The 140,177-nt window shown below is 49.6% G+C and overlaps 1 protein-coding gene across 2 annotated transcripts; it reads right to left on the reverse strand.

Moving 5' to 3' along the window:
- Nucleotides 1–405: 405 nt before the first annotated feature.
- TPRG1 (tumor protein p63 regulated 1) lies at nucleotides 406–73,744 on the reverse strand. Of its 2 annotated transcripts, XM_065557521.1 has the most exons (7): nucleotides 73,460–73,744; nucleotides 58,639–58,848; nucleotides 54,634–54,725; nucleotides 40,843–41,019; nucleotides 4,728–4,881; nucleotides 2,372–2,577; nucleotides 406–929 (listed from the first exon to the last, which is right to left on the reverse strand). In XM_065557521.1, the coding sequence occupies exons 2-6, from the start codon at nucleotides 58,837–58,839 to the stop codon at nucleotides 2,383–2,385; spliced, it is 819 nt and encodes a 272-aa protein (XP_065413593.1). In that variant the 5' UTR covers nucleotides 58,840–58,848; nucleotides 73,460–73,744; the 3' UTR covers nucleotides 406–929; nucleotides 2,372–2,382. The 2 variants fall into 2 exon arrangements, with proteins under 2 accessions (XP_065413593.1, XP_065413592.1); XM_065557520.1 differs by lacking the exon at nucleotides 406–929 and having other exon boundaries at nucleotides 946–2,577; nucleotides 73,460–73,743.
- Nucleotides 73,745–140,177: the final 66,433 nt, after the last annotated feature.

The following is a 140,177-nucleotide window of genomic DNA, read 5'->3' on the forward strand; positions in this document are numbered from 1 at the left end:
GTTTGGAATCTTGATGACTCCCATTGTCTGCAGATGGCTGTGTTTACCTGTGAGTCTTCCTGTATGTGTGTGTGCTGGCAAGTGGGCAATGAAGTCTTGCAGTGACATGTGATCATGTCACCTGAACTGGAATCCATCTTTAACCTGGTGCTTTTCCAGTGAGGGGAGGTGGAAACCCAGAGATACAAAGGGTTCCCGCCTTATGCAAAAGATATATAAAGGGGTGGAACAGAACAAAGAGAGGAGCCATCATGAAGAATCCCCTAGCTATCACCTGAGCTGCAACAAGAGCTGTACCAGGGGAAAGAATTGTGCCCAGGCCTGGAAGGTGTCCAGTCTGAGAAAAAGCTTACTGAAGCATCTCTGAGGGTGAGATTATCTGTATTCAGTTTGATTAGACATAGATTTGTGCATTTTATTTTATTTTGCTTGGTGACTTACTTTGTTCTGCCTGTTACCACTTAAATCCTATTTTCTGTATTTAATAAAATCACTTTTTATTTAGTAATTTACTCCGAGTATGTATTAATACCTGAGGGAGCAAACAACTGTGCATATCTCTCTATCAGTGTTATAGAGGGTGAACAATTTATGAGTTTGCCCTACATAAGCTTTATGCAGGGTAAAACGGATTTATTTGGGTTTAGACCCCATTGGGAGTTGGGCATCTGAGTGCTAAAGACAAGCACACTTCTGTGAGCTGTTTTCAGGTAAACCTGCAGCTTTGAGGCAAGTGATTCAGACCCTGGGTCTGTGTTGAAGCAGACGGGAGTGTCTGGCTCAGCAAGACAGGGTGCTGGAGTCCTGAGCTGGCAGGGAAAACAGGAATAGAAGTAGTCTTGGTACGTCAGGTGGCAGCTCCCAAGGGGGTTTCTGTGATCCAACCCGTCACAATAACATTGTCCACTCACTCATCGGCCACGTGGAACCTAAAAGAAACACAACCACTGTGAAGATTATTTTATTAAAATCTCAAATGACAATATACTGTGATTCTGATCCTTAAAAACAAACAAACTCTGAGACCCAATTATACTATCCACTTATCTATTTAGCTAAAATATTCTGAAAAGTCCAGAAAATAATGTGTCTGGTTTTGTTGGATTTCCCCCCATTCCAACATCTGATGCAGAATATGAAACGTTTATAAGTAAACATATTTTTTTATCCTTTAAGATTTGTTTCAAGATATTTCACTGCTGTCTTTTGCCATGGGTTTGATCTGTAGAGAGTTCAGAGCAATGCGAGTCTTTCCAATGACTCTGAAAGGCTTTGGACCAGGTGTCATGTGACCAGAGAAAATTCCTTTCCAGCCGTGTCACTGGGTTGCTCCAGAGATTCTCCAAGTGATCCAAACAGAATTTCAAACACGGCAGCTCCTTAAAAAAACATGAGATCTTAAAGGGCAAGACTGAGCATAGTGTAGGATGTCATTTCCAGGCACGGATCGGCAGAGATAGATGCAAGCACCAAATACTATATCCGGCATGGGAGAGAGTGCAGATAGCTAAATGCTCGTATCAATTCCGGGCCATGTTAGTAAACCTCCAGAGACCAGTTAAGGAACTATTTCTCTGCTGTGTGAATGTTAGGCCTGACATTTGAAGCAAGCACCTACTTACTGTGCTGCAAAGTTCCTAGACCCCTGAGATGGGAAACAGACTTCAGAACAACATGGTCATTGAAGAGGCAATGGGTAGCTGCAGGTCTTGTACTGCAGATTCCCAGGGGCACTTAGGGTATGTCCACACCGCCCACCTTACAGCCCGGCTGCAGCTGTGCTGTGACGTGGGCAGTGTAGTCACGCTTTATCGCCGGGGGAGAGCATTCCCAGTGACAAAAAATAACCACCCTGAACGAGTGGTGGAAGCTTTATTGCCGGGAGGACTGTCTTTTCAGCGCTAAAACTTGTGTCGCTTGGGGGGTGTTTTTTCACACCCCTGAATGACTAAAGTTTTAGCACGGAAAGTGTCAGTGTAGACACAAGCAGTGCAGCCACTGCATTGACATTAGCAATGGGGAGGCTGGACTAGACAGGTTAGTTTGCGGTAGAGTTTTTACACAAGAGATGGGTCAACTTCAGATCGGAACTTCCCCCAAAGTTTGACATGGTTCAGGTCTGGAGTCCTAGTTTTGATTCATTTCTAATGCACACATTGTAAAGAGTTTGTAACGCAGCCATATTCATACACAGTAGGGGCTGAAAGGCCCAGGGAAAACTTTGCAAAGGGAGGGAAATTTGCCCCTGGGCAGAGGGCCAGCACAAGACCTATGCATCACTTAACCTTTGCATCTTTTTAACCTCTAAAAGAAATGGGGCTATATGCAGAATTTAAAGGACAGTGACATTAACAAACAAAGCACGCCCCACCATGGAGAGCTTCAAAAGCCAACACTCCCACGGGCAAGGGAATAACCAAGTTTGTTTCGGTTCCCGATGAAAGACATAAAACCCATGTAGGTGTCGATCAGGAGGGGTTGATTCAGAACCACAACGCCGCTGGTTTTGCCTGGCGCCGGGTTCTTGCTCTGGGCAGTCTGAACGGCCCGGACCAACTGAGCAGTGAACTCGGACATCTGTGGAAGGAAGGAAGAGATGACAAGAGTGAGAATTATGTGAAGTTCTAAGGAATGAGCTGCATGTTGTGTTTGGCTTCCTTTCTCTAAGCTTCAGTTGCTGAAAGGAAAGCAACCTGTCTCGTCCATGCAGTGAGCGCTCAACTGTCTGCGGTAAATAACCCGTGTAACTGAATCCTCCCCAGTTTGCTATGGATGCATATATACAAGCACCCCTCTCCCTCCTCCGCCCCCAAATAACATTCCTCTGTCCACCCCAGTGGAAAAATGGCAGAGGCCCAAGGGTTAAAGATTTTAATACCAACATCTGGGTCTCTGGGCTGCAGAAGAGCTCTGTGGAAGCTTGTCTCTGTCACCAAGAGAAGTTGGTCCCATAACAAATAATGCCTCCCCCACCCACCTTGTCTCTCTAAGCTCTAGGGATCCACTTCTTATGCATGCAAGGCAGGGACTTTTTGTAGAGGATCAAGGACCAGAGAGATCAGGAAGTGACCTCCAGCCCTTAAAGCCATCCAGAGAATGTGAAGAAGCCAAGCAAGGTGCATAAAAAACAAGACAGACAGACAGACTGTGTGGCAAGCTGACACGGGAAGCCAAAATAGGTGAGAAAGTGGTGACAGTGGAGACGAGGAAGAGGGAGAAAGTTTGTCCAATGCGAATGGAACTGAACACCAGGAGTATAGGCTCATTAATCACAGTCAGAGCTGCCAGGAAGGAGCTTATGAAGAAAGTAGATTTGTGTAAAAGTGAGCTGAGAATCCTCCAAGCGAAACATCTGTGGTATAACAGAAAGAGAGAGAAGGCTCCTTGCCTCGTAGCCAGAGCGACAGGAACGCCAGTGAGCCAAGTGAGGCACAGCGTTGTCTCGATTTGGAGAGACTATGATTTAGGAATGAAGAGGGCAAATAGTAAAGTGGGGGGAAGCTACAAATGTTAAAAAAGAAGGGGGAAAAGATTTCAAGGTGGACCCAGGACTAGAACCCCAGGTTGGGAGCTTGTCTCTCTAGAATGGGCAGAACCAAACCCCAGGATCCAAACATCCCCAGACTTGGGGCTTGGGCTCCGGATCCCAAAGTTGGAAGAGCGTTTGGATTCAGTGCTCAGATTAGACCCACAGCAATAGGTTCAAGCAATGAGCTCGGATCCAGACCCAGGTTCTGATCCGGGCCTCTGTTTCAGGCCCATTTCTCTTTTAAGCAAACGCAGGGCTGGTGAGGCATTCCGGGCCCACGACGCTGGAGACCAATGTGCTGTTTCTCCACAGGACTGGTACAGTCTGGGATGTGTCAGAACAACGCACCACCACCCCTGTGCTTCATCGCTGACCTGGAGGGGAGGGAAGGCCAGGCCCCAAGGCCATTGCTTGCTCTGTTCAGACTCCCAGTTAGCGACAATTGGAGCGGTGGATTTTCTTTAATGGACACCTCTCCGGGAGCAACTGGACTCAGACGGCCCCCTCATTGAACCCTTCTCACACAGACAGCAACTGCCAGCCGCTGCAGAGGTCAGCCTGACCCCAAGCCCTAGATCTGAACTCCCCCTCCCCCCAGCATTTGTGTATATGGGGGCACGTCAGCAACTGAACCTGGATCCAAACTTGACAGCTGTGCCCTATCCCCATCGTCAGCTGAACCAATACCTAGCATCCAAACAAGTCCACCCCCGCCCAGTGCTGGAGTCCTAACCCAAGATGTGTGGGAATGCCCTTCCGGTACTGTCACTCCTGAATGAAGGTAACGCAAACCGGGACAGCTTCTCCTGCCTGCAGGGAGCCCCATGCACCCAGTGACAGGAGCTGCCACACTTGCCCTGAGCGCCTTTGCACCGCTCGCCGGGGACTACACCCCACTCCAACACCTCCACGGGCTCCCCTCAGCACTGAGTGATCCATCAGCAGCACCAATCTCCAGATGAGTCCCTGGACCCTCCTGGCAGTGGGCAGAGATCCCTCCCCCCTATCAGCAAGGAGCAGCGAGCAAGCCGCACCGATCCCGGCATGCTGCTAAATACAGCTCCACCCGGCACCAGTTCTCTCAGTGTATTGCGGGGACAATTAAGAAATTTGGGCCCCAAACAAACATGCCTTTCACCTTCCAGGCATTCCACAACTATGCATTTCAACTGCTATCCGGAGAACCCATGCTCCATACCTGGCAGATGGCACTGAACCTTTCGCTGCTGTTCTTCACTGGATGTTCTGTGAAAGTTGCATAAGGGATATCCTTGGCCCATGGATTCCAACGGGACAGGGCAGATGGCTCTTTCAGATTATCCCAGTAGATTCTCAGGCCTTCTCCCTCCCTCCTGGAGAACGAGCAATTCAGACAGAGAAAGGTGCATTACATCAGGCAACTCGTAACAGAAAGGTTATCAATCATTCTGAACAGGTAGCTTTTTTGGAAAAGGGGTGATTTGATCACAGTCTATAGGTATCTACATGGGGAATAAATATTTTATAATGGGCTCTTCTCTCTAGCAGAGAAAGGTCTAACACGACCTTATGGCTGGAAGTTGAAGCTAGACAAATTCAGACTGAAAATAAGGAATAGCTTTTTGACAGCAAGAGCAATTAACCAGTGGAACAATTTACCAAGGGTTATTCATAGAGTCTAGGGCTGGAAGGGACCTCGAGAGAATTCTCCATCATTGACAATTTTAAAATTAAAACGGGATGTTTTCCTAAAAGCTCTGCTCTAGGAATTATTATGGGGAAGTTCTCCGGACTGTGTTCTACAGGAGGTCAGACTAGATGATCACAATGGTCCCTTCTGGCCTGGGAATCTCTGAATCTCTGAATCATATTCTCGGGCAGCAGACTGTGAGTGCAATTTGAGTAGAAAAGTGCATGATATGAACAACCTGATTCTCCAAGGAGTTTTAAACATCACCAAGTACTGATGCCTTTGGTTTTCCTTTATTTTCAAACTTGATAGAGTTACAGAGCCCTAAATGCAAAGTTAGGTGCTAAATTTTTGTAGGGATCAGGACTGGGAGTCATAGAACCCTGGGTTCTAATCCCTGCTGAGAGGCAATCATGACCATATCTGGGATGGACAGTCCCATCTTTCAAACAAGAAACTTAGTGCTTTCTGCTGCATTCCTCCAAAAAGCTCTCCAACTTCACTACATTTCAGTGCAGTTAAAAGTTGTCTCCCCCTTTTCTTCTCACATATTGTCTCTGTTCATGGCGTGAGGGCACCCCAGTGCTATAAACCACTGGATAGGGTTGGTGATTAGCTTTCAGAACATGAGTGTTGGTAGTTATAGACCTCATCCTGGGCAAATTGGTCACTTGATCAGTGGAGTTAAAAAAGAACTGCCCTTCAAAACGATGGGCCCAAAACAGAAGCAGTCACACAAACTCCCTCCAATTCCAGGATATGAAATACCTTGTTTTGCAAAACCAGAACATCCTAAAACCAAATCCTACATCGGAGCTGAAGTCACTGGAGTTCCACCAGCATAAAACCAGAGCAGTCCAGTGGAGCATCAGGCCTATTGTTAATTATAGCTCTATTTGTAAATGTCAAAGCACTTGCCCGAGGTCAAAGTGTGTACTTAAAGTTAATAATGTGCTTAAATGCGTTGCTGAATCAGGGCTTCTAGGGATACCGTGTTATGTACAGTTTAGCCTGCAATGTGCCCTCATGGCCAGCAGTGCCTCTGCCGTGCCCTGCTAACGATTTCTCCCTCAACAGGCTTCCGTGACAAACTCCACACCGGCTTTTCTTGCCCATTCCCCAGCCCTTCCCCGGGGTCCGAGTTTATTCACATAAATAAAGCTCCAAGATTAACTCTTAAGTCCCTAGACATCGTCCACTGGTTTTACTCTCATGTTGGGTCAGTCCCAGGCCTGTAATCTCACTAGGGAAAATAATCATCCCAGGTCCTTCGGCTGGAGTTTGCTCACTCCCAACACTCTCCGATTAACCCTACTCCCAGGCCTTCCCGCCTGGACCTTGCCTTCTAGAGCCTCATGTTTCCAGCCCCCAGGTAACAGGGTCTTTCTTACTTCCTGCAGTTTCCTGAGCTTCCCCCTTCACTGCAGCCGCCTGCTGCCCTTCAAAGGGAATTATTAGATCCAGCCCATGTGTGCCTCGGTGGTAATCAGAGTTGGCTAGCCCCAAGCCCTGCAGCCCTTAAGGGGCGAGCCGGCCTGCTGTGTGCATATATAAAAGGAAACATACGGTGGTGAGTAGTGGGTTTGCAGGCCCAAGTTATGGTCTGGCCCCCTTACAAGTATGCCCGTGGAAGCTGAGGGCAGTCGTGACCTCACACAATCAGGTCCTTGGTGTGTAGGTACCACGGCACAGGCACAATAATGTGCCCTGGTAATCTCGTGTTCCCAGGACAAGATTACAATCCCCTGGCTGGAGAGTGACTGTGAGCAGACTCCAAGGTGGGAAATACAATGAGAAGTTCACCAGGCCCAACCGTTCTGAAATGTGAGTTTATGGTTTCATTCGTGGTTCTTAATTCAAACGGCGGCCAGCAATTCAGCCAACCCTTTTTAACCAGATCCCTTCTAAGTGTTCGCTAGCTATACAATATGTAGGTAATGGAACCGGAAGGCGTATTGTTCTAAACCTCTGAAACCAGCCCAGAACAGGAGAAGGTCTTTCTATTCATCTATAAATTAAAACCTGGGCTTTCAGGAAAGAAAAGCTAGTGCCTACCTGCTCTGCCACGGAGAGTTTCCTGTCTTTAGGAACCCTAGCCCTCCGCTGAGGAGTACAGCCCCTTTGGGGATGTTATTGTGGTTTCTGCACTTACTACTATGTAAAAAAAAAAAAAAAAAAAAAAAAGACTGATCCAGGGTTTTATTTGTAGAGTGCACACTGCAAAATATCGTAAGGATCTTGGCACAAATAGCAGAGGTACTTTCAGACTTTGGACAATTATATTGGAAATTTGAAACTCAATAATTTTTGCATCTAATCCTTTTTTGTTTCTGAAGATTAGAGAGCTTTCTCTAAAAAAAAAAAAATTTTTAAAGGAAAAGATTTCAGTATGTACCTTCAACACTGACATTTTTCTCTCTATATACAGCACTTTTCTCCACTCCCCAGCCTGGCAACAAAACCCAAGCTCAGTGAACATTTTATGTGTGCAGTTAATGGAGCATTAAGGTTCAGTCCATTCAGAGATCTTGCACAATGGAATATTAGCTGCTTCACATGTCAATTTGTATGCAGATTTCATTCTGTCCAAAAGGGATGAACATTTGCCAATTCCTCTTGCCAGGTCAGCTCCCGAGTTAGGTTCATAAGCAGGGTCCCAAGTACCCTCACCTACAGCACACTGTCAGTTTCATAATTATGGTAACGTACAGAGCATGGAGCTGAGTAAACCTCTGTTTCTTCTAAATGTTGAGGTCTGTATGCATGTCTCAGCCCTGATGGGGAGCAGTGGCAATCTTTTCTGCTGCAGGGAGAGATGTACATGGGATAAGCAGCCACGTCAGAAACGAAAGCATGAGGAAAAGTGAAACAGTTAGGCTGAGACTTTTAAAGTTAATTTTAATGGGAATCGGGCATCCAAATCCTGTAGGCAGCTTTGAAAACATGAGCCTTAAAGTCCACACGCTAGCGGTGGAGGAATAAACTGCTCCTGATGGCAGAGTCCTGGCTAACAAATTGTCACCACAATGGTAGGCGTGGGACAGAATGTACCACTTTCTGGCTCCAAATGTCTCCACCACTCTTGAATTAAAGGAGAATCTCCATGGGCAAGACACAACCCCCACCAAAAGCCTGATTGAGATTGAGATGAGCATTGATTGCCATCTTTATTATGAGCTGTGGATTGGGGTGTGACATTACAGTCAGCCTGAACGTGCCCCACCTGAACGATAAGCTCTAAAAGCTATGAGTGAGCTGAAATCCCTGGCAGAGACTCAGCTGCCTCTAGATGGGACGATACAAAAAATATATTGATCTTTAAGAGAGGAGGAACGGAGGCCCCTTTTCCCCATCCCGGTAAGTGGGTAGAGCTTGGTTTTAAACGGCAAATTCTGTCCACGGTTTCACGTTATTGTTCGCGGCACTGCAAATGTATGTGATGATTTACAGAGGAACGGTGCTTTAAAACAACTGAAAACGGGGCCCTATGCATACGGTACTCGGACACTGTGCTGATGTCTGTGGAAGAAGGACCTGGAGAGACCCCTACATGCTATGAATTCTATTGCTGATGATGCTCTCATCTGCTCCTAGAGATCGTCTGGTCTGCAAGCACCTCTTCCCCCTCACTAAGGGCTTGGCTACGCTTGCGAGTTACAGCGCAATAAAGCAGCCCCGGGCGCACTAGCTCACTCCCTGTCCACACTGGCAAGGCATGTAGAGCGCTCTGACTCCACACTGCTAGTACTCCACCTCGGCGAGAGGAATAACGTTTGCTGCCCCTCCCGCTGGTGCACCCCGGCGCCAGTGTGAACGAGGTGTTGCGTTACTGCGCTCTGATCGGCCTCCGGAAACATCCCATAATCCCCTTAAGTCAAGTGGCCACTCTTGTCATTGTTTTGAACTCGCTGTAGAAATGCGGAAATGCCCTTTCAAAGCTCCGTTTCTGACAGCCGGGCATGCAAGCCGTTACTGTGGAAAGCTGTGTGTGAGAGAGAGAGGCGGGGGGCAGGGGGAGGTCTGCTGCTGTCTGAACTTACAAGACAGCATGCTGACATGCCCTCGGGCCCCCAAAACCCACTCTCTCTCCCCCCACATACACACAACACGCTCCCTGTCACACTCCACCTCACCCCTCCCATTTGAAAAGCACGTTGCAGTCACTTGCATGCTGGGATAACTGCCCATAATGCACCGCTCCCAATGCCGCTGCAAGTGCCGCAAATGTGGCCACGCTAGTGCGCTTGCAGCTGTCAGTGTGGACAGACTGCAGCGCTTTCCCTACTGCGCTCTCCGAAGGCTGGTTTAACTCAAAGCGCTCTACAGCTGCAAGTTTAGCCAAGCCCTTAGCCATAGTTTTAGAGAGAGTGGACGAGTTGCCCCAGGGGAACTGGTGGGAGGCCTACTGCTAGAATTATCATGCTTGAGACTGGACAAAAGCAACAGCAATATACCAAAGGGAACAAACTGCACTGATCAGGGGGTCAATCGCTTTGAATTCTGTTCTAAAGCCATGCTGTTTCTCTATCCCCGGGGTACAAGTAGTGACTAGCCCACCTTACTCCCCTCCTCAGATCTCTCAGTCCCGCACCCCTCGATCTGCCATGCAAGAGCAAATCCACCTTTAATGGAAATTTTTAATAATTAGCTGAAGCAACCTAATTGACTAAGGGAGGGAAATGGCAGTTTCCATCATCTCAGCGAGCTGCACCTCTCCCCTACTCATCTCAAAGCTCAGCAAGGGAATTACAAACATAGCCCGGGGCAGCATGCACAGACTTACAAGGAAGCACAGACATTTGTTCTTGCTCAGAAGGTTGGGTGTGTGCATGTGGCCAAAAGGAGCAGAGCAGAAATTCACAGAGCCCATGCATTTAAAAGGGGGAGGAAGAAGAAAAACTTAAACCCTTCCCATTAAAACAAAGGTATTGGCAACGCAAAATGCTCCCCCACTTTGTTTATTTATCGGCACAAAGGCAGAAGCGAGTTGGCACCTAATATTATGGGTATTCAATGCTGGTTTTCTACTCACTGAATGACCTCAGAGAGAATATTTTCCATTACAAGAGCCCAGAAGACGCTGGCACAGAGTCAGACAGTAAGATTTTCAGAGTGTGTTTACATTCTATCTATGGCCCCAGGCTGTTCCAAACCCATAGGCAGGTGCTGCCTTTATCTGCTCTTCGCTCACCTGGCTCCTCACCAGACCATGCGGAGGCTTCGGGCTCAGACAGGTTAACTATTTGCTGACTCTGGCAGTCAGAGGGGCAAGGAACCTCCGGGACATTTATAACCCCAGGGGGAGAGATGGCAACACCAGGCTGTCATGTCTCCCCCGGCATAGACCATGAATACATTGACTAGCAGAGAGCTCTTTAAATTAGCAGACGAAGAGCCAGTGGCTGGGAGCTGAAGCGAGACAAATTCAAACTGGAGATAAGGTGCACTTTTTCAACTGTGGGTAATTAACCATTGGCACAGCTCACCAAGGGATGTGGCGGATTCTTTACCACTTGGAGTCCTAGGATCGAGACTGCATGTCTATCGAAAAGCACACATTATTGGGCTGTTGGCAGGAATCACTGGGTGACATTCTCTGGGCTGTCCCCTGGAAGCTCTGACAAACTCCACTCAAAGCTAACCCTGGGGGCAATCACCAGGTCAGATTATGAGATCAGTGGCCAAAGGGATGCACTAGGGAAAACAGCGGAGAGCCCCAGAATTGTGTATTATAAGCAGAGGTGGGTACATTTAACAGGTTCCTTACCCCACATCCACTTAATATTCCCCCTATGCCTCATCGTGACCCTCTTAGGGACTGCAGTGGAGTCCATGGGCTGACTCCATGGCCCAGCTTTGAGAAAATAGTCTCTTTAAGAGCTGGAATATCTGCGGTTCAAACCCTCTGTTCTTTGCTCAGCTTAATTGGGCCTATAATGCGCTGGCTCCTCTCTCTTGGGTAATATGCCTCCAAGAGATGCTGTGAGAGGTTACGCCCTTTATACCACACAACCTGGAAGAATGATAATTACACACTTAGCAGCGCTATTTACAAGGCTATTACCACAGCCTAGGAAGCGTGAATTAACGATGGGGTATAAAGAAGGGTCTTTACCAACAACCCAGTGAGGGGTTCGTCATGCTTTCGGAGGGCTTGGTTGCGGAGGAAGGTAAAGATAGATTTAAGGGGACTCACAAGCAACTGAGCTTGGAAACGGTGGCGCTGCCTATCATCCTGGAGCTCACTCACCAGTTCTGGACTCCACCTCCGTCTCCGTCTCCTTCTTCCTAATTCCCTCTTTACTCTGCCCTCTCTGCCCAGCCTGACAGAGCGCATTGAATCCTGAGTGAAACACATCCTCGCCTGTGACTTTGTCCCGGCCTACACACCACCCAGTCTCATTTCTTAGCACAGAATCCCATCTCCTCTCCCCCTTCATCTCCTTCTCCCTATCTTGTCCTTATGGCCTTCTCCCTGCCGCCCCTATGCCTGGAATTCCCTCCGCCCTGCGTGCCAGTCCTCTCTTCCTTCACATCCCTCCTCCATACTCACTCCTGCTGTTAAGACTGCAAATACCGCCCAGGTCAGCTAAAATACAGTCACCTGCTCGTTGAATTGAATGAGAAGGAACTAAGACAGAACCTTCTCCTGGGTCTTTCAGTGCATTTAGCTCTGTCTCCCTGGCATTTAGCATTGTATGCTCCTTGGGATGAATCTCATATTATACCAAGTGCAGTGTCAGTGCACATGTAATGAAAGAATAGGCACAAGTTCCTCTAGATGTCTATAGTAGGCCTCCCAGCATGCTTGGGAATATCACATCAGTCGCAGACTTCCCCACGGCTGCCCGGGAGTCTAAAGTCTGTTATATTCATAGCCAGGCCAATCCTTAAGGGAGTTTTCACCCTTTAGTATGCAGTTAGTTCTCTACACACCAAAACTCTGTCTACACAGAAACTGCTGACGGAGAGCTCTGTGTAAACTCAAAAGCTTGTCTCTCTCAGCAACAGAAGTTGGTCCAATCAAAGATATTTCAGAAACAAGGCGGGTGAGGTGATAGAGTGACCACCCAGCCTTTTGCAGTTTTAACTAACCCGGTTTAAAATCACACCTTAAACCGAACCAGCGCAATTCTGCAGTTAGATAAGCCCTTGCTCTCAACACCATAGATTCCAGCCTCTCGTATGTCAAGATTTCCTCACCCCACTTAAGTCAAAGGGCCCGATCCGAACTTTTTGCCTAGCCACCCTTTCCATAGGGAAGCAAAAATGAATGTTTCATTTGTATTTTAATCTCACGATTAAAAAAAAAAAGTAAAATAAAGCTGCTTTGTTGTTTGGACCAAAGACAACGGAGGATTTTAACCTCCTTCCTAAAGCAATCTGGCCACAGCTCCTTTCCATAGTTTTACATTGTGCTTTCATCTTGTCTCATCAGCTATAAAAATTCACAAGGATCTTGGTTCAATACATCTCTGGTTAGTCTGGTGACGCATTTCCCCTGTACGCTGTAATAGCACTGCATTACGAAAAGAATAGACATCAAAACAGACCCCAGTCATAGGGCAGAGCGTGGTTTCCTGCCCCAGGCAATTTAGGAAGGAAAATTCCATCCCATAATGCACCATGGGACAGATTTTCAAAGGCATTTAGGCTCCTAAAGATACAGATAGGTGCCTAGTGGGATGTTCAAAAGGTTTTAAGCAAGTTAGGTGCCTTAATCTCATTGAAATCAATGAGAATCAGTTGTTGTTGCAGGATAGGGGGTTATTTAGTTTCTAGCTGGATTCCTTGCTGAGGTTCTCAAGGGAGCATAGTCCAGCTCCTGTGGTAGATGTAACCACAGTACAACTACAGCAAGAAACTCCTTCAAGTGAGTGGAGAATGGATGCAGAAGACAATTTTCACAATGAAGTCTCTCTCCCCCTCCCGTGCACTTTCTGTGACAGATATAACAATATCCTGCAATATCCCGGACAAACTTTATTGAATTAAGTTTAAGACCTTTAGAGTTCATTGTATGGAAAATGCAACTGTTTATATTTTATTGTGAGACTGTATGCAGTTTAGGAGGAGGGGGATGCTAATGCAATTCCCCTGGTTATCAGCCCTTTCAAGCCACGCCCTGGAGACGTTCGCATATACTAGTTCAAACTGGCTTCTCCAGGGACCCACAGACAAAGAAAGGATTTTTGGATCAATAGCCTGGTTTTACACAGCCTCAGGCCCTTCTTCCTGACCCAGCAAATGCACAGGACCCCTGCTTCATAGAGGGCCCCAATCCTTAGGGAAGGATTGGAAGGACGGGGCCTACTGAGGCCCCATAAGATTGTGTGCTTGTTCTGAGCCAAGGCTGTTATGCACTTGTGACCACAAAAGAAACCTCTTTAGTGGTTTGAAGGACACACCCGCCAGAACCTCTGTTGGAGATAGTTTGGGGTGGGGAGGAGGGGGGATGTCCGGTAATCTTATAGCAGGCATGTAGGTCCTTTTATTCTTTTAATGTTTCCTCTGTAGTGCTTTTACCTTAGGAATAAAATAGACTTGCCCAGGAAGCGTCGTGTGGTAACGTATAACTGTTGGCCATCACTCCGTTACTCTCTGAACTGAAGAGAAAGCAAGGAGGCCTATTTAGGCAGACTGTCTTTGGCTGGCAATGACACAGCGAAGGCAGGGAACTGCAACCTGGAACCACCCCGGTCAGAAGGAAGAGAGACACGAGTCTCCACCCAAGAAAAGCAACCAATGGGGAGCCAGGAGACTGAGAGTGGGTGCCCTCGCTGAACCACAGAGGGGAAATACAGGTGCCATTGCCCTGAACTGTGACACTTACAACCCAGCATCATTAACTGACTCGCAGGGTTGCCGATTTAAAAACTGGACATGGAACCTCCCCTGCCCTGCCCCTTCCTCCCGAGGCTTCACCCTGTCCATTCCTCTTCCCCCCTCCTCCCTGACATTCACTGCTTTTCCCATCCCACCCCTCACCCCCCAGGTCAGGAGGAACGCACCTGCTTTGCCAGGGCTGGGAGCTACAGCTGCCCTACGCAGGTAGAAAATGGCCCCAGCTGAGTAGGGGCTGGCATGGGTGATGACCCAGCGCCTCCCCACCTCCCTCGCCTCTAGTAACCGGACTTTGGGTGTCCAGTCAGTAGAGCTGACCGGACACAGTCAGGTCACCTTTTCGACCAGAAACCAGGTACCTGGACATCCTATAAGTGAGTGATTTAAAAAACAGCCCAAAGTCTAGCTGCAGCACCAGCACGCCCCCTCTTGGAAGGGGTTGCAGATATGAAGAGCTCCTACCAGGAATGAAACCAGAAGGAAATACTGGAGTCATCAGGTACTGTACATGGTGTCTGAAATCTGCCCACTCCTGGCAGGACAGGAACGCCCTGGAGAATGCTGCTGCTGTGCAATCCAAGGACATCTTTTTAGACAATGCCTCGCTGCTGCCTTGCTGCGATAATCCTGCAAGGATTTGCAGCTCTGTCTTTTATAGTACGTTAATTACGCTCACTGTTCCAGGAGCGAAGTCACTTACGGAAGGTATTTTCATCCCGATAATTGTACGTTTCCTGGAGGTCTCAGTAGGGTACTTCACATCCTCTGTTTTATTAAAAGCTTTAGCAAAATATCCCAACTTCCAAACGTTGAGTGGTTTTTTGGGTTTTTTTTTGCATCTTAAAGTTTAGCAAAAGAACTTTGAACTTTTGGTTGGACCCACTGTATTATGATGATCATTCATCGTTTGTATTACCGGACCACGCAGAGTCCGAGTCATGGATCAGGAGCTCACTGTACTAGACGCGGTGCAGACACAGAACAAAAAGACGGTTCATGCCACAAAGAGCTCATAATCTAAATAGAAGACAAGAGACAACAAATGGAGAGGGACAGTTGGGGGAGCACAAGGAAACCATGACAGTATTGGTCAGCACGGTAGGCTGTAGTCTCAGCACACCGGCATTGTCAACATTGTCAAGTTTTTTTATAGACGCCACAGCCAAGGGGTTGTAAGGAGGGATGTGAAGGACAATGAGGTAGTTTTCTTGAGGGCTACAGGGAGTTTCTCTGAGTGAGACAAGTAGCATGGGAGAAAGCATGGAGGTGCCTGTCTGGAACTGTAACAAGAGGGCAATGAAGGCTGGGACCATGGACTGACTGGAGGCAGGAAGGGGGGAGCCAGTGAAGGGATTTGTAAGGACCAGATGCCGAGTTTGGGTCTGAGTTCAGACTCAAACATCTCCAGGGTGCAGGTCCAGGGATTTTGTTCCGGCTCATTTCTAGTGACTGGAGGTTACAAATGGCCCAGTCCGACTCTGGATGGTTACCAATCCATTGCAAGTGGATCCAACCATTGGCTCCCACATGCTTCTAGGCCCCTTGGATCTGGGTAGTGACTAATTATTGTTCCTAGCTCTGGGGTCTCATGCACACCCATAGGTGCAGACCCTGGGTCTGACACTCATACCCTGCAGTCCAGCCACCTAGAACCCAGAACCAATGTCACAGCCCTCCTGGGTCCCCAGGCACCTCAGCATCCACCTGGCTGTGGGGGGGTCTGATTTTCTAGTTACATCCTTCAAGGACCGTGTGGCTGTAAAGCAAGGAAACAACCTCACCAAAGGAATTTCTTAATCACAAACACTTTTAAAAAGCACAAGGCAGTTACAAACCTATGAAAAATGACACGCTCCTGAACTCAAACCCTCTCACCATCCTCAGCACCCCTGTGAATTCTGGGGTTAGTCCATCTCCTTTAGGCCAGGTAACCCTTCTGGCCCTCTTGGCCTGGCCATCTTGCTTCTGGTGGTGGAATGGCCTCCTTTGATTCGGGCTACACTTAAAGCTTTTACTAGGATAGCTACATCAGTTCGAATATGAAAAAACAAAACAAAAATCACACCCCTATGCCAGTGAAAGCCCTCGTGAAGACACAGTTATAGCGGCAAAACAGTCATTTCGCCAGTACAGCTTATTTCATTCAGGGAACTATTACAAGCTAGGCTGGCAAAGGCACTCTTTAGTCAGTATACGCCGTGTCTTCACTAGGAAGCTTTGCCGATATAGCTCTACTGGCAAACCTTTTCTAGTGCAGACAAGGCCTAGGAAATCATTCCTCTTAAAAACAGCCTGTGTCCCTGTGCTTCTACTGAGGAATTTCCAGGCTCCAACCCCCTGTCAATGTCTAGGTAGAAAATCATTCCAAGTCAATGGCCCTGCTGGTCTCAAACCCATTGCTTCACAAAGGTAGAGCCATTCCATGTAGCTAGTCTTGGATTGCTCTATTACCTTTTCCCAGACATAGTCTGTTCACTAGGTGTCCAGTGCCGGCTACAATATGAATGTTAGAGACACACTCAAGGTGACATTCAAAATGGAGGCTGAAATACAAGATGGCATTCACCAAACCAAAATGGAATTCTTACGCCAATGTGGACATCTCCCGCAAACCATCACACTGGATGCTGGACCACCTGCCTTCACCACTCACCCAGAAAGGCACTGCTGGGTCATCACACCTGGTTAAATTCACCTCTGAGTGGAGACAAAGTGTTGGTCACAGATTGGAGATGGGCTGCGGTCAAAGTGTGAGCTCTCTTTTGTTTTGTGAACCCCTTTTTGAACCAGTCTACTCTTGGCAAGGCCAGTCTATTCTAAACACCTCAGAGAAGGCAGCGAATGAGAGAACCATCGTCCCGGCTGGAACCATGGGTTTTCTCCTGGCTGGGCCATCGTCTCTGAATGACTCTACACAGAAGCTGACAAGGAGGCTGGAGCCTGGAATTCCCCCAGCTGAAGCACAGGAGCAAAAAACGGGACAGAAACTGTCTGAAAAGGTGGGTGCTGCTCTGAGCAAAGCAGCCAGACCACCGCCACAGGCCGGAAAATGAGGCTAAGGAAAGAAAAGGCAGGAAGGGCTGCGTACTCTGAGGATACCGGGCAGACCTCAGACACATAGGAGGGGAGAGCTCAGACTCAGAGGGAGCGCATTCAGGATTTTGTTGTTGGTGAAAGATCTGTAACCGTCTAGTGCTGTAAGAGTCAAAGTGTATGTGGTTCAGAAATTCCTTTGCTAAGCTGGTAGCTCTTTGCTTTCCTGAGGCATTGTCCCTGAAGGGTTTGTCTAGAAACCAGAGCTCCCACAGCCAGGTGGACACTGGGGGAACATATCTAAGCAACTAGGAACTCCGGAGGGCTGCGGCACAGGGTTATGAGTCGCAGCTGGGCTGCAGCTGCCCAAGAAGGGTGTCCGACATGGGGCATGCATCTGGAAATGCACATGAGAGACAGAGGGCTAGAAACAGCTCTCAGTCACTCTTCAGCTCCAGGGGCATTACGAGAATGTGGGGCCCAGGACTTGGGTCCACTTACAACAGACTGGTGTCTGCCGAGATGGAGAACAGGCCCAAGTTATAACAGCAATAAACGCTTAACTCCTCCAAACATGACACAAGTGGTCCATAGACCTTCAGCTGGTCCCCACTGCACAGGAGGGAGTTTTACCCGTAGACAGAATTAACACACATGCTGCGTATAACACAGTCCTGGACTACACTGGTACTGATGCCTGGCATATCTGACTGGGGTGGGCCAAAAGGTATTTCAGAGAGGGAATGTTTACATGGCCTGCAGGTCTAAAAGGCACAGCGCAAATACCATGACTCAGATGCTGCCTGGAACATGTAATGAGGATATTTAACTAGATCATCATTTTATATGTTGCTTTATTTTCAATTGAAAAAAAAAATCCCACCAACCATCCTACCTATTTAGCCTTCAGATGCATTTTTGGTGTTACATGTCAGCTCTTTTCCCCCCACACTTAGAGATTTGCATAGTACGCATGTCAAGACCCAACATGCAAGGGAAGGAATATACAAAAGGCAGAGCTAAGTCTTGGAGACACCCTCTCCCTGCCTGCACTGCCAGGAGAGCAGAGATCTGCAGGGGGGCTTCTGAGAACAGACCCTAGATCTGCCTCTGGCATCATTGGTGGAAGGCCTTCAGCTCAAGGGTTCGTGCCTTCTCCTGGTCTGACACAGCTTACATTCAGGGCATAGGTTCTGTTCACCCTGTGCTTTTCCCCAAGGGGATGGCGTGTCGGGGACTGTGTTTGCTTTGTTTTGGGTGAGGTTTTTTAATTCAAATCCAAGCATTCACAAAGACAAGAGGGAATGTTAGTTACTCATCAGGGAACGGGTGCAAGGCAGAACATCAGTACTGTAGCAAAGGCCATATGGACACTTATTTCAACTTCAACCAGGCTGTCGTAAGGCAGGGCTCCCCCCACCCAGCTCCCAAAGGACCCATTGCAACACCCACTGCTCTTTTAGACAATTTTATTATCCAAACTTAACAAACACATCACAGTTCCTCAGCCCACTCTGGGTTATGGTTCCTGGGGCATTTTCCCCGGTCCTCACAGGTGCCCACTGCCTCCCCCCCCCAGGAGGCTCTGGCACCCCTAGCTCTCCAGGTCTCCCTATTCAGAGAGAGCCCCACATCCACTCTCTCTGCCCCTTTCCTGACTGGCTTTCAGCCTCACTCACACAGGTTTTCCTGCACCAGGGCTCTCTTCGCCTGTAGGCCCAGATGCTCTCTTTGAAAGCTCATTTGGGTCAGCTGATGCAGAGGAGGGGCACTGGCCCTGCTCCCCCTCAAGGGACCAGTGGCACCTTGTGAGTCCAACCCCTGAACAGCCACGCCCACCCCTAGGCAAAGCCTTCACTGTCCATATCCTTCCCAGGGCAATGACCATAAACCTTCAGCTCCTTCTCCAGGGGTTCGAAGTCTCTGCCCGCAGCATCTCCCTCTCCCTCAAGCTTACTGGCCACAAGGATCAGGCCACCCTCTCCTCCTGAATGGCCCAATGCTCTTTCGGCCAGCTGCTCTTTTTCTCGCCAGGTCAGCTGTAGCGGGTGTTCTGCGGCCACCTGTTGCTGTGGCAGGTCCCCAGTCCTCATGACGGAACCCATAAAACCGGAGTCCTCTGTCTCTCTTCCCACAAAGGATCCTGCTTTTACCCCAGGCTCTAATCGGAGTCCCGGTAGGCTGATGAGGTCCTCTCTGTGTCCCCTTTGTACTGTGTTTGGCCTTTGCCATGAGCTTCTGCTCCCCGGTACCCTTTTCTGCCTTGGTACCTCCATCTGGGCAGGTATTTCCTTTGCTCTGCAGGACTCTCCCCTACTCACAGATGTCATTCTTCCCAAGTTCCCTCTTCAACAGGCAGAACTGCCTGATGCGTCCCATAAACTCTCAGGCCATCTCCTTCCCATCCGGTCCAAACCTCCCAATAATCACACCACCACCTGGGCACCCAAATCTTCAGCATCCAGGTTTCCCACCATCTGAGCTCTTAGTGGGGCAATACCTTCCAATGTGCCCCATCTCCCCACAGCAAAAGCATACAACCCCTTGGAACCCCCCTGTCCTTGCCCCTTTTTGGGCCACAGTACCAGAGTCTCCTCCGTTTCTTCTGCATTCGCTGCACAGTCTTTAAAACACAATTCACACGGGGGCAAATGCTTTTTATATGCCCTAGTCACCCACACCTCATGGTCCTCAAGCCCCTTTCCTGCTTTATACCTGCACCCACCGGTCCTTTCCCGGTGTGGGATCTCCAGGAGCTACCACTGCTGCTCCCCGAGCATGGTCAGTCACGTCTATAGCTGCAGCTTCACCTCCTGCTGCTTCTGTCGTCTGGCTGCCTGCTGGCACTAGAGCAGGAACTCCTGCAGTTCCTGCCGTCGCCCCGTGCACCATCTTGGGAGCATGGAGCTTCTTTCAGCAAAGCCAGCTTCCACCCGCTTCAGCTCCATCGACTCCTGGTCACCCGAACCGGGTGGAGTATCTGTCAAACGCAGGCTTCAATTTCCCCTTGATTCCAGGAGCCAATCACTGGCCCACATTCTCCATCAGGTGCAACAAGGCAGGACTTCTCCCCAACTCCCACAATCTCAAAGAGACAGTTTTATTGTCCAACTTAAAACCAAAGCTGTTTCTCTGCCCATCCTGGGCTACGGTTCCTGGGGAATTTTCCCCTAGTCCTTTCAGCTGCCTCCCTCCCAGGTGACTTTGGTAGCCCTAGCTCTCCAGGTCTCCCCATTCCCAGGGAACTGGCTGCGAGAGCCCCACATCTGCTCTCTCTGCCCCTTTCCCGGCTGGCTCTCAGCCGGACCCACCCGGGCTCCCCTTCAACGTGTCTCTCTTCGTCTATAGGCCCTGGCGCCCTCTTTGAAAGCTCAGGCAGGTCAGCTGATGCGGCAGAGGTGCCCTGGTCCTGCTCCTTCTCAAAAGGACCCTCCAACATGGGCTCGTTCAGGCTAAGTCGATTAGGAACAGGTTTAAGCTAAACCGAAATAGGGGCATCCCCACACAAGAGTACTTAGATACACCGGAGCAAATGTATGTATAGACAAGGGCAAAGCAATTAGTCTCCTTCCAGTGACCCATCCCCATGTTTCATCCGATGTTGCATTTCCTGTTGGTTGCATTTCCTGCTTCAATCCTGCCTTCCAACCCATGCAATACATATATTATGGCACTCTGGTAAATCACACATTGCACCAATGAATTTGGCCCAGGTATCCACCTAGGTGCATTTAGAAATGTAGAAAAATCGTTAAGCAAACCCTTTCTGCCTCGTTGGGCCGGGGCAGTTGTATTGCTGCGCTTCCATCTGCCTTGAGAGCACCAGGATACGCTGAAGGCCTGCATGTAATGTGCCGATCGGCACGGGGCTTCCATTCATATACACGGGATTCTTTATAAGTGGTTATTCCTCAGGCTTTGCCCTACAAATGTTGTCAGAAATGTCCTATGGGCAGCGCAATATCTTACATGTCTATAAAACCTTTCACATATGCATACCTAGCTCACCTGTCAATGAAATGCGGTCACCTCTGGAGTGGAGTAGATCAGCTTTTCAGCCAGCACAGAATACTAGAAAACAAGACGCAGCGTACGTTGTGTGTCCATTTGAAACAACAGTGGGGATTGAATCTACAGAATGCGATTATCGCTGATGGAATTTGGCCAGGGCGAACACCCTGAGTCACGTGATCGTCAACGTCAAGTTGTCAGGACATTGGTTTTGCCTCTCTTCTGAAAGGCAATGATCCTAGCAGCACAGCACCGCCTAACACCCACCTCGGACCACACTCCAAACTTTATTCCAAGGGAACAGCACCACCTACTGAATCAGCCAGTCAAATCTGCTGCAGCAACTGAATTTTCCTTGCCGGTCTCCTGACCAAAAGCTAACCAGGCCCAACCCTGCTTAGCTTAGGAGATCACAGCCCCCGGCATGATGACTGTTCTGGGACATTACTGCCTCCTCCATAAACTCTGAATAACAGAAGACGATGGGTGGTACGGCTCTCCTCACACAAGCTGGCGTTAAATCCTTTCAGATTTTAAATATGCAAAACTCGTTGATGAATGGCATCAGTCAATTAGCAATCTGCCAGCAGTGAACTCACAGCTCCAAGGTATTGGGCAACATCCTACCAAGTAGAGCAATGGAAAGGAGGCCAGATACTGCACAAAGTCCTACCCTATCCTGGCCCTAACCCACTGAATAACTCTTGCATAGGCAGCTGTTGCTGTCAAGACAGAGGGCATCTTTCCTAAAACAATGCCGCGCCATGGCCTTGCTGCATGCGGTGTAGCATGTTCATTACTAGCCTCACTTCAGAACCTATTAGCATCAGGAATCGCTTAAGGAAAATAATTTTTTCTTGATATCAGACATTAAAGCCACTGGAGTTAGTTTATCTAGATTGTGTTACATTTGAGGTTTGTTAAGGTATATTTCATACGCTCTAGACTTTCTCAAAACAAAACATGTTCTCCCATATTTTACTGCTCAGAACTGAAGGCTTGATTCCAAGGAAAGGCTGTGACATAGCATCACCCCATTGAAGACCCCAAGGTTTTCACAGTATCAGAGGGGTAGCCGTGTTAGTCTGAATCTGTAAAAAGCAACAGAGGGTCCTGTGGCACCTTTGAGACTAACAGAAGTACTGGGAGCATAAGCTTTCGTGGGTAAGAACCTCACTTCTTCAGATGCAAGTGAGGTTCTTACCCACGAAAGCTTATGCTCCCAGTACTTCTGTTAGTCTCAAAGGTGCCACAGGACCCTCTGAAGGTTTTCACAGCCACATTTGGAGGCCCAGTAGGTAACTGCTAGCCCCATTTTACAGATATGATTAAACTTAGGTACAGGGAAGTGACGTGATTTGCCCACGGTCAGGCCATGACTCAGTTGCAAAGCAGAGAAAAGCAGTCAGGACACCTGAAGCCAAGTCCCTGCTCTAACCACTAGCTAATACTGCCTCCCTAGATGCTATAATGCATTGAGAATCACAAAGCATAGAAATCAGAGAAGGAAAGTAGCAGTTAGCCTCGCTAGTCTACCTCCTGGCCTGGGCAAGATGATTTCCTACAGTATGCAATGCGATTTTATCATGACTACCATGATATTGGGTGTTTTATTTAAAGTCCCTGCTCTGGGAGTCATGTTATATCACAATAATCTCGGCTTTCATTTTAAAGAAGTAAGTTTCTAGCCCTCATGGTTGGAGAAAGGTGTTAAAATGTGACCTGATTGTAACCTAAAGGGTCAGTAACTTGAAACTAAAGAGAAAAACCTCTTGAGTGTTAGCACTCAAGAAAGAGTTCTTGGAGTCATTGTGGATAGTTCTCTGAAAACACCCACTCTGTGCAGTGTCAGTCAAAAAAGCGAACAGAATGTTGGGAATCATTAGGAAAGGGATAGCTAAGAACACAGAAAATATCATATTGTCGCTATATAAATGCATGGTGCGCCCACATTTTGAATATTGCGTGCAGATGTGGTCACCCAATCTCAAAAAAAGATATATTGGAATTGGAAAAGGTTCAGAAAAGGGCAACAAAATTGATTAGGGTATGGAACTGCTTCCATATGAGAGATTAATAATACTGGGTCTTTTCAGCTTGGAAAAGAGACGACTAAGGGGGGATATGATAGAGGTCTATAAAATCATGACTGGTGTGGAGAAAGTAAATAAGGAAGTGTTATTTACTCCTCCTCCTAATACAAGATCACCAATTGAAATTAATAGGCAGCAGGCTTAAAAGAAAACAAAAGGAAGTATTTCTTCACATAACGCAGTATTTCTTCACGGTCAATCTGTGGAACTCCTTGCCAGAGGATGTTATAAAGGCCAAGACCGTAACAGGGTTAAAAAAAGAACTAGATAAGTTCATGGAGGATAGGTCCATCAATGGCTATTAGCCAGGATGGGCAGGGATGGTGTCCCTAGCGTCTGTTTGCCAGCAGCTCAGAATCAGTGACAGGGGATGAATCATTTGATGATTATCTGTTCTGTTCATTCCCTCTGAATCACCTGGCATTGACTACGGTCAGAAGACAGGATGCTGGGCTACTCGAACCTTTGGTTTGACTCAGTGTGGCTGTTCTTATATTCATAAAATGTATTGTTTTGGGGATGTGGGGGTTAATCCAATGATTTTTAAGCTAATCTCATGATTTGTGGGGGCCTGACTCACGGATTTTTGAACACATGAGGTTGGCAATATGGAGTTTGTTCCTGATAGGGTTTTGAAGTGTACCAATCAAATGCCTTCCACAAGTTAAACTCCCTCCAATGTGTCAATATCTCTAGTGGTAGCAGTACGTCCAGGTTTTAGTGTAATGGTCCAGGTGCAGGCACATTGCATAGCTCTGGAGAACATCGGTTACCTCTTTGCATGACTCATGCAACTCAAAACGACATTGGTCTTTATTGCTATGTACAATTCCGCAAATTTCCATCTGATTTGTTATCCACTGTCACCCTTAGGTCTTTCACCATTATTGTTTCCCAGATTTCCCTCTCCTTTCCCATTAAGTGTGAGCGTAACACACACTCACCAGCAACTTGCTGGCTATCATATAAGCATTGCAGCTGACATTTCCCTAACAGTATTAGCTTGGCTTTCTCTCAGATGAATCTCATTTTGTTATATTATTCCACACTCACACTTCCTTAACAAAATGCATAACTTCTATAAATAGAAGAAGAGAGTCCAAACAGTACGATATCTAATAAATCTTTCTAGTGGTCTCCTAAAGCAGATCTCCAGTTTCTCTACAGACTCAGCTCTATCATCCAACTAAACACAGGTGCAGGCAAGAACATTAGATGCAACAATATGTCACATTTTCCTGTTATCAGATCCTTCTAGACAACAGAAACAGCCATTCACATTTTGACCATATACACAAAATCTAAGATAATTAGCCCTTTAGTTGCTAGATTAAACACTGTGCAAAACATATGGCTAACAGCTAAAATTAATTTTAAACTTTTGCTTCATACTGTGTCAGCTAGGTGCCTCAATATGAGTAGGACTATCTAAAGCTCTCAGCCATTTCAGCTAGGAGAGGACAAGTGAGTTCTTTGAGATGCTCTCAAGGGCCCCTGTTGGCTAAAGCCCAAAGCAGCACTGACTAGCACCACAGGGAGTCATCTCCAAGTTGTTCATGGACAAAGAATATCTGGGGTGCCAGTCCAGAAAAAAATATATATATTAGTGAATCTCAGAAAGCCTCACTTTCTTCAATTCCGAGAATCCTCTTTAAAATGGTAAGTATAGGAACAAGGGGTGGTGAAGGCATTACCTGCAAAATAAAAATGTTGAAATGACCAGTCTGCACTGTGTATCCATGTGCAAGGTTACACACCACTGCCCTATATGAAGTAAAAATCAAAACTACAGACTTGCATGTCATATGCCCTATACTGCTAACAGCCAATGGATGATTTCCCTTTCATTCAAAAATGTTCTGAACAGCCTTAGTGAAAATTGTGAAGGACTAGACAGCCATGCATTTATTGCACTGTGAAAAACAATGACTTGATTCTTTTATCTTACACGTGCTTGGTACTCACTTTGACTTGTGTAAGCGACTGCGCAAGGTGCAGGGCAATGCAGAAGCAATGCCCTTGCTGCTAACTGTTTGGGGGGAGGATTTTTGGTGGGTTTTTTTTTTTTAAGAAAACAAATATGACTCTTTAGAATGTCATGCTACATAAAATAAATGTGATTAGAAATACAGCTACATACTCCCCCACACACACAAATAGATGACTGAAGGACACAAACAGCAGAGTAAAAGTTAAGTAATTAATTTCTTCACTGCATCAGACTGCCCTTGTAAAGTTTCATTTACTCCAGCATCTCACTGCAGTGTATAGTATTTAGGGCTCCAAAGTATGGTCAGATGATTTCCCATGCGGTTCCACACAGCCATAATGCACCAAGCTGGAGGGGCGCTGAGCTGATGTGTGGTATCTGCTCATGTATTTTCTGTGACGCTTGTACCTGCGATCAGGGGAGTTACTTGTCTCCTTATGGAAAAGACTGCTGCAGCATCTTGCAGATCCAGTTCAAACCAGACCTTTTCTTTTTTCAATTTCAAACATATCTGTCTGCATCGCTATTCCACAGCATCATCTGTGCCCCGGACAGGAACACACTCTTTAAGGGGTGTTGGGAAGCAGCTTAGGATTCAAAATGTAGGGGGGTGAGGGTGGAAATTATATTAGCAAACATACCTAGAGACGGTTTTGTCATGAAAAGGACATATTTCAACTACATTCGTTTGGGTCTTTTCCCACCTGCAGTGCTAGAAACCCAAATACAACAGTGAATGAGAGCCGGAAAGGAAACGGGCGATAAACAGAATGCAAAACTGAGCAGCCCAGTTTCAGAGTGGCAGCTGAGTGAAATTCAGAAGGTAAACACACATCACAAATGGCAAAAAGGAAAGGAGACCTTTAGCCTTCATGTGGAGTCAATAATCTAGGGGGTTCTGACTTGCCCACCTCCCTGTCCTGAGCTGTACGGTTAGTTAATATTTGCACTGCACTTTGGAGATGGCAAGCAAGAAAGAAAAGGCTAGGTGGCAGCAGGAAGCTAAGAGTTGTGATGAAAAAGAAAAATTCTTTTTCTTTACTGTGTGCCCTCAACTCAGTGTGAAACAAAGATGCCTTTGCTGCTAGAGGAGAGTTAACACGTGTGAGAGTGACGGCCTTGGCACTGCCAACCCCCACGGTTCAAAAATCCTCAGTCAAACCAACCAGACTGGCTGAAAAATTATGAGATTTCTAACACACACACACACACACACACACACACACACACACACACACACCGTAATTTTACTTGCCTGTTGGTCTTTGAGCCTTTAGGTTGCCCTTGGGCCACATTTTCAGGCTTTCCTCCTCAACCACAAGGGCTAAAACTTCCTTTTGTTTCTGGAAGCTGGGATTCTCCCATAATCCACTGCCCCCAGGAGCTAGGGCTTTCAGAAAAACAGCCCATATTGCGCGACTGGTCATCCAATTGTGAGAGATAGCGACACTGCAGTCAGTGAACAATTTCCCCATGATTCCCATTTTCCAGGATTCACTGGGGGCTCAATCCTGCCACATGGTCAGCATCCTCAACACACACTCCCCCCCCGAAGTGGACAGGAGTCAAGGGCTCTGAGCGTCCCACGGGACTCCTAGTACCTCATAAGGTCTGGTCCTAGATCAATGTTATCTTTTGCTGTGGGTTTAAAACAAACCAAGCCACACAGGAGAGCATGAACAGATACCGTGTTCATCTTGAGGAACTGAAGTTTCCCTGGCCTTTCAGATCATGCTTATTAAGTGACCATCAAGAGCTGATAGGAACATATTGTACTCCAGTTGCTGCAAAGAATTCCTAAGAAAAACACCAACCAAGCAGGCAGCCACTATGAGCCGCTTGGCATTTCAGGAAATGAAGCTACACTGTGGTCCCACTTTATAAATTCACCAAGACCCAAGGGGGAATTCTTGAGAGACTTGCTGCGCTTTTATTTCAAATGGGACTTCCGTGTGGGCTAATTGAGGGCAGCAGCCTTATTCTGTCCATTGCATCCATCCTTCCTCCTCGCCTGCGCCGCTTTCACCCTCTCCTGCTGGATGGCTCAACGCCCGCCCATGCCGAGCAGTCTCGCCCTCAGACATTGAAAGCGCTGCGTCAGGGATTAGGGTCTGGAAGAGCAAGAGTATGAAAGCAAGAGAGTTTCAGAGCATCTTCTCCCGCAGCCAGGTTCAAATCCATGACCAAGTTGGTAGGCACTGAAAGCTGTTCCCAGTTCTGTTGGAGGCTCATGTCAAACAAGTTGATGCTTTCTCAGCCCTGTTCCCAGTGGGTAATTGTTACCATCAGAGTCCCCCCCGTTAACTGACACATGAGTCTCAGGAGAGGCCACAGAGTGAATTGCCCATGGACAACACACATGCTTCTTCACTAGAGACGATCTCTCAGGCTTGTTAGTGAAATGTGGCAAACCGCCCGATACCACCCCCAGGATCTAATCAGGAACGTCTGTACCCAGGGGCTGCCAGTCCATCATTTTTCAGGTCACGTAGGTGGAATATGGAGGCAGCCACATGGTCTAATGGATAGAGCCCAGACCAGGCACCAGGGTTCTGTTCCTGGCTCTGCCACAGGCCATGGACTAAATTCAGATCGGATCTGGATCAAGACCCAAAATGTTCCATCTCCCTTTACAGATCCTCCAGGTCTTTGAATCCTTCATGGAAAAAATGGTTCCATCTGCTGCGTCATTGGCAATGCTTTCAAATAAGGTCGTCAAGACCAGCTAAAGTGTTCACTAAACTCATTCCCAAAGCATTCATCTCCAGGCGGGTGTGGGAAGCATAAAGCTTCCTCTTTATTGTATGGCCGGGTTCCTTCTTTTCATTAGAACAATAGCAAATAGCCACAAAAATTCCACACGTACCACATCAGCCCCCGCAACCAGCCTAGACACGCAGGGCGTTGGGAGTAAAACTCAGAGCGACAGTGGGCGAGTGCTTTGGCTGGAGCTCGGCTGGTCGACCAAGGCAGGACTTTCACCCTTCAGACACAGAAAATATTAATTATCCTCAGCTCTGTCCTCATTCCGCCTCTCCCTGAGCTGAGAGGAAAGGAACCTTTCGCTGAGTGGATTGTTGTGTTGTGTGAAAGAAAAGGGCCAGCTGTGCGTACCTGCCCTGAGAAATCAAATACAAACTTTGGAAAGGGTTTCCCTTGGGGTGCCCAGGAGAAACTCAAGGGAATAGTCTGTTATGAAATCAGCAGTTACACGTACTCCTTCACACATACGCTATATACCACCCTCTCGCTCTCTCTTCCATACAAATCTTTTTCTTCTTTCATTTGGCTTCAAAACAGCACGTCAGATGTCCAAGTCTAGGTTGACAACCCAACTGGTTGCTTCAGTTGATGTAGAGTGGATGGCAGAGATATGCTCATTTGGGACCTTTGATTGACGAGGTATTCCACCGTTTGAAGTCCATTCCTGCAGTCCCAATAGCATTGCGTCTCATTCCTCATTTCTGGAGCAGGTAGGTGCAGCTGCTATGTGATGTGCAGATGTGGTTCATAGTGGACCATATTTTGACGTGGTCTGCATTTGGGACGTTGGCGTCCTTCACCTTGCTCACCATTGATCTTCCCAGGAAGGGGATAACAACCTACTTGTGTATCAGAGGGTAGCCGTGTTAGTCTGTATCCACAAAAACAACGAGGAGTCCGGTGGCACCTTAAAGACTAACAGATTTATTTGGGCAAAAGCTTTCGTGGGTAAAAAACGCACTTCTTCAGATGCATGGAGAATACCACCTACTTATGGTATTGCCTATGCTAAGGCACAACCAGTGTAATCAAATCAGCAGCCGCACTTTGCTCAGAGAAGTCCTGGATTGACCAGCCATGGAAATAGTTACACAAAAGCCCCTTTCTCCTTCTCTCTCTCTCTCTCTCTCTCACACACACACACACAGAGAGAGAGAGATGGGCGAAGAGTTGGAAACAATCTTTCAAGTGAAATCAAAACAAGATCAACAGCTCTGGAGACCCTAGATTCTCCATTTATCCATGTGACCTGCATCATCAGTGGATATTTCGCCCCCATATGACCCCCATCAATGGGTCTCCCACCCTGTTGTGCAGGGGCCTCATCTAGGCGTGAGAGGAAGTCCAGGTGCCATGGCTCATTCAGATCGTGGTCTCTCAGCTGAGGCTTACAACATGGTGCTGGCTGGCGACAGAGGGGGATCGGTACCGTGAATACTTAGCCATAGAGAATTGAAACCATCAACTCAGTTCACGCAGATTAGCTCACTGAATAACTATACAGCGGTGTGATCACTACTGACCCAGAGGCAGAGCACTGTAGGAGGCAGCACTGGGCTCCAGCTTGGAAAACAGCTAATGATACTTAACCTAGAGCATTATTTAGGACTGGCACTAGCACTGGCATCCTTCAGGTTGTGCTTGGCTTTCCATCTAGCTGCAACCCTTTCATAACATGGTGCCCAAAGCTCAACCCAGGGACACATCCTGCCTATTTTCATACCCCCTGCTCTTTCAATTGGATGCAGCATTCTTCAAAGCGTTATATAGGGTTGCTGCAGTGTTCCACCCCAGAAGTAGCTGCATTTATGGGGTTGGTAAAGTTTGAGTTTCAGACTTTTGTCCATTTCCCCTCGGACACCTCCACTCTTGCATCCATGCAGGGAAAAACTCCCCATCAAAATTTGTAAATTTAAATTCTCCTTCAAAACCTCCCTCCATCGGGACGCCTATGGATCGCTCCTATTATCCTATCTCCTAGAACTGGAAGGGACCTTGAAAGGTCATTGAGTCCAGCCCCCTGCTTTCACTAGCAGGACCAAGTACTGATTTTTGCTCCAGATCCCTAAGTGGCCCCCTCAAAGATTGAACTCACAACCCTGGGTTTAACAGGCCAGTGCTCAAACCACTGAGCTATCCCTCCTCCTGTCTGGCACTGGTTAAACAGGCCGAACACTGTGATTCCTGCTTTGCTGCTAAACTCCCAGGTCACTCCATCTCATTTGTCTGCTCCGGTCGCCTCATGCATCCCGTGTGGCAGGTTGATTGTGAGCTCCCTGAGTCTGGGACAGGGTCTTTTGTCTTTGTTACATGTGCAATGGAGCCCTGATCCATGACCGGGGTTCTTCGGTGTAACTGGAATACTAATGGGCACTTACTCCACTAACTGCAGAAGAGGGCCCTGACAACTTGGAGAGGATCCAGGAGAATGGGGATGAAAATGCTGATACGCCTGTTCTCTTCCTTTTATTCCCGTGTGGAAGAGTTTACATCCTTCACAGGCTGGGCCCGGCGATTCAGCGGGCACACCCCGTGTGCTGCTCTGTCCCGGCTCAGCCAGGAGACCTAGAGAGGTCGGGAAGAGCTGAGACTCCAGGGAAAGTTGTTAAGCAAGACGCCGCTTGGATGCATGCTGCTCACAGATCAGAGTTCTGGCTGCCAAACTGCTCCCACTGCGATCACTGCGCCTGGTGCGTCAGCCTGATCCAGGAGGACAATTACAGCGGAGACGGGGCTGGGCTGCTGATTGAAAAGGGAGGAGAGGACAAATGACTCACTCGCAAGGTGCTGGAATTAGGTGGAAAACCCACGGCCTGGGAGTTTAATTTTCACCTTCAATGCTGGGTACTTTAAAAAAAAAACTACAAAGGGGGGAGGCTGATTTTTCCCTTGCCTCGCACCTCACGTTGTGACATCTGACACTCACGTCTGAGGCAGCGCAGAGTCAGGCCCGCGGTGCCCTGGGGGAGCGGGGGGACGAGACATCAGTTCGGTAACCTGGGGCTGCATTGTGCCTGGCAGAACGCCGCCCAGAGCTGCCTGGGGAGCGGAAGAGCGTGCAAACAGCTATACCCCTTGAACATATTTGTCACCCATCCCCCTCCATGCAGTTGGTCAGTGTATGACAAGGTGCAGCCTCCACCTACTCCCCACCAACTTGGGGGACCCTGTACCCCAGGGGAGGAATTAGGGAGCGGTCCCTGTACTCAGTGATGTGCGCGCGCACACACACTCACACACTCTCTCTCTCTCTAGTCCTAAGGGCAGAAGGATGGTCTTGTGGTTAAGGCACAGACTTAGGGTGTGTCTACACTGCGAGGTGGGAGAGTCCCAGAGCTCGGCCGGCAGATTGAGCCCAAACATCTACATTGCAATTCAACAGCCCCTTAGTTCGAGCCCCGTGAGCCCGAGTCGGCTGGCACAGGCCAGCCCCAGGTTTTTAATTGCCGTGTAGACATATGCTCAGAATCAAGAAATGTGGGTTTTAAGCCCATCTCTGCCGCAACTGGCTGTGTGATCTAGGGCAAATTGTGCCAGTTTCTTGTGCCTCAGTTTACCCATCTGTATTTACCCGGGATAAACACACCAACATTCCTTCTTGAAGCCCTTGGAGATGTACAAATGGAAAGCGCTAAATAATTGCTACTTATCAATACGCTTGTTCATTTCCCATCTGCTCTGGGAGCGGCTGCCCATGTACAGGCGGGAGCTGGCTAGCCTGCAATGTGAAAAACCGACAGGCAGACACAGCCTGTTGACCTGTACCTCCATCGCCATGGTTACTAGGCTTAGGTGGCATTCACCGTATGTTTTGAAAACTGAAGAGCTGGGTGAGGCTGTATAAAGGGGACCTATGTATGTCCGTGGGGGGAGGCTTCATGATACGAAGGGTGGCCAAAACCCAGCCCTGGAGCTCTGGGATGTGATACTTCAATATAGGAGCTTTACATATTGGGGACCAGAGCTCCAGGGCCCAAAGATGGAGGACAGCATCTGCCATTGGCTCCATGCTGGGTACATTTCAGTCCCTTGGGTAAGTTACTAGTTAAGTCCCAGCTGGGCAGACCCCGAGTGATAGCAAAATATTCCTGCTGAGGACATAAAATGGACGAAGCTGTGACAGGTTTGGCTCTGTCTCCCTCCTTTGCCCGAAATAACAGGAGTGTGGCATTTGGGATACTCCCCCCTCAGGACCGCCAGCGCCTGCCCTGGCAATCCCGGCGTGCATTCAGCCCTGTCATCACGCCTCGCTGGGCATCAGTGGTGGACAGCACCCCACCCTGAGAAAACATGGGGCATGCTTGGCACGTCGCCCCCCGAGGCAAGGTCATCAGAAACTATGAAGAATTCTTTGCCTGCCCTATTGGCCGTGCTATGCAGGGGAACATGATCCCCTTCGGAGCAGGAGCTGAACTCGGTGAGGGCTGATCATTGCACGAGCCCTTCTTGGCAGGGTCCAGATGCAAGAGGGAGTCACGGGGTGGCCACGAGTCAAGGTGCACAGGTGGGACTCAGTCAGACTTCATGAGAAGAGCCACTGGGCTCCAGCCAGGCATACTACGGGATCAGGTCCTCTCCTGACATCCTGCACTCCCACGAATAGAAGAGACACTGCAGAGCCTGCCGGGAGGCCCTGCTCCAGCTCGGTTCTGCATAGGAATGATGGAACAGAGACCCCCCTCACCTCTGCCAGCGCGCTTTGCCCACCGGTGGCTGAGGCGACATGGGATCTGTTCCCAGCTCAGCCACCAACACCCCTGTGTGATGCCAGGCAGGTCACGTCCCCTCTCCGAGCCTCAATTCCCTCTCTGCAAAGCGGGGACAGTGACCCTTCCCCACCCATGAGGAGATGGTCACAAACGCTGACAAGGTGTCCTGGTACCAGGACAATGCTCTGCTCCCTCTACCAGGAGTAGAACGGGACCGTTCGCTCATGACGTCGTCCCCCCCCGTTCTCTTTGGGGGGCTGCAGATCCCCTCAGACCATGCAGCTATGGGGGAGGCAAAGACACCACATCTCCACCCTGGCTCTGTGACTGCCTCAGCCCCACGACTGGGGATTGTCGCTGGGGCGGGGGCCCGGTGGGAAAGATAACACGGGCCCAAGTTGTAGTGAATCACTGAGGTGGGGTGTGGGGGACACACCGATGTGTGTTGCCCCATCCCTAGCCCCTCTCCCTATACAGGCCCTGGCTCCATAGCGTCCTTCCAGGGGGCCCGAAGGAAGGGGGAACCGTGCCATGGAACTGCTCGGGCCCGGCCTCCATGACACAACCTGTAGGCATGATCCCCAGGAGCAACGAGTGGTCTCTCTCAAGCAGTACAGCCAACTGGGATGACCTGCTGCCTCATGGACCCCTCGGCTCCGATTCGGAGAAAAGCTCCCCGAAGCGGGGAAGGCCAGGGGGAGCCCCACAGTGAAAACGGCAGCTTCGTATTTGATACCCTGCTAGTGTACAGGAATGGCCACACCGCAGTCTGCCAACGGCCTAGGTAATCCACTCACCTGCTACAATACTGGCCAAAACCCAATGGATTCAGGGAAGCCATAGCCCTCCTCTTATGCAATTTGTGTAACCCACACACCTCCTGGGTGTGGTGTTCTGTCCCGTCTAGAGGCACCAAGACAGAGGGAGGGAGAGAGAAGATTAATGAGTCTGTTCTACAGCCTTAGCTAACAGCCAGTTGCCTTTTAGCTCATGCGGTAGAGGCTCATGCACTAAGCTCCAGAGGTCCGCGGTTTGATCCCCCCCCGCCGACGACCGGGGTCTGTCAGTGTTAAATTTGCACCACTCCCAGTCTCCATGGCAGGAGCGTGGCCTAGGAGTAAGAGCAGAGCAATGCTCTGAAGGTTTGGGTTCTGCCCCTGACTCTGTGTGACTTGCAACAAGCCACTGAGTCCTGTTGTGCCTCAGTTTCCCCATAAGCAGGTGGAGTCTGACCATACCTAGTATTCCCCATCTTTGTAAAGCACGTGGATGAGGAGTGGTAGCTAGGTAACCATTATCCTTTTGTCTTCATAACGAGTGCAACATGCTCAAGAACCTTATGTGATCTCTAACCTCCTCTTAGCCTCCGTCCACCTGTCCTTCTGCCAAAAAGCAAAGCGGGGGGCAGAGGCGTCCAATACACCGCATCCCCCCTTTGCCACTGAAACAACTCCCCCTTCCCAGCACTGCCCCTTTGCAAACACAAAACGCAGCACTCAGTGGCTCTTTGTTAGCTACATTCTTTGCACCACCAAAAGACACACGGGGCCCGTGGCCAAAGAAAATAGCCTCATTGCTAATTGAGAAGAGAAAGAAGGGAAAGAAGCGCTATCTAATTTCATTGTAGCCAAGAGCTACACTGACCCCCTAGCAGCATCTTCCACACTCTCCGGCTCCGAGCTCCGCATTCTTATCTCAAACACAGCTAAGGTCTAGTCCTCGCCCACCTGTCTGCCCCTCTGGTCCTTCTCCTCAGGAGTTAATAAACCAACCAGCTGGGCAGATGCTTTTTTTCTGCCTGTTCCGGCTTCATGTTTAACACCTGTGCCACCTTGTAGCAATTGCCCAGCTATGTGGGGATCTAGGAATGCATGGCCCGAACACCCTGTTGTGTGGGTGACTTGGCTGTGGTGTGAGGGAAAGCGCCGGCAGGGCACAACACGGTGCTAATGGGGTGTCGGTGCGCCCACATGTGGTGATGCAATGGAGCAGCGACAGAGCGGCCTTGGTGTTTTCAGTTCCCACAGAGAACCTCTTACCGCCCTCGTCCCCTCATTGCCTCAATCAGTTTCACGTTGCAAGCCTTGAATTCCAGGTCTCGAGCAACCCCAAAGTAACTCAATGCAGAATTCACTGCTAACCACCAAATGTGCCCCCTGATTGAGAATCAAACCACACGACAGAACATCTCACGTTTCAATCTGAAACCCGAAACTGGCCCAGGACAGCTCGACTTTAGCAAAGCTTTTGATACGGTCTCCCACAGTATTCTTACCAGCAAGTTAAAAAAGTACAGATTGGATGAATGGACTATAAGGGGGATAGAAAGCTGGCCAGATTGTTGGGCTCAATGGGTAGTGATCAATGGCTCAAAGTCTAGTTGACAACTGGTATCAAGCGGAGTGCCCCAGGGGTCGCTCCAGGGGCCAGTTTTGTTCAACATCTTTATTAATGATCTGGACGATGGGATGGATTGCACCCTCAGCAAGTTCAAGGATGACACCAAGCTAGGGGGAGAGGTAGATATTCTGGAGGGTAGGGATAGGGTCCAGAGTGACCTAGACAAATTGGAGGATTGGGCCAAAAGAAATCTGATGAGGTTCAACAAGGACAAATGCACTGGAAGAATCGGAAGAATCCCATGCACCGCTACAGGCTGGGGACCGACTGGCTAAGCGGCAGTTCTGCAGAAAAGGACCTGGGGATTAAAGTGGACAAGAAGCTGGACATGAGTCAGCAGTGTGCCCTTGTTGCCAAGAAGGCTAATGACATATTGGGCTGCATTAGTAGGAACACTGCCAGCAGATCGAGGGAAGTGATTATTCCCCTCTATTCGGCACTGGTGAGGCCACACCTGGAGTACTGCGTCCAGTTTTGGGCTCCCCCACTACAAAAGGATGTGGACAAATTGCAGAGAGTCCAGCAGAGGGCAAAAAAAAAATGATTAGGGGACTGGGGCACATGACTTATGAGGAGAGGCTGAGGGACCTGGGCTTATTTAGTCTGAAGAAAAGAAGAGTAAGGGGGGATTTGATAGCAGCTTTCAACTACCTGAAAGGGGGTTCCAAAGAGGATGGAGCTCAGCTGTTCTCAGTGACAGCAGATGACAGAACAAGGAGCAATGGTCTCAAGTTGCAGTGGGGGAAGTCTAGGTTGGATATTAGGAAAAACTATTTCACTAGGAGGGAGGTGAAGCACTGGAATGGGTTACCTAGGGAGGTGGTGGAATCTCCATCCTAAGAGGTTTTTAAGGCCCGGCTTGACAAAGCCCTGGCCGGGATGATTTAGTTGGGGTTGGTCCTGCTTTGAACAGGGGGTTGGGCTAGATAACCTCCTGAGGTCTCTTCCAACTCTAATCTCCTATGAGTCTATGAAGGCTCAGGAGGGAAATGGTCTCTTGGGACATTCATTGCATCCACAGTTCCAGCCTGAATCTCAGCTAAGAACCAGACTGTAATTCCCTGAAGTCAAACCAGGACACAGCATTGTTCAGGGTGAAGTTCTGGCTTCTTTGAAGGGAGTTTTGCCTTTGGCTTCAATGGGGCCAGGATTTCACCCTACCTCCCTGAGGGTTTCCTGTTCAAACTCAGGCCTTGTCTACATAGGACATTTGGGCTGGTTTAACCTAAGACATGAATTTAAGCGGCTTTAGTTCAAGTGCTGCAAACCCATGCTTGGAAACTTATCTCAGTTTCAGAAGGGCCTATATGAGTTTAAATTGATCGGGAACAGGATTAAGCTAAATTAAAGTGAAATAAGAGTGTCCACGCAGGGGGGTTGCATTGGTTTAAATTGGATTTCAGTTAAACTGGTGCAACTTTCCCATGTAGAGCAGGCCTCTGAAATGTGCAGTTGCCGATTTACAGCCCATTTTCTGCAAATAAAAGAATACTACATTGGGGATTCTGACTGGCGGCTGTGCAGTCTTCTTTCAAGTCCTCCTATTCCGGATGTTTTTCTTTCGCCCTCAACTTGCAGCACAAAGCTCTGGTCCAGCCAAACTTTAAATAACTGAAAGGGTTAAGACCCACGCAAACCACCAGATACAAGTGTGATCTCACCAATCAAACCTGAAACCATTGCAAAAAGGTAATGTTTTTCACTGACCCAAAGCATATCTGCTCCGCTCCGCCACCTAGTGGCACTGATTGGTGCATGTTGTAAAACTTCTGTGGTGAAAAATGGGTTACATGTATTACTTGAAGTCCCATTGATTTGGAATCAAAAGCCAAAGAGCAGACTTCTCTCACCCACCACAACTTTATAGAGCTGTATAAACCCCAGGGAAGTTCCAGAAGTGGTGCAGTGGCAGAGAATATCCCAATCCCCAAATGCCCTGCTAAAATCCACAGACAATCCTTGGGTATAAATTACAGCTAAGAAAACAGGAGTGATGACACATTAAAGAAGGGGAGAGAGAGAATATTTTACTCCTTTATTCTGTCCCTTCTTTGCATTTTAACATTTCTACTCTTGCCTTATGCCCCGGGGTGCAGTGCCTTGCACAGATCAACAGTCTGACAGTAAACACCTTCCCGCATTTCAGGTGTATTGTTTTCTTTGAGAGACTCCTGCTAAATTAATAGCCTTAAAAACACTTGTGTAAACTGCACAGCAAAATACACAGGGCCTGAGCCGGATCCCCTCTGTGCTAGTGTATATCAGGATAAGTCCACTGGCTAAATCCTCCTGCTGCGTTTCCGGAGAGTTTTGCCATTGACTTCAACGGACTGAGCTCTGACAAAGTTCAAATGAATAATGCCCAGGAGGCCCCTGGCCATCTCCTTAGAGCCGCTCATCTTAGTGGTAGAGCAGCTAAAATATTGGCAAAGCCAGTTCGGCAGGGGACAAGGGAAGGGACGGAACCAGCCCGTTGTTTTCCTTGGAGTTGTCCACACACCCTGCTGTATGCTGCCTGCTTCTCATAATTAGAGTGTCTGGACGGGAAGCAGCCAGGAAAAGGGTTTTGCGAGCGTTTCAGACCAGCACAGTTGGAGCGGTGATTAGAACACAGACAGACAAGCCAGTGGAATCCACCCGAGATGAAAGCCCATTTCGACCCGAGGAAAGGTGCTTGTGTCACCCCTTGCAGTCCGACAGAGCTGCCAGAGGAGAGCAGTGATGGAACACACTTCCCAGGTCTCAGGCTTTCTGATCCCGCCTCAGACTGCAAGAGGCGTCGTTAAAAGCCGATGCAGTCAGGTCTGAGCTACTCTGCTTTCTCCATACACTGACAGACACTTAGCAGCCTCATTTGGCCATATCCTCAGCTGGTGCGCACCAGCCAGGTTCCATAGACGTCAGTGCCGATTTGCACCAGCTAAGGATCTGGCCCACTGTCTGCTTTAAATGTAGTCCAAAAGAAACAGAGCTACAGGAAGTCAGCCAAATTCATTTCCTCCGTGGCCCCAAGGGAGCGAATTCGAAGACTGGTGGTTATTTGAATTGAGCCTCAGTGACGTTATTTCTAATGACACCATTAGCTTGTATTTATTGTAGCGCCGTTCATCCACACAGATCTCAAAGTGCTTTCTGAACGTCCCTAACATACATAGAGACACATAGAAAGCACTTTGCACAACTCCAAAATGCAGCCACCTCCGGGCCGCAGCAGTGCACAGCAACATGGCCGCAGACATGAGTCGACAGAGAGGACCCAACCAGTGAACTTCAGCACCGTAAGCACAGGCCTCTGCCACTTGACTCGGGAGAAAACACCGTCAGCAAGCTCCTGTCCTCACAGAGGGTGACCACGGTGTGGCACAGCCACGTGAACATGGAAGACCAGAGCCCAGACAATGGAGGGGGCCATTATTACACGGTAACTCTGCAGCCGTCCTTCGAGGGGAAGTGTAGCGAGGACCACGGTCACCCTGGAGGAGAGGCCAGATATGACTGGCCTCTCTGGGAGCAGGAGCAGCCAGCACAGGGGAACTGTAGTTCAACCAACCCAGCCCCGCTCCCACTTCCCTGTCCCCCTGGGCGGGCATGTCACAGCCACACAGAACTTCACCGCAACAGCTGGGACCGAACCCAAAGTCACACGCTCCAGGAACACAAGCGCTTCCTACCAGGGCCGAGCCAGAATCTCCTGCAGCGCTAGCAGGATTGGGGTGGTGAGGGAAGCGGTTTCATTCCCTCCTCCCTCTTGCACACAGAGCCAGGCACCAGCTCACCCTGGATGGATAATGGTGCTGAACACAGAGTCCCGCTCTTTGCAGTGAATCGGGAGCCGTGTCCCTTTCTCCTTAGTGCCGGCCCCTCTAGCTACCCTGCCAGGACCTAGTCGGAGCTATGGACCCCCCTGAGGGTGTCTGCCTGCCAAGGGCCTTGCTGCTCTCAGCTGGGTGGAGATCAGCAACAGCCCCTGCAAAAGAAAGGAGCAGAGCAGGTCTACGGAGCGGTAAGGAGTCTTTGGAGGGCAGCCTGGCATGCTGTGGTTAGCCATAGGTAGGCCCCAGGGCCGGGAAACAGGCAGTGACTGGTGGCGGTGGATGATGCCGTAGGACAATGATGGAGGGTTTGGAGACTGGCTGCAGAGAAGCACCGAAAAGCTCAGTGGTCCAGTGCCCCAGGCTATTCAACGGGCTGGGGACACTGGGAAACCAGTAATGTTGGAAAAAACCCTCCTTGTGCAACTCAGCAAGGCTGCCCTGGACGCAGTAGAGTGAGCTGAGGCTCTCGGGCACATTTTCTCAACTCAGAACGGGGACTCATCACCGGGTCACAGATGGTCCCATGCCGTAATTGCTGGAAAGGGCTCCCTCTAATCCGTCCAACAGCAATGGAAACAGAGTGACTCAAAGCCACCATCCCAGCCCAAACTCTGCATCAAAGACCTGAACTCTGGCCTTTGCAAAAACAAACACCCAACAGAGCCAGGGAAGAAAAACAAGGCGAAAGGCAACGAGCCATTGGAACAAATAAAACAGAGGCTGTTAAATGCCTGGTATGCACGATGTGTTGGGACTTGCTGCTGTCAGCAGCGTGAGCAGACATTCACATGCAGCCATTCATAAGACACACGGTAATTACCTTCTGCAGAGGCTGTATTGTGATGAGTTCTTGAAGCCGAGCATGATATCGCTAGCAACAGAATATCATTACAGCAGAGGATACAGGCCTTAACCCTCACAAAGCTCAGGGAAGGTGCTGGAGGGGGTGCTCTGCTGGGAGGCTGCAGGGAGCTCTCCCATTGTTAGTTATACTCATTTTACAGGGAGCCAAATGCTCATTTCACGTGAGATTATGGCAGGATTGTTCCTGGCAGGACTCTGACCTTTTCCCCCTGAGCTCAGGGAGAAAAGCTCGGAGCATCGCATAACTCTCCCCCCAGTTGGCACCATCCTATAGGCCACCTGAGTTCAGCACAGCCAACCTATGTTGGATTGACAGCTCGGGGATAAAAACGAGAGATCAACTTGAAAGTGGAACAGCGGGGGAGTCCGGCGACGCTCTGGCAGAGTTCAGATGTGGATCCAAATTTCACGGCTCAGGCCCATCTCCACAAGGGTTTGACTCTCAGCATTCTGGACCCGAACACCTTGCCTCTAAGTCACAGTCAATCTCAGCAGCTCCACCAATTCTGTACTGGTGGAGGGTAGTGCCATGTCCAGCTGTTGGTGTCTCTGAACCAGGCATGCCTCCTCTTGGTAGTTAGGTTGTGAGGCCTCCCTGTGCTACCAGGATAAGCTAAAGTCTTTGGCATGCTGTTCACTGCCTCTGGGTCTGACTACTCTGTTCTCTGTTCTTATACTGCCCTTATCGCTGCAGTATCTGAGTCCCTTCCAGTCATGCACGCAGTGATGTGACTAACATCCATCACCTGGGGTTCATTCTCTCTCAGCCTCTCCCCAACTTCTGTCTTTGGGGTGTGGAGGAGGGAGCAACAGGAGAGCTGGACCTCCCCCGCCTATATTCCTAGGATGAGGCTTCATGGGATCAGCTTGCTTGCCTCCTTCCCCTCTGCTCATTTGGTAACAGCATCACCCCAAACGTTCCATCAAGTCCTACTGCTGCAACCTTGGCTCACCCCACCCATCACACGCTGTGCCAGGAGGGATCTCCCTAGCTCACTGCCCTGGAGAGATCCCAGAACATCAGGAGGACACAGGAAACGACAAGGAGACAACAGCTTTCAGCTCAGCAAAGGGGCTTCAATTCCCCCACAAGCCCTGCCTCTGTCTGCTGTTGGTACTCACTTGTCCAGGGACTTCTCAGGAAACGTGAACTGGCCATGGCAGATACGGTCGATGTAGCTCAGGGGGATCCGCTGCACCTGGAGGCAGCTGAGCATTATAAAGTCATATTTGCAGACCAGGAGGTTGGCATCTGTGATCACCACGACACGCTCCCTCTCGTTGTTCCAGTGATCTATCCTGGGGACAAAACAGAGAGTTCAGGCAACGACCCTCCACGCCGCTGAGGGAGGAGAGCAGGTTGTGCTGATTACGGAAGATCAGAGCAGGCATCCAACCTTGGTTTGCATAAATAACCAGCACTGAAATTTGAAATGGCCCAGATAGGTCTACACCAGTGCCTGAGGGTGGATGGGTCCCTAGGCTTTCAGCAGGGCTGGCTTCAGTTTTTTTAGCAGCGAAGAAAAAAAAGATAAAGTCGTGATCGGCGGCACTTCGGCAGCAGCTCTACCGCGCCGCTTCATTCTTCGGCGGCAATTCGGCAGCCCGTCCTTCCCTCCGAGAGGGACTGAGGGACCCGCCGCCGAATTGCTGCTGAAAACCCGGACATGCCGCCCCTTACCCTTGGCCGCCCCAAGCACCTGTTTCCTGCGCTGGTGCCTAGAGCCGGCCCTGGCTTTCAGAGCAATTCCTATAGGCCCCTGGTAGTTTAATCCCTATTCAGTTGTGAAGGACTTTCCCATGTGGGAAAATAGAAAGCTGTTTTTTTTTTCTCATTTGAAATAATAATTAAAATAAAAAGAAGAACAGTCTGCTTCCTGGCTTGGAAACCCCAGGGATCAGCTTGGGGCATGTTTGCAATCGTTACATCTCTTGAGCATATTGTTCACTAACTTTTACAGACGGAATGCATTTTGTATCCAGTAGGTGGCAGTGCAGAGAGATCCCCCCCCAACCCCCCCGCCCTTCAAAGCCTCTCTGAAAAGTGACTACAACATTTCACGGCTTATTAAGATCTTGCTACATCTAGACCAGGGGAAAACCACACATGTAATTCGTAAACTAGCTTTAAGGATCTGTGTCTTGTGAATCCAGTTAGCCACGATCACTCAATAAAACATTTCTTTTGTCCGACAAAAGGAACGACTGATTGGAGGAAGCTCGGAGCGTTTAGAATATTCAATTCCGAGTTTAAAACCCCAAAGGACTGTCTGTGAATTGTTTTAAGTCCGTGCTCTGCAACTTCGTATGTCAGCCACTTTACAGACTGGCAGGGAAAAGGCCTTGCCGCTCAAACACGTTTGTCTGCTGGGGAGCTAATCATAGAACTGGAAGGACCTCGAGAGATCATCTAGTCCAGTCCCCTGCAGCCTTCTTATAGGGCCCAGCCTGGCCCTGATTGGCTGCTTTCAAGCCTCCACTTGAGTGGCTCCCAATAAGCCTCTCTGACTTGCTCTAACCCCTTCCATGCCAGAGTGGAGCAGCTGCCCCACTAGTCTCTTTGAAAAACTGCCAACGGTCTTTTGTTTTTCCCCTTAGACTTGCTTCCTGTGGGATCTTACCTACCGAGTCCCTGAGTTTGCTAAAGTCTGCCTTCTTGAAATCCCTTGTCTTTATTTTGCTGTTCTCCCTCCTACCGTTCCTTAGAATCATGAACTCGACCATTTCATGATCACTTTCACTAGGGTTACCATATCTAATAAATAAAAAAAGAGGACCCTCCACGGCCCCTGGCCCCGCCCATTTCCCCACCCTAGCCCCGCCCCAACCCCACCCCTTCCCCGCCCTAACTCCGCCCCCTCTTCCCTCCCACTCCCAGCCACGCGGAAAGGGCTGCCCGAGCGCTACCGGCTTCACGGTTTGCCGGGCAGCCCCCAGACTCTGCGCCCCTGGCCGGCGCTTCCCCAGTGCAGCTGGAGCCTGGGAGGGGAAGTGCCCAGCCGGGGGCGCAGGGTCTGGAGGCTGCCTGGCAAACCGTGAAGCCGGTAGCGCTTGGGCTTTGGGCAGCCCCTATGCCTCCGGACCCTGCGCCCCCAGCCGGGCACTTCCCCTCCCGGGCTCCGGCGGCACAGGGTCCGGAGGCATGGAGGCTGCCCAAAGCCGGTAGCGCTCGGCTCTTAAATAGAGCCGAAGAGTCGGGGAGGAGCAGAGCCGCAGCGGCCAGAGGCTCTGCTCCTCCCCTGACTCTTCGGCTCTGTTTAAGAGCCGGGCTGCCCGAGCGCTACCGGCTTCGGGCAGCCCCCATGCCTCCAGACCCTGCGCCGCCGGAGCCCGGGAGGGGAAGTGCCCGGCCGGCGGCTGGGGTCCGGAGGCAAGGGGGCTGCCTGAAGCCCATAGCGCTCGGGCAGCTCGGCTCTTAAACAGAGCTGAAGAGTCAGGGGAGGAGCAGAGCCGCCATTTTCCCGGACATGTTCGGCTTTTTGGCAATTCCCCCCGGACGGGGGTTTGACTGCCGAAAAGCCGGACATGTCCAGGAAAAAGAGGACGTATGGTAACTCTACTTTCACCCAAGCTGCCTTCCACTTTCAAATTCTCAACCAGTTCCTCCCTATTTGTCCAAACCAAATCTAGAACAGCCTCTCCCCTGGTAGAAGTCTCCACCTTCTGAATTAAAACATTGTCTCAAATACATTCCAAGAACATATTAGATAATCTGTGCCCTGTTGTGTTATTTTCCCAACAGATGTCTGGGTAGTTGAAGTCCCCCATCACCACCAAGTCCTGTGATTTTGTTAGTGATTATGTTGATTTTAGTTTGGATGATTTTGTAGCAGATTCTCTTTCTAGTATAGAATAAAGAGGAGCTTTAAAAAAAATCCCATTAAGGGGATGTCACTGAAGTGCATCCACTCCAGGTTGTGGATCCCCCAGGATTATAATAACCAGAGGCAGGTCTAAATTAGCAGAGGAGAATTTAAGGAGGCTGAGCCAAACTACATTGTGCTGCCACCCACTGGCCACAGTAAGCAACAAAAAACTTTGCAAAGAGAAGGGTGCTGCAAGACGCTGACTGCATTTATCTAGTTGCAGGCCTAGTTGCTTCCCAGTGAGTTTTGATCCGGGGTAACATGCCGACTCTCCGGGTGTCAAACACACACACCGAGGTGCTAAGACACACTCTCATACAACCTATTCTACTCTGTATCGATCATCACCATGGTATCTGAGAGCTTAAGGGTGAGCAAATGTGCACACACAAAAAACCCATTCATACACTACACACAAGAGTATCCGTTCCCTGAGCTCTCAGGAGCTCTGGAGCGGACAGGTACCCTTCTTCCCCGCGTGGGACAATCCTGATTTTTGAGTCATCAGGGTTAATTGACAGCATAGGCGCCGACTCCGGGGAAAAATTAGCAGGTGCTCCACACCCACCGACAGCCAAGCGCCCCGCTTCTCATCTCCTTCTCCCCCACCCAGCATGCCGCATTCCTGCTCCTCCCCCTCGCAGTCAGGGCCGGCTCCAGGCACCAGCTTAACAAGCAGGTGCTTGGGGCGGACAAGGGAGAGGGGCAGCACCTGCGGCAATTCGGGAGCGGCAGGTCCCTCGCTCCCTCTAGGAGTGAAGGACCTGCCGCTGAACTGCCGCCGCCGATCGTGGCTTTTTTTTTTTTTTTCCAATTGCTGCCGCTGATCGCGATCGCGACTTTTTTTTTTTTGCTTGGGGCGGCAGAAATGCTGGAGCCGGCCCTGCTTGCAGTGCTTCCCACCCCCCACCCCCGCCGCCTAACAGCTGTTTGGTGGCGCTTAGGACTTTCCTGGAGGGTGGGGGAGGAGCAGGGACGTGGTGCACTCAGGGGAGGAGGCAGAGAAGAGGTAAGGCAGGGATGGGGACTTGGGGGTGGGGAGGGGGCAGGGCTGGGGTGGGAAAAGGCAGGAAGAGAGCAGGGAGGTTGGGGAAGGGGTGGAATGGGTGTGGGGTGAGGACGGTGCAGGGGCAGAAAGAGGTGGGGCAGGGGCGGAGCGGGGGTCAAGCACCCACTGGGCAGAGGGGAAGTCACAATAAATGGAGAGATGTTTTTGGTCTATCCACTAAATAACTAGCCCTGGCCAGAACCACTTTTAAAGATGTGTATTTAAGCTTCAGACAGGGCCACTGATGGTCGGCAGATATTGCACTTGATGGACAACTGGTCCAATATAACACATCATTTGCCTTGAGGCCTTTCAGTGAGACACTTAAGGAGCTCAATCTCTTTAGCTTCCTGAAGAGAAGGATATGAGGTGACTTGATCCCAGTCTATAAATACCTCTAGTGGGAGACGGTACCAGATATTTGAAAGGCTCCATGGCCTAGCAGACAAAGGCAGAACTGCAGTGGCTAGAAGCTAAAGTTAGACAAATTCAAATGGGAAATGAGATGTAGATAGACAAGATTAAGATTAGATAAAATAGACAGACAGCGATTGATTTTTAACGCTGTAGGTAATTAACTATGGGCACAACCTACCTAGGGATGTGATGAATTCTCCATCAGTTGGAATTGTTAAATCAAAATTAGGTGTCTGTCCAAAATAGACACTCTAGCTCCACCACAAGTGAGTGAAGTTCTCTAGCCTATGTTACACAGGAGGTCAGACCAGATAATCACAATGGTCCCTTCTGGGCTTAAAAAATGAACATCTAGGTCGCGACTGTATATAATTTCTCTACATGCTCATCTGCCCTGGGAAACCATGTAATAAAGACCAGGATAGCCATTAGCACATGTTTCCATCATAGGGAGCTCATAGGAAAATGCAACAAAACAGCTCCCCCCCGCTCTCTCTTACCAGTTGCAGGGTGCAAAAAAGAGGAGGCAAGGGGTCGTTGGATGCATGGAGGGTAATGCAGACAGCTGGCTGGTGAGACTGCAGGGATATCGCAGAGGGATGCAGGAAAGCGAAAGCGTCTGGGTGGGAGTGTCATAGGGCTAAGAGAAGAGACCCATTAATCATCACCGCCATGGCTTGGGCATAAGAAACATTTGGAGCTAAATTGTCACAACTCAACAGCCCCCTCCCTCCCGTAGATCCCCGGGGGAGGCAGATTAGCATTGTATATTGCTAACGCTGTTGCAAGCATTGCAAGGCATTTTGGGGAAGGGTTAAAGGTTTGAGTGTGGAATGGAAGATTCCTTTGCAGGCTGCAGAGGCCAGAGGGGGAAGGAGGAAGAAAGCAGAGAACGGGGTTAACGCGACACTCCATCTTGCTCAGTCAGAAGATAAGGCACTGACTCCAGCCCAAGGCCGCAGCTCACAGCCGACACTTGGCTGCCTGCCGAGAAAGACGGGGGCCTGGAATCCAGCTACCAGCCATGAGAAAGGAAGATGCAGCTGAAATAGACCTGCAGAGGCAGCCCATAACGAGCGAGACAAGCGAAGGCCAGCACAGAGGACAACAAAGTCTAGTCGGTGTGTTTTGGGAAAAGTTGCGGAAACCACGGAAAGCTGGTTTTGACTGGTACAAAAAGCAGCAGGAGCAGAGGTCCCTGAACGGAACACCCCCAAAGGAACCCAGGACTTGAAACCCTCCTGAGAGCTGCACCTCGGAGATCACAGCGGACCCCGGACGACCTGGGCCCAGACAAAACTCCCGCCCACCCCTCCCCCTCTTCTTCTTCTTACGTTACACCCAGGCTTGGCCAGCCTCGGGTAGTGCGGGTGTGAGTATGAAAGTGGGTTAGGGCTTGGGCAGGGCCGGCTCCAGGCACCAGCCGAGCAAGCTGGTGCTTGGGGCGGCAGCTTGTAGGAGGCGGCATTCCGCCCAATTCTAGGGCGGCACGGCCGCTTTTGTTGTTGTTCCGCTCCAGCCACCCTGTAGGGGGCAGCGACGTGGAGGACGGGAGTGCCCTGCAGCAAGCCCGGCAGGACAGTCCTCGTCCTTCCCTCCCCGCCGACCGGAGCGGTGCGGAGCCCTCCCGGCAGGGGGCACGGCGGGAGGGGCTGCGTGGCAGCGCCCCGCTGAAGCCCTGGCTGCCCCCCTTCTCTCTCTCCCCCCGCTCCCTCCCCCTCCCCCCGCTAGCCGGGGCACATCTGCAGGGCAGGGAGTCCCCCTGCACCCTGGCTCCGGACACGCCACAGGTTTTTTTTTTTTTTGCTTTGCTGTTCTGGCCGCCACGGTTTTTTTGTTTTCTTTTTTCTTTTTATTTTGCCAGAGCCGGCCCTGGGCTTGGGGCACTAAACACTTCCTTCCTTCCTCTGCGTGACGTGGGGGGGGGGGGAACCCCAGCCCCCCAGCACTCTCCTCTGTTATTTTATTATTTTATTAATAAAGCTTTAAAACTTAGACACTTGGCATGTTTCGTCATCTCCTCCCCAAACGATCCTGCGGCCTCAGCCTGATCACCCGACGCCTCAGGCAGATTGGTAACAGAACTCTGTCACAAAATGAAAGGGAGAGCAGGACAACGCCCTAGAGACAGCGACAGCGCAGCAGTTCAGCCTAGCCTACGAACCTCCGTGCTTGGAGGAAATTGGGTGGGCTGGGGGAGGGAAAGGGAGGTGTGTGACCCCCTTTTGCAAGCCTAGCAGCAGTGGGCAGGAAGGAAAGGGATAACACACCCCCATCATGGGCCGGGGCTGAAGAGACCCAGTGCCATGTCAGAAATAAAAAGCCAGTGGCCGATATTGGATAGCCCCCGAAAATATACTGCAGGCTACAGAATTGGGATCAGGAACCAAATTCCAAAGGCTGAGCTGTCTCTCAACGGGCTCCAAACAACAACAGCTCAACAGACTTGACAGGACAAAGTTCCAGGTCATTAGAAAGGCCAGGTGGGTGAGCTCAGATCGTGTATTGGACCAGTTTCTGTTGGTGAGCGAGACAAGCGTTCAAGTTTACCCACAGCTTCTGGTCTGGAAAAGGTACTCAGAGTGTCATGGCAAAATACAAGGTGGAAGAGATTGGTTAGCACAGTGGCTCTCAACCTTTCCAGATAACTGCAACCCTTTCAGGAGTCTGATTTGTCTTCTGTACCCTCCCCCTCCCCCCCCCAAGGTTTCACCTCACCTCAAAACGACTTGCTTACAAAATGTGACATAAAAATACAAGTGTCACAGCACACTGTTACTGAAAATTGCTGACTTCCTTATTTTTACCTCATAATTATAAAATAATTTAATTGCAATATAAATATTGTACTTACATTTCAGTGTATAGTATATAGAGCCATACAAACAAGTCATTGTCTGTATGAAATTTTAGTTTGTACTGACTTCGCTAGTGATTTTTATGGAGCCTGTTGTAAAACTAGGCAAATATCTAGGTGAGTTGATGTACCCCCGGAAGACCTCTGTGTACCCCAGGGGTACATGTGTACCCTTGGTTGAGAAGCCCACTGCATGATCTAGACCATCCCTGACAAGTGTTTGTCCAACCTGCTCTTAAAAATCTCCAATAATGGAGATTCCACAACCTCCCTAGGCAATTTATTCCAGTGCTTAACCACCCTGACAGTTAGGAAGTTTTTCCTGATGTCCAACCTAAACCTCCCTTGCTGCAATTTAAGCCCATTGCTTCTTGTCCTGTCCTCAGAGGTTAAGAAGAACAATTCTTCTCCTTCCTCCTTGTAACAACCTTTTAGGTACTTGAAAACTGTTATCATGTCCCCTCTCAATCTTCTCTTTTCCAGACTAAACAAACCCAATTTTTTCAATCTTCCCTCATAGGTCATGTTTTCTAGACCTTGAATCATTTTTGTTGCTCTTCTCTGGAATTTCTCCAATTTGTCCACATCTTTCCTGAAATGTGGCGCCCAGAACTGGACACAATGCTCCAATTGAGGCCTAATAAGAAGAGAGGAAGAATTACTTCACATGTCTTGCTTACAACACGCCTGCTAAAACATCCCAGAATGATGTTCGCTTTTTTTTGCAACAGTGTTACACTGTTGATTCATATTTAGCTTGTGGTCTACTATGACCCCAGATCCCTTTCTGCAGTGCTCCCTCCTAGGCAGTCATTTCCCATTGTTTGTGTGTGCAACTGATTGTTCCTTCCTAACTGGAGTACTTTGCATTTGTCTTTATTGAATTTCATCCAGTTTACTTCAGACCATTGCTTCAGTTTGTCCAGATCATTTTGAATTTTAATCATAGAATAATAGAATATCAGGGTTGGAAGGGACCTCAGGAGGTCATCTAGTCCAACCCCCTGCTCAAAGCAGGACCAATTCCCAACTAAATCATCCCAGCCAGGACTTTGTCAAGCCTGACCTTAAAAACCTCTAAGGAAGGAGATTCCACCACCACCTCCCATTCCAGTGCTTCACCACCCTCCTAGTGAAAAAGTTTTTCCTAATATCCAACCTAAACCTCCCCCACTGCAACTTGAGACCATTACTCCTTGTTCTGTCATCTGCTATCACTGAGAACAGTCTAGATCCATCCTCTTTGGAACCCCCTTTCAGGTAGTTGAAAGCAGCTATCAAATCCCCCCTCATTCTTCTCTTCTGCAGACTAAACAATCCCAGTTCCCTCAGCCTCTCCTCATAAGTCATGTGTTCCAGCCCCTAATCATTTTTGTTGCCCTCCGCTGGACTCTTTCCAATTTTTCCACATCCTTCTTGTAGTGTGGGGCCCAAAACTGGACACAGTACTCCAGATGAGGCCTCACCAATGTCAAATAGAGGGGAATGATCACGTTCCTCGATCTACTGGCAATGCCCCTACTTATACAGCCCAAAATGCTGTTAGCCTTCTTGGCAACAAGGGCACACTGTTGACTCATATCTAGCTTCTCGTCCACTGTAACCCCTAGGTCCTTTTCTGCGGAACTGCTGCCTAGCCATTCGGTCCCTAGTCTGTAGCAGTGCATGGGATTCTTCCGTCCTAAGTGCAGGATTCTGCACTTGTCCTTGTTGAACCTCATCAGGTTTCTTTTGCCCCAATCCTCTAATTTGTCTAGGTCCCTCTGTATCTTATCCCTACCCTCCAGCGTATCTACCACTCCTCCCAGCTTAGTGTCATCTGCAAACTTGCTGAGAGTGCAGTCCACACCATCCTCCAGATCATTAATTAAGATATTGAACAAAACCGGCCCCAGGACCGACCCCTGGGGCACTCCGCTTGATACTGGCTGCCAACTAGACATGGAGCCATTGATCACTACCCGTTGAGCCCGACGATCTAGCCAGCTATCCTCAATCTATCCTCAAAAGCACTTGCAACCCCTCCCAGCTTGGTATCATCTGCAAACTTTATAACTTTTGTCATAAGACAAAAAAAGGGGGAGGGAAGGTTAGCAGGTTAGAGATTGTTGTAATGAGCCATAAATCCAGTGTCTCTATTCAGTCCATGATTTTTAGTGTCTAGCAATATTATGAATTTAAGCTCCCAGGCTTGTCTTTTGAAGGTGTTGTGCGGGTTTCCTTTGAGAATGAGGACTGATAGGTCACATATGGAGTGATCTGTTGCATAAAGTGTTCCCCCCGGGTGATGTGGTGATTTTTGTCTTTTATCATTTTCCTGTGTGAGTTCATTCAAGAACGTAGGGTTGTCTTGTTTCACCCACGTCGTCATTAGTGGGGCATTTAGTGCACTGGGCAAGGTACAGGGGCACAACAACACTGCAAAGTACAGGGGTCATTGGACAAATCCTTCAATGGTCTGATTTAGGGCTTAAATAGATTCGGCTAGAAAAAAAAAGGTTTTCGGTTCTTGTCGTTGGCTTTTTTCTGAAATGTAGGGCACGTTTTTCAAAAGGGCCTACGTGACTTAGGAACCTAAGTCCCATTTTCAAAAGTGACGGGCATTTAGGAGCCTAAATCTCATTGAAGGGCAGCGGGTTTTAGGTTCCAAAGTGCCCAAATGATTTTTGAAAATGGGACTTGGACTCTTGAAATTTTTACCCAGAGTCTCATCTTGGACAGCTGGAAACAAAATCTAGAAAGAACATTTGCTTGGTTTTGAATGCGCTAAGGCCCCAACCCTGCAAACCCTTATGCAAGATCAGGTCCCATGCTTGTCAAGTGCCTTTGACCCATCAGGATAAACTGCCCTGTAGAAATTCAGGTGATTAAATATAAAACTAGGGATGGAATTTCCACAGCCACCTAAAAGATTCATACATTCAAAGGCCAGAAGGGACCATCTAGTCCAGGGGTAGGTAACCTATGGCACGTGTGCCAAAGGTGGCACGTGAGCTGATTTTCAGTGGTGCTCACACTGTCCAGGTCCTGGCTACTGGTCCGGGGGGCTCTGCATTTTAATTTAATTTTAAATGAAGCTTCTTAAACATTTTAAAAATTTTATTTACTTTACATACAACAATAGTTTAGTTCTATATTATAGACTTATAGAAAGAGACCTTCTAAAAACGTTAAAATGTATGACTGGCACGCGAAACCTTAAACTAGAGTGAATAAATGAAGACTCGGCACACCACTTCTGAAAGGTCGCCGACCCCTGATCTAGTCAGACCTCGTGTGTAACACAGGACATCCCCAAAATATTCCTACTGCAGATCCTTTAGAAAAACATCCAATCTTGATTTACACATTGCCAGTGATGGAGGATCCACCATGACCTTTGGTAAATTGTTCTAGTGGTACCCGGTTGCCACTCATTTTCATGCACGCCGGGAATCCATTTGCAGTAGGCTTTCAACGCCAGCATGCAGAAATTGAGACGCCGAGGGCTGGGATATTTCGGCCTGTCTCTAGAAGGAATGGACGTGGGGTGCCTTTAAATCTCACACACCCGCCAGCCCCAGCACTGCTGAAGTAGCTTAAAAGAAAGTCACTGACACATCTTCACAATCAGCAACGAAATACTGTACCTGGACTACAGCAGCCGCCCCTCCCAGCGGCCTCATCATACAGGATGAGTCAGAGAGCCCGGCTTCACACAGAGAAGAGCAACTCGCATCACAGCTGGTCTGTGCAAACCCTCCCGCACAGGGTTGGAGCTTTTAAAAACATAGCAAATATACACAAGCTCCTGGAGAGGCCAAAGCAAACAGCAGCCCTGCTAAATGGGCTCCCGAACTCCCGGCAGCTGAGCACAGGCAGACTTGACTAGCTACTTGCCAACCAGGTCACAGGACCACAGCATGGCATCATTAGTGCAAGTAAGCGTGCCCCTAACCACTGATTGCCAAGCAATCTGCTGCATTGGCCATGTACATACACCGCCACAGCAATATTTACCCCGTCATTAAAAGGCCATTTCACTATCGTTACCAATACACGAGAGGTTTTAGACTATGGAACGTTGCCCCAGGGCTGCTACCTACCAGTCCGTCTCCGCTATTGAGATGCAGATTCTTGGGCTGCTTCATTTTGTCCTATAACCTTTTGTTTTTTGTTTTTTGTTTTTTTTTTGCACAGTGTGGGGAGGGAGGGAGGGACAGGAGAGAAGAGGAAGGATGGTCCCGTGCTGAAGGGACTCAGGAGTGCAAGTCCAAAATTCCCATGTAACCGCCCTATGCAACCTGTCCTGTGTCTCAGTTTCCGGTCTGTAAAATGGGGATAAATACTGCTCCTTTTCAGCCACTCTTTGTCATGTCTATTTAGGCTGGAAGCTCTTTGGAGGCGAGACCGACACATACTGTGTGTCTGTGGAGCACCCAGCACAACAGGGCTCTGATCCTGGTTTGGGGCCTCTAGGTTTTGCCTTACTAAAAATAATAGATGATCATCACATTCACCTGGGCACTAAAGGGGGGAAGGAGACAGGTGGCAGGAGGGTGAGAGAGCTTTTGTCAACGTTCTCTAGGCATTTGGGGCAAGTGAAAGGTGCTGACAACTGGGAGACTGGCGACATCTAGCGGCAGACCAGTACAGCCCCAACAGCTGCTCTTTCCCTCCATCTGCCCCACTGTCCTGTCCACCTGCCGCGGTGCTGTTCTAAAGGGACCACTCCAGGTTGCTGGTTCCAATCCAGCCCTAGCCAGCGGTGAGCGAAACTCACTGCTGCCTGGTGGAGCTGCGGAGCTCAGCCTCATTTCCAGTCACGACAGCAGGTGCGTTACAATAATCCTCACGCCACCTCCTCTCCCGCACTGAAGTGGTGTTTCAAGGATGTTACACATCATGCAGCAAGTGGGAGACAGTGAATAAACTGTCCTATGGTCCACAGCCTCTCAAGGGCATGAGCCACTCCAATGTCCATCAGGGAGATGCCAAGCTGGTCCCTGGCTGGTGTCAATGGAAGTGACTCCCTCGAGTTTCCTGGAGCTGAATCCATTCACACCCACTGAGGGTCGGGCATGATGTCTTGTCTGCTCCTTTCCCGGGTGGCAGTCCTAGCGGACTTTTAGAAAGCACCAGGAGGCGACACCATCCCGTCTTGGGAAATAGTTTGTGTCTCGGCAGGAGAGACTGTGATGTCTGGTGCTGTTCTGGAGCCCATAATGGCTGTCAAATCCACCTTTGTAACCCTGGCCCTACCAGCCTCTTTCTCTGTACTTTCGAAATAGCTCAACTATGTCAGGAGCCACATTAGACTCATAGACTTTAAGGTCAGAAGGGACCATTATGATCATCTAGTCTGACCTCCCGCATGATGCGGGCCACAAAAGCTGACCCACCCACTCCTGGAATAATTCTCTCCCTTGACTCAGCTGTTGAAGTCCCCAAATCATGATTTAAAGACTTCAAGTCGCAGAGAATCCTCCAGCAAGCGACCCCTGCCCCATGCTGCGGAGGAAGGCAAAAAATCTCCAGGGCCTCTGCCAATCTACCCTGGAGGAAAATTCCTTCCCGACCCCAAATATGGCAATCAGCTAAACCCCGAGCATGTGGGCAAGATTCTCCAGCCAGACCCTCCGGAAAAAGTTCTCTGTAGTAACTTTTAATATCCCATCATTGACCATTGTTACTAATTACCAGCGATGGCACGTTATTGACCTATTGACTAAAATCACTTTATCCCATCAAACCATCCCCTCCATAAACTTATCAAGCTTAATCTTAAAGCCAGAGAGGTCTTTCGCCCCCACATTAAATGCTGTTCTCGTCTCAGATAAACCCAGGGTGCCACCTGCAAAGATCCTTAACTGCAGAACATATGCACTCCCGGGCTTGAATGACGTGTCATCTGTGAGATTGAGGAGTTGTCATTTGCCCACTGCTGGGATCCTTTTAACTAGAAATAAACACAACAGAGAAGGCAATTTCCACGTTTCAGCAAAGAGACGAGCTCTGGCATCAACCTTTTTCTTTTCCTTAAAAGAAACTGCTCCCAGAGCCCTTCGAAGCAAGATTGGCGATGATTCGGTTTCCCAGTCCCTGCACTAGCTCTTAGAAAATGACAAAAGAGGCACAGATGACCCCAGAATTAACAGTTACATTTACATTTATTCTTTGGTCTGATGATGATGACGACGACGACGACACCACCACCTACCTCTTATCTAGCACTTTTCATCAGCAGATCTCAAAGCACTTGACCCATTTCACAGATGGGGAAACTGAGGCACAGAGCAGGACAGTTACGTGCCCAGCGTCACCCAGCAGGCCCATGACAGTGCCAGGAACTGAATGCAGGTCTCCTGAGTCCCAGTCCAGTGCTCTATATACTGTTGCCAATATAATAAATACACTTACACAGCACTTACCGTCAACATGATTTACAAAACACTAACAAAGGGATCATCGATATTAAGAGACTCCACACAGCTCTTTATAGCACTACACTGGAGGCATAGGCCCACTTTGTTCTGTGTCTGGAATTCCTCTCCCTACAGTTTCCCTTTCAACAGGAAGTTGTGCTACTGGCTGATGTATCTATGCAATCACTTCTCAAAGCACAACCCAGAGAGCTTAACCTAGTGTCTACATGACACCCCTTCCCTCCCATTGTTGCTTTATTTCTGACAGCCCATAACAAAGCCACCACCTCAGCCAGTGCCCCATACATCATGGCTACTCACTCGGACAAAAGCCAGAAGCTCTGAGCAGTTTCCCCCGAATTCTTGACCACATGGATTTTTAGATCTTCTATGGCTTGGTCAAATGCTCCTGGCTAGAAAGGGAGAACATCAGAAAAGAACAGTAAGATAAACACGATGGAAAGAAATTACAGCTCAAACACACACGCTCCTCTTATTCTAATCCAAGGCTAAATCCACACAGGTGTCTCCTTCAAAGAAAAGTATCACATCTCAAGCCTCAGAACTATGGGATCTATTCGTAACATGGTTTTTATTTGGAAATGACTCCGTCATCTGCCCTCTGTCGGCCTTCCAGGGGGCGGGGGTTCATCTTAGATACACAAGCTAATTGTGGTATCCTTATTGTCCAGTTGTTTGAGGGTCCATCATGAGGTGACAATTATTCCTGCTCTGAAAAAAAACCAGAATATTGTTCAAACAAGAACAGGGCTTTCAAAACTACCAAAGTAACCACCCAGATGCGTGTGGAGGGAATCCAAGATGGCAGCTGGTGTTGGGGCGGTCTCACGGGTTAATACAAAGGCCGTCCATTGGTTTATGGAAGTACCGCACATTTCAGTCGATTCGTTCGTTTGTGGGAGCATGTGTCCGTCTGCCTGTGTGATTCCACTGACTTCAGTGGGGGTACTTCACATTTACATGGGTATAAACAACATCACATCCGGCCTATATTACTTGGGTCTTTAATATTTGTGATGGGGACACAACAGAAACGGAGGAAGGTGGTAGAGACCTGGTATTTCATCACTGGGCGTGTGAGGCCGCAAATGGAAACTCACAACATGAGTTCCATCTTTTCTTCTTTAAAATGAACAGGAAACTGCCACTTTCACATGGTTTCAATATAAGCCCATAAACCAGCCCTGGTCCACTTGAAAAATCCCTGAGCATCAGCAAACCTTAGCTGTGTATCACGCACCACCAGGAGAGTCTCACATGGTTTCACCTTTCCTAACTTAGCTTTTTCACAGCACTGGTCACCTAGCTCTGCAAGGCCGCTGTTACTTTGGAAAGGAAGCAGCCCAAGGGACCAGAGAGGACAGGGGGTCTGATCGTAGGCACCAACTCCATGGATGCTCTGGGGATAGAGCACCCAGAGAAAAAAATGGTGGGTGCTCAGCACCCACCGGCAGCCCTCCCGATCAGCTCCTCTCCCTCCCCCCAGCACTTCCTGCAGAAGGCGCTGGGGGGAGGGGGAGGAATGGGGGCTGGGCAGGCACACTTGGGGGAGGGGGCGGGAAGAGGTGGGGTGGGACTGGGGGCTTGAAGGAAGGGGCGGAGTGGGGGCAGGGCTTGGGATGGAGCAGGGGTTGAGCACGCCTCCGGCAACTCATAAAAACGCCATCTATGGGTCTGATGCAACTGAGTTTGACTGGCAAAGCCAGCTGGTCCTTCTACTGAAAGTGCATTATCTGTAAAGGTGCTCGGTGCCCTCACCCCTGAAGTCACTTTCCAGGATCAGGCTCCAAGGATCTGATCTAAAGTGCAGTGAAGTCAATGGGAATCTTTCAATGAGCCTCAGCCAGTGCTTAATTTGTAATGAAAGACGTGCCAGGGCTCAAGCAATTTTTTTACATTCATAATTGATGCAGTCAGCTCAGAGGTGCCGGGGCTCTGAACCGCCAGGCCCCGAGGTGCCGGGCTCTGAACAGCCAGGCCCCGAGGTGCCGGGGCTCTGAACTGCCAGGCCCCGAGGTGCCGGGGCTACGAACTGCCAGGCCCAGAGGTGCCGGGGCTCTGAACTGCCAGGCCCCGAGGTGCCGGGGCTCTGAACAGCCAGGCCCCGAGGTGCCGGGGCTCTGAACAGCCAGGCCTGGCGGTGCCGGGGCTCTGAACTGCCAGGCCCCGAGGTGCCGGGCTCTGAACAGCCAGGCCTGGCGGTGCCGGGGCTCTGAACCACCAGGCCCCGAGGTGCCGGGGCTCTGGGCCTGGCCTTAGTACCAGGGAGGCTTAGAGCATCTGCATTATTCTGAAAGAAAGGCCTGCTCAAGATGGCAGCATGAAAAGCCAACTTGCTCCATGAGCTACCTTGATTTCATAGAATATCAGGGTTGGAAGGGACCTCAGGAGGTCATCTAGTCCAACCCCCTGCTCAAAGCAGGGCCAATCCCCCGACAGTTTTTTTTTTTTTTTTAACTCCAGTTCCTTAAATGGCCCCCTCAAGGATTGAACTCACAACCCTGGGTTTAGGAGGCCAATGCTCAAACCACTGAGCTATCCCTCAGGGAGATGTGCACCCTAGGAGCACCGTGCCTGGTTCAGACCTCGACGGGGAGGGGAAAGGGTTGACAGCATGCAGGGAAGCTTGGTGTCTATATGAGCCAAACGAGTGTCATACATGCAACTGTGTCTCAGAACACAATGCGGTGCCCAGAGCCTGCTTATTAGAGTCCTGCTGCCTACAATAGACTGCAAGTTATAAAAAGGCAACAGGGAACCGTTAATTAAATAGTAAACGATCAAATGGTTTTAGCTCCTTTCATCTGCATATAATTTACATTCTTAAGTTTAAATTTAGAGAGAATTTCCCCCCTCCCCTTCCGGCTTTCGGGTACGATAGCTCGTGGATGGCAATCTGAGGGGAACTTATAAATACATAGTCAGTGGAGATGAAGTATTGTTCCTTTTGTAAGACACTGCTTTGGATCAGCGGTCTCCGCCACCGAAACAATGCTCCTACTCACAGCATACCTCAAGTTATTAGCCCTGAGTGCTACTTTTCCATCCAGGAAGATTCTGCATTAAATAAGTATAAGAATTAAGGGCTCAATTAAGCCCAGTGGGAGCTTAAAGCGGTCAGCACCTCCAGGAGCTACTTAGGATCAGGGGCTAATAGCAAATGCGCTAAACAGTGGGTCGGAGATGGCCGAGGAAATATATTCCACAGAGTATATGCGCACTCAGACTTTGTAGCTACTAACGTTAAGGAAAGGGCTTGTCAGGTACTTTAGTTGGTGCCGCTTGCATCAGTGAATGATAATTTTCTAACATTTCCACTTAGTGGGTTCCTAGACTGAAGGGTCCTCCACAAATACAATAAATTCGATGGAGGCTTCTCTCCTTTGGGAATTTACTCCCTTTCCAGCCCATCGGTGGCTAGCGAAAGGAGTAGCTTCACCAATGCAAATCTCAAGTGTAGAAAAGCAAAGCCATAATTTGCACTGATGCAGGTTACCCAGGGTTCAAACAGGGGACCAGCTACCTCGGTACAAATTGTGGGTTTGTCTGCAAGGAGTTCTGGCTGCTGACTGATAGAACTGAGGCAAAGTCCCACATTAGACAAGGCCTTTGATTGGATAAAGCCCTCTCATAAGCTATTACTTCTCAGTTACCCTTGGGGATGTCACACAGTTGGTTACATCAAATTGAATTCCAGACTATACCCTCCAAACACTGAGGAAGTTCCGGTGTGAGCTATGCCCCATGCCCATGTGCAGGGAAGACAGTTTATGGTGTGTGAGAGTTTCAGGTGGAAATCACGCATGCCCGGAGGAGACTAGACTCACATGCAGGTTTTTTCCCAATGAACCTAAATCATAGAGGGTCTGACTCAACTCCTAGCCACATAAAGGTAGATCACTCCAGATCTTCTTGGCAATTCAGGGACTGAATATCCAGGAGGAGAACCCAGGAGCCAAGCCATTCCGTGGGCAGTCTGTTAACTAAGGTCTGGTCTATACTACCCGCCTGAATCGGCGGGTAGAAATCGACCTCTCCGGGATCGATTTATCGCGTCCCGTCGGGACGCGACAATCGATCCCCGAATCGGCGCTCTAACTCCACCAGCAGAGGTGGTAGTAAGCGCCGCCGACAAAAAGCGGCAGAAGTCGATTTTGCCGCCGTCCTCACAACGGGGTAAGTCGGCTGCAATACGTCGAATTCAGCTACGCTATTCACGTAGCTGAATTTGCGTATCTTAAATCGACTCCCCGCTGTAGTGTAGATGTACCCTCAGGGACGCAAACAGGGGTGGGGTTTGCTTACCCTTGTAACAAAGAATTTCCTCATGGCATGCTGGTTGACATAAGAATTTGGGAAGGGAGTAGACTCAGAAGTCACAGATGGGGACTCCTTGCCTCCACTTGGGTTGAACTCTGGACCTTTTCCATCGCCAGCTTTTCTTTCGCCCGTCTCTTCCATTTGCTCCACCATCTGGAAGTCTTGGTTGTGCTCACTGTTAGACATTTCAGCTGCCTAAAAATCAAGCAAGACAGAACAACCAGAACGTCTGAATGAAATGCAAGCGCACGCCAACTGGGCAAAACCAAATGAATGCTTAAACCCTCCATGCTTTTCCATATCTATGGCCTTCAAAATATCATTCAGCTGCATTAGTAAATGGCATTAACATCACCTTCCTCGTTTGTAGCAACTTTCATCCAAAGATCTCAAAGTGCTCTGTAAATATGAGGTAGGTCTCATAACCCTCCCTTTGAGGAGAGTACATGTTATCCCCATTTCAAACACAGAAAGATGACCTAGGCCACCCACTTCCGCTCAAGACGTGCCAAGACCATCGTCCAAACCTTCTTGTGAAAGAATGGACTCACAGCGGCAGCACCTCCTTATGGCCAGACCTGGTGTAGCAGCTATACCTCTCTAGCACCCCCTGCTGATGGTGGGTCTGGTTCTGCGGTGGTCTATCTTCTTGTAACTTGGCCCTCTGGTCAGGTGACAATTTGTTCTCACCATTCTGGGATCATAAAGTCCAAAAGTCCTAAGCACACGGTCTTCAGCCTCAACTCCAGACCCTGTTGTCCTCACACCCTTTTCTCAGGTCTCTGTCATTCTTGTCCCCTTCTCTGGACTCATGCCATCTTGCCGCTGGCTAGTAGGAGAACCCAGGCACAACCACTCTTCTGGGCTCCAGCCCAGGGATCCTATAACCAGCAGCCAAAGACCGCCCTATCCAGTACCCTGGACTTTTTCCTACTCAGCATCTCTCAGGTCTTCTCCCCGCAAACCTGCCAAGGTTAACCCTTCTCTCAGGAGCCTGGACTCACAGGACTTTCCCTTGGAATCCCGTAACAAGCTCCCAAACTGCCAGCGATAAACCCACTTCCGCCCTCCTTGGACTTGACATTACATCCCTCTCAATAGCCTCCCCGGCCTCTCTCCATGGAGGTCATGGAATCATTGGGTTAGAAGGGACCAGAAAGGTCATCTAACCGCAGGTCCAGTTCCTGCCCTTGGTCAGAGCTTCCCACCAGAGCCTGTTCCCCTCTGGTGACTGCTCTGTTAGCACTCCAGGACGCTTGCCAGACTTCCCTGTTCCAGAGAAGATCCCAGTGCCAGCTCACCCCAACCTCTCTAGTTCCAGAAAGTGACTGCAGCATTCCTCGCTCGCTACCTACAGCCCCCTTCTAGTCTAAAAAACTCCCTCTGTGTACAGTCCTCTCCTAGCCCCTCCCCAGCTGCACTTCCTCATCCTGAAGCCAGGCCTACCCTCCAGGTGAAGCCTGGTATGCTCCCTGGTCTCCGTCTCTGGCCCACATTAGCCCTTTCCTTGCCTGCATGGGGCATACACCCCCTGTAGCGGGGTAGACACCCGCTCCTGCCCTGAGGAACTTAAAGTCATCCCTGGGAGAGGGCTGAGAGAAAAGCTGGGCTGATTGGGAGGCAGCCTCAGCTGGAGGACACACCCCAAACAGACCCAGCTGGCCCTATAAAGGTCAGGGCAGCCAGGAGTTCAGAGGCTCTCTCTCGTCTGAGAGGGAGCAGGGCCTGGCTGCCTAGCAGAAAGGGTACTAGGAGTGAAGGAGGGATGGGGAAAGCCAGAGGAGCAGGGGAGCTCCTGGCTGGCAACTCCCCAGGCTGCAAGGCCTGGATTAAGGCCTAAAAGGGTACTGGGTGGTAGAGGAAGGCAGCAAGTCCGAACCCCCTTGCCTGTGATGAGTGGCTTATACTGCAGTCTGCCCCAGGGAGTGGGGCTAGATGGTGACTGGCAGTAGCCCAGACTGAGGCGAGGTGGGGTTAGTGGGTGGAGGTTCCCCTGAGTGGGGAGACCCAGAACCTGAGAGTGTGGGGGTATTACCAGGGGGGCAGCAACCCAGAGAAAGGGGCACCGGGGTCCAGGAGGGACACGGGGGCCCAGCAGTAACGGATCACCGGCTGACAGAGGGCGCTCCAGAGGGCTGGTGAGCTAATTCCCACGGACAACCAGCAGGAGGCGCCGCCGGGTGAGTCTACGCCTGCTTACACCCCCTCACACTCCTGAAATCTTTGAAGGTTAGAATAACGCCGGACCCCGTTCCAAAACAAATCTAGTTTTGATTTTATAGGGGAAAACCTGGCCTGCCGAACCCGAAGCCCACATGAGAAGTTCTGCAAACACAAAATCCCCGGTCTCTCCCACCACACAAAAATCAATGTTATGTTGTCTCTATTTATTTACTTAGGTCCTTTTTTGATGACAACATACAGGACTTCCCAATCATCCCCCTTTCTAGAGAGTATGTTCCAGGGGGTCAGCATTTGCAAGGGAATAAATGAGGAACGCAGGCCACATTCAGCAGGCAGTGTCCAGCAAATGGCATAGCTGCATGAAAGCCAACCTCAGGCATAGAAAAGGCAAGCAGCAATTTGCACCAGTTGGTAGCAATTAACATACAATATGTGGAAAATCCCAGGACGAACACTCAGATTTTGTTCCCGTTTATTTCTGTGGTATCTCCTGCAGTCCTTAGCATGGACACTTGTTTACCCCAATGATTCACTGAATGGGCATCGTTTCAAGCACTTGTCAGAGCTATAATCCAGGGTCTTGGGCTCCTCTGATCAGAGGATAGGAATGCAGTCACTGCATCTTGATCTGGGCAATGCCAAACCTGTTCTGTGTTCATTTCACTTAGCAGGTGTGTGACTAGGAACAGGAGACCCTTGTGGGACCTTTTAGGGTTGGGTTGCCAAACAAAGTGAAGTTTGCAAACTTGTTTTTCCTGCCTCTAAACCAAATGCTCCTCCCAAAGGTGAGTCAATTTAAGAAGAAAAACCTTTCTTCCTACAGGGAGGACTCGGATATGTATTAAGGACAGAAGAACACACACAAAGGCTAGATGAGCAAGAAGGGGTGCCCTGTCTATGGTTAGAGATACGTTATTTTTTTCCATTAGCATCGTCTCTTTTCTAAGTTTTTTTCCCCGCGTTTCACGGTTATCATTTTTTATTCTGCTCACTTATTCATCCACTTTGCATGCTGATCTCAGCCACCCTGCTCCTGTTTTTCTGTCTCCCCCAGCAGAACTCAAATCTAACAGCAGAGATAGTTGGGTTTTTTTCAACAAAATGCTGTTTTTGTTGGAAAATGCTGATTCTTCAATACAAAAGAGAGAGAGAGAGAGAGAGAGAGAGAGCGCGAGCGCACACCTCCACACCTGAGCACTCACCTCAGAGGTGGGACACCTGGGCTCAACTGCCTACTGTATCTGATTTTCTCGGGGTGGATGTGATTTCTGGCTCTGGTGTTTGTCAAAAAGCTTCGACCAGCCCCATGCAGAATGGGAAAAATTTCCAGAAAACCTCAACAATTTTTTCCCGAGACAGAAAAACTATTTCCCACCAACCCTCCCTGTCAGCGTTTGAGTTCAAAGCCATGTTTCAGCCTGTTCAAAATTAGGCAAAACAAATTGGCCAAGTCTCGAGCGAGTACTGTATTGTGCTTTGCAAAACACAGAATTGACACAGCTCTGTCCCCTGGGGGAGCTTGCCAGCTGAATGGGACAGAGATAGAAAGAGTTAAAGGATGAGGGCAGGAGCAAATAAAGTGATAGAGCTGATGGGGGTAGGACCCTAAATAAAACTTGTGTGTGTGGTTAGTTTATTGCTGGATAGAAGGCTGGTAACTATGGGTGGTGGCTCGTGGCATCTCTGCCTGTGAAGTTTATTCCTGGAGTACACGGTAAAAGTCACCCAGTGCTGACAACAGGTGTTAGCAAGGGGTCCTGAATGTGGTTCAACTTGAAAAAGATGATTGAGGGGGTGACTGCGTTACGGTGTCTAAGTACCATCCTGGGGAGAGAACAGCAGGTACTAACGGGCTCTTCAATCTACCAGAGAAAGACAGAACACCAACCAGCGGCTGGACGCTGACACCAGACAAATGCAATTTAGAATTTAGGCCAGTGAGGGTGGTTAGCCACTGGAACAAACTTCTACGGGTTGTGGTGGATTCTCCATCTCTTGGTGGCTTCAACTCAAACCTGGCCGGCCTTGCTGGAAGAGATGCTTTAGTCAAACCCAAGTGTGCCGGGGTACATCACCTCTGCACCAGCATGGAAGGGTTAAGGAGCAGCGTGGGGCCAGGATGGCCCTGCCCCTCTGCACTTGCAAATCTTGAGAAAGCATGAAAAGGAGACCTGGGCCACCCTAGGGAGGGGCCAGACTCTTGAGTCTCTCCAGCCCTGAAGAGAGGGCTGGCAGCCTGCCGAGGCCCTGCCCTCGCAGAAGGAGGGTGCAGGACCCGGAGCAGAAGGGGAAAGAGGACTCGGGCAGTGGACTCGGGCATAGACAGTGACACTCTGAGGGCGCTCTGGAGTCAGAGGGGCCCATATCCCAGAGGAAGCTGCTGACAGGTTTTTCTTTTCCTTTCTTTGGTTGAGCCACATTTGCTAACTGCGGGCAGTTTTGTGGTTTCACCTGGGACCCCGAGAGGGGCCGTGGCTCCAGAGGCCTCGGCCAGAAGGTCGAGCGCCAGCCCTCTAGAAAGACGCCCCATAACACCTGCTAGGATGGGGGTAATTGGACTCGTGGATGAGCTCCGCGTGTGGCTCCTAGAGGGGGCGCTCTACCATGGACAGATTCGTGACCCCAAGTTCCAGGGTAACTGGGTGGCAGGTCAGAGTAGAAGACCTGATGGTCCCTTCTGGGCTTAACCTCTGCAACTCTCTGTGCAGCCTGGGTGCAGACGCTAAGGTTACACCCCAGATTCTGAACTCGGCTGGTCCTTGGTATTGCACTTGCAATTAGCTTGCACTCAGCTGCGCCCAGAGACGATGCACACTCTCAGCAACTGGCCATCTCCGCGCTGTTGACCAGGCTGCAGTGCAGATCCCACACAAACGAAGGGCTCGCTGGCTTTTTACACCATCAAGAGGAAACACGGAAAACAAGCTACCTTTTCAGTGCACCGTAACTGACGCTAAAAACTGCCCTCAAGGAGCCTGATTCTTTGCTGGGACGCAGCCCTACAGCTCTGGTGCTGGGAGACGGCTATAAAGCCAGTGGATCTACCCGGCTGGGGTTATCCTGGTTTGGTGGAATCCCTCGGTGGGTGAAAGCTAATGAAACCAGCTACTGCACCACTCTCTTAGTGGCACTGGGTGTGGGGCCATGGCCAGGGGGAAAGGAACGTGTCCGGAGCACCGTCCGAATCCCCAGCTGCCATTCCCACCCCAAACTGTTCTACACTCCGCTGGCGGCTGAGCTCTCTCTGCTGGCCGTAGGACTGGGAAGCTCGTTTGCAGAGTTCCCCCTCCCAGATATCTCGTTTTTATTCCAGTATGAGGTAGGGCCAAGAGGCAACAGCTGAGATCAGATCCCTATTCTTCTGGGTGCGACACCCCCTCCCCCTCACACACTGCAAGACGCTCCCAGCCGTGAACAGCTTACAGTTTAAGCAGACAAGATAGACGAAGGATCCAGAAAAGGTAGGCCCAGCCAACACACGGGTGCATCTGAGAACCTGGGCTTTCCTTACAGACCGTCGCAGGCAGGGCCGGCTTTAGGAAATGCGGGGCCCGATTCGAACAGTTTCGATGGGGCCCCGACAGGGATGACTAAAAAAAAAAAAAAACCACGTAAAAAAACCACGTGGGGCTTGTACTCACCAGGCCGCACTCCTAGTCTTTGGCGGCGGGTCCTTCACTCACTCCGGGTCTTCGGCGGCACTGAAGGACCCGCCGCCAAAGTGCCCCCAAAGATCCGGAGCGAGTGAAGGACCTGCTGCCAAAGACCTAGAGCGCCGCTGGGTGAGTAAAAATTAAAAAGGTGCTTCTAGCCAGGGAAGGGATTCTCTGCCACTTGCCCCCCACTCTGGGCAGCCCTGTCACTGGGCGCGGGGCCCTCTTAAGCGCGGGGCCCGATTCGGGGGAATTGGTGGAATTGGCCTAAAGCCGGCCCTGGTCGCAGGGTTTACCAGGAAGGCTGGCTACAGTGCAGAGGCTGTTGGATTTGCTAATAGACCGGCAGAGCCACAGTACATCTGGGATGTGATGCCTCCCGAAAAGATGGCGTGCACCCAAGGGAAGCCCTCAGTTCTAGGCCCCCAGCCTATAGGAACGTGTCAGAATTTGCAACAGTTGTGTGTTTTGACACTGCACCAGGGATATATGCATCAGCTCAGGCCACAAGAGACGTCTTCTGAAGTTAGGGCAAAGACACAATATTATTACCCCCACTTTCTTGCTGCGCTATATACTGACCCGTGAGGCAGATACACCTTCTCCAATAACTCCTTTGCAATCTACATACCGGTAGTTTGCTTTGGTTCATTTCAAAGGCGGCTCAGCCATTGTCCTCTCTTTAAACACACCTTCAGGGAACTTCTAACCTTGAAATTATGTTGAAGTCCTTTGAATGTTTGCTAATTAACCCAAAATTGACATTACTTCCTTTCAGCGTTTCTGGGTATCTGAACAAATAGACTTCTTCTGCACATTTCAGTTGCCTGGCCTTTTGCATTGTGAAAGATCTAAGCAACATCTTTCCTAGACAGCTCTTTGCATTTAAATTATGGACTCCCTTACTGGTAATGTCAGCATTGCTGAATTGTGTAATGGAGGCGTAAGGCTCAGGGAAGACCTACCACATAGCATGAATCAAATGAAGACATCAAAGAGCTGACGGCGTGACAGGTTTCTCAGAGCGTGCGACAGCTACCTTCGTGCAACGTGCGTGAGCTTAAATTGCTCTGAGAGCCACTAGCTACATTCCACTCTCACTCAGCCGCATGATGGGAATAATCTCGAGTAAACCCACCGTTGCCATGGCAACCTGTAATGGGCCTTGGGTGCAGGAAGCCACCCCAGCGCGGTGTGGGTCAGCTCTGATCCACACTGGAGATTAGCCACAAGCCTGAGCCCAGAATGGGAGCCTAACCCCGGTGGCAGAGGTTGGAATTCACACAAGGGCCGGGATAGAGAAGGTGCTACCCCAGGCTAACACAGCCAGCTACACGGAGATCGGGCTGGCACCAGCAAGTCCAGTGGCTGAGTTGGAATTCGGGTCCTTCCGCGCTAAAAGCTCTACTAGGTGTTGTACGGGGAGATGTCAGTGAACCAGTAAAGTGCCTGAAACCACTATGGCTTATGGCTAAAAGCAGCCAAGTCAGCAGGCCGTAAAGTGGCCATGTAGCAAACTCAGCTTCACCAAGGCAGGAGGGGAGGGGGTTTGGGGTGCCATAGAAAGGGCAGCTTGACCCCGCGTCCTTCCTGATAAGAATGGTGTTGAAATTGCTGATACATGCATCTTAGAAGAGCAGGATGTGCCCTCAGGAATGTGTCCAACAGGGTCTCAAGGCTGCAAACTCTGGGGAAAACCCACACCTGGTTAATCAATAATCAGAAGGAAGCCTCTTGCTTGCCCATTGGAACTGCTTGCTGAACAAGTTTTCTTTAAGGGACATGTCATTCTAATACTAATGTATAAATAAGGGGGGAAAGTTTGAGGTAGTGGGACTCTTCAGGACTGGACTCCCTCTGGATGCATCTTGTGTTCCCCACTGGCAGACGGGCTGCCGCTGTGCCACTCGAGAACCACACTCAGCTTCGGTAATTATCAAGGGTTGCGGGTGTTTTACTAACCTGTTGCGGACGTGTGTGAGTGCTTGAGACTAAGTAAAGTTTAGCTTTAAGTGAAAGCACTCTTGTGTTGTCCTGTTTGTGGCAGCCATCTATCGGTCGGACGGCCGTGTCTTCCCTATTTATTTCCTGACACCATCTCGCATAGAGAAAAAGTTCAGCTTTGGGCTGAAAGAACCCCCGGTAACAGTGTCACCTGTCACAAACTCACTGATCTCTTCTGCAGACCCGCCACTAGAGGGGGAGAAAGACCCACAGTCTCCTAGTGCAAGTTACAGTGACAGCACGCCGTGCTGATATTTAGTATTATTATTTGGATTATTGTAGTGCCAAAGAGCCCATTGGGCCTGGTGTTGTATAAACACAGAACAAAGAGACAGTCTTTGACCCAAGTTGTGTAAGACCAGCGGTGCTGGAACAATTTGTACAGTGGGGGAGCTGAGCGCCATTGAACCAAACTGTAAACCCTGCCTATGATGGAAACCACTTCAAGCCAGGGGGTACGGCAGCACCTCCAGCACCCCTCGTTCCAGCACCGCTGTGTAAGACAACAGATGGAGACAGCCAGATCGAGGAAACAACGAGACAGTATTGGTCAACCGGATGAGCAGTGAGCTAAGCACGCAAACAGCCTGCCGTCAAGTTTTTTTGTAGGTATCACAGCAAAGGCGAGTTTTCAGGAGTTGTGTTTAAGGAAGACAATTGGGAGCTTTGGGGATGTTTACAGGGAGCTCCTCCCAGTTACGAGGGGCAGCATGGGGGAAAGGACAAAGGTGCTTGTTTGACAATTTAACACGTGGGCAACGGAGCCTGGAATCCCAGGAACTGGGAACGGCCTCGTGTGCTGGCAGCAATGCATTCACACCGTGACCTACCTATGGCTTTTATTCCAGGGAGACAGGTCAAAAGACCAACCCCTGCATTAGTTCACAGCTTTTGGGTGTAAAGCACCATAGTTCAGTGCAATGAGTAGGAGGACAGTGTACACAAATATAGGGACTTGGCCTTTTCACTAGCACTCCCATGATGCTTTTCATCAGGTGACCCCAGAGCCCTTTTTGTATACTGATAAAGAATTGAAATGCCCCTGTGAGGCAGGCAAGCTATTGTGATCCTCCATTTTGCAGTTGGGGAAACTGAGGCAGAGCACAGCTTTGGCTCACCCAAGTCAAGTGACAGAGCCAGGAAGAGAAACCCAGGCCCTTGCCCTAAACCCCAGACAACAGAGGCTACTGAGCCAAATCGCTGGTTGAAGAGGAGGGAAGCTGCCGCCTGCTCAGAGGAATGGAGAGATCTGGAGTAAACGGTGAAAGAGACTTGAGATCAGGACACCTGGGTTCTACTGGCTCTGCCAGTAACTCACCGCGTGGCCTGTAATCAATCAACGTTTGCCTAGTGCTTTGGGATCCTCAGATGGAAGGCGTCCCAGGAAGTAACAATGACACCTCGCTGGTCTACTGTGCTTTTCATGAGCAGATCTCAAAGTGCTAGTGGACCTGATCACCAGCCTGGGACAAACAATCGGCCACACCCAGTTCAGTCTATAGCCCTGCCCGCAGGGCCCTGTTTATTCTTCAGTGCAAATAAAATAAAAAGGAAATGTGTAACAACAGCAAAGAAATAACCCTGTTCCAAAACTCGATGGTGGGGCTCTCTGGCTGAATGGCTCAAGCTTCCTCAGCCCGGGGTCGTGCGCAGAGCCTGCTTTCCCTCTGACAGCTTCTGCGGCAGCCATGGGACAGAGCACTCCCAATCCTCTCCTGGTCCCAGGCTCCCTCGTGAGGCTCTGCTTCACCATCCCTACCTGGGAACCCTCACCAGGCCAGAAAGGGGCTGGCTGTTCCCCGCTGCTCCTGGTATACGGCTTTACGACGGCAGGCAAGTATCATTATGGGACAAGACCAAAGCCACCATATTGATTGTCCTAGCGTAGGCCTCTCACTCCCCTTCCCCTCAGAGACCAGGTTTTGTTCTTAGCACAGCTCTGAGGTTCCAGCCCCGGCCCCAGAGTATCCTGCAGCACACGCCCTGGTTTTACCATGCAATGTCTCTTCCTGCCGCACTCCCCCGCCCCGCTCTGTATGCTCAAGGAGTTCACCTTCAGTAAACAAGCCTCACAAAGGGAGCCAGCGTTGGCGTGGCTGACTGCAGGGAGGGTTTGCCGCAATGTCAGGCTCACCTCTTCCGCCTGTGGCTGCCTCCGCGTGCTGGGAAGGAGTCCAGCCCCCCAAGGGGGGCCCTTCAGGATCGTGAGAGTGGAAAAGAATGTCACCCCCATTAGCTAATGTGAAATGTAGCGGATGTTCCAGAGCTTGGCAATCTAGCGTCACCTCCTTGAAGGACGGGGTTCATGGAGGCGATCACTGTGGGGATACAGAGTGGAATAGCAGGTATAGCAGGAGTGGGTTTTGGCCACATTCGAATAGAACACTGTTACTTCGTAAGGGACTGTGGTATTCAGCGTTCTGTCTAGACATGCTCCAGTTCAGGCCCAAACTGTTGGGCCCGATACAGGAGTAAGCAGGTGATGCTCATAGCCTATGCAGGAAGTCAGGCGAGACTGATCAGAATGGTTCTTCTGTTCTTCAAAAGCGATGACTCTTCCAGACCCTGGGAAAACTTGGAGAAGCCAATGAATAAAAGGCCCGCCTGAGTCACAGACTTGCAGGAGCTGGGTAAACACAATCAAGCGAGGTTACAGATTGCCGGGGCGCAGAGCAACCATCAAGAAGATGCATGGCAGAGAGCAGTTGATGAGTCCTGGGTGGAGAGAGCATGCGTGCTTGGCAACCGGGAATCCTGTGCTCCCCAGCAGCTCAGAACAGGGCACTTAGCAGCTGGCAGTTCCAAGCAGCGGACCAACGGAGTGTGATTCCTGGACTTAGTCCATCAATTCCTTCTGAGCCAGTAGCACCACCAGGATGGACCTGCTCAGCTGTGGAGTTGGTGGGTGGGGCAAAGAGGAGAGAGCATTAGCCTCAGGGCTCTTAAGAATTGGAGCCCTAACAGAGCTTTACATAAGAGCAGCCACACTGGGTCAGACCAAAAGTCCATCTAGCCCAGTCTCCTGTCTGCCGACAGTGGCCAGTGCCAGATGCCCCAGAGGGAATGAACAGAACAGGGAATCATCAAGTGATCCATCCCCATCGCCCAGATTCTGGCAAACAGAGGCTAGGGACACCATCCCTGCCCCATCCTGGCTAATAGCCATTGATGGACCTATCCTCCATGAACTTATCTAGTTCTTTTTTGAATCCTGTTATAGTCTTGGCCTTCACAACATCCTCTGGCAAGGAGTTCCACAGATTCACTGTGCGTTGTGTGAAAAAATACTTCCTTTTTGTTTGTTTTAAACAAAAGCTTTCTAAAGAAAGCTTGGCCCGGGAGGATGGTAGTATTAGCATGAAACTTCACATGGGAAGATAAAGTGTGTACAAGAGAACAACATTCCCCCTGTGTGCAGATACTGGTTGGATTTAATCATCCCAGCACAGTGCTATGGGTTATTATATCTGACCCGCAGCAGGGACGCTCACCTCCTCACCAATATCTTCGAATGCTTCAAGGAGATGAAGACAGTCCAGAATACCTCTGTCAGTCCCAGGGCAAATGTCTGCAGACAAGCACAGCCATCATCTCCGTAGCCCCAGTTATCTTATCCCAAGAAGAGGAGGCACTAAAATAAGAACCGTGCTCTGGAGAGCAGAACGTGCCCGATTGCAAAGACCAGATGCACCATTCAGGTCTCCCAGCTTCTTTGTCGATTACTTCACCAGCTCCACGGGAATCAACTCTGTGTAAACTCCTCAAAGCAGTTAAGAGCTTACAGGTGCTGCTGTCTGACAATGCCCATCCAGCATGGACATCAAACTGGACCCACGATGTGCCCTATAAAGTCATATTGAAGCTGGCACTGCCTATAAGCCAACCTCATACATAAGCAGCCCCTGCTTATTTCAATGAAGTCCTTAAAGCCCAGTGAACCATCTCTAAACTGTCTTTTTTTTATGAATAAAGGCAGGCCCAGAGGGCTACCAAAGACCTGCAGCCCCGCCAAGGAAGTCCAGTGGTTGTACAGTACGTGATGCTGGGAGCCCGACAATGCATGAGGAGCTGGGTGGGAAATCAGAGGTCAAAAGTGGTGTTGCAACTGAGGCGTACTTTTACTGGCTCACATACGAGTAGATATGCCAGCTCAGTGGTTCTCCAATCACGTTCTTTGGACTATCCGTGATCTGTGCAGCCCTGCCTGGAAGTCTGCAGAGTGAACCCAGATATGAAGATGGCTCCACATTGGCTGCCTCCTCATCTGACTGGATACATCCTGCGGCCAACAGGAAGCTCCGCTTTGCTGCAGCCAGCCGGGCTCTGATCCAAGGGTACATTTGCCATGTGACTTCTGCTGGCTGGGAGATGTGGAGCTGGTCCAGCAGCACTTGCATCTTAGTGACTGGTCATCTGAACAGCCACCAGGTGGCAGCGCATAGACGGGGACTACAAGGAGTCCGGTGGCACCTTAAAGACTAACAGATTTATTTGGGCATAAGCGTTCGTGGGTAAAAACCCCACTTCTTCAGATTACCCACGAAAGCTTATGCCCAAATAAATCTGTTAGTCTTTAAGGTGCCACCAGATTTCTTGTTGTTTTTGAAGATACAGACTAACATGGCTACCCCCTGATACTAGACAGGGACTGGGGAGCAGCACAGATCTACATAAAAATCTCCCAGATTTAGCCACAAGAAATTAATTGGTAGCCCAAAAAGTCGTCAAGAATTTTTGTCACCCAGGCTTTTCAAAAGTAGAACTATTGGAGAAAAATTACCAAGATTGGCAACATCAGGCGCAGACTGACAGAACTGGAGAAGCACTGGGATACACAACACAAAATGCCACCTAGTGGCTGTTGTTGGCCATTGCAGATTTACAATTCATTTTGCATTCAGAAAGTTGAAATTGGGGAGTAGGGGAGTCAGCATGTGTGTATGCAAACATGCCCTGGAACCGCAGTCCTGGCACTCCATCATTTGCATGTGCCATTGATTAGCTCAGCATCACTAATTTACAGTTAAACCCACAGACAACCCTCCTCCTGCCGCTCAGAGACTACATCTGACATGGCTGCAACTACTGGCCTGCACACATCAGGGGAGGAGGACATTGCCCATTCAAGCGCCTCAAGATCCAGACCTCAACGCTGCACACTTCAATGAGAACATGAATTGTCAGGCAGAGAGCACTTGGGAATGAGGTGCAATCGCAGTCCTGAATGCGTGTGCTGAGAAGGGAAGGTTCAGGTCAGCTTAAATTGATGTAATAGCTCCGTGCTGTTCACCCAGGAACAACTTATCCCCAGGGTTCTAGGGAGGACGACCGAGGGTGTCAAACCCACAGGACTTCCTGCTTCTCTCTTTGCTGCATAGCATGACCGCTTCGAAGTTCATGGCAGCAGATGAGATAGAACTCAAATTCTCCTGCTCTAAAAGCACAAGGCCCCCACCACCTGAGCGAAAAGAGAATCATCAGAGGCTGTGTCTGGTATAGGGCCTAGGACACACAATTAAACAGTTCTGGTACCATCCAGTAGAATGTGGTGGTACAAATACACACCAGCCAGTTCATTTCAGTACAACGAAGAGGATAAAATAACCTGCCAAAACGATTTACCCAGCAGGGAATAATGACCCAGTATTTTATCACCGTCATGTAGTAACTTCACACACCCAACCTTCTCCATATGAGAATGTGAACGGAGGATTACAGAAATACATGGAACAAGGTTCATCAGTTTCAGTCCCCCGGGGGGTCATTTTGCCTGGAACGTCCCCAAAATAAAGGTCTTAGACACAGCTACCAAATCCAGCTCTGCTCCCCTATCTGAGGCGTGGAATCATGCAGTTGCCTTTTGAGGTGTCGCTGAAACTCAGCACAAGCCTGAAAACTGGCGATTTGGATGGGATTTGTGGTGAAAGACTCTCACAGCACTGTCCCAGCATATCGTACTAAATCAGGGGCCTTCAGCACAAAGATCAGTATGATGAAGAACTGGACTGAAACCACCACATCTCATTTCACATGAGCCATGGACCATGCAATCTGCTTTTAAACCAGGCTTTCCTGGGCCTGAGCATGGCAGTGTGGACTGCAATGGTGTTCAGAAGGCTGATATTAAAACAGTAGCCTGGGGGACCTGAATTCAACTTCTGGCTCTGCCGCAAACTCCCCGTGTAACCTTGGGTACACCATTTCCCCTCTCTGTGCCTCATTTCCCCACCTGTGTTTCCTTACCCCACAGGGTGTTGGGAGGATAAACATATTAATGATGGAGAGGGCAGATATGTCCCTAGATAGAAGGGGGAAAGTGTTTGTAAATCCAAGCACTCGTCAAGAAAAGGGAGATTTTTCAAACAAAAGCTTGTGTCTAAAGAAAGAACTCCACGCAGATCACTACCAGCCTCTCTCTGCTGAATAGCCTGAGAAAGGCTTTGACGGCAGCACAGACTCTGGGAAGAGCAAAGGCTCAGGCAAGCGGCGCAAACAAGCATTTGTGGCAGAAAAAAAGAAAAGATGAAAACGTGTCTGAGAAGGGTCTGAAGGAGGAAGTTCTCTCTCTCCTCCCAGCCCCTTAGTGCCTATTCTTTCCCTCACCTCATTTCTTTAGTTAAGTCCCTTCAAATACCTTGTCTCCTTGGCATTTGGGGAGCTGGGTTCTTCCTCCTTAACTGAAATGCTGCCTCCGGGCCTTGCTTGTGAATTTCACCCAGTCTGACAAAGTGGTTGGTCTAGTTTAAAACAAGGCTAAGGCTAGAATGGTGTGGTGGGTTTTACAGGAATAAAGTGACTGTCCCAGTAAGGTGCAGCAGAGGAAAGATTAACCATAAAGGCCCTGCAACAATAAAGATGGCTTTCCCAGTCACACAGCAGCTGTGGCATCGAAGGCGAAGACTTCCTGGGTTTCGAGCTCTGCTGCTGGAAGTTCGCAGCACAGAAACTCCACAGTGGGGGCTTACCTGCTCAGGTGAGCTGTTGCAGGAATCTCGCTCTCTCGCTGCCAGCCAGTCAGGGAAGGATTCAGATCGGATTTCAGGTAGACCGACCAGGAAGTTCAGCTGTTGCTGACTGAGAGAAGCCGGGTTGGTGCTATTGTCCGTTTAGACACCCCAAAGCCAGCGAGGGGCGTTTGTCCTTCTCTCACTCTGTCTTTAGGGCTCTGGGGATTTGTCGGCTCATGCAGCTGCTACGTGAAAACGTTTTCTAAATGGACAGGGTAGGACTTGGGTGCAGCTGGTTTCCCTCTGTTTACCTTAGAAGGAGTGGCCGCTTTGTGAGTGCTGCACACACCCCGCCCGTAGCAGAGGAGATGCTGGACATGTGTCCCATGGATCAGTCAGTATATGCTAGTCACCCTGCCCTGCGCGCAAGCCACAGAAGGTAAGAGTTTGTCACAGCCCCAGCTACGCAGTCCAAGCAGCAGAGACTTGGATTTTAGTTCTAGAGGCTGACATTACAGCAGGCAGGATGGGGACAGCACACTTCCTGGGATTGGCAGCCATCACAAACTCCCCAGGTGACATTTGCCACAGCACTTAAGTGCCATTTTCAACAGTGGCTTTAGGCATGTCGGCACCTAACTCTCATTGAAAGTCAATGGGGCTCAGGGGGTAACGATTTCAAGAAGTGCCTAAGTCCCTTCTGAAAATGGGCTCTAGACTCATTTAGTCACTTCTACACACGTTACCCTTCCTCCGGCGTTTTCCGCTGTGGTATTTTACTGTGCATTTCAAACAGACACAGGCCTGAAAGGAAACCCTGGGTCCAAACGCCCCCAAAGTGCAAGGGGATTTGGAATCCAGCCAAAGGGGTTTGTTTCCTACCAGGCCCCAAAGCTCTTCCTCGGAAATACAGACGGGGGAGGGGACAACATACAAAGCAAAACACCTGGAAAGGTCCTGAAATTTTATCCAAGCAGAATTCTGCTCCCTGGCTCAGCTGTGTCAACAGTCATAAATGCATCAATAAAGCAGCCCCATTTGTTGTCCTCACTAGGCGCTGCACATCCACTTAAAGTGCCAGCCCTACTTAGCTGGTCCCCGGTCTGGGAGGAGGATGGTACAAGGTGGGGTTGCGGACAGCCAGGTGCTCTGCTAGGAGAGAGACTGGACAGATGAGTGGAGCTGGTTGAAACATTTAGAAATGTTGATGGAAAAAATACAGGTCAAAATTGTCACAAAACTTTCATCAACATTTCATTATTTTTTTAAAACCAGCTCTGTGGTTGGTTGAAAACTCTGAAGTTTCAAAATTTCTTATCAAAATTGCACATTTCAGTTAAAAAATGAGTGACATTTTACAAACATTTTTAGGAAAGATTCATCCTGTTTTTCACCCAGCTCCACCTACACCAAGGTCTAACAAGATCAGAAGGCTGGAAGCTAAAGCTAGACACATTCTGAACAGAGAGAGTAATTAATCACGGGAACAACTTACCAAGCGCTGTAGTGGATTTCGATTATGGGCAATTTTGAAATCAAGCCTCAATGTTTTTCTAAAAGGCTTGCTCTCGTTTAAGCAGAGTAATTGAATTGAAAGCAGGAGTTAATACAGGGAAGTCCCATGGATTGTGTTATGCAGGAAGTCAGACTAGATGATCATAATGGTCTCTTCTGGCCTTAAAAATCTATGAATATAGGTAGGTCCACACGATTCCAGCCAGTAAAGAGCAGAGGTACAGATGCAGAGACCTTCCCGCTTTGTGTGTTCGGAAAGCACCCGGTGAGACCTCCCATAATGAAGCAATAATAATTATAACGGGTCAGTGTTTGTGGGCATTGCAGGGGAAGTGAGTCCCTAGGAGGGATCTGAAAGGGTGTGGCACATCGGCACCGACAGGTCATCCCAGGTGCGGGGAACAACAAGATGGAACATGGAGAAGGGAACGAAGGGAGAACTGCGCCTGGAATTGCTGGTGGTGTTGGGAAGGGAGAGGAAAACAGCAGAATGAGATCCAAGAGACAGGCCGGTCCAGGGTTGTGCGGAGCCTTGAGGGACAAGGAGAGGAGTTTGAGTGAGTTACAGCAGGCAGGGTGGCGTCAGCGAGGGAGGAATCAGATCATCAGAGCAGCCGGCAAAGAAAGATCATCACTGCAGTGGAACAAAGACTGGCTCAGGAGAGGCAAGAAGGATCAACTTCTGCTTAACTCCATTCAACCGCCTCCCCTCTGTCCGTTTCATCCATTTCTCGCGTCCTATCTGATATGTTGATCCTGAGTTCTTTGGGACAGGGACTGACTTCTTCATTACATGTCTGTACAATACCCAAGACAGCAAGGCCTGGTCCTTGGATGAGGTTCCTAGTCTCTGCCCCAATGGAAATAACAAATCATCGCAGATGGGGGAGGACTAGAATGTCACTCACCCAGCAGAGCAAGGCGCTGCTAACACAAGCGATAAGGATGCCCCGTTCACGCACCCTCTCTCGTGTATTTTTAGACTGGATGCTGTTGAAAGAGAAGCTCTCCCTGGCACTCAGCCTCCCTTTGCCTTTCATTGAACTTGACTCTCTACCCATCATGGGTGGCACAGGAGCTGCAGCTGACAAGGAAGGACAAACGGGAGGAAGTGAGATTGGTTACAAGTGCTAATCTAATGACAGCAGGCTCCGGATGGTGACCGGCCCTACATATTGTCCCCTACCCTGACTCGGGGGCAGCTGAAACGGGATGCTGGGATCGAAATAGAAGAACAAAACGCCGTCGAGTGGCATGCGGGAGATGCCGCTGCTCTGCCAGCACAGGGAGCAGGGGCACTGCCTCCAGGCAGGGCACAGTCGCCAGGCCCTAGGAACGGCTCACTGGAGTGCGCAGTTCTTACACTTGGAGCCCCGGAGCCCCGCACTCCAGTCCTGCTGCCAGCGCTGGGAGTGGAGATCCAGGGGTACGTTACAGGGAGAGCTACCAGTGCAGAATCTGCCTCAAGAATGCTGGGCTCCGTGGGGCTGCTTGCGCTGCGCTTCCGGGGTGAGTGGTGAGGAGGGCGAAGCAGCCGAAAAGAGCGCTCAATATCGAAGGGAACAAGGCGCACCGGTCACTGTGGGCAATACCAGCAGGAGAGCTCACCACCCCAGCTCAGGATTGCACACACAGCAGGTGGGAGATCCAAGGAGACCGTCCGCCCGCCCGGCAACCACCAGGGACGTGCTCTGGAGCGCTCCCACCTATGGATGGATGCTGCCAAATACGCAGGATCTCTGTTCCTTCCACAAGGTGGGATCCAAGGCGAAGGCAAACGTCTGCACCCTCTTGCTGCCATAACTCATTTGGCCAGCCGGTGGCAGCAAATGGCAGCTGATAGCACCATGCTGTGCGTGTCAAAACCAAAGTACATTTTGCTCCAGAGACAAAGCTGATTGATGCCCTGAGGAAATGTGCCTTTTTTTTTTTTTTTAAGACAGACAGGCAGGGATATTATTAGGCGTTTCCTAATCACATTCCCATTTACCTACTCTAGGACACCTAGGTCGGAGTGCTTCATCACCATTCCATTGCACACGCGGCGTCCTGACACGCTCCTTTGGGACAGGAGTTTGGATGTTTGGAAATCAGCCCTGCTCCAGAAAACAGATGGCAGCAGTTTGAGGATTATTGATTATTGCAGGATTACTGCTGGCACAGAGAGAGCAAAGCCTGACGCGGCTGTTCCAAGTGGAAGAGGGAATGCAGCAAACCAGGCGCAGAGCGGGAAATGCATAAAGAAGGATGGACTGAGAGACATTACCGAGTTCTCCTTTGGCTTCTCCACTCCTTCTAAACACTTGGAAATCAAACTTGGCATTAGGGAATCTTCTTGGCTAACGTGGCCCACAAATCTTGTCCCCTCAACTCAGCCCAAGCCGGAGTCAAACTTTTTCTGAGGTTTAAAAAAAAAAGAAAGTTGAATTTATTTCCCACGTTATTTTTCATTTCCATCTCCATCTGCCAGGCCGTCAAGCGCCAAAGGACAAGCACTAGGCCGTTTCCAACCCAACCAAGAGCAGAGTCCCAGAAATCTGGTGAGGAAAACGTGCTCTCTCTAGATTTCCAAGCCCAGGTTTGCAGAGATCCCAATAAGCAGCCGAACTTTAGGGTATTTGTATGAACTGCATCTCCAGAGCTGCTGAAGTTTGCCCAGCACAAATCCCAACTCCTTCGAAGTTCAAGGTACTGAGCATGGTGTCTTGAGAAGAAACTGCTGTTTAGTTTGCTCGTAATGCTTTCAGCAAAACTTGATTCTCATATGGAAGAAATGCAAATGCCCCTTCTATCTTGGCGTCCCAGTCACTCAGCTCATCTGACTTAAGGTCCAGTCCTTCCCATTGGTGAGATTCCGAGCTATGCCCTGGGATGGACTAGTATGCTGAACCCTGTGTCAGCCAGCGGGATGGACTAGATGACCTCTTGAGCAAGGCCGGCTCTAGGCACCAGCCGACCAAGCACGTGCTTGGGGCGGCACCTCAGAAGGGGCGGCCAATGTTCGGGTGGCGGGGGGCGCTCAAGGTTTTTTTATTTTGTTTTGTTTCGGCCGGACAGTACGGGAGTCTTTCGGCGGGGCGGTGCTGGGGGGGGCGGGGGCTTCGGCAGCGGTGGGCGGGGCTTTGGGTGGCCCGGCGCATCGGTGGGCGGGGCTTTGGGCGGCCCGGCACCCCAGGGATTTGGGCGGCCCAGTGCGGCGCGGTGCTGGGAGGAGGCTGTGCGGGGGGACCGGTGCAGCGCTGGGGGGGGGGGTTGGGCGGCTCGGTGCTGGGGGGGGGTTGGGCGGCGCAGTGCGGCACAGTGCGGCGCTCGGGGAGTCGGTGGCGCGGCGCTCGGGGCGGGGGGGGAGGGTGTTACGGCGGGGCACTGCTCTTCTTTTTTGCCTGGGGCGGCAAAAAAGTTAGAGCCGGCCCTGCTCTTGACATCCCTTCCAGCCCTAAATTTCAATGATTCTATGCATCTGCCATGTACTACAGGCTATCACTATATAAAACAGCATACCTTGCAGCGGTAGCTCGCCGGATAACTCAAGTGGCACCTCTGTCCTGATTCCTGTCCATACACAAAAATCTCTAGCGCCTATGAAGTGGGGCTGTACATCTGAGCTAGCTGGCTTGTTGGGGGCGGGGGGAGGTTGAAACTCAAGTTCTCCTAATGCTAGAACTAGAAACGCAAGGGGGATGCCGCTGCAGACTACAAACCTGAGTTAACATTACTCACCAGATGCTAATTCAATCACGCTGCTAATCCAAACACCGCGTAGCTGGAGCGTGATTTCCCAGCATGGCCACTCTCACTGCAGCCAGCCTAGCTCCGGCAGAGTAATCCAAGCTCACTGGGGCAGTGAACAGAATCTCATAGCGTAGCCAGCACCTCCACCTACTCTACCCTGCTGCTGCCCTAATAAAACAACGGACCAGCAGACCAAAACGTACACAGATCGTTAGAGGTGATGGCAACTGAGGCCTGTTCAGATTTCATTTTAGCTTCTGATTTTCAAACCTGAAAAATGAATGAAGGGAAGAAAGAGGGAATCCTCACTTTCTCAGTCAAGCCAGCTCTTCAGAGCATAGGTCTGTATGTCTTTCCTAAGGTTTGTAATAGAAGTTACAGACCCAGACAATACTTTTATTTTTGGAATCATTGATATCTCAGTGTATTGAAAATCAGCTCACAATGGAAGATGTAGTCTTGCCTGCTTTGCAGGTTATTATGGAGATGTCCTTGCCTTCATCTTCTGTTAACAGAAGCTAGGTTGTATATAAGTCAGAAGATCTTGATCTTTGGCTGTCCAATAATTCTCCCCCACTAGTGTCTCGGATTCTACAGAGCTAGGAAGAAACTTCTGGGTGAAGGGACTTCTTCTTCCAAAATCCAGCCATAGAGCATCTGGTGGACACCAAAAGATAGGAGGTCAAAGTGGCATTTACAGGCACTTACCCGGTAAGTCCCCATAACCGAATGAATGTATCCACTGGCTGCTTAGTTCCTGTGATCTTAAATATTTGTTCCCAGAATAACTGTGCCTTAGGGGAGTCCTACCAGACATGAAAGTACATGTCCTCTTCCTCCACGTGCCCTCCAACATGTTTTTGAGGCATTATTATAAATTGTTTTGAAACATGTTAGATTGGGAGAATTGGGGATGTAATCCTACGGTCTCCTACGGTCTCAACCAAAGCCCACTGATGTTAGTGGAGATCTTTCCACCGACTCCAGTGGGCTTTGGATCAGGACCGTAAGTGGTTTTCCTTGATGATATCACATAGGGAAGAAGCACCAGCCCTTTGCTATAACCAACACTGTTCTTCCTGAGCAATGTCATTATCTATTATCTGCTTCCCCTTTCTCCAGGAATCTGCATCTAACTTCCCCTTTCCAAATTCCCTGGCTCTTTAGAAAGTCCCGAGTTGAAACTCCTGGAATTCCTGGCCTTTAAATCCACTTCCTCTATACTTGCTTCTTCATTTTGCATTGCATCGTGCTTTAATGCAGGCAGGTGAATGTCAGCATTTTAATCCCTTTCTATCGTCTACACAGTGCTTCTCTTTCTATGAGGGTTTTCAGTGCAGTTAGTGCTAGTGAGAGAAACTGGGCTGGCAGTCCAAAAAACGATGAACTTTTCTGCCCAAGAGGACTGGTACTGCGTGGACTGCAGCAGCGGAAATGTTCTACCAAAGTAGCTGTCCTGCAGCAACCACTCCTAGGAGTGAGACGGGAGTTTATTCGTCGTATCTCAGTCACCTCTCGGCCTCCCTGCTGAGACTGCAGACTAAAGGGTGCCAATTAGTAGCAGCTCCAGTGGTGAATTTGCCAGTGGCCACTAGGGACTGGGCAGACACGCGCAAGTGTTTCCCAGGCCACTCAAAAGCCATTAGCTCAGCATTTGAAGGGGGATCAGGGACCTCAGGCTGCTCATCCAATCTCAGCCTCCAAACCTTGTGGGTTTAGCCCAGGACGGTCCTGATAGGCACAGATGACAAGTGAACACCCCGCCCTTGTGCCCCAGGAAAGGCCCGGGGCTTGGCTTTCCATGGGTGGGGTTCGGACCAGCCCAACCTCCAGTATCAAACAGAACATGCTCAGCTCAATTGGAAGCAGGCAATGATGGGTCACTGAGGCCAGAACAGAGGCAGGACCCAGAATTCATCATGGAAAGTGGTTCTGTTGGGCCGTTTAGACTCTGGCCAGCCAAAACCAGTGTCACAAGATTGAAGTACCAGGCCATGTACCGGCAACTCTGCCCTAGAGCCTCCACTCTGAGAGGTGCCCACTTATAATAACAAGGGTACGACGTAACCAGGGGCTCTTTCAGATGAGCGCCACAGGGGACAGGCACACAAGCAGCCTGAGATCTAAGCACCCACAGCTGGGCAGAAGAGCTAGGACAGCAGTCAACGTCCATGGGAACAACGAGTACTCAGCACCTCTGGAAAACAGGCCACTGGCTTTTTAGGGCTGGGAGGGTAGTCTGGGCAGAAATCTAAGACATTGCCACTGGACTCTGCCAGACAGAGCAAGCAAACACGTGGGGACTGAGGTCAGCCGATATTTCCATGGCAAGCACCAGCAGCACCTGTGGAGTTTGCGATCAGAACCTCAGGGGTGCTGCTTTTCTCCATCCTACACAACTGAGGCAGGGGGCTGAGGTCCTGCAAAGATAAAGATCTCAGACCACCCAACCTGCAGATAGAGATTCATAACAAAGAAAATGCCTCTTTTTCAAAAAATCCTTCTCTTCCCTCTTCAGATGCTTTCTCTTCAGTTATTTCCTTTGCAAAACCACAGTTATTCTGATGCATTTTTCTTCTTACATAAATATGTGGATGATTACCAGAGAAACAAATAACTGGGACAGAGCCTGTCTGGATGCTATTGAGGCAAATCACTTAGTACCTCTCAAAAAAGAAGGGCGTGTCGTAGACATTTGTACGGCTAAGAACTGCGTTCTGCCATCACATCACCCAGCCTCAATCTGACCAACAAGGGCCAGCCTCATGCTACACAGCCCAAAGTGACCCCCTGTGAGCAAGGAGAAACCCACCCACAGGTTACAATGGTTCACAATTAAGTGTGCTAAGGCTCCGAGTCAGGAAATTACTGAAGCACGTTTCAGCCAATATACTCGTGAAACACATGCATAACTGTACGCTCATGTTTAAAGCCTGTTGATGTCATTGAGACTGAAGCTGGTGCTAAAGAAGCTTACAAGAAGTGGAAGATTGGACAAATGACCAGGGAGGAGTACAAAAATATTGCTCAGGCATGCAGGAGTGAAATCAGGAAGGTCAAATCACACTTGAAGTTGCAGCTAGCAAGAGATGTTAAGAGTAACAAGAAGGGTTTCTTCAGGTATGTTAACAACAAGAAGAAAGTCAAGGAAAGTGTGGGCCCCTTACTGAATGAGGGAGGCAACCTAGTGACCGAGGATGTGGAAAAAGCTAATGTACGCAATGATTTTTTGCCTCTGTCTTCACGAACAAGGTCAGCTCCCAGACTGCTGCACTGGGCAGCACAGCATGGGGAGGAGGTGACCAGCCCTCTGTGGAGAAAGAAGTGGTTCAGGACTATTTAGAAAAACTGGATGAGCACAAGTCCATGGGGCCGGATGCGCTGCATCCAAGGGTGCTAAAGATGTTGGCAGATATGATCGCAGAGCCATTGGCCATTATCTTTGAAAACTCATGGCGATCGGGGGAGGTCCCGGATGACTGGAAAAAGGCTAATGTAATGCCCATCTTTAAAAAAGGGAAGAAGGAGGATCCGGGGAACTACAGGCCAGTCAGCCTCACCTCAGTCCCTGGAAAAATCATGAAGCAGGTCCTCAAGGAATCAATTCTGAAGCACTTAGAGGAGAGGAAAGTGATCAGGAACAGTCAGCATGGATTCACCAAGGACAAGTCATGCCTGACTAACCTAATTGCCTTCTATGAGGAGATAACTGGCTCTGTGGATGAGGGGAAAGCAGTGGATGTGTTATTCCTTGACTTTAGCAAAGCTTTTGATACAGTCTCCCACAGTATTCTTGCCAGCAAGTTAAAGAAGTATGGGCTGGATGAATGGACTATAAGGTGGACAGAAAGCTGGCTAGATCGTCGGGCTCAACGGGTAGTGATCAACGGCTCCATGTCTAGTTGGCAGCCGGTTTCAAGTGGAGTGCCGCAGGGGTCGGTCCTGGGGCTGGTTTTGTTCAATATCTTCATTAATGATCTGGAGGATGGCATGGACTGCACTCTCAGCAAGTTTGCAGATGACACTAAACTGGGAGGAGTGGTAGATACGCTGGAGGGTAGGGACAGGATACAGAGGGACCTAGACAAATTAGAGGATTGGGCCAACAGAAACCTGATGAGGTTCAACAAGGACAACTGCACTTAGGATGGAACAATCCCATGCACTGCTACAGACTAGGGACCGAATGGCTAGGAAGCAGTTCTGCAGAAAAGGACTAGGGGTTACGGTGGACGAGAAGCTGGATACGAGTCAACAGTGTGCCCTTGTTGCCAAGATGGCTAACAGCATTTTGGGCTGTATAAGTAGGGGCATTGCCAGCAGATCGAGGGACATGATCGTTCCCCTCTATTGGACGTTGGTGAGGCCTCATCTGGAGTACTGTGTCCAGTTTTGGGCCCCACACTACAAGAAAGATGTGCAAAAATTGGAAAGAGTCCAGCGGAGGGCAACAAAACTAATTAGGGGGCTGGAGCACATGACTTATGAGGAGAGGCTGAGGGAACTGGGATTGTTTAGTCTGCAGAAGAGAAGAATGAGGGGGGATTTGATAGCTGCTTTCAACTACCTGAAAGGGGGTTCCAAAGAGGATGGATCTAGATTGTTCTCAGTGATAGCAGATGACAGAACAAGGAGTAATGGTCTCAAGTTGCAGTGGGGGAGGTTTAGGTTGGATATTAGGAAAAACTTTTTCACTAGGAGGGTGGTGAAGCACTGGAATGGGTTACCTAAGGAATCTCCTTCCTTAGAGGTTTTTAAGGTCAGGCTTGACAAAGCCCTGGCTGGGATGATTTAGTTGGGAATTGTTCCTGCTTTGAGCAGGGGGTTGGACTAGATGACCTCCTGAAGTCCCTTCCAACCCTGATATTCTATGATTCTAAAGGATGCTGTCCTGACTTGGGGCCCGCTAGACACAAACATCTCATTGTCACTTGGGCCAAGGTTTTAACTGCAAGGGTCTCCAAAGGGGAAGATTCAGGTCGCCAAAGAAGAACTTGTAGTTCCGTAACAGGAGTACAGATTAGCGGAGCCAAGATTTTTCATGCAGCATTGAAGACCGGGGCTGAACTGCAAAGTTCAGCTTCAGATGCCAATGTCCCCCACATTTCAGAGGGGGGTTGGGATAGGGCAGAAGGGGAGGGATAGCTCAGTGGTTAGAGCATTGGCCTGCTAAACCCAGGGTTGTGAGCTGAATCCTTGAGGGGGCCATTTAGGGAACTGGGGTAAAAATCTGTCTGGGGATTGGTCCTGCTTTGAGCCAGGTGTTGGACTAGATACCTCCTGAGGTCCCTTCCAACCCTGATATTCTATGATTCTCTTAGTTTGGGCTCATCTCAGGATCCAGCTCACATCTCTTTTGCTAAGGCAGAAACCCCTCAGTGCTCCAGAGAGAGTGAAGAGAGGAGAATGCCCGTCAGAGCAGAGAGTGAGAAAAAACGCTGACTTATTAACAACGCTAATGATGCAAAATAAAAAAAAACAAAACAGCTCACAAGGCAATGGGAAGGAAGGGATTTTTGTAAGCATCCTACAAAGAGTTAGAACTGGAATGACATTCATATCTGCTTAGTGAATAAAAGCCTTTTTTGCCTCGTCAGATGTATTTCTCCCTGTTTAACCTACATTTATTTCAAGTCTTTATGTAAATATTGGCTTTGTGCCCCAGACTAGGCCACGAATTCCCGACTCAAGCCTGGCAGAAGGGGAAGCAGCTTCCACTCACTTGCATCTAGCCCTCCTCGCCCCTTCTCCCTATGCGGTACCTGTCTCAGGAAGTACACGGCTTTTGCATCAGTGTTCGAATCCGTTTCATGACCCTGCTTTAGACGGCTGACAGCGCTAGTTCCTTTCAAGGCACAAAGTATCTCTTTGGACAGCTCCCGTCAAGCTCTGCCGGGGGGAGCCGATTCCCAAAATATGTTTCTCATGTGCTTGTTTTAGGATTCTCCACTCCACCAGGATTGACAACATGGTAACAAGAGACACTGCATGGACTGGATTTAATGCTACCATATGCCAGACAGAATGAGAATCCATATTGCAGGGGACCAGCCGGTACATTTGTATGTTAACAGAAGCTTGATTGCAAATTACATTTAGTCTCAACAGCTCAGTTCACTGCACACAGATGCCATGGGGGACTGGAAAGTTAGCAAGATGTGGGGGAGTATGGCTGAAATGTTGAAAAAAAGATCTTTGGCTTTCCAGAGAAAATTGGAGTGGATGCCAGGAGACAGAAGCTGCGGGATTTGTTTGCCAGGGAGAAATAATAATAGTAATAATAATTGTCTTGAGTTGTTAGTCAATTATGAATCCTAGACAGACTTGTAATCGTCTGATGATACAAACAGCAATATCAGTCCTGTCAAATGCCGCTCTTGTTAGTTGACAGCCAGCAGGTAAATGCAGTTGGGGGAGGGGAGTTTACACCTTGGAAATCATATGTCAGAGCAAGATGAGAAAGGTGTCAGCTGGGAGAGTTTGTGTCAGGGGTTGTAATTTTGCTGCAGCTTCATAGACTGTGTATTTGGTGTATTCTGGACTTGAATGGTTCCTGCCTTACCTAGACCCTGAGCCATGCCGCTTATATGCTCTCCTCTAGGTTCATGGTTTGGAATCAGCCTAGGTTGGTGGAGACCAAAAGCTCCTCCAGGGGCTGGCGGGAAATAGTTTGGTGGCCTCAGTCCAAGTGGCCAAGGGTTCCACGTCACAAACATCCACGTCACGGTTCAATGGGTCCCCACTGGCCTCTTTCTCCGCAGTCTGCTCAGGGAGGGCAAGGACTGGCTGGGCCATGGAGACCAAACTGCCCTGCCCCTGAGGCACAATGCCAGGGTGGTGGAGGGACAGCTTGCACGGCTGCTGCTTTTGATGGGGCCGTACGGAGGCCTTCGTTCTCCAGGGTTACCAGCCCAGCACCCTCCACAGGCACCAGTACGGCAATCATTAGAACAAACATATTTCAAAACCCAATGAAACCATATGAACAAAAGGGATTTACTGAAACACAATCCTCATGCTGCCGGGGGGATACGCTGATTGCCAGGTGGGATCAAGAAGAAATCCTTCCCCATCTGGGTGGGATAGCATTGCACAGTTGGCATTTACGTCTTCCTCCTAAGCATAAAGAAAAGTATTCCCCGCCCCCCTCCAGCATATAGCCAACCTACAGGATTCACTGCCACTGAAAGTCACCAAGTCAAATACTTGGCTGGATCATTTTATAGTCATTAATTATCTCTGTAGCTACGAGAGCAAAGAGAAGTGTTATCTAACCTCATACTTCAGGGCATCAGCCAATCACCACCGGGGTCAGGAAGGAAGCACCCCCCCCCCCATCATGTATGGTATTGCACAATTAGCCAGGTGCGTTATGGGGGGAGAGGTGGGGAAATGACATCATTTTCGTCCAATGTTACCCGCTACTGCAGAGCCAGGATACCACACCGGAGTCTGCTCCAGTATAAAATTCCCGTATTTCTACCCAGAACACAGATTACAAAGTTCTAGGTTGCTCAAGGATGAACGCAGCTATAGCGGTTTCTGTTTCAGGGGAGGTAACAGCAGTGTGTTACCTCGTAAGTTTCCACAGAAGGTAGGGCCCTGTTTTGCAGCCCCTGTGCAGCTGGCTTTCTATTTGCATGTATCAGCTGTGGTGGTAGGCTATGCGTGCATTTCAGACCCCTGCCCCTGGTTGAACTGATCGCCGAGAGTCCCTCGTTACAGACCAGGGAAGGAAACACACCACCCTAGATGTCCCTTCCTGCAAAGCTGCACCTTTTCTGGGCAGGAAAGAGATACTGGAGGAAGGAAGGAGGCAGGCCACAGCTCTGGGCTACTAGAATAAAACCGGCATGCCGTGGGGAGAACTGGGCTGGGAGCTCCCCACCCCGCAGCTGCTCCATCTGCCCTTGGCTACGGGAGGAGCTGCTGTCTGACCCGGCTTCAGCACAGCTGAGCCAGCCGAGCGCGAGCTGCGTGGAAGATCTGAAAGCAACGTTCTGTTCACAGCTGGAACTGGATGTTCACATCAAAGCTCTTTTGTTTGGTCGTTAAGGACATCACACTGTGTTCCTTTTGAAAAATCGCCATTTTCTTTTCCTTTGGCGCCGCTGTTGGGTTGTATTTATTTATTTATTTCACACCCCCGAGCGAGAAAGTTGCAGCCCTGTAAAGTGACAGTGTAGACAAGCCCTTAGTTCTGGTTTTGGTCGATCTGGTTTTCCCCCGCGTTACCTCAGCCTCCAAACGAGACAATCGACTCTGCGGTTGATTCTGAGCTAGTTGGGTTTTATTCCTCTTCTCCCCCACAGAGTGCTGGATAGGAATCAACTTCGGTGCTTTAGTCAATGAACTAGCTTACCACTCGCACAGTACCATTGCTGACTGGTAAGGCTGTGAGTCGGTCACGGATTCCGTGACTTTCCGGGACCTCCGGGACTTCTGCAGACTGCAGGTGTGCTTGACCCCAGGGCCAGCCACACACCCCACTCCAACAACAGCAGCGGTCACAGGGTGCCTCCTGCCAGCAGCACCAGCGGCACCGGGGCTGGAGGCCACCAGCGGCACCGGTCCCAGGCCGCCTCCTGCCAGTGGCGGTGGTTCCTGGTGGCCCCCGCCCCGAACACCAGTGGGTGCCTCGGAGCGCTCCCCACCCGCGAGCACCAGCGGGTGCCCTGGTCCCATCCCCCCAGCCCTCACCTCTAGCCTCTCTGTGTCTTTCCCCAACTCTGCTGGTGGCCTTTGCTTTACAAGAGCCCAGATGACTTTAATGTTACCTGTGTCTTTGCCGTGCAAAGATGGAGTATCTCAGAATGAGAGGTTAATGCCTCTGCATATCAGACATGCAACTGGAAACATTCATGGAAGAAATGAAACCTTTCACTTACAACTGGAGTAACCAAAGACCATAGCCAGCTGGACGGAGCTGCATGGCTTCACCCTGTTAATGGACAGGTGTCCAGAGAACAATTTAATCAGCATTGCTGGCACCACATCTGCAGGTTCAGTAGAGAGGTCAAGCAGTAAGTGAATCCCAGAACCAAAACCCCAGCAACGTGTTTTGGCTCGAAGGGCTTGGTTTTTATCCCTCTGAAATGCCGCAGATTTGAGGTCTTGGTTCAAGTCTCAGGTTGATTATATATTATAATTACACCCCCTCCCCCAAAAAAGATATTCTTTTAACATGAAGGTTGAAAAGTCAAGCACTCAAAAGACAGGAAATGCCAGTATTAAGGTTGCCTGTGCAACCTTAATTTGCCCCTCTTGGGCATGTACATCATGATACAGTCTTTAATCACATGAGCTCATGCTACGGTTTTCACAGGACATCAGCCTGAAATGGGAAAAATACACTGTTTTGCCCACGTTAAAAAATTCTTACAACTGTTTCATTGAGGAACTCTGGCAACTCCATGCTTTGGAGCAGAGTCTTGGAATTTGGCAGCAGGGGTTGCTGTGACATCAAGGATGTGCCTTTGGCTGTCGCCATGAAAATTTGCCCAACCACTGCTAACCACTAACCCTGGCCAACCCACTGCTACAGTGGCTCCCAGCAGCTAGGAGGAGTAATTGCAGGGGAAGCCCTGCTCATCCCCTGAAGCCTTGCGCTGGAGCATGCCCAATGTAGATGGAATCTCCAGAGAATTTAGCTCCCAAACCCTAACAACCCCATCCGAGCATACAAAAAATGTGCTTTTCCAGAGGCTTAGAACTTGGGTAAGTTGGGGTGAATGTTTATAGAGATGGGAAAAGGCACGTCCAGGACACCAGAGCAACTCTCCCTGCCAAATTTCAAGCCCCTGCTCCAAAACAAGGGATTATTAGAACTTCTCCACAAAATGGTTGTAAGTGTTTTTGAATGTGAAGAAAACAACCTACTTTTCGCTAACCTGATTTTCAGAAATGGCTGAACCATTTTACCCGACGCTTTCCAAAACAACACAGCATTAGGTAGACCCCCAGCATGGAAAATTCCAGCCCGAACAGGGAATGTTTGGGGAAATTATAGCCAACTAAAAATGGAGCTTATAATGGAACAAGTTGGGCAACTTTTGCTATAGGAGGTGCTACCAGCTGCACCTATAGAATCATAGAACTGGAAGGGACCTCTCGAGGTCATCTAGTCCAGTCCCCTGCACTCGTGGCAAGACTAAGTATTATCTAGCATATATGCAGCCACTTAGGAACTGATAGTGTCCTCGTGCCACATACCACGCTCACTCAAAAGTTTGTGGCGGCATTAGAGCTACAACGCACCAAACCCTGCTCCAAAAGCAAAGCCCCCTGGCCCTCTAAGAGCTTTACCTTCACTCAGTGTTTGGCAATACAGGTGTGCGCACACCTGGGAGGAACTCTGATTTCACCTGGTGGTGGAGGGAGAGGGGGCACATACATTCTAGCCTACTCATTGCACAACCACGTTGCCCTAAATGCCTGCTTACGTCACTGAGTGAGAAGACACGCGAAGATCCTGGGAATGACGGCTCTGGGAGACAAATCGACTTTCTCAACGTGAGCCAGCATCTGTTGAGAAATCAAACTCCTGCTGGTGCTGTTGAAATAATTTCACACTAGCTTTGCTACTGACCAAGTAGTACACAGCAGCCAGCTCTCGACTAATCCTCCCAAGAATTCACTTCGCCTTTCTGTCTCACTTTGAAAGTTTCTTTGAAGTTCCTAAATGTCAGTATCTCCTCCCTGAGCTGTTTTTTCCTCCTCCAGGCCTGAGTGCTAATGCTAACTAGGGTCCACGCACTTGTTTTTTTGGCTTTTTGTTTTGTTACAACCCTGGCTGTGGCAGTGACTCATGCAGCAAAGCCAGAGGTTGTCTATTTTGATCTTCTGCTATTCAGGATCTATTTAAGGCAGTAATTTTCTCTCTGTCCCTGCCCCCCTCCGCTCCCCCACATGACGTATGGAAGGGTCACAAGAAAAAAACAGACTGTGAAGAGAAAAGGACCAAGAAATTCCTCCGGTCTTTGTAGCCTCCCAGTTCAATGGAGGCATGATACTAAACTCTTCTTGGACTTGATTTTGAGTTGTAATCAAGGAGGAGTCCGACCACCCCCAGCAGACTCGTCTGCCCCAGCATTGTCACACTAACCCTGGCCCGGTGCAGAGAGGAGGCCCGGAAGGGGGCAGAAAGCAAACCCGCTTCACACTCGCTCCTGCAGTGGTGGCTCCTGTCCGGGCTTCGTCCCCGGGCACATAGAGTCACAGTACCCCTCGGGTTTGGCACCCTTGGCTTCATGATTTCTGTGGGTCCACCTGAACCCCCACTAAAGCCAGAAATACCTACCTGCTTGGCAGAGGCAGCTTCATTTTATAATGCCCATGATATGGTGCCTGCCAGTTTCCGAGTTCCCTGCAAGCCAGTCTATGCCTGTTCTTCGCTAACAGGGATGCTGCAGAATACCCAAGGGACTGGGCCACTCAGATGCAGCCCAGAGCACTGGCGAGTGAAAGTCATCACTGAGACTATTGTTTGGTGGCCTTTGTGAAAGGGGGTCCTGGTCTCAGCCCACTTCCGAGTGAGGAGGTTTCCATATACCAAAACCCACCAACGGACATGACAATCCACTGGCAAACTCAGGGCAGCCAAGGCACTGAAATACCCCTGTGACGCGTGCGCAGTCAGAATTGGAAATGACTAGACTAGGATTGAATGGACCGAACGCTCCTCCACGTCAGGTGGCGGCTCACTGGAGTGCGGAGGGGGTTTGCACACCTGCAGCCTAGTTGTCCCTGGCTCCGCGGCTGTCGGTCTGGCAATTTTTCCCCCCCACCAGCACTAAATTCCCTGAAAGCAAAATAAACCGGACCAATAACTTCCGCGGCTCGGATTCAGGAGGCGGATGAGCAGCAGGTGCTGATGAGTCTGCCACGTGGCGGCCAGAGGCCTGGAAAAGATGATCTACGTTTGCCATCTTGACTATCGCGGGGATTGAACGGGGATTCTCTGTAGAGCCAAGTGCTGTAGTTGCAGACGCATCTCCTCTGTGGATCATGGAACGCGGGGGGAGGGACACAGGACACACACTGACCAGTGGCTACATGCGCACAACTGTGACTACCATTACCACCTACGAGGGAGTCTCTTCTCCAGTGGAAGAGCGAACGGTTGTGACCCCAATTGTCCTTGATTCAATTCCCAGCAGAAGCAGCCTCTTCACGGATGCTTGTGAGAGGGAAGCGATTGGTTGCCTCCTGTCATGCTGACCATGAACGTGTGCACTGAGAACTACGAGGAGGTGCTGCCAAGGGAAATCCGAGCAGCACCCCACGGATTCTGCAGGCGCCCCAGAGCTGTACGGCAGTGATCCTTGCAGCTGCAGTCAGTTCACTGGCACTGACCTCACGCGGGTCGCTTTCTGAGGGATGGATTATACCCTGAGGCCCTGAGCACACGGTTTCCCATTCTGGGATTTAGGATGGGGTGCCGAGTGATGGGGAGCAGCACGAAAACTGCTGGGAGCCACCCTCTGAGGTGTTGCAGAGACACCAGAATTATTGCCAAGATCAGCTCACCCTATTGTTCTTTGGTACTGCCAGATTTCAGGTCCCAGAGACACCCCTGGAGAACCTGCTTCTTACTGCGCAAAGACAGTCCGATACAATAGGCTTCGCTGTGGCCACAGGTCCAGACTTCCCCAATCTCCCATTGGCCAGAACCCCTCCCTCCTCTCTGATAGCAGCTTCCTGAACCATTGGAGGGTTCCCATGGGCGTGGTGATGACTGCCAGAAAGGTTGGATTATGATTGGCCCTTGGGGCTGGGAGCATGCAACAAGCCTCGCCCCCTTTGTGTCAACCACAACAGCCATCCTTGTGAACAGAGACTGCCCACCAGGGAGCAAATCAGCTGGAAAGGGGTGGGGAGGAGGCGGAGCCATGTCCATGCCCCGCCTCCAAATCATGCCATGGAACTGGGCCAGCACACATTGGGGACCAGTCAGTGCCACCCTCATGAATGGTGCAGAATTCATGCAGACTAAGCAGGCCTGGGAGAAATCGTCCATCCTGAGGCATCATCTCTCCAGCAACTACCCAAAGGTTGGCGTGGAGTCACCCCACCTCTTACCAGGGCTGGGCACAAACTGCACAAGCTAGCAGTAAGGGTAACCAGCTAGATCGAAATGAGAGGGACAGCTAAAGGTTAATCTCTATTTGACTGTCAAGCACCTGAGGTACCAGGATGGATTGGCACCATATAAATACAACATATTATTAAGTACCTTCAGACTCCAAAAGGCTAAGACACTTCAAAAAATAATAACGCTAATGCACATAATAGCCTGTGTCTTGTTATTTAAGAAACCTCTTCCCAGCATCAGCCATCTCAGTAGGTGTAAATGCACTTACTCCAATAACGATGCCCAAGAAGCAGTTTGATGGAGTGCCAGCGAGCACAATGGCTGTTCTACTCGAGCACTGGGCAGGAGATGACACGCTCCCTTCAGAACTAAATGCTTTATTCACAAAAAGCCATCGACAACATCCTCGCCTGAGCTCTTCCCTTGATGAGCAATTTCCGGCTCCATGCTGGAGCTTTTGTTTGTTGGAGAGAGAGAGAGAGGCAGAGAAAAGTGGTTTGTTAAGTCTTTACATTTTCATATTTAATGGAACAGAGTTCAGGAGGGTATTTTTAATATTATTATTGCTATTCGAATAGCTGCATTATATATTCTGCAGGGTCTTCCTTTAAAAAAGACTTGAAACTGACAAGCTCAAGCTGTCAACCACAACCCAGTGCTTCAAACACATTTCCCCACACCGGTGTTCACGTCCCACTATTGCAACAGACGCAAATGTAAATCTGAAAGACAGAAAGTGTTCTGAACTTTTATTATTATTATTATTACTGTTCATTCTCACACACATAACCTTAAAGTGCCCATCAGAACTGCTTCCAAAATGCATTGCATTCTCAATGCGTCAAATTCCTTCACCCTTTCCCCACCCCCCATTAAAAAAAGGAAAAGGAATCAGGAATTCCTCTTTTGGGCTCCTCAAAGACAGGAACAGCTGTCATGACTTTGCAGTCAAATCAATGCCATTTGCAACAGAATAATTTCATTCCCCCTCCCCCTTGGATAAATTAGAACAATTTCAAAATGGGCCCTGGGGAATGAGCACATGAAAATGCACAACTCACAGAGTCCAAGGAAGGCTTTTTTGTTACATATTTTGGGAGGAAGCAAGTGTATTTATCTGCTGGTCTGTGAACTGTGAAGATAATTTCGTACTCATACGGTGTCTGTCTTCCATAATAATCTGCATCCTCATGACGAGGCTGACATCTCGTCCCAACGTCCAGACTCTGCATTAGCAGGAACTTTGTTGTTTGTTTGGAGGGAGGAATTATCCCGAGTAACATCTGGGCTGAACACGGGGAGGACAGGCAGAGTGATCTCATGAGAGCACCGGATCGGGAGTCCCTAACTCCACAGTTATAAATCCGTCACGGACACTGCCCTGCTATGGCTTTGGACAACATGATGAAGTTATCTAACTCCCGCATTTGCAAAAGGGGGGGAACATTGATCTGACTCCTACAGAGCCCCAGGCTTCTGGAAGAAATTTAAAGCTCTGAGACTCAACAGTGAAATACAACATGGTGAACTGGGCTGATCCTGTCTGTATTGCATGAGGGTCCACAAAGCGCTGACTAACGCCCAAAGCCCTAAACTGCCTCCTATGGGCACTGTACAACCTGGGACGGATTCTTGGGGAGGGGCAGGAGGGGGGGGCGAAGTCCTTTCTTAGGTTGATTTGGAGAGGATGCCCAAAGACATTACCTGCGTCTGGCCGGAGCATTGTGAGGACTGAGTGGCAAAACAACCTCAAGAGGTAAAGCACGGCTCTGTGCCTGGTTTAGATAATGTACATGGCAGTGCAGGTAGGTGCTTCCCCCATAAGACTAAATACTCTCCCCTGCTGACTACGAACCCTGCCACAGAAAAGGAGAGGATCAGTGCTCTGCAGGGTTATTACAATCCGGAGTTAGCGGAGGAAGCAGGCCCTCCTAGCGCCTCAGCAGGAATAATTGCCCTTTGTCTGTTATATATCAGGACAAATGGGTTACAAAACCCAAGAGGACAGAAGGAAATACCTTCACTTAGCAGCTCAGTGAGCCAGGGAAGGCCACGGGAGCGGGGAGGGATGGCCTAACGGCTCTGTAGCCTGCATAAGACGGGGGAAGATGAGTGGAGACCTGTCCGATTCCTGGAGGGCTCGGACGTCACATCCCCGAGGCCACCTCCTCCACTGTGGGCACTCGCCAGCAGCCCCAGGAGACAGCCCAAGGCCTTGGTGAGCACAGAGCCCTACAGGACAGAGAGGGCGGAGCCGGGGAAGGCTGCCCCGCGACTTGCTCTGTGAAGTGAGGCCTGCAGCCTAAGGCTTGGAATCTGGCAGCCCCAGGGCCCGGGCTCACCTGCAAAGAAATCCAATCCAGTTGGTTTACACTGCCCCTTAGTGCACGCTCTGCCATGCACTGGGACGGCTGCCCTACACCGCTGCCAGATAGCCAGCTAGGGCCCGAAGTGGCCACCTTGCATGACCTGAGCGGGGCCACGTGGCCAGAATAGGGGTTGAGAATCTGGGGCCTTGTCTCCCAGAAGCCAACGCACCTGGTCTCCCTGTTACACGCACGGGTCTCCTTTACTACTCTCCAGTAGCGGAAAGGTGCCTCGAAGTGGGTGCCAATGCCCAAGCTGCAGGAAGTGGCCTTAATACAATTGAGAATCAGGCCCCATATAACTAAGTGCTGATATACTACAGGGAAGGGACCGTGGCAATAAACTGATTCCTTTTGCCCTAGGGTGTTCCCTTTATCCTGTGTCCCAGCCCTCCATGTCCCAGTGTCTTGTTTAGTACTGGGACAGCCAATATGCCTATCTGGCCTACGCTGTGGGCCCAGTCCCAGGAATTTCTGAGCTCAATAGACCTGAGAACATTTAGGGTCAGATTTGTAAAGGTATTTAGGTGCCGAAAGTGGAGAAATGCACCGAACGCTTCCACTAGAGGCTTTAGGCACCAAAATATCTTAGTGCTACCCTAGGTAGCAGCTGTTGCCTCTGCCCTGTTGTCTGTACCATAGGTGAGATCAATGGACTGTGCCCCCCCGTGTCACAAACATTTACAAACTGGCTGCAAACGCAAAGCATCTTCTCCAGATGTGCCGGGCAGGGCAAGCCAGAACACACTGTGCACCACTTTGTACGAGCCAGGACAAATTGCTGGCCCGACATGCGGGCACCATTTACCCAACAGGAATTCTATCCCAGTGTGTATGTGGGTGGGGAGGGATGAGAGAGGAGTCGGAGGAGAGAATCTTGATTTGTTCCAGTCCTAACCGGGGACACAGTTTGCAAGTGAATTGGTTGTGGGTAGGTTCAAAGGAAGGGTCCGATCCCGCTCCACTGAAGATAAGTGGCAAAACTCCTATTGACAACTATGGTGTGGGATAAGACTCAAAGGACCAGATTTTTCAAAAGACGTCAGCTCCCACCGAGGCTTCACAATAAGTAGCCAGATTTTCATACCTGTTGAACAGCTTGGGTTCTGAGCACTTGGAAACCTGGCGAGCCCTGAGCTCTTTGAACAGCTAAAGGAAAGCACTAAAGATAGAGGGCTGGATTCCTCACTCTGCCAAGTTAACTTGGCAAGGGGACTTTCCACCTGCCTGGAATCAAGGCCACTTTTCATTTTTCTTTTCTATCTAAGGTGCTTATCTGGCCCCCAGCACCACAGTATCTGAGTGCCTCACAATCTTTATTGTACTTACCCTCCCAAACACCCCTGGGAGGCAGGGCAAGGCCATTATTCCATTGTCCAGAGGGGGAAGTGAGGCACCAAGTGACTAAGAGCTAGATTCACAGAGAGGATTAGGTGTGGTGATATTCAGCATCACCACACCTAACTTTTAGGGGCCTAGAAAATCACTGGGATTCACAAAGCTGAGGGGGGATTTGAAGCAGAGTCTCCCACATTCCAGGGGAGCACCTGCACCACGGGGCTAAAAGTAACGAGGGGGCTTTGTGAACCCCACTGGGATTTAGGCACCTAAAGTGGCAGTCAGGCACCAAAGTCTGTTTGTGAATCCAGTCCCACGTGTCTTCCCCAGGGTGTGTGGCGAAGCAGGGAACTGAATCCATGTTTGCCAATCCCCAGGCTAGCGCCTTCTTCCCCCCACCCTTGCCCCATCTCCTTTGTCCCAACCTATAACAGATTCGATTGTTAAAACTGAAATGTCCCAACATCTCATTTTCCTTTGCCCCCTCCTTATACCTTTTGGCACTTCACTCAGCTTAGACAGAAAGGCTAGACTAGTCTGTTTCATTCCCAGGCTACACTCAAGTTCACTTTCTGGTTCTGGTGCACCAGCAGAGCGCTGTAGTGTTTTAGTCCACAGCGCCATGAGGGTGTGTTTGAATCCAAAATCAGGTACTGACTATGAAATTCAGTCTCCCCTTTTTCCTTCTTTCTTTCTTTTTGACCCCCCCCCCCCCGTCCCCCCGGCCACTTTGAGGTTTAAAATGCAGTGGGGCTCTGCAAAACTGTCATCTTGCACCAACTCCCAATCAACAGTCCTTTGCTCACAAGGAAAAAAGATGATTTTTTTTCTGGCAGTATCACAAACCTGGGATCGCAATGTGTTGTCTTTAAAAGCTATATCATATTTCCCCTTTATTTAGCACCTATTATCTGCAGATCTCAAAGTACTTTAGCAACAATTAATTACACTTCACAGTAAGTCAGCTAGCCAGACATCATGTCCAGTGTGCAAAGGGTACACCAAGGCACAGAGAAGTAAACAGCCAGGGCTAAGCTCACACAGCAAGGAAGAGAAGAGCTGGAAATACACCACAAGAATCTTGACTGCCACGCCTCTGCACTAACCACTAGACCACACAGCTGTACCTATTTCACTTAGTCATTATTTAGCAGGATAGACGGTCACTGTGGTTTTGCTATAGCTGAACTCCGGTGTTACATTTTTTGTGGCCCGTACTGATGTTTTGCCTAGAACACCGTGTAATCCACAAATAAATCAATACGGGGAGAACATCCAGTACTGTTTGGAGGAATAAAAAAATATAAAATTGCAGTGGAATGATGATTTCCAGCAGTTTCACAGACGGAAAAAAACAGGGGAAGAAGTCTCCTTATTTTATCACACCTTTCTGTGCCTCCGCATTACTGATGGCTCTGTCAAAAACCCAGCAGGACCCTGCTGGTGCTGCAAATTCCACTTGGCCTGCTGAGAACTAAGCCTCACAACTATCAAACCGGTGAGTGTATTTCAAAGAGACATCAAGGAAACCACTGGACAGAGACGGCCACTGATCACTGCATGAGCCAAGGAGGAATATTTCTCCCCACGACCCGCATGTGCGGTATTACACATTCCTGCTGCCTCCTCCAACTCTTCAGTTCATGCCTTCGAGGACACGCCTCTATGGGTTGGAACAGTTGCTCCTCCTGTTTTTGGTTTAATTCTCTCTGGGTACAATCCCATAGTGGGCAGAGGTCAGCACTCAACCCCTCACTCCAGCATGAGGCCAGGACACCAGAAGTATTTAAAGATCTGTTTAAAGCAAATAGGTCCCATCTGCCGGCTGCTTCACAACTAACAACAGCTAAAGCTGTGATCCCAGCTGACCTTATGCCAAGCAGCAGCCAGCCTGCTCTACACTCAGCCGGAGTCCTCCAGGTGTTGAAGAAGGTGACTGTTCACATGCATTCACAAGGACATGGTGGTTTGAGGTGCCGCAGGGCCCGTTTAAATTCTACGCTGGGGATCACTAGTAGGAAAACATAACTAGTGGGTACATAAAGAGTTAGGCAGTAGAAGCTGCTGCTAAAATCCAGATCCTTCCATGTTAGAACAGGGCGCGGTTCAGGGAGCCCATTTTCAAATTAATTACTAAACAAGGTCACCCTGCAGAGCCAAAATTTAGAGCCTGGAGAGACCCAATCAGCCCACAATACAAACAGCCCAAAGACCAGGGGCATCCTGATTTCTAGCAGTGAGTTTCAGCTGCTGGCCTGACCAGCCTGGCAGCCCCCAATTTATTGTTAAATCGGTACCTAAGAGGTGTCACGTAATGAGTCACTGGGAAGCTCACCCCGCACTGGTTATGGATAGCATTGTGTCATGGAGGTGCGAGCAACTGATGCCAAGTTATGGACACAGGCTGAAATTATAATCCTTAAAATGTGTTTATCATTCAAACAGAAGTTACCCACTCCCTAAACAAAGGAATAGGGCTTCTCCACCAGGCAGTTACTTCCAAAGTGCTTTGAAAGACAATGAGAATGCATTTACATATCAGATCATCAAAGTGATCAAGCTAAAAAGGGAGAGGAAGAGACAGGTTGGCTACCCCCCAACAGGGAAGAGAAACTTTATCAGAGCTATAAAAACAGGGGTGGGGTCTAAACTTCAAATAATAAGTGTATCACGTACGGTCTTTTATGAACACCTGTAGCAGGCTGGTGATTGGAATTCTGGATATTCATTGAGATTATGTTTTAAAGTGCATGGCCGCTCAAAGGAAGGAAGAAGCTCCCACCCAGACAGGAGAGGAGCAGCTATTTACGGGCCTCCTCTGTAAATTAAGCATGGTAGAATCAAAACAATGGAAGCCCCATTTACACACAGAGGGGTAGGAAACCCACAGGAAGGGAAGACCAGCATCAGGTCAGCTTCCTGGTGGACACAGCAAGCTAAGCACACAGAAGAGCCCTTGGGACATATAAGCAAAGACAGAAGCCATCTTTGGCGTCTATCACTAGACAGACTCAAGGGAACTGAGCTGTTGCAAGCTGAGAAAGATGGATCCTTCAGCCAAGGGGGCAGGGGCTTTGAAGTCTCTGGAACTGAATGTAGCTGAGAAACCGGCTTAGGCAAAGATCTTTCACCTGAGAAGATGAGGGAAGCCAGCCGCTTGTGTGTCTGTGGAAGGTCCTGGCTGAGGGAAAGTTAGCCATGGCTGGGAAGAAGAAAGTTTGATGGGAGAAACCATCTTGAACAGGGCCTGTGTCTTGCTAGATTACGTTTTAGACCTTTAGAGGCACTTTTATTTACTCATAAACCTTCCTAACCTTATTCCGTTGACTTGGCATCACTTACCCTCTGCCCCATTGTTATTAAATGTATTTTATTTTACTATAAACCAACTCTGTGCTGTGTTTAAGGGAAGAGTGTATCTACCCCAGTTCAGTTAATGAGTGGTGATGTGGTTTTGTCTCTTTAAAGGAGCAATGAACCTTATGATTTCTTTGAGCTGACCAAGGGAGGGCTGGATACTTCAGGGCACACGGTTTGGGGAAATGCAGGACTGGAAGTATTATGGGGTCACCCTGCTGGTTGTAACCCAGGCTGGTAGAAATCATAGAGCGGTTGCAGACAGGCTACTGGGGTCCAGGCTGCCGAACCAGAGCTGTCTAACTCACAGCTGCTCAGGGTGCGACCTGCTCGCTTGTGTAGACGGGTTGTGAGCATCTCAGGAAGAAGCTCCAGCAGCAAGGCACTGTAAGGCACCCAGGGCAAGTAGTGACCAAACCCCTCACCAGTCTGGATTTGAACCCCGATAATGTCATGTGCCCCAGTTGGAGACCCCAGCCAGGCCCCATTAAATACCTTCCCTGGCAGCCTGAAGAGGCAATGAGCATTGAGTCTGGAACAAGGAGAACTTCCTGGGGAGGAACACAGCATTAACTTGGAAAGACCTAGCGACAGTCTATCAATACAAATGATAAATAAAACACTCCCCTACAGGAACTCTGACAGGAGTCTATTAACTCAGCTCCCCTCCCACCAGTGCGAATGTCCAATAGGCAAAAATCTCTTTACCACGTCACTTCCCCTTCCGTTAAATCCCACTCACAGTTTGATATCGGGGGGGAAGCATAGTCCTAAGGTCACTCAGACAGGTTGATCTCCAGTCCTTCGGGAAGCACAGCCTGATCTTGTCTGGAGGCTCCACCACATAAAATAGCTGAAGTGATTTCAGCTTTAGTCAGGGGAAGAATAGCATATAGTAGGAATCATTGCCACCAACAGCTATTACACTTCTTGTTGTGTATCAGTAGCCTTTTCCTTTTCTTCATTTAGGTCACTTCCATTAGCCAACCAATTCTGAGTTTGTGTACAGTTAGGGTGACTCCCAAAGTGTCACTGGAGGAATTCCAGAAATAAAGCATATGCAAATGAAGCTCTCTTTGTAGACAAATTTCCCCCGTGCATCAGCAGAGGGGGACAGAGAGCGCCTTCCCTCTGGAATTTGTCTATCTGGAGTTCTGGGTAAATAACTTATGCAGATGAAGCAACTCTGTGGCTGTTCTTCCCGCTCTTCACCAACAGATGGGAGCAGAGAGCTCCTTATGCTTTAGGGAACAACGCTTACATTGGCGTGCAATATCATTGTGCTAGTTTAAATGTAACCACTCTCATGAAGGGTGGAAGGCAAGATAGGGACAAAATTATCCAAGGACCTTCATACTCTCATAATTCTTAGCACTCAGGCCAACTTTAATTATCAAAGCACTTTCTAAAAGTCAGTAACGCTGACCATACTACCTCCAACGTGCAGATGGAGAAACTGAGTCACACAGAAATTAAATGCCTCGTTCAAGGTCATCCGGAGAGTTAGTGTCAAAGCTGGGATTGGCGCTCACAAATTCCTGTGCTCAAACCACTGGGCAAACCAGTCCCAGAAGCCATACAGCCCAGTGTCCGGTTTCTCAGGAGAAAAGTCCCCATGAAGAAAAAGCTCATTGCCAAAGTCCAAAGTGGTACAACTCCGATCTATGCATGAGTTGTCAATGCCTGAAGGGGGCATTGCTAGGAAGTGCTTTTATGAATGTCCAACAGACTAAGTTGTACTTTAAGAAGAAATTCTGGTGTCCTCTGCGCTTCTCCTCTAGTTCTGCCCTGACTCAGGAGAGAGAGAGAAAGATCTGTACCTGACGATGAATCATGGTCTAAATACGCCTTACATCTGGTTCTGAGTGTCTCTTTGCCACTCACTCACTGTTCCCATCCTCCCACACGCTTAAACATGCCGCCAGCCCCTGAGCAGCCCGTTATTTACAGATGCTCTTACCTGGAGATTACAGGTGCTCTTTGTTTCAGGGAATAAGCAGCCAGTTATTTAACATGTTGGTTCATTAGTTTCTGCTGCATGATTTTGGAAAAATCCAATTTGGCTTGGCTTTGCCTCAGTCCCTTCCTCCCAGCCAAACGCCTTCAAAAAATCAAAAGCTGCAACAAGAATGCTGTTTGTATTTACTTCACAGAGGTTCAGAAGGTTTGTTTGTCAATCAGCAATAGACCAGCTTGTTAGCGTTTCCCTCCCCGCCCCCCTCCCCCCGATTAGCACCAACCTAGCATTTGTTATTGAAATGTTATCTTAAACCTCGGGGAAGATTTTTCCAAGCCCCACAACATATAAGTTAGCGTCACACAGTGACTTCCAACCAGGAGAAGTCTAGCTCTGTCAGATTCAACCATCTTCCTTTTCGGCTGTGGCTGCCTAGGAAGGCCATCAATCCTCATCCGGCTGCCAAATGCAGCACTTGTTTCAGTAGCAATAAATGATGTGGCAGGCAAGCAAAGTGGTAGGAAAGAGATCTATATTCAGCATGCGGAGAGGTCAGTGCGACATGCTGAGGTTCTAGTGTTTGTGTGGTAGCAGCTTGGCCCCAGCTTGGTGTCCTACCGAGACACATCCCCTCCTGAAGCCAGACCCATTTTTGTTGAGTTACCCTCCCCATCCTGCAAGCCCCACCAGGAGGTGGAGGAGGATTATGCTAATTGGCTGGGTCTGACCCAGCATCTGAGCAAAAAATGTGTGTAGTCTGGTGTACAGTGAAGCAGGCCAGCACTTCCATGGCCCCTTGAACGATCTGAATGTCTTGAACCTGGAGAATCTCAAGAGACAAGGCTCCCTCATGTGACCCGCAGCCCTGCCAATCCCGGATGGAGACACCAGAATATGTCACTCTCAAGGCAGGGTCTCACATCTGGACGCCAGGTGCAAGCCAAGATGGGTTCCAACCTCTGACTCTACATCCCGACCTAGGTTTCAATTCCCCCCACCCCCTAATTCAAGGACGTTTGGTCCACGGAACAGGGTGGCTTGCCCTTGGGCTGGAGAGTTTGGGGACAAAGGCAACCCCGAGGACAGAATGACCCCACCTGCGGAGAATCAGCCATTCTCTATAAAGAGCAGAGGTTGGGAAGTTCAGGTGGTTGTAGTGAGACTGCAAAGAGGGAGAGAGGATCCTACAAGGAAGATCCCAAGACCAGGGGAATTGTTCCCACTAGGAAGGGCTGGGACTCAGTAACCAGCTAAGGCAGGGAGAGCTCTGACCAGGCCAGGGAGTTTGGGCTGTCCCCGGCTGCAGGCTGCGGGGGAGACTTTTGTGTTTAGTTTTGAACGTGAAGTTAATAGATCATCCCCTAAGGAGGGCTGTTGTGGTAGGACTGGAAAAACCCTATGAGGTGTTTATCTGGGGAGCCAAGAAGGGAAAGTCAGGTGCAGCACTGCATGCGTGGTTGCCCTGAGGCCACCAGGGGGTGCCATGAGATGGTCATTTATCTGCCATTCGTTATAAAGGCCAGTTGCACAATTCAAATCCAGGTCTGGGGTTGGATTTGAAACAATTCCCAGCACTGAAGGCGGTTTTGATTCTGGTGCAGAAGTCAAAGGACGGCTGCCAGATTGCATCCTGGTAAGGAGGTGCGGATAGTGGGAATGCAGAAGTGCTGTTTTGTTAGCCCATGTAACTAACCATCAGCGCAGTGCATTCCACAGTGCAGTGTCCTACGGCAGGGAGATGAAAAACAGAGCCCGTACCTTATTCTGAGCAGTGCCGGCTATTCATAAATTCATAGACTCCAAGGCCAGATGGGACCATTATGATCATCTAGTCTGATCTCTTGTAGAACACTGGCCAGAGAACGTCCCCAAAATAATTTCTGGAGCAGATCTTTTAGAAAAAATCTCCTCTTTTAACGGGGACAGTAATGATGCTGGCCTCCCATTCCAGGGGAACTTGGCATCTGTCGCTTCTGAATTATGAGCCATTGTGATTTCAGCTGCTGTGGAAGCCAGACAAGCCCCATTCAAGAAGAGATGTGGCTAAGTTCTTGCAAAGGTATAGGAACCCCAAGACCCAGGATGTCAATATCCTTCTACGCTGGGAGCGGTGGAGGTGACAGCAGCATTTTAAATGAATCTATCAGAGCAGTCACTATTTCTATTGCATTGTAGTGTGAACAATGAAGTGTAATGAAACTGAACAGCTCATTCCAGAGTGCCATGCCAACCAACATCTTCTGAACGTGGAAATCCTACAAGCAAGATGAAGTCACAGAGAGTCCTGCTAATAATGGCTGACCCCCCCGCCCCCGCCCCCAATTCCAAACTCCAGTGGTTAATTTTCAAACTCGAGTCCTTACAGTTAGGTGCTTAAATCCATAATTAGACACCTAAATAAATTGCCTAATTTTCAGAGGTGCTAAGCAGCATGTGTTCAGCATCTCTGGAAGTCAGGCCGTTTGGGTTGGTGTATCAATAAGATGTACCTTCCTTATTTTGGACACCCAGGTTTGGAAGTGTTGGTCTTAGTGCTCCTAGTGCATCAGATCTCAAAGCACTTTACAAAAGTGGGTGGACACTGCTAGCCCTATTGTACAGATGGGGAAACTGAGTCACAGAGAAACCACATGATTTACCCAAGATCACAGCCAAGCAGTGGCAGAGTTGGGACTAGAGCCCTGGGTTCCTATTAGTCCAGTGCCTGGAATGTGCTGTCTCCAATGTGTACAATACTGTATATTTGCCCGCACCTTGTCCAATCCAGTTTTAAATGACTCACAATCAGGCTCCCTTAGGGAAATTATCTCATGGCATAATAGACATCACTGTTGGGAAATCCAGCCTATGTTTTCCTTGGGCAAACAGAGACTAGAAAGTCCATGAGAATTAAACTGGACAAAGTAATAAAGCAACTTCCATGTGAGTGACTTGGAAGTGTCCATCTCAGCCTGGGGTCTGGGAAACTAGATAAGGAGATAGATCATTTGGGTTCAGCTTCCACTTAACCAACTTGTCCCTCAGAACTGAAACTTACAATGGGTCTTGGCAAGAAAGGGGCCCTGTAACGTATTCTTCCATGGAAACTTTGGTGGCTTCCACATGCTAAGCTGAAGATGGTATGTTGCAACGGAGACCCCGTGTGGCTACACAAGAACTCCAGCTATCAATCCCTGTTCCACTTGAAACGCTGGACTAATTAAGCAAGCTAAACCCCTAAACACTATAGCAACAGATGCTAAAGAAAACCCCAAGGTAGACAGAAAGATAAAGTTTGTATTAGAATTCATCATCATCTTCCCTTGCTTAAAAAAAAAGTCTCCCTTCATTAATTCATGCTTTCTGTGCCAGGTATGTCTTTAAACACACCAAGGACAAGCGGTACCATAGGAAGAGGAAAAGAAACATGAGCTTTCCTCTGGAGGGGTTATTACACTGTGTGTGTTCCTGGCTGTTTCCTCTGGGGTTCTTTCATGAAGCCGTCCTAAATACAAACATGTCATTCAGCAATCTCACCACGAGGCTGTGACTTAGTTCAGATTTGAAATACAGCGAGAGATAACCTGAAACACCCTGGGCACCTCGTAGTGCAGGTATGCTGCCAACTCAACTCAACTCAAGGGCATGGAGAGACCCTGGTAAGTTAAAAGCACACCACAGACTTAAACTTTATACAACAGTTGGGGTTGGTGGGAGGGAAGCCGGCTTTTTGGTGTGACGTAAAACGGAAGCCCTAACGACCTGTGGGCATTACAAAGCCCAAGACACTTTTTGGCACAAGTAGGAGTGTTATCCCCAGTGTCGATTGCAAGTGGGTAATTACTGAGCTCTTCCATAGTTACCGCTGAGTATCTTTAGAACTCTCGCTTGCTATCCTGACGGGTTTTGTGGGGCTGTCACCTCGCGGTAACTGCATTGCACAATAAGTGGAGGCAGAGGGTCCATCTAGGTTCTGGACTTAAAAAATCTATGACCTTGAAACAGTCGTTGGCCTGTGGATAGCTTGGGATCTTTGCGGGAAGGACACTACATGCATGTCAGCTATTAGTACATACTCTTGAGTAAGTCAGGACCTGGAGTACCAGGACCTCCTCATGCTGTGGCTCAAATGGAATTCTCCATCCCTTCGCCCATCATGATCCCTTCAGGCCTTAGAATCGATGGCACCTGCTGTACTGGGCAAAACATAACAACCGTTTGCAATTCTCACATGGACTCGATGTCTATCTAGCCCCACCCCTCGTGGATCTTGCTGCACCCATCTTGAAGGGGTCCTCCATTCCCAAAACTAGAGCTCATGTGCCATCTCTTCTTCTTGAGACAAAGCTAGCTTGCTTTGCCACTTCAAGCAAAAGTACATAACGGGGCGGCTAGCCCCATCGGTCGCTTGTGCCATTTCGACTACACTCTGTAGTACTCTAGCTCCCTCAGAGCTCGCACGGGTATGTCTCCTTGAGCTAGGAATGACCCCTCCCAGCTTGACGTGTAGACATCCCTTAAGAGAACAGGGTAAGTAACCATCATGGTTTCAGGCATAACTCACAACAATCAGATCTACAGTTTGAGTGCCCCAAAGTGGGGATGTATTTGGATCCAGAGTGCTAGTTCGACCCATTATAAATTTGGAGATGAGTAAATATTTTGAACACAGGCCATGGATGGGTGGAGTGGTTGTTACAAAACAATATTAATTGGGGACATTTTTTAACAATCCATTTGGTGAAGACGGCTGAGTTGGAATTACCGTCCTGGGTGACATTGGAAACCCAATCATCATGCTACTGCACTAGATAGTAAAGGTGCCGTTGGCCAGATTTCTAACATCCTTTGGTTTTAATAACCCAACGAGGTGTTAGTAACACAAGGGAGAAACTCTTCTAAATATATGATTATCCCGAGTGAGTCCTTTTAAATGCCATGAGCTGATTTATAGCCTTGGAATCGTCAGGGCCAGTGTGAATTTAGGACGAAAAGAATCTTTCGGTTGGCAATCTGACCATGGAATGTGCTTTGATATCAGTCCAGCTGTTCATTCTGAAGGGCATCTCTGCCACTCCCCTCCCTCTCTCCCCTCCCCGCCCCGTTTTCAAGGGAAATAGGAACTCTGCTGCTGCCGTTCTCTGCCTCCAAGCGGTGAGATTTGCGGGAGGATTAATATATTCTGACTGCTCTAAAACCAGAGGGAGAGGGTGGCAGAGTCTCAGCGCACATTTCCGAGGACTCCGGCAGAGCCAAGCCGGTGCATTTCCATGCTAAGCGCGTCTATTCCTTCGTGTTTCAACAAATTGCTTTCCGAGCTCAGGCTGAATGGATGAGAGAAATAACAAGAGCCTGTGTTCCCCTAGGTGAGCACTGTGTACCGGCACTTTGGTTCCTCTCATAAATCAGGCCAGTGTCTCCAGGACAGACTGTGCCATTCCGACTGCAGGGAAAGTTGGCAAGTGCTTAGAGCACCCGACTAGGAGCCAGGAATTCCAGCTCTGGTGCTGATCTGCTACGTGACCTTGGTCACCTCACCCTCTCTGGCTCCCCAGCAGTACAATGAGGATATTCATGCTCACTGGCTATTCTCTGAGGCACGTCGTGAGGAACTGCCAAGGTCTGCAAAGCGCTTTGGAGCCTGGGCTAAGAGACCTTTTAGAAGTGCGGCGTATCCCTGGCAGGGAAGTCAGCAGGTTCAAACTGGAAATAAGATGCTCATTTTTAACCATTGGCACAATTTGTGGTAGGGTCTCCATTCCATGGCGGCTGACTCAATATTGGATGTCATTTTGAAAGATGCTCAACCACTGCTCTTGCTGCTGGACTCACTGGGCAAAGGCCTCTGACCTGTGTTATGGAGAGGTCACACACGTTGATTGGAATGGTTCCTTCCGGCCTTAATGTCTGTGAATATTATATACATATGGAGATATACCTATCTCATAGAGCTGGAAGGGACCTTGAAAGGGCATCGAGTCCAGCTCCCTGCCTTCACTAGCAGGACCAAGTACTGATTTTTGCCCCAGAGCCCTAAGTGGCCCCCTCAAGGATTGAACTCACCACCCTGGGTTTAGTAGGCCAATGCTCAAACCACTGAGCTATCCCACCCCAGGGACTAAGCATGCTCCCGACTTTAGACTTATGCCATTTGTTCTCCTGCTCTTTCCAGGCGGTACCATTTTAAATCCATCCGTACAAACCCTGCCCGGGCAGGAGGACTCCAGGTTAGACTGCTGCTTACTGCCTTGTTCCCCAGCTTCCCAAAATATGTAAAAACTAAACAGAACTGACCAGGACAGTCAGGGCAGCTGAGTATGGAGATACACCGATGTGTCAGGGCCTTTTTAGGCACAGCAGCCCCACGACCCTACGATTTAGCAAGAATGTCCCCGTGTGGCTCAAGCAGTGAAGGCTGATGAGGGTGGCACACTGTTTGCCAACTTCGCATACCCTCCTGGCTCGGTGAAACCTGCCAGGCATTGTTATTCATTGATGGCACTGCCCTCAGAGTCATTGGCCAGACCTGCAGCATGCAAAGAAGGAAACAGTGACAGGTTTTTAGCTCGCGGCGCCTAACAATAACTGAACTCTGGGAGTTCCCCAAACTCCTGGGAGCGGGGCCTCTGGTTTGAACTGGAAGCTAATCCCCTCAGAGGCTTCCAAGTTTTGGGGAATGGATGCTTTGAGCAGGACGCAGACTCCGTTCTCCTGAGAGGAGCTGGGTTTTCTGGGAACGGGGCATCTGGGGTGATCTAGGTCTCCAATCTGAAATGTCTGGGCAGGGAGAACTTGAGCCTCCCACATTTCTAGCAATGGGGTCTTCAGCTTCATCCAGCGCCCCACTCCACTTCTGGAGAGGGACTCCATTAACCTAGTAAAGCACTCAAGCAAACTTGCACCCCTGTCCTAATCCTACTGCTCCCCAGGACTGGGAGCCCTGTAATTTGAGCCTGGCCCCATTCAGAGGAAATCCCCATCAGCAGCAGCACCAGAGCAAAGCAGCTGGTGAAATGTACACGCGTGGTCGCTACAGATACTGCAGTACAGCAAGAATATCAATACCCCAAATTCTCTCCACAGGCACAGATGTCAAATGCTTTTGTCTTTTGAGATGGGTTTAAATAAAACCCCAGGCACCTCTAGAGGTTGGCAGGTGCTAGAAATCCTAATCTAGAACCACATTTTGCAAGTGGCCTCCATGCTCATACTGGGCCAAACCAAATCCCCAGATCTGAGTATCCTCCTTGACCATCAGAGTGTTTGAAATCCTGATTCGGAGAGAAGTTTTGTAACTTCAGCCCATCTTAAAGGAGATTGATTCAAATCTGAGTGACTAAAACTGGGTGAGGAATTACAATGGCCGGAGGCTGCTGAGACAGAAAGATGCTGATTTTTTCATATGTAAATTTGGCAGAAGCCGGAGATTAATACATCCATAAAACTCAGGGGAAAAATACATGATTTGCAACCAAGGATCTTGGATCACAGACCTTTGATTTTCCACGAACGCCTGATGCTTTCTGCGAGTGCCTACTTGGGTCCCAGGATGGAAGAAAAATACTGTCTGCAAAAGAGACCAGAAAGGAAATTTGGAGGGAGCGACCCTCACGTGTGCCAGCAGAGGGCGTTCTGACCAGGTTGGAAACCGCAGCGGACAGGCATGGCTCATGCTCCGCCTACAGTCTCACACAGAGAAATGGAGAACCAGAACTCCACTATCGAGCCAACACCGAGCACGTTCCCCTGACGCTTCCGTGCACCCGGCTACTATGTTTTCCAGTTTGCTCCCTAATAAATTCTCTCCTTATAGGTTTATCCCACACAGCTGCTTATTTATCATCTCCAATCTGGCAGGGTTGGGGGGTTTTTGTGCTCCGCTCTCCTGGCTGTGTATTAATACTGCCTTACATGACACCATGACCTACTTTATTTCCCGGAGAACAGCAAAGCGCAGCTTCAGCATGGCTCCCGGGAAAGGGGGGAGCAGCGCTGGCAGAACGAAACAGGGGCCTTTTCAAAAATTCATAGCTGCTTGCGAGGGTCAGGCAAGGTGAGGCCGGCGTATGACCTGCCTGATGGCGCAGCTGAGAAAGGAGGAGGAGGAGGAGATTACACATAAAAGAACCTTGTGTTTTTCCAAGGTGGAAACGCAATGGAGCGGGTAAAGTGCACCGGCATAGAGCAGAGCAGACCGCTGGCCCATCGTATCCAGTATTATGTCTCTGCCAGTGTCCAGCACCAGTTGGAGCAGAGGAAAGGGCAAGAAACTCTATAATGGACAGTGATAACCTGCCCCTCGGCAAGAGAAGTAGGATGCTTCTGTGATTACGAGGCTAGTCTGAGATTCAGGAGATCATGGCTTAGTTCCATGGTCCACCACAGGCTTCCTGTGTGACTTCAGGCATGTCCCGTAGGCATATAAATACCTTGGAAAAGCAGGGCCGAACTCTCCATCCAAGTGCCTAAATATTCTGACGCTCTGGACCTTGGTGTCCCTGTACCTCAGCTCTTAAACAGAGATAACCAGTCTGAGACTGGTATGAGAGCAGAACTAGGTCACCCTTGATTTGGTCTTTATCTTCAAGGGGAGAGATCGAAGCTGGATCAGCTCCCAGCAGAAGGACCAGGGGAATTTTCAGTGGAGGCTTTGACCAAGCCTGGTGTATGGTGAAGAGCCAAATGTGTATCCCTACAGCAGACAGAGCTCATGGGGAGGAAGTGCAAAGAGCCCTGAGCCCAGAGAAAGGAGGATGGCACTGGTTAGGCTCCCTGCCTGCCCCTCCTCAGAGCAAAAACAGCGTGCGGGTGGCTGCCTGGGTGGGCACGCCCTAGGGCAGCGGGGCAGCAGCTGCCCCTCTGTTCCAGAAGGGCTCTGGCTCTGTGTGTTGTGGGGGCATGTCCAGGCAGGAGGGCGGTGTTGGGGGAAGACACCCTCTATGGAGCATGCTCCCTGCAAGCACCAGCTGAAAAGCCGGTGGAAATGAATGCTGCCAATTCCCCGGCTCCTCTGGGCACGTGAGCGTGGAGGTGTCAGCGCGGGCAGTCTCAGCTTGTGCTTCCAGTAGAGGGCAGCACCAAGGAGGAACAAGCCCTGAGACGCCCCCACTGCCCCAGGATAGGCAAGGCTGGCATGCGCTTTCCCCATCATTGTCTAGAATTTGATCCCTAGTCCCTCCACCAGGCGGCAAACCCCTCTCCGCAGAGGGCAGCCCCAGATCCCTTCTCCCCTAGGATTTGTTCCATGGGAAGGAACAACCTGCTGCATCTCACTTTATACGAGGGCCAGCCAATCCTCCGGCTTTCATTTCACAGCTCCAGTAGCGCTGCCATCTTTCTAATGGCTGGTAACTGGACCCCCGAGACCCCACCCCCTGCCCTGCCTTTTCCCCAAGGCCCCGCCCCTTCCCTCCAGGTGGCTCCTGCTCCCCCTCTTCCCTCAAGGCCCCACCCCCTGCTCTGCCTTTTGCCCCAAGACCCCACCCCTGCTCCACCTCATTCCCCCAAAGCTCTTCCCCCTTCTCTGCCTCGTCCCCTGCACGCTACGCACCACCGCGAGCCGCACGAGCAGCCTGGCCCCAGAGGCAGCTGCTGGTGCTACGCTGCCTCCTTCCTTCCGCTTAAGGTCCAAAACCCAGACATCAGGGCTTGTCAAATGACACCCGGACACACAAGCCGAAACCCGGACTCTCTGGGTGAAAACCGGACGGGTGGCAACCCTAGACTTCGGGTCAACTCCTCGTGGCCTGAAATGGAGTTGAGATGGGCACGTGTTACTGGGTGCAGCCTGACCCCTGTGCATCTGCAAATGGAGCCCGTCGTCTCCTCAGCCTGGGGGAGCCATGCAAACCAGCTGCAAGAGCGGGCAGTAGCAAACAAGGAACACTCAGCAGGCCTCTTCCGCCTGACCAGCTAGGCCTCCAGGTAGCAAAAGGAACCCAGACCGGGCAGCTCAGACAACATTTCCCCCCTTGACGTGTGCTCCAAATTCTTTGCAACCTTGGGAGCCGAACAATGCAGTGCAGGTGGCGAGGACCATTGGAGGAAAACATGCAGCTCCCGTCGGGAGTACCTATTTTCATCCCTAACCTGTTGGCTTTTTCTCAGTCTTACAGCAATTAGCTGGCAGAAGCTTCTTGCCCTAGATACTGGAAACTCCCCCCATTGACATTCATGAGAAAGTCCCGCACATCAGAAGAACAGAATGACCTCATTCGTGGATGGTTGGATAGCACTGCATTTTCCTTGTAACGACCCTCAGCGGGAGTCATTTAATCCAGCACCAAAGCCCTAAGACCATTCTCACTTCAGGCTAAAGGAGTAACTCCATCCACCAGTAGCATCAGAAGGCTCTTATCTATTCCATGGATCAGCCACTAAAGGAGGACAGGGTACACTGTTACGCGCTCCCTCTGCTGGAAAGGCTGTGAAATTGTAAGCCCGGCAAGACTGAATGGCTCTGGGGAACAGCAATGGGATATAAACGCTTCCTTGTCTAGGTCAGGATCTGCTTCCGTATGGTAGCAACCAGAAGTCATTCCATCAGATTGATGGCTCAGTGAAACAGAAAGGTTGTCCCAACCCAGTTCCTATGGAGGTGCCCATATTCAAAGAAATCTGTAGTGGAGTTATCACTAGCCATTCTTCGCTGATCGTTTCAGTGCAGGTAGCAAGTGCGGACCATGGATGGAGTCTGATCTCTCCCAGAAGCCACTGCTGCTGAAAGGTGGGGGGCCCTTTGGCGAGGAATGATAGGGGACGCTTGCAATGCCGCTGTCCGGCCTCTTTGAATAGAGGACATCAGACTCCAGGCCTGTCAATCCAGCACTTTTAACTCACCCTAAAAATGAGTCAAGAAATAAACACATTTGGGGAATTACCCACTGATCCAGAAGAGGCTGTTCCCTTTCTAGGGTCTTCTTGTCTCTGCACGGCATCCCAGAAACGCCACTCTGCCTATTATTTCTGATTGCTGCTTAGAGGCTGCCCAAATCTTCCCAGCAGACAGCTGTTTTCCAGGATGATTAACATAGGTGGTGTTTGCCTTATTTTAGAATGGTTTGGCTCCTCCGGGAGAGGTTGTTTCCCCAGCTCATTTAGACAGGAAGAGGTGGTGGTTTCTTCCCTCAGCTCCGTGTCAGGTTGACCTTGCAAAGCGCTGTGATGTGTAAACAGTAAGAGAAAAGTATGCTACAGTCTCTGGGCAGGCGAGACCATTGGGGAATGTGCTAACACTGCGAAGGAGATCAAATCCCTCTTGTTTCCGTGTTTAAATCTCGGAGGCTGCTACACACGCTCCTTCCAAAAACACCATCCCGGGAGATTTTCCAACTCGCTGATGTCAAAGGAAAATGATTCTTTCTGACTAACCTGGCATGGTGGAGAACAATTAGTTACACAGAAGTAGACGAGCAGGATCCGGGGTCATTTTGGCCAGGGCTCTGCAATCACAGGTAACTGATCACGTACCAGACCTCACAATGGCTAGGCAGCTGGTGTGCTGGGACTGTTGCTTATCAAACTCTTCCTCATCAGACATCTTTACCATACGCAGCCACTTATCACGGGCTCCCTGTTAATTTGTGCTCCCATCCATTTGTGTGCTGCCTCCTGCCCCCCACCTTTTCCTCTCGTCTTGTACTGAGATAGCTAACCCTTCGGGGCAGAGACTGCCTTTTTATTACATCCACCTACAGTACCCAGCACAATAGGGCCCCGATCCCTGAATCTGAACAGGCATCCAGGTCTGAAAATACCTTTTACTCTCCCAGCACAAGATGACTGACTAAAATGAAACCACTTCCCCCAACGTTGTAGTTGTTCACTTTCCTAAATCATTTTACGCAGGTTCTTTCCCCCATCTTTTCACCTGGAAACATAGAATCGTAGAATCATAGAATATCAGGGTTGGAAGGGACCTCAGGAGGTCATCTAGTCCAACCCCCTGCTCAAAGCAGGACCAATCCCCAACTAAATCATCCCAGCCAGGGCTTTGTCAAGCCGGTCATTAAAAACCTCTAAGGAAGGAGATTCCACCACCTCCCTAGGGAACCCATTCCAGTGCTTCACCACCCTCCTAGTGAAATAGTGTTTCCTAATATCCAACCTAAACCTCCCCCACTGCAACTTGAGACCATTGCTCCTTGTTCTGTCATCTGCCACCACTGAGAACAGTCTAGATCCATCCTCTTTGGAACCCCCTTTCAGGTAGTTGAAAGCAGCTATCAAATCCCCCCTCACTCTTCTCTTCTGCAGACTAAACAATCCCAGTTCCCTCAGCCTCTCCTCATAAGTCATGTGCTCCAGCCTAATATTTCAGTTTCTTCTGCAAAAACCATTAACCCATTAATGATCAGGCAGCATTCTGAAAACCCTCTTGCAGTTCCATTGTCTTTGCCACAATGGATGACAACAGAAAAGCTGCTCGGCGCTAATTGCATTATAAGAGGCTATTCATATTCATTGGTTGTTGCCTCAGATGGAATGTTCCATGACAAGCATTGTGCACGGTTTATTGTCTGCTCCTTTGCAGTACAATGGAAACCCTCCCCCCCCCGCGCACGCACACACACACACACACATGCACACACACACACACGCACGCACACACACACGCACGCATGCACACACACACACTTCCATGGGATCTTCTCTCAGCTCTGACGGCCCTTCCCAGAAGTCCAGTGATCTCTGGAACAAATGTAACACTCAGCAAAGGGACTGAGCTGACACCCAAGGATGGCAGGGCCGGCCACCTCTATGGCTGTGAAACTAACATGGCATCACTTTGCATCTTTCTATTTGCTAAAAAGTGCCTCCCCTTCTAGTGAAGAGAACAGGAGTACTTGTGGCACCGTAGAGACTAACACATTTATTAGAGCATAAGCTTTCGTGGACTACAGCCCACTTCTTCGGCTGTAGTCCATGAAAGCTTATGCTCTAATAAATGTGTTAGTCTCTAAGGTGCCACAAGTACTCCTGTTCTTTTTGCGGATACAGACTAACACGGCTGCTACTCTGAAACCTTCTAGTGAAGGGCGCTCGTCTCCCAGAGCAATGCCAGGAATAATTCTCCCTATGCTTTTCAGTAAGCAACAAGCAGGGCTCCTCCCAGGTTTGGCTCCACACATCATGGCTGACAGCACGGGTCCATGATTTCTGCTGCTTACTTTGTGGATGGCCATCCAGCGGTTAGCTTCTGTTCTATATTCCAGGCTGGCAGCTAGGGGGGATTTGAAATCTCTGTTGGAATTGGAGGCTGTCACTTTAATTTGTAAGGGGTTTTCTAGGCCTGCTTGCATGCTAACGGGCTCGATAGGGAAGTGTGACGTCACAGTCAGTCTACAGAGAACCAGCTTATAGCAAAGTGGGGGGAATTGTGCCTCTCTTTTTTTAGGGAGCAGCCTGTTTGGTCTCTCTCTGTTTTGGGGTTCTGGTATGTTATCGTTCTCAGTTTTAACCATCCAGCAAGAGTATTTGTGGTTTTAATTTACTTCTCCGTGTGTAGGCCATGAACGTAACAGCAGTACCCATACTTTTGCCCCAGTGCATGACTCCAAAAACCTTCTTTTGTAGGCAGGGTACAAGAGAGACTGTGTCCTGAACTCCAAGGTCTCGCCATCTGCCCTCAGTTCTGCTCTTCCTTTCATCTTGGTTTGGAACAGTCTTTTCCCATTGATTGGGATCTTTCCTTTCTGCCATGTTTACAAAATACATGGATTTGGGTCTGTCACGGTGCAGGACTCGCCCCTGCGGCACCTCCTGCTGGTCATCCAGGGAATTAGCGTTTCCAGCTCTGGAGCGCCCTCTGCAGGTCGGTGTCCCGCTTGCCATTGGGCCCGAGTCCCTCCTGGACCCTGGTGCCCCTTTCAGGCTGGGGTGCTGCCCCCTGGCATTATCCTCACAGATCTGGGTCTCCCCTCCCCGGGGAACCCCCACCCTCTATCCCCACCTTGCCTCAGACTATGGCCACTGCCAGTCATCACCTAGCCCCCATTCCTTAGGGCAGACTGCAGTGTAAGTGCCACTCATCACCGGCAAGGGGAGGTTGGACCTGCTGCCTCTGCCGACCCATGGGCCGCCCCCTCTGCAACCCCAGTACCCTTTCTGGCCTTTAACAAGGCCTGCAACCTGGGGGGTTTCTAGGCCAGAGCTCCCCAGCTCCTCTGGCCTTCCCCCAGCCCTGCTCCAGTCTCGGTACCCTGCTTAGCTCCCAGCAGCCAGGCCCATCCCTCTCCACATCGAGAGAGAGAGAGAGACTCTGTGTGCTCCTGGCCCACTGCCCTCTTATAAGGGCCAGCTGGGCCCTGATTGGGGCATGGCCGCATCTGTGGCTGGTTCCCCAATCAGTGGAGGCTTGCTGCTTTTCCTAGCAGCAGCTCTCTCGCCGCCTCAGCCCTGTCCCAGGGCTGATTTCAAACCCTTCAGGGCAGGAGCGGGTGACCACCCCGCTACAGGGTCTTGTCCATAATTCATCCTGACCATAGCCTCGCTCACACGCAGTCATGGCAAACGCCCCCCAGCAACACTAAACCCTGCACTGGATTGCATAGACATGATAGTTCCCAGATGTCCCTAAAAACATCCCGTTGAACCGGATTTACATCGTGTGCACATTTACTGAAATATGGGGCCAGCCGGAGAACGTATACCATGTTTACATTCCCAGCCAAGGCTTATGGCTTTGCTGTGCGACAAAGTCTTGTCACTCAGTGAGTTGCTCTGTTGAACAACAAGATATTTTTCAGCATAGTTCTGGCCTGCAGTTTCACATCGTTTGCCAAAATCAAAACATCGGCATCCCATGGTCTCAAACTACCCAGGAACTTCATACATTCATAGGGGTCCAAATCGTAGACTGGCGCATCCCTCTGTGAGAACTCTGTGTACTCCTTGGGGTACTGAGGGAGGAGAACCTGGACCATTGTGACCACGTGCTCCCTTTTAGTTTCACGCTGGTAATTTCCAAGTGTGCGATCCCATGAGATCTGGAATTAGATCGATTTACACCAGCTGAGGTTCTGGCACTGTGCTCCTGGAAGTTCATTTACCCGTGGAGAATTCCTGCGCTTGACTTCTGATTCTCCTTCATTTATAATTTATGGAAGGTCCGTCTCAAAGGGCCTTCAGTGTTCTTTTGAAGATTAACCAAATGGCTCCAGTTTTAAACTGGGCTGCAGATCTCAAGTTCAGAGTGTCTCGTGAGCTGCAGGACCTCTGGCAATGTCAGACTGGGTCAGAGCAGTGGCCTATCTAATCCATTCCCCAACACTACTAGTCCTAGAGGCTTGTCGAACTCTCTTACTGGACAATTTTCTAACAACATGCCCGTGGTGAAGGTTTTTTCCTGACCCCGAGCAGTTCCTTGGTTATAGCCTGAGGCAGAAGGCTGGGTGTCTGGTCTCTTAAGCAGTGTTGGTGCACATGATATTCTTAGTATTCATATAAATATAAATGTCTAATCCACTTCAGAGTCCCACTAAGTGCTTTGCCCCTATAGAGCAGTGAATTCCCGGTAGAGGGCAACCCCAGCTGACTGAATGATTGCTAGCCCAAACTGGGTTATGGACCCTGGGGCATTTACTGTCTCTCTCTGGCCAGAGCCTGCACCCCAGAGCCCCAGCCCCAGGAAGTAGTGAAATCAGCCAGCTTGTGAAGGTATTGCCTCTTCCTTGTCCTCCAGGTTTGGGAGACTAGGCCTGCACGCTCTTTAAAGCTGACTCTTACCACCTCACCTCATCACAGGCCTCTCCTGCCTCCCTGCAAACTGGCAGCACCTTCTTCACTGCTGCTCCAGTTCCCCCAAGTCTTGGTCACTTCCTCTCCACACAACCAGGGCCCCGAACCCGGAGCGTTGCCACTTTCACGCTAACGAGAGCCACCTGACTGTACCCTAAGTGCCCAATCCCCCAGGGCACAATCTCTTCACAAGTTGTTCAGCCAATTCCACGGGGCGGGTAGGCCAGCTGCCCCGTCTCACACTGCCTCAATTTCACTCAGGGTTGTGCTGTATTTTTCTTATACAATAGGCCAACAGGTCCCTTGCTCTCTCCTCCCTGGGCTCAGGAAATAGCTTCTCCCCACAAAGTGCTACGGCCCTGCAATGACATGGTCACCTGGGCAGTAGACAGACAACTGTCACAAAAGGCTTCGTGGTGCAAGGCAGCGGAGAGCGGCTCTGTTTACAGCATTAATTTAATGTGCAGGGAAAGTTCCATCAGCGACGTGCCTTGTCTGGCTACAGAATGGGCACAGTGCAGGCAGGAGCAACGGTAACATGGTGAGAAAAAAGGCTCAGTCTCCAGAGCCCATTCAGACCTTGAACTTGTCTATTGATGCTGCCAATCAGGGAGTCGCCTATAGCCACTCGTGGGAACAAGCTTTGTCTACCGCCAGCGGGGATTGGATGCCAATGGACAGCCGAGTGGGGAAAAGCTCCCTATGTCCTGTTAACCAGCCGTTCCCCAACTAACACCACTGCTAATGACGTGTGACCAGCATTCAAGTGGGTCTCGCGGTGGACCCAGATAATACAGATATTCCCGCAACGTACCACTGCAGAGACTTGCAGAAAAACAAGCTCTAATACCTTATGCCAAAGGGGCTGTTTGAATCCGGGGCCCTCAGTGGAGATACTAGTCCAGACTGTGTCGCCCAGTGATGAGGGTCAGTGGCTGCCATGCCTCGCGGCAGGATTCAGCGGCTGAGTTGCCCAATGGCAAGAGTCAGTGGCCAGGAGTAGGGGAACCTGGGCCCGCCCTGCTCCACCGGGTTTCAACGCAAGGCCCACAAGAAACAATCATGCAAAAAATATGCGGCTTAGGAGATGGGCACCCCTGCGCCTGCTCCCTGGGCCGCTTCTTACCCTGGCTTCGGATCCTCGGCTGGTGCCACCAGTGTCTTTGGGGCTCTCTTGGGCCACTCTCCGGAGGGTCTCCCTGCCTGCAGGGGTTCGGCATCCTCGGCTGGGAGCATACGGAGCATGGCATGGTCAGAGCAGCTCCTTAACCCTTGTCTTACCATCACCCCTTAGTCAGTATCAGAAGCCATCCTTTAGGTCCCTAGGTTACCGGCAAATCGCTACGTTTAACTACCAAGACCTGACTTCAGGGTTCAGTGTTTATCCTGCCCTCTTCCATAGGCCTCTGGTTAACTTTCCAGGGACCCTTCACACAGCTTCACGGGCTGGAAGCAAGAGGTACACAGCACCCTGATTTCAGGCCAGCGAAGTCAATGGAGGAACTCATTTTCAGATGCTTCAGCTTGAAATACATTATCCACCGAACATACGTGTGGGCAAGGAGGGATTATTAACAAGCATTTTGGTCCACCTTTAAAGGCAAGTCCATGCTGAGGGGTCCTGGATCTGAATGAGGATTTTTTTCTTTTCTTGCATTCTTGATAGCATTGCTAACGTGCTACCACTTTGGCTTGGCTCTCAGCACATGTTGAGTGCACTGGGTGTGCAGAGGGCTGGTGCGGTTTGAGGAAAATTGTCTCCTATTTACAGAAAGCACAAGGCAGGATCCAAGCAGGCCATCAACATCTGGCAGTAGGAAAAAAACACTCACTTTGCCAAGGAACAGTCTCCACCAAGACTGGCTCATGGTTCATCCACTGAAAGCCATACTTGGAGTGGGGGTGGGGTCTCTTTTTCGAGCAACTCTGCTCTTGCTAAGAAATCGCCACCAGAACCTGTGGCAAATACAGGTTCCACCATGGCTGAGAATAATATAACACTAGACACGTCCAGTAAATAATGCTATTTGCCCATTCTACAGTTGGGGAAACTGAGGCATGGCGGGTTCAGTGATTTGTCTGGCATCACACAGCTAACCAGGGTCAGAGCTGCAGTTAGAGCTGAGATGTTCCTGGCTCCTAGCCCTGTTCTCAGACTATGCCTCTAGACCAGGTCCAAAGATAAAGAGGCCAAAGACTTTGTTATGGGCCACACTTTTAAAAAATAGGAGCCCAAAGTTTGTCTCCTACATGTCGATTTAGGCTCCTAAAGGCTGGATTTTCCAAAGCACCTTGGTGACTTAGGAGCAATCCCATGGGCTTCACTTACACGTCTAGAAATTCCACCCCGAAGCGTCTAAACATAGACTTAGGAGACTAACTGGTTCCTACTTTGGAAAATGTCGGCCACCACCTATTTTTTGAGAGCTGGTCTAGATAGATACCTGAACGCATCCATCAAAAAGGGTCAGGCTCTGCTACTAGTTAACCCATCCAGGTCATGCACACATTCAACACATGCTGGACTTGCTACAGCTCCCTCCTCTAAATTACCTGATTTAGCTGCTATTTTTACATCTAACCTGAGACGCCCTCCTTTTCTCTGAATGTCCATGTCGGTTTGGGTGACTGAATGCCAAGTGCCATGAGACTTGTGAAGGGCATTGTGTAAATGAATCAACCTGTGGATGTGAAGGAACCCAATGAATGGCACCTTCCTTTGGCTTTGAGGGCAGGGGATGCCCCCTTCATAAACTGTGAATTCCTGTTAAAATGAGAGCATGTGTTAGAGAAATACGCCAAACCCTAGTCTGGGATTTACCCAGGATTGGAGTGACATGGGGAGACCGAGCCCCTTAAAACCCAGGCTACACTCCCAGAGTATTCAAATTCCACCAGCTCTACGGGGGGAATTCCACTGGATCACACAGATCCTGTGAAAAAGACACTCTCTTCCAGCCGGACTGATGGGATCCTGTAGTTGAGTGGCAAACACAGGATTCTTGAGGTCAGGGCCTTTAACCTTAGGAGAGAAAATATTCCAGGCTGTACAACGTGGTCTCATGGTAGAAAGAGATCGACTCCAGGCCTGCTGGTTGCACAGAAATGCTAATGAATGCCAGGAGACTGACATCAGCGACTAGCAGAAGCAATGGGCTTATTCCAGTTAACCCTCGGACGGGAATCACAGCCACTAAACAGGGGGTAAGGACAATAGCCTCCACAGACACATGTATTTTCTCACCTGCTGGAAAACTGCGTATGCCTCCCATGATGGAGACAGGCTGCTAGAGTCAGGGGAAGTTTTGAAGACAAAAGAGCAGCATCGTGTGTGCACAGCGCTGAGCCCAACATGTCTTTAGCTTCTAGACACTAATCAATTAGAGGAACCACCGCAGTGTGGGTCCGAGTGGAGATTTAAGATCAGGAATTCCGATTCTCCTTGCCCCACACCTTGGGCCACCCTTTACACCTGTGCAAAACGTCGGCCTGGGCGTGAGGGGCAAATTCCGACTCACTAGCGTTTCACACCCATTAGCACAGGTGTAAATGATCAGTTAGGATACAAGCGGGGATGCACACACGCATTTGTTTGCACAGACAGAGAAGGTGGGAGCGGTTGTTACACCCTTTTCACGATTGTTCACTATTTGTCTTACTAAAGGGCCCCATTGGGGTAGACCCTGCACACGTAGTGAGAAACAGTCCCTGCCCCAAAGAGCTGAGAGTTTAAGTGGACAAGCACAGAGGGCAAAGCGAGGCAAAGCGTAAGCTCTGTGGGGCAGGGACTGGACTTTTGTCCAAGCTAGTACAGCTGTGGCACACTTAGTGGGGCTCCTAGGGCAGTACAAATAATAATACAAATCAAGTGATTTGCCCAAGGACAGAGGCAGGACTAGGATTCATCTCTCCTCCGTGTCTTAGCCCCCAGCCAATGCTGCGTCTCTGAACAACAGCTGACGCAAGGCAGGGATGACGCCTCCCCATGGTCTGTCCGTTCACATGCCCACACGTGGGTTTGCACATCGAGCTGGGGGCTAACGCTGGTCAGACCCTGCGCATGGTTCGCCCCTGCCCTGGAGCTACAAAACACGGGGCACGGCGCGAAGGAGGGGCCTGTTCATAAACTTTCCATTCGGGATGGGACCTCAGAGAGAAACTCCGAAAATGCAGAGCATGAAGATAAATGGCCATTGTGGGCTGGCTTGGCAAGGGACCACTGCAGCTGAACGGCTATCACATCTGGGAGCCAGAAGCGCCTCAGACCATGAGCTCCCAGGCATGTGCTCCAGTTATGACATTCATCTTCCCAAGCAAAGGGCAGGGTGGGGGCAGGGCTGGACTGACTTCTTGTCCGGCATCCAAACACAGACTATCAGCATGGGCAAACAAACCCCGTCACTTCGAGAGGGCAGTCAGTCCAGCGGCTACAGCACAGCACTAGCCACTGGGAGAACTTGGGCCTAAATTGTCTTGTGGCACACCACTTACCCACTCTGTGCCTCGGTTTCTCCATTGGCATGACAGGAATGACACAGGAGTGCCCTGAGGAACCAACAGTATTTGGCTACCCGACCAGACCGCAGCCTGCTCCCCCCTCCTGAGCCCACTTGCAAAATGCTGCTCGAAGAAGTTGCATGGGAAGCCAGCCCCATTGCTGCTTAAAGTGGTACCACTTTAAAGTGGTGTTTGCACGTAGTGCCTGGCCCCCTTGGTTTTCCTCTGGGCTGGCAGAGCTGGGTGCGAGGGCAGGAGGAAAAGGAAACGCCAGCAGAAACCTCGCAGCACCTCCATGTAAGTGCTAATATTGTTCAAGAAAACGTAGTCACCAGCCTGGGCTTTCATTCTAAAGACTAACGCAGCATTTCAGAACCTGCCTTTCAGCAGTTTCCTGTTGCAACTCGTCACAGGGAACGCCACCTCGTACCCAGCAATACAGACTCCTATCCCTGCCCATCCTTCGGGGACCCATCAAGCCTCCACTGGCAGACTCCAGACCCCTACCCGAAAGTCAGTCGAACACTGGGATAAAGTGTTTTCGGAGCTGTGCCAGGCACACTGGTTTTCTATGCAATCAGTGGGGCTGCTGGTCAGCATGAGAACAAAAAATGGATTTTCTTTTCTGCCAACCCCCCCACCCCACCAGTTTTTTTAATTTGATGTTTTTTGTATTTTCAGTGAACAAACGTTTGGCTTCTGAAGACTGAAACATGGTCATTTGGGGGGGTTTCAATTATTCAACAGCAACCTCAATCATTTGGATGACAAAAATGGACATTTTCTGGAGCTTAAGCAAAAAGCCAACTTTTGTCCCCGAAAAGGGATGAAAAACCTTCAGTGGTGCCCAGCTCCCTCCCTAGCTGGAGGCATGAAGGGAGCGTAGCGGAAGGACGGGTCTGGCTGCCCTGAGCCACATCCAGAAGAGGTAACGCAATCAGAAGTTAAACTATTGGGGCAGGGGGAGGCGGGGGGTAATCCTGGCCTCTCACTGACTTCTTCTTTGGCTTGCCAGCTTTTTCTGATGCTACCTGCATGCTTGGCCTCTCTCCCCAAGTTGTTTCTTCCACTAAACCTTAGTTCTTTTCCTGGCTTGGGGAAGGAGAATGCTCACTGCACACTAACACACAACTCCTAAGCAGGAGCACAGAGTTAAGTACTAGCAAGCTAGTAACATAAAAGCGGCCAGACTGGGTCAGACCAGTCCATCTAGTCCAGTATCCTGTCTCTGACAGTGGCCAATGCCAGGTGCCCCAGAGGGAATGAACAGAACAGGGAATCATCAAGTGATCCATCCCCTGTCGCCCATTCCCAGCTTCTGGCAAACAGAGGCTAGGGACACCATCTCTGCCCAGCCTGGCTAATAGCCATTGATGGACCTATCCTCCATGAATTTATCTAGTTGTTTTTTGAACGCTGTTAGAGTCTTGGCCTTCATAACATCCTCTGATGTTCATTGAAAAGTAAGCCTCCTTCTTACCTGTTTGATGGGACTCTCTCTCAGAAGCCTGCACCAGTTTGAAACAGGTTGTTAAAGGAAAGAAAGGTGGCCAGAAATGGAATCCAGAAAGACAGAACTCTGCACAACAGCACCACCTTTAGAGGATATCATATGCATGAACGTCAGCAAGACTGGTGCAATGGCTGATGGGAGAAAAAGGTCAAAAACCTGCTCTAAAAACCTGACCAAGGATTGGCGGGGTGGGGGCAGTTGTATAATGGAAAATGGAAAGCCTAGGCAGGCAGGAGAGATGGTAATGGGTGAAGTTGTCGCCTATTATCTGGATTCACTTAAAGCAGCGGGAGATTTTTGTTGTTGAAAGAAAATATTAATAACTGAAACATTTTATTTTTTAAAAAGAGAGAAAATCACCAGGACTGACAACTTCAAGCATCCAAATATAATGAGTCAGGCCCCAAAACCATGAGATTGGCTTAAAAATCAGAAATTAAAACAAAAACAAAACAAAACAAAAAATGTTCGGGGTCCCTGAATTGACCTTCAGGTTTTTTTGCATCTTTATGATTTATATTTTCAAACTTTTCTCTGCAACCATGAGAGCTAAAATTCTGAGATTCTCCTGTAATCACAGGACTCCAGGAAATGGGGCTTTAAGAAAAACATCCAAAATCATGACAACAGGTAGCACCGTATGTGAGGAGACAATCTGAGGACTTCTTCTTGCAACTGCCTCTCTGGAGGTAGAGTTCCTTGCATGGTAGGAGGCGGACCTGAGACTTCACAATGTATCATGTGGTGGGCAGGTAGAACAGGGTTCCTATGTGAGACCAACAAAACTGCAGCAAAGAGACAGCAATTAACACTCCACTCCACAGTGGTAGGCCAAGATTTTCTACCTTGAGGGCATGCAGCTAAGCAGCAAACAGCAGAATTAGGCACCTAAATAAAAATGGCCTGATTTTCAGAAGTGCTGAGTACCTCCAACTTCCACCGGCTTTACTTGTAGACTTTTCTGTGGTGCTTATCACTGAGCACCCACAACTTCCATGGCTGTTACCACAGAGGAAGGATGGACTCCTGGTTAAGGCACTAGGCGGAGACATGGAGTCAACTTCCAGTTGTGTGACCTGGGCAAGTTCTTTGTCTCTCTGTGCCTCAATTTCCCATCTGTGAGGGTAGTAATCCTTCTCTACCATACTGGGGGGTATGCGGATAAATTAACAATGTGAGTTGCTCTGTTTCTCTGGAGATGAAGGCCATAGAAAAGCCTACGGATCCATAGCAGGTTGCCTGCATCTCTTTCTTACCATTCCTCCCTGGGCTTGTGTTTTTCTCCTGGGAAATCTGATGAAGGAGGGGGAAATGGGCTAGGCTACACAGAAATATTCAGACAGTCTCTTAGCAATAAATGGATCTCAGTCAGTTCTATTATCTGTCTGGCTCTGACTTCTATTATCTGCTGTGAATTATAGCAGTGCTCTCTGGAACAGCATTCCGGCACCGTCATTACTAACTTCCTTGCCTTCCACAGACCACACTATAACAAGGCTTGCTGGATAATACTTGCCATTAGACAAGCAGCATAAAAGATTCAAGCTATGACTAACGTGCTAAATGGCTCTGCATGGTGCTTTATGCTCATTAACACGGGCGAGTTACTAAAGAACCCAGAGGTCCATATTTCACCCTACACATCATCCAGTTGATCCTGGAAGTTCCACCTTCCTAGCCATTCTTCCCACAGCACTAGGGACCATAAGCAAACAAGCCCATCGTGAATAACGTAGAGCTTTGGCATGCACGGGATGGTCCTGTCTGGATGAAGCAGAGACTACAGAGCCTCTGAAACATCTGCACTTTAGCCTACGGCTGACGTGGCAAGGACAATGTCTCACACCAAGCATTGAGGCCCGGCTGTGTTTGCAAACTGGAGACAATGGCGAGATAGTGTCTAGCGAGACAGTCCCACCTGCTGCTGAGAAGAGAAGGAACTCACCTAACTTTTCACTAGAGTCAGGAAGTTTTGATCCAGAGCTGCCCCGATATTCCCGTCCATTAGAGAGATACCATAAGGGATCAGAGCCTAACGCTCACTAGGGCACCGGGGGGTTGCTCAAGCACATCTCTGTTACTAGTGAAACACAGAAACATGCTTGTAATAATCAATTCCTTTCCCCTTCAATATCACCTCAAAGCACTTTAGCTAATCCTTACCGCAGCTCGGAGAGACAGGCAAACCATCGTTATTATTAGACCTCTTTTACATACGGGTATGGCAGCAGGACCAGAACCCAGCAGTCCAAGCTACCAGCCCCCTGCTCTGAGCGCTAGACTTCAGGGCCTTCCCATGACGCCATCCCAGGGCAGCGTAGCCCTTACCGACACGCTCCGAAATGCGTTACAGAGACAGCTGGTTATAATAAGGAACGGAGGAGGGAAGCAAAGCGATAGAGCCACAGCAGATGAGAGATGGAGAAAATAGCCATATGGGCCGGGGCATCCAAACTCCCCCCACCCCTTCTATCTGGGTTCCCTCCAAGTTCTAGATTGACAGAGGGCTGCCAGCCAATCACAGTCAGTGGCTCACTGCTGTTCCCGCAGGCCTCTCTTGGTAACATCCCAAGCATGCTCAGAGCCACCACCTGTCAAACGGTTGCCGCGTCTCCAGCCCTGTGACTTTGACGAGAGCCCCTAAAGTTCAGTGTTGAGGTAAGGAACCGACTGCTTTACTGAGCATAGCCAGCCGGGCTGGCAGCCTACGGGGAACTGACTCACAGTTCCCAGCATGCATGTGATAGGCCATGTGTAGAGCTTGGGATGGATCCAGCAGGGTGGCTGTGCGTGTGTATGTTTCCGTATTGTGTTCCACACCCACATTTGCCACTTGGTGCCCATCCCCTGTGATGTGCAGCTGCAATCTTGTTCCTGCAGGGCTACTGGTAGTGTCTTCAAACCTGCTGCAAGACCGGGGCAGAGTTTGCATGGGGTATGAAACCCAGTATTCCCTGTTTGGGAAATTATATCCTTCCCCCTTGACATCATTCTGCATTCTCAGGTAGACCTGCTATTTTTCTCAGCTCCCGTGGGGCGTTTTTGGGCCAAGTTGCACCCCAGAGGTGGCTGCACTTCAGAAACAGTGGAAGTAATTTCCGGGCATCTGTGCACGTTGGACCTAGGTTTTGTAGGGCCCTACAAGAATCAACAGATACCAGGGCCTGCCGTTCTTGCTCCTCCATCCTTGGCTGGCTTCCACCATCTCTGCACAGCACCCCACAGCTCCTTGCTGGTCAGCACCCCCCGTAAGCCAGGGGCAGTGCTCCCCCCCACACCTTCATTGAAGATCCACAACCTGTGCCGACCACCTGACACACAAACCAAGAGACGGCGCTGACAAGCAACCCTGCAAGCAGAAAGCAGGGGCGAGCAGGGAGGGAATCCAGCCAAATGCCAGTCACAGAAGAACTGCAGACAGAAGAATCAGGGATGGTGCTAGGGTCGGGCATGAGCTCCTGCCTAGCCTGGTCTAGCTCTAAACATCCCATTCTGCCACCCTTGGTATGCTAGGCCCTAGAAAAGCGAGAGGATACGCTGATGCTTCGCCACACGCCAAACCATTTTCACATGGGCAGGCACGCCTCATTTCATGCAAATTACCCCAATCGTTAAGATGGACAAACAAGCCCCGGGCTTTTAGAGCAGCGTGACTTACACCCTGGAAAGAGAAAGGTCATCCTAGCAGGGTTTTCCCAGGCCATCCTCGCCACCACTCAACCCCACCGCACCGCAACCGAAGAGCAATTTGCTGGGAAGACGATGTCATTGCCTAATGGTCCTCCTTGCCCACAGCGGAGCCAGGCTGCATTTTAACTGGCCTGCTGGCAGGCCACCCCGACCATTTTCGGGAGATGTTTTGGAAAAACCCAGCTGTTTTGCGACGGCAATAAACCCAGCCTTTTTGATTTGTGTTGTTTGTGTTCTTCATAAAAAATGCTAATTGCCCTTCTGAGCACAGAAAAGGCAGGGATATTTTTCGCATTCCCCCTCGCCGCCGTAACCACCTCCCCCACCCCCCCCAGTACCCTTTCGACTTTTATGACCCGGCGTTCATTAGAGTTGGAACGGCAGCCAGACCGCTCCGTCTACCCACACACGCCCTCCCCTCTCTTCCCACTCAGAAATGTGCAGTTTAGTTTATTTTTTTTTAATTTCAGTGGAAAATTGGAAAACGTTTTTTGAAAGAAAAGCCTCCGAACATGAATGCACCAGGATCCGAGACCCCCTGCCCACACACACACCTCTGCCTTCGGCACAGACCTTTTCCCAAGGTCACCTGGGAGACTTGTCCTAGGTGGCTATTAAAAGGAAAAGGATCGTGCCCCAAGCTGCACAGCGAGCCAGTGCTGTGGCTTGGAAAGGTTCCCTGTGTCCAGATGCCATGGGAGAGAAAAAGAAAAAAGCTGATGTTTTTCCACGGCTCTCTTGCTCTCCGCCAGAAGGGAGGAGGAGGAAGACAGAGTGATGAGCGAGGTTTCATTTATCCTGCAGAGTGAGTCACTCGGCAGCAGTTTCCGACTCACACTCCTCCCCCACCCCCAGCGGAGTTTTGTGCCCGTTATGCCCTGCTCCACCTCAAGGAAAAACACACTACCGTTGTGCCTAATTTATGCTGGGAACTTGTCTGAGGACTCAGCAGGGGAGGACGAGTTTGAAACACAATAAAAAAAAATAATCAGTTGTGGAAGCTTTAAAGATGTGCCTGTAAGACCATGCCACATCTTCAGGAGGAAAATGCATCCATTCAATTCCCCCCCCCCCCCCATGACTGGGATCTGACATATCCGAGGCTTTTGATTGGTTGTTTTTCCTATCAAAGATGTTCCTCTTTCAAATAGGGTCCCGTCTCGGTGGCTTCTCGGAAGGCGACTCATTCTCGTCCCTTTGGCCAGGGAACTGACCTGGCTGTCCCGTTCCCCCCCCCAAACGGATCGGTTTCACATGCCATGCTGGTGTTTTGCAAAATAAATAAATAAATAAATAAATAAACCACTCCGAGTTTCTTTGGGTTTTCTGTTTTCCCTTCCAGAAAGCTGAGCCAAAAAAAAAAAAAAAATCAGACAAGATTTAAAAAAAGCCGTGGCAACAAAACAGGCTTCTCCCGGAACATACACCCAGCCTGTTCCCGACATACCAAGGGCGAATTCCACTTGCTGTAGGGCCGTGGTGATGCTGTCCAGGCACGGGTATTGGCCATTCGGCCACCATAGCATGGGTCAGATCCTATAGGCTCCGAAGGAGCGAGCAGCATCGGTATGTGGATGGGTGAAGTCCCCCCAGATTGCGCTCACCACTTAGGGCCAGGATCTAAAGCCTGCTGAGGTCGATAGAAAGAGTCCCCTTAGCTCTATGGCTTCCTAGATCCCCACGCCCGAGGGGACCACTGTACTCATCTAGTCTGACCTACTGCACAACCCAGGCCAGAGAGCTGCACGCACACGATTCCTACAGCAGAGCTTTTAGAGAAACATCCCGTCTTGATTTAAAAATTACCAGTGATGGAGAATCCGCCAAGCCCCTCGGTAATGTGTTCCAGTGGTTAATTACTCTCACCCTTAACAACATACACCTTATTTCCAAGCTGAATTTGTCTAGCTTCAACTTCCAGCCGTTGGCTCATGTTAGACCTTTCTCTGCTAGAGGGAAGAGTTCATTATTAAATATTTGTTCCCCAGGTAGGTGCTTATAGACTGTCATCGAGTCACCCCTTCACCTTCTCTCTGTTAAGCTACTGGGCTTTGGATCCGGCCCTTGATAGTTACCGCTCTTTCTGTCTCCGTGCTAAACTCATTCGCTGTTGTGGCAGTAGGGGGTGCTGTGTTGCTGGAGAATTTTAGAGTACCTGGACTATTCAGCTTTTAGAGACCCAATGCTGCAATCTTAACGACTGTACGGGCTTCACGCTGCCTCAGCGTTCTTTCCACAGAGCTTGGCCGGAAACATCAGCGTAAGTTAATCTGTATTGATACTTGCACAAAATAGCAGACGCTAAAGTAACAGTTGAGGTGATACAAATTTTCAGCCCCTCACACTAAGACAGCCGAGAGAAAAGGCTCAGAGGCAGGTTAAGACCAGGGCCGGCTCCGGGCACCAGCTTACCAAGCAGGTGCATGGGGCTGACATTTCGGAGAGGGGCGGCACGTCCAGCTGTTCGGCGGCAATTCGGCGGAGGGTCCCTCACTCCTGCTCGGAGCGACGGACCTCCCGCCGAATTGCCACCGCAGATCGCGATCGCGGCTGTTTTTGTTTGTTTGTTTGGCTGCTTGGGGTAGCCAAAACCCCGGAGCCGGCCCTGGTTCAGGCCCTATCCTAGGGGTAGTTCTGGGTTCAAAGAGGGTCTCTAGATTTCAAGCAGAGCGCCCTGGTCTCTGAGGATCGGGCACTCAAGCAGAAGAGCAGTGATTCAGGCAGTGCACTGCTCGGGTGTACCCAGGGGCTAGGAGGGTGGAGGGCTCTGCTGAGGAAGTGGGCCTGACATTTTGGCGGAAACGAGGCCCGTTTATCCTATACCCAAGCCTGTGCTGGATACAGGGGAAGTAATGTTCCCAAAACTAACACTGAGCGGGGGCGGGGGGGCTCCCTCATCTGCACTAATCCTGTACATCAGCAATGTCATCACATTCTCCCAAACTGCTCTCCAGCTGCCAACAAACCTGTCCATCCCCCTCTGCTGCCTATACATCACCTTCCTAGCAGATGCCAGCAGAGTGAATGAGGGAATGCACTCTGAGTGGCCATTTTTCTTCCCCAGGATGGAGAGCAAGCCTTTTAGCCATGATCAGACTTGTCCTCAGCCCAGTTCAGATTCTGATTCTAAAGGGGCTGTCCGTGTTTCTCCAGCGGCAGAAATCTGCATGTGGAATCAGAAGCTTAGACTGAAGTAGACCTTTTCTAAAGTAACATACCTACAGTCATGTTGCACCTGCTATCAACGCACAGTTTTCAAAGAGCGATTAGACAAATGAGGGTTAGCAACAGGAAAATGTTGTGTAAAGTTGCACCTGGGTTCTGTAGGTTGCTGCTGTGTTCCCTCCAGCTGCATTTCATCTGATTCCTGGGTCTGCAGGAGTGATTACTGTATCTGCTGCCATTCCAAATTCCCACCAGCGTGGCAGCGACCAGGATCGGGCCCAGAGTCTGGAAAAGATTCAGAGATCCTGGAGAATTAGAGATGTTCTATCTCGCCGGCCTATCAACCTGATGCTGGTTAATGAGAATAAAATTGCTTTTTTTGGTTTTGTTTAAATTTCATTGGCAAGGATTGAAAAGAACAAGGCTAACGGTTGGTTTTTAACAATAGGCTTTATAAGGCCTCAATCCTGCAATCACTTATGCACCTAGCTATCATCGCCGTAACTATCTGTCCCCCATCACCATGGCACTGGGACACCTGACTTCAACGGGGCTCACCCATTACACAGGTGTGTATGTGGGTTCCGAGCTTGAGTTGGCACATCTGGGCCTTACCTCGCTTGTAAGCGAAGCATACGGCTGACATGCCAGTTAACGGAGCCAGGCACTGTTATCCCACCCTGCCATGTTGGTCACCTCCTCTGCTGCACAGCAACACAGGAACAACCTAAGCAGTGAGCAGATTCCTCCTGTTTTCAGCCCAGTCCCCCAGTTCAGAAAAACCATCCATGGTACTGACTATCTCTCCATGGAGCCTTGCAACTCAACAGAACCTGACTTTATGTGTTGGGTTTGCGTCAGGTCGGGTCTGAAAACAACCTGACCTCCTCAGGGTTGGGTCAGGTGGGCTCAGATCCCTCCTCCCGGGTAGAGGGTTGGCACAGGGGCGGAGATTGCATTCCCACTCCTGCCCACTGTGCAGCAGGCATGCCAACAAGTCACAGGCCTGTGTTGGAGCCCACTTTAAAATGCGGTTAGTAATAGGGAGGGGTAAACCAACCTTCCGTCAGGTTAGTTTCATTCCTGCTATAGCCCTGTGCAATTGCAGAACTGGCTGACATAAAGGTTCACTAGGGAGGAGCAGAGGGATGAAAGGTTGTGACAGATTTTGAAGAGACAAAATCTGCATTAGAAATGGACGCAACAGGTTCTAACCAAACGTCTCGCTGAGTGAGGAGGGGAAAAAAAATTGCGGGAAAGAAACGAGTCTTAGCCACCCTGGTGTGCATTGTAAAATGGGCTACCTGCTTCTATGGCAAGTCACGGGTTCCTGGGTTAGGATGACTGATACCTAAAGCCACTGTGCAGCGATCGTCTCATTGTCAGCTGGGTGTTCTTCAAGTACAAGAGTTAATTTGTCCGAGACAAACATTGTTTCTCATGTGTGCATGCAACTTTACACAACATATGAACCCGGTCTGGCCCTCCCTGTGAAATGTCCAGCATTGTTGTTAAACTGCTCAGCACCACTGACAGCGAACTGGATTCTGTCCCAAAACCCTCCCCCTCCCCGCCAAGGCATTCTAGCCCTTGCGGCAGGAACAATCTTCTTCAGGATTTATTTCAGCTGTTGCAGATGAATTCATGCAGAGGATTGTTTTTTATTTTGCCTCCCCCCCCCTTGCAAACTGTTCCTTCTAATTACGAAGCTAAGGCTGTCGTCAAGGATGTCAATTATACACAATGTTTTAGCAGCTGCTCCCCCTTTGCTTCCCTAATAGCTGCCATGGTTGGAACTTCTTGCACTGGTTAAAATTGCAATATCAGGATTTTAATTGCAATTGCAAGAGCAGAACTACAGCTTGAGAGCTCTTCTCCTGTCTTCAATCTGCTTTTATAGTGATCAATACAGTCTCTAGCATCGTCTGTCCCATACATGAACCCCGTGTAGGATGGAGAAGAATTTAACAAACAAAGAGCTAAGTTACCCAGATGGTACCCAGAGCGAGCTACAAATATTGCACCATGTCATGTGGCTCTTACTCAGTCAAAACTTCTAGGGGAATTTTATCTGAGTAAGGACAACAACATATGGCCATTCCCATTTATAGGAATCACTGCATCCAAAACAGAAATGCAGCTACTTCTGGGGCAGACCTCAGCAACTACTTGACGGTGCATAGCAACACTAACCAAAGGTGCAGACAGGAAACGGAGCACAATCCTGGATGCAATTGAAATGAAAGGGGGATTTAGTGTTGCCATTCAAAAGTGTCATTTACCAAAAAGCTGCCACAGAGTTATCAGTTATTTCCTCTTTTACGTGTTGGGGGAAATATATGGCATGTCACATCCCACTGCATGGTAAGCACTAACTTTTTAATGGCAGACACTGTACAGCTAAAAGGACGTGTAAAAGATCCAACGCTTCACCCTTTATCCTGTTTGTTTACATTTCTGCATTTCTCCCAGCTTGGATCATGAAAACAGATTAGTCAGTTTCATTAGGATTTAAAGTCAATTCCTAGCCAATTTCCCTTGCAGGGTCTCCTAGCACAATGTTGCAATGTCCGAGTTAGGGTGACTAGACAGCAAGTGTGAAAAATCAGGACAGGGGGTAGGGGGTAATTGGTGCCTATATAAGAAAAAGCCCCCAAAATCGGGACTGTCCCTATAAAATTGGCACATCTGGTCACCCTACTGCGAGTTGAAAATGCTGTGAAACAATGGATGCTTGTTTGCAAAAACACCAAGGGAACTTGTCAGTGGACTCTACATTTTACAATAACTTATTTTTATGAAATCTAAATTTTGTGGGGGATTTGATCCAACAGTTTCCCTTTAAAGCAAAGGGCCCGTGAAAAGTGTCTCTGTAGAATGGCATCATGTGGGGGGCAAATTCTGTATTCACTGTCTCTCAGTTTCCATGTCAAATATGCTCAAGTGAATGTGCTTTAAGTTAAAGGATTCCCCCCCCCTCAATTGGTACCCCCTGCAAAACTCCTCCTGAGATCTGAGAATCAAGCTGGTTCTTTCTCTATCATGCATCATCCCCAACAATAAAAGTTTTACAGGCCAAATTACCTTCCCCCTGAGACATATGTAACCCCATTTCCTTCTCTCCCTTCGCACAGATTCTGCTGTGTTAACAAGGGTGGAAAGCAATGAAAATCCACCTTTATAAATACAGTCAGCAGCTAGGACTCAGAACACACACAGGGAGCAGATCGGGGAGGGAGGAGAGGCCATTTTTACATAAATACTTTACTTAAAATGACTGACTGTGCCCCAAGGCTACTAGGCGTATTATGAAAGGCCTTTGCTACAGTCACCTCTAGGGTTAATTCTAGTGATGGAAGAGCCTCTGCTGGGATAAGCAACCCCAGAAGTTTGCATGCTTCTCTGAAGTCCTTGGGATTGTACATTTTGGCCCGAAATTGTGTGAGATCCAGAACTTCCTGATATCTTGAGATTTCCAGAGCTTCCTGCGTCGGGCCAGGAGGGATGCTATCAAAATAGGTTTCCTCATCGAATCTGACTCACTTTTGCTTCGAATCCCAGCCCTGAGCCAAGTGCAGAGGTTAGGGGGAAAATAAACAAACAAATGTGACCCAGCATTTCAGGGCTGTCCAAAAGGTTCGGTACAGCTTCAGTTCCACAAAGGGGGGAAAGGGGATGGAGAGGGGAAAGACTATGTTGAAGCAGCTTTCCTCACTCCAAAGCCTTCAGTAGAGAGAGTGTAAAAGACAGAGAAAGTGTTTTTTTTTTTACTTCAAAACCAAGGAGATTCCATGACCGGAAAATTTAAGAAGGTGCCTACATAAAACACATTGAAAATACCCTGCATCTACCAGGCCACATTCTACAGTGCGACCCCCAACGTACTTCACTGGAGTTGTTCCAAAGTAACAGAGCAGAATTTGGGCCTTTATTTTGAGAGCGTGGTGAACTCTTCTCAGAAAGGGCTGGCAAACAAAGATTCCAAAGGCACTTACCGGGAACGCCTTCCCTGGAGTGCAGGGCTTGGATCTGGCTGATTCTTTATACAATGAAAATACCAGAATGCCAATTGAAAACATCGATTTAATACAAAGAGATTTAAGTGTGAAAAATAAAAATGAATTTGCCTAAAATTAGAAAAAGAAAACACCAGCAACCAGACTGACACAGGTTCACAAATCAGACATACCAGGCTTCCTGTCACTAACAGCGGTGTAAATCAGGAATGATGCTATTGATGTCAATGGGGTAGTACTATTGAAAAATCAGTGTAATAGTGGGAGAAATTAGCCTCTTCTATATATTCCCAGACCAAAAAAACCAAACTATGTTAAAATGGAGTTTAAGGTTGAGAGCATACACCAGCAAAGGAAAAGAGTGAACATACATTACAGGGATGCTGTAATTATCCCAAAAACCTGTACTGATGCCACAAGGAGGGAAAATATATGAAAAAGTCAAGTGTACCTTTAAGAATCAGTTTAATTTAATCTGGGAGCACGAATAATAAACTGCTTGAATCATAATCATATAGCTTTTGCATGGCATCACTACAGAGCAGAGTGAAAGGTGTCTGCGTGCCTTAACTGTGCTTTTTTAACCTTAACATGGTTGGATTTCTTTCAAGTGTAACCTTAACACCAAATTTCCTAGGTTCACGATACTGGTTTTGGAATAATGAAAACATCTCTGTAATGTATTTCATCTTGACCTTAACTCCCTCTATATGTAACTCTTTGCCCGGGAATTTCACTAGTTTTTAAAAATTATTTCAAGCGGCCCACATGGACACTAAACAAGAAACCCAAAGAGAATGCGACCATGCACTATTTCGAATGACTCGAAGATACGTAGGATCAACCTGAAATCATTGTATTTTAGCCTGATTCTTCTGGACAGAGAGTTTGGTTTGCACTAAAGCCAGCCAGAGTATGTTGACCAGCGAAGATGGGTTGACAGCTGATTTGCATCCCCCGAGCAGAGCAATGCCACGGATGCATCGGAGTAAATCTAGCCCTTAATTTGTGATGGATTTAGTGGTGTAGAGGGCTCTGCTAATGAGATCATGACGGGGCGGGAGGGGGGCTGAGAGAGGGCCAACCGTCCCCCCACCCCCCAATGTTCCTGACTCAGCTTCCCAGGCACATGCTTCCTCCTTGCTTTGGGCAGCACTGATGCTAGTACGTAGCCACGGCACCTTTAAAGAGCAGTGACTACTGGGCCCATGTAGTCTTCCAATGAGAACTCGTGACGTATGTCCGGTCTCTCTCACACCACTGAGTCATTACAACCAGTAGACTCCTTGAATGCGTATTCGTTGTAGAGGAAGGGTGATGATTGGCTGAGTCACCTCTGATGTCAGAATGGCCCCACTTAAGAGTTAAGCAGAACAACTCGTGAGCCTGTAGCCTCTCTCTATGCCTAATAATTAGACAATCGTTGATCATTTAGCTTAATTACAATCTAATTGCAGCCTATGCACACGATTTCAATTAGTCTGAACTCTATGGGAAGTTTCAAGTTTCTGTGTTATCCATTATTAAGATCATTCTAAACAAAGAAAAAAAAACTTTCACACAGATGCCCCGTTTCTTAAATGAACTTGTTTGTAATTAATTTTAACTCCAATGACTTCATGGATTTTCCATGTAAATTCCCAGAAAAATCCCATGCTGTACTCAAAGAGGACGTGCTGTAAGTTTGGAGAGGATATTGGGGGAGGGGAGAGTGTATTTCTCCTACAAACCAATCAGTTTGAATTCCTCCCTGAAGCACAACGTGGACGTATTCAATATCAATTGTGGTGTTGCAGCCAGTGACTCCCCAGTAGGAGAGCTTGCCATGGGTCAGCAAGATCACGCCCTACAAAGATAAACCCTTGCTGTGCCCAAGTCGAGTGCAGCAGCGAAATACCCCCTGGGATTCTTTAGGCTGATGTTTGTCAGATCATATCCCCCATATTGAAACTCCCTGGAGAGCCAGAACAGCCCTTCATTGCATTCCCCCAATTAAGCAGCTCATTTGGGTCTAATAAGGTGTTTATTGACTCCCGGCCTCTATTGATTCTGAAGAAGCTACTACAAAGATTTAATAAAGGCCTTGGAGATAAATCAGTGAGCAGGTAATAGACAGGAATCACATAAGCAAACACTACTTAATTACATTCTTATTAATATACCCAGTCTGTAATGAATTTTTGAGGCATTTAATTATCAGTTTGACAAGATAATCTAGGGGTAGTTAATGATGGACCAGGAAAACGTTAAAAAAAATCCCACAGACAGCTAATAAGTCTCTTAACTGACACTGAATTCACTTGCTCTAGCTTTCTGGTTATATAGACAGCAGTTAATTACAGAGTGCTTAAACCGTCCTCACATTTTTAATATATTACCCTCTTTGCTGTGCATTAACCATGCAGTAAATAAGAGACATGCAATTTTCTCCATGCACATATTCAAATAGCTAAATTACTTCCTGGTGCGACTATCTGGCCTTCAGCGTGTCTGATGGGCGCTGGATCGGATCCTAATATTTATAACTGAAATGAGAAATGTGCACCACTGCCCCCCCCTCCCCAAGTGAAATCAGAAACGCTCTTCAATGTGCCATAGACCCTATAGGGCTAACCACAAAGGGGAAATCTTCTTGAGGACAAGGAATAGAGTCCATCCCGCACTGTGGGAGGAGGAGACCTGAGTCTATGAAGTTCCAAGACGCTCATGGGTGCAGGATAGCGAGAGCCATGCGGTTGCTAGGAAGCCACGGATGTCATGCAAGATTGATATCTAGCTCTAGGTATGCACACGCAAGAAACACTTCACCCAGTCCCTTTTTGGGTGGAGCTCGGCAGCTGTTTATCAGCTCACGGCAAAACTATGCAGCACTTTGGGACTTGAAGCGCAGAAGAATGTGTCCAGTTGGAACTTCTGGGGTATTTAGGAAGACGCAGCGTTGGAACTTGCTAATAACGCCACAGGATCTACGAGGACAGACTTCGATTTCATAGTATCCAGAGGGCACAGCACCTTGCTGCAGCCATTGGTTCAGGACTGATTCTTAGGGAAGAGCAGCACCCACGCATTGAATTGGGGGGGGGGGGGTCTCCAACCACCGCCAGATCTGCCCCAACACTGCTTAGCTCCTGAGACCTGACAACTCACGACTGTATGTCGGCATTGAGACTGTAGGGAGAAGTCACACTAGCAGAGGAACAAAGTCCCCGACACACACAACAGCAAAGGCAACTGAGTCTAGGAGGGCAAAACCAAAGGGAAGTGGATGGTGCTGACGGACACAATAACAGCCACACGACCTTCCCCAAGAAGAAGCGTGGTTCCCTAGCGTGGTGCTTGCAACCAAACAGATCATATTGCTTAGCTAGAAGAGACGACTGCAGCCAGGGCTAGCAGCGTTACACAGCAACTCAGCTGCCCTGACGGCTAAAGGGTGGGTAACATTTTAGAGAAGAGGGACCTTTAAGAAATCGTTAATTAATTCCTAGCCGATGGAACCCAAGATGTCCTCTCCTTCCCTTCCCTTCCCTTCCCTTCTCTTCCCATTCCTTCATTTTTTTATTCTTTTTTGGGGGGGGAAGGGAGTTCCTCTTATTTTTTGGGGAAAAAAATCAATAAAATATAAATTAAAAATAGAAGCCGGAAGAGTGAAGGCAGATGGCGTAGAAGCTCCCAGAGGCTGGGGACTTTGGCTAACATAGGGTGTGATTGTAGTTGTTCTTAGGTGCAAGTTCTTGTTGGTGGGTTAAACAGCAATAGATCCTCCCCAGCTGTAGCTCACCGGCGAGCTCCCATGTAGTTCCTCTGATGGATGATCTTTTTACAGGGAGTGAGCAGTGCTGCCAACCCCAAAACCAGGCATCAGGTCTCCCCGCAAAATCATGAGATTTTAAAAAATAACAAACGTTGTGTTCTTTTTAATTGCCTTAATCAGGCTTTTCTCTGAAACCAGGTGGGCTAGAAACTTTTATTTTTTAATGGATGTTTAAACTTTCATGTGATAACATGACTCCAGGAGCCAGGGCTGGAAGAAAAATACCAAATATTGTGAGAGTGAGCAACACTGAGGTAAGGGTTTCTGGCAATGAACCCTGGATGACTGAACCAGCATCCCTTGATTTGGATATCACCATTTTAGAAGCAGGAACTATGTGTGGAAGTGTGTCATCTTGCTATTGAGTGCGTGAGCATCTGCTCTGAAGGTCTGCAGTGAGGTCTGCAGTGTGGTCACCCGTTCCTGCCATGAAGACCTAGTTCAGGCAAGGACTTCACAAGCCGCGTGGGGTGACCTGGGCAGCACAAGCTGTGTTAGTTGGGGTGCTAAGGAGACAGAAAGAACCACAGGGTCTGGCTGTGTCCAACTTCCTCAGTAAAAAAAATCCTCTTTGTATCCATTATCACCAATCCCCTGCAGCCAGCCAGAGCGCTATGGGGTGGTTGGCCTCGGAGGTTGAGATCAACATCCATCCTGCAGAAGAGATGTAGAGCCTGAGTTGGAGGGGACTGCCCATATCTGTAGGATATTCACAGTCCTCAAATGCCGGGGTGGCCAGCAGAATGCCCTCCGACCAGCATTGCTTTACGAGCCATTAGCAGCTCCGTCTACAAACAACTGAAGTGTTGGGGTGGAGAAGAGAGCTCTGTGTGGAACAATGCACCCATCAGGCACATATTGTGGTGCTCTTATGCCACCGAGGACGGCTTTGGTAAGACAATCCTAAAGGCCCATTTCCAGGCGAGGGTGTTCAAAGGAAGACAGGAGAAGCTGGGAGGCGAACTTGCCACATCTTCAGCATTATGGTGCTACCTTTCTGAGAAATGCCCAAGGATGTGGGCATGGGAGAAGAGGGGGCAGGACTTCTGCCATTAAGGGTACATGGGTCATGGCCTCTGATCCTCTCCCCTGACAAATTCCCCAGAGCTCTGCACTCACCTCTTTCCCACTGACTGAGGAATTCCCATCAGCCTGCACCAGGCCGGGCCTGGTCGACGGTCAGTCCTGGGTTGTCATCATCTCTCTTCTACTTCGGGGAGACTCTTAAGTCTACAGCTGGGAAACGGGCGGATAAGCTGGTGCAATGACTCAGCCCAGATCACATGGAGGCGGGCAGGCGAGTCTCTTCCTCATGGGAGCGTGTTTGTGTCTGGAACACACAAAACTTCCCAGCCGGAAGTCTCATGAGCCCAGCCTTCCCGGAAGCATCCTCCTCTATCCACCCCTGAAGCCACCAACTCACAGCTCTTCCCCTCAGCGCCTTTGTGAGGGGAGGGGGCAGCTGAGCTGAGCTGAATCTCCTCGTTCACCAGAGGAGTGGTGAGTGCCCCCTCTCAGCCTGTCACACCTCCGTTCGGTCAGCTCCGTCCACTGCCCATCGCAGGACTCTTCTCAGCCGTATATTTCCTAGTGTTGTGTCCCGTCTACTCAGCAACGCCCCAAGCAATGGAGTCTCCCCAGAGGGACTGACGGGTCACCACGGCGGCGCACCTGAAATTCAGCCTCTCCCTACCCCGATGGCTACACACAGGCTGCCGTCGGTACCCAGAAAGCTCAGGCAAGGGCTGACACGTTGCGGCATCACCCCAGGCTTCTTCCTGTCAGGGCCCTGGTGCAGTGGGCTATGGCGGCTCACGACCGACGTCCTTGAAGTCAGGAGATCAGAGATCAGTCATGGCTTAGTTGTTATTCTCAGCCAGGACTGCCATGGTCAGAGGCAAACAGGAGTCCATTGTCTAGCGCCTCATCCTCGTCCTGGTAGGCTCAAGCCCTGACCGATTTCTGCTTGTCTTGGGCCAGCAGGATTTGACTCCAGTGGCAGAGGTGAGCTGTGGCTCTCGCCAAACACCCAGACGAGCACCCTCCTCCTGCTGCACGGCCCTCCTCCTCTTGCCAATCCGGCAAGGACATCTCGGTGGTTGCCGGGGTTTCTCCTTGGCAGCTGTGTTAGGGTCCAGCTGCAGGAAGGACTCTGCTCCAAGCCGTGCTCAGCTGGGTGACCGCAATGCAAAACAAAGGCCTAGAGCTCGGGATCTGAGCCTGTTCAGCCCCGTTTCCTTTTCCGATGCTTTCATCTCTTCCGTGCACAATGCTGCTGAATGGAGGCCAGCGTAGCCGTGACTCAAATCTTGCCTAAAAAAATGCTTCTTCCATGAAATCCACAAAGGCCTGGGACCGTTGTACCTGAGACGTGGCCAGTTCACCCTGGACCATGTTCCTGCAGCAGAGGTGATGGAGGTCCCTGGGTAGAGAAGAGAGGTAGCTACAGACAGGACATTCTTGGCTTTGAAATTGACTCCCCCTTCCTTATCCCCGATCTTCAGAGCATGCAACAAACCTAAGGTGGTGTGTGGGGGAAGTCCAGGGCCACGGGTGTGGGGGTTTCCATTGGGGAGGGATGGACTCTGATTTGAGCTGTAACCTGTTTTTGCTGGCAGGTGCGCCTGTGTTAGGGAATGGGAGGAAGGGGCCAGGAGCATGCTCAACATTTCCGGGCTCAGTATTGAGTTTAATATTGTCTATTTTAACGCATGGTGAAGGTGCCTCTTTTCCCATCGGAAAGGAGGTGGCGCCTTGTCCTGGGTCTTCATGAAGAACGTACAGTAAATGAATGTGTTTTTTTAAAAGAAGTTATAAATGCTACACGGCGACTTAACGAGCAAAACCCAACCCCGTCATAACGACCCTCCCTGGTGACCGCATTTCCCAGTGATGTGGGGTCTCGGGTCAGACAAGCTCTACACACCCAAGTGCCATTTGCAACTGCCCCTCCGCCCCTCCCTTCT

Source organism: Chrysemys picta, chromosome 9 (assembly GCF_011386835.1).
Source record: "Chrysemys picta bellii isolate R12L10 chromosome 9, ASM1138683v2, whole genome shotgun sequence".
NCBI lineage: Eukaryota > Metazoa > Chordata > Testudines > Emydidae > Chrysemys > Chrysemys picta.

Coding starts and splice junctions, on each gene's coding strand:
- TPRG1 (XM_065557521.1), bottom strand. CDS start 58,839: ATGTCTAACAGTGAGCACAACCAAGACTTCCAGATGGTGGAGCAAATG. Junction 41,020..54,633: donor AGCTTCTGGCTTTTGTCCGA/GTGAGTAGCCAT, acceptor TTTTGTCCCCAG/GATAGATCACTGGAACAACG. Junction 2,578..4,727: donor GGTTCAGTGCCATCTGCCAG/GTATGGAGCATG, acceptor TTCCTTCCACAG/ATGTCCGAGTTCACTGCTCA.